The sequence below is a fragment of the Lissotriton helveticus genome, chromosome 2_1, assembly GCF_964261635.1.
Source record: "Lissotriton helveticus chromosome 2_1, aLisHel1.1, whole genome shotgun sequence".
Lineage (NCBI taxonomy): Eukaryota > Metazoa > Chordata > Amphibia > Caudata > Salamandridae > Lissotriton > Lissotriton helveticus.
The window spans coordinates 1049219126-1049363304 of record NC_136059.1 but is presented as its reverse complement, the minus strand read 5'-3'; positions in this window follow the sequence as shown (position 1 = coordinate 1049363304).

The window sequence follows — 144179 nt, the reverse complement described above, 5'->3', positions numbered from 1 at the left end:
AGGGAAAATAATAGTGAATGGAAGGATTTTGCAACATACTTGATGGTAGAAAATTGTTTTGATTTGGGATTGGATCAACGTGTGTGTACTTATTGTTGTAACAAATTAAAACAAAACCAGATGCCTGCTAGAGCAGTTCATAATAATCTGGAATTGGTTGAGATTCCTTCTGAATTGAAGGACTTAAATACTTATGAATCTATTTTGATTCAAAGTATCCATCCCTTTCAGGCTATTGTAAGAATGGAGCCAAAGACAGGGAAATTGCCTGCATCAGATTTACAGAGAGGATTAAAGGGAAGAGCTGTTTATTTGCCTCTAGATTTCAAGAAAAACATTAACACAATTGGAGTAGAAAAAGTGGAAGAGGAACCTCTGGTTATCTTAGTTAATGGGGTTCCGACAAAGAATAAGAAAATATGGCAAGATTTAGTAGATGTTAGGAAAGTTAAAAAGGCAACATTGTATTTGAAAAAAAATAATAAATACTATAAGAATGTATATGTTGCAGAAGAGGAAGTAAGTGAGGAAGAGGATAGCGATTTGTGTGCTGGTCAAATTGAGAAAGTAGAACCCTCTACTAGTGAGGAAATATATGAACATTATAGTGTTCATCCTTTGCATTCGAAGGAAGTCATGGGGAATGCTATTGAGTTGTTTCAAATGAAACAAGCCAAAGGGAGTCCCATTAGTGTTTGGGAGGAAAGTTTGGAAGCTCGGTGTTTCCCACAGCTTTTTCCAACAGGTCAGGGAGGAAGATATGATGAGCGACCTCATCAAATTCCTGCTTCTGAATACCGGACTTTGCGATTGTATGCAGGAGATGCTAGGTTTCGACAATGCATTCCTTATTTGTTTCATCTCCTGTTTGAAAGCGATCTGTCTGGACTGTCATATGCAGTGAACCACATCTTGAAAAGTGGTATACACATGCAAAACATCTCGGCAAGTGATTTTATGGATAAAGTGAATGTCCAAGATAGTATTTTGGATTCTCACCTGATTAATCTCATGGCGTGTCAGCGTGGTACTAATGAGTACTGGTACCGTCGTCATGGTGATTTAAAATGTATGCTGAGGAACTTAGGTACTCCCACATGGTTCCTCACTCTGAGTTGTGCCGAGTATGGCTGGGAAGACTTACTTCAATTTCTACGAGAGGCAAATGCTAACGTAGAAAACATCGAATTCAAGACACCCGGAGAACTGTGCTCTTTGGATCCAGTCAATGTATGTAGGTACTTCAATCATAGATTTGAAGCTATGATGTCTTTCATCATGAATAAGAAGAATCCACCTCTTGGAGAGGTGTTGGATTTCTTCTGGAGAAAGGAGTACCAAGCAAGAGGTGCTCCTCATATACATATGTTGCTGTGGATCAAGGATGCACCTAAATTTGGAACGGATCCAGAAGACTCAGTGATGAGTTTCATCCAACAGTATTCTACGTGTGCTGTTCCAAACGCAAAGGAGAAGAAAAGCCTAAGAGAAAAAGTTCTGCGTTTCCAAAGCCATCGATGTGGAAAGTACTGCCGTCGTAAATTCCGAAACAAAGACAAGTTCTACACCAAATGTCGTTTCGGCTTTCCACGACCGGTGATTTCTAAAGGAAGAGTAAACAGTTTGATGTCTTCGCTGCGACATAATGTGATGAAGAAATCACCTAAAAACACTTACAATTTGAAGAGGAACGAAGAGTCCAAGTACATCAACGACTACAACCCGGTGATTTTGTCCATGTGGAATGCTAACATGGATATACAGTTTGTGGCTGATAACTGTATGGCTGTGGCTCGGTATGTGACGTCTTACATCACCAAAAAAGAGAAGACAGAATTGAAGGATATGTGGGAGGACATTTCCCATGAAAAGAGCCTCAGCAAGAAGTTGTACAGTTTCAGTCTGAAGATGTTGTCGCATCGAGAAATCGGAGCGTACGAATGTTCTGATAGGTTGTCTTCAGCAAGTCTCTATGCCAAGTCCAGGAGTATCGTTTGGGCGAGTCTTGGTCTTGCTGCAACGCGTAATCGAGTTCTCAAACCTGTGCGGTAAATTGAGTATTTGGCGGAAAAGGAGCCAAACAGTACCGACATTTTGAAGACAAACATGTTGGATACATATTATCCAAATCGAAGCAGTCACCTAGAGAATGTTTGTCTGTATGAGGTTCTGCAAAATTACATGTTCAAGAGGAACATCAAAGAAGATACTGAGAAAGGAGTGTATGCTGTAATAGGAAGTGAGGGATGTCTGGTCAAGCAAAGAAAATGCCACTTGATAAACCATCGAAAATTGAGTGGCGAATCTCCTGAAAAAAAGGAGTTTTTCTATTTAGCACTTTTGCAACTTTTCAAGCCTTGGCGTGCAGAAGAGGAACTGCTTGGAGATTTTCTCTGTTACGAAGACTCTTTCAATGCCGCCAAGGAGACCATAGAATGTCCTGCTTTTCCCAAATATGTAGAAATGTTGAATGCGGAAATTGAGCAGGAAGCAACGATTGCAGCCGAGATTGCCAGAGACAGTTCTCAGGACAGTCAGAGTTCTGCTTCATTGAGTCAGGATCCACTAGGAGGACCTCTTATTGAAAATGAAGCTGCCACTGCTATGAATGAAGTGGAAAGAGCCATGGCACATGCTCAAGAGGATGCGGTTAACTTAGAAGAGTTGGAAAGGCAACTCAACGTTGAGCAGAGGAAAATATATGACGAAGTTACCATGCAAATTGATCATGGATTAAGTCATGATAAGAAAGAGTGCTCATGTACGTCGTTGAAGCCTGTCCGACTGTACGTGAGTGGAGAAGCGGGAACTGGAAAAAGTTTCCTCATTAAAGCAATTTCATGCTATTTGCAGGAAAGGACAGAGTCATCGCTGTCTTGTGTTGTCACTGCTCCAACTGGACTGGCAGCACATAATATTAAAGGGATTACTTTACATCGTTTACTGATGCTGCCAGTGGAGCATGACAACAAATTAGAATATCACAAGCTATCTGGAGATGCTTGTTTTGAAGTTTCAAGAATCTTGAGGAAAATGAAACTTCTTATCATTGACGAAGTAAGCATGGTTTCCAATGTCATGCTTGCCTTTGTGCATTTGAGGATGCAAGAAGTTCTCAAAACAGAGTATGATGTGTTATTTGGTGGCAAACACATCATTGTTTTCGGAGATCTTCTGCAGCTGACACCAGTGAAAGGGCAACCTGTGTTCAAAATGCTCACGCATGAAGATACCAGGAAGTGCCTAGGCAGCATTGGCAACGTCAATATATGGTTAAACTTCAATTATGCTGAACTGCATGAAAATATGCGTCAGGCGAAGGATGAAGTTTACAAGACTATTCTACAAGATGTTAGAATTGGAAAAGTGACCGAGCATGGGAAAGAAGCTTTACATGCACGATTACTGTCAAATTTGTATCCAGAACAAGATGTTGTGCCTGAGAATATTTTTCAGAAAATTACTGATAAGAAATCTGGAATATGTTTGATGCCAACTCTTGCAGAATGTGCCAAATTCAACAACAAAATGTTGAATTTAGAAAAGCAAGAGATTGTGAAACTGGAAGCTATTGACAGAGTAGAGCATATGGGATCAACAATTATTTTGTCTGAGAATCTGAAAACAAAATTGGATTCATTAGAGAAGACTATATCTAAAACTGCAGGTTTTGAAAAGACTCTGAATGTGTGCTTGAACTGTCGTATAATTTTAAGAAGGAATTTACATGTTGAAAGAGGTCTGGTAAATGGGTCAATGGGTAATGTTGTTGATTTTGTAAAATACAGAAATAGAGATGGAATTGACTTTTTAAAAATTAAATTTGATGGCATTGAGGAAGTACAGCTAATTGGTCGTTGCTCTGCTAGATTTTTGCTTGTGAAAGACTTATATGTTCGCCGTAAGCAGTTTCCTGTTTGCTTGGCATATGCGGTGACAATCCATAAATCGCAAGGTTTAAGTGTAGACTGTGCATTGGTGAATATTGGCAGTTCTGTGTTCAAGGAGGGTATGGCATACGTGGCATTGTCACGAGTTAGAACTTTATCGGGATTGTACTTGATTGAGTGTGATGTCACAAACATTTGTGCGGATCTAGATTGTGTTAAGGAATACAATAGGTTAAGAAGAGAGTATGCGCCACATTTGCCTCAGTATCCTTTGTTTGAGAAACGTGTGGTAGGCCGGAAAAGAAGAAATGTGACCAATACTGGGGAGGTTGTAGCAAAAAGACGAAAAGTCGATGAACCTAAAATTACAAGCAGAAACAAAGAGGATTCTGTTGAAGATGTTGTTGGTTTTCAGTTTGAAAACAGTTCTGGTGTCAACTGCTATGCTAATGTAGTAATTAATGTTTTGTTTTCTCTAAAAAATGTAAAAGAAGAGATTGTGGTCAATTCTGATCAAAGATTTTGCAGTTTGTTAAATTCTGTGTTAGAGAAATGTACCACTGATAGAAGAAACATAGAAAGTGTGTCTGAAATTAGAAATCTGTTAGATAGATGTTCAGGCCAAACACAATTCTCTCAAAATATTCAGCAAGATTGTCAGGAGTTTTTAATGTATATGCTTGATGTATTACATGCTGAAGGTGTAGATGTAGATCAGCTGTTTGGGCTTTCTTATCAATGGCAGCATGACTGCGAGAACTGTATGGTATCAAGTACTACTAGTGTAGACTCAGAAAGATTTATATATTTAACTTTGCCAGACAGTAAATCAGTCTCCTTTAATAAGCTAGTAAAAGCTGCTAATCACAACATGGAGTGTAGCCAATGTAAATCTGAAATGATGTCCACTTTATTTATACGAACATATGGCCAGTACGTCATTTTAATGTTCCAACGATGTAGGCCTGATGGAACAAAATTGACAACTTTAATAAAAAAATTTGTAGCTTCGCAGTTGTCAATATCAGGAAGGACTTTTGTAACTACAGCAATTATATATCATGACGGCCCTTCAATATCATCAGGACATTACACAGCTTATTTAAAGTCTAGAAATGGCTGGTCATTCTGCAATGATTCTGTTTTAATTTTCAAAAAAAAATTGCCGTATGACCTTAAAAACTCTTACCTGGTGTTTTTAAAACCAAAATTTTAGGGAAATAATCTCAGGATGTGCTCTGTGGAATTTCAAGAAGTTCTAATGGCTCCTACACAATTTGGCCTTGAGGATAAGTGTAGTTCAGAGACATAACTTCTAATCATAGGATTGGACATCATGGAGATATATGTGCACTTTGAATGAGTTCAGAAAAACTGTTTCTTTTCATAAGCTAATTGAAGCAGCCAATCAAAACATGGAGTAGAGGGAATGTAAGTCTGCAATGCTGTCTACTGTTTTACATTGCTTTGTGATTAAAAGTGATGTAGAGAATTAAATAATTGTACTACTCATAGAGGTAGTGTAAGTCTGCTTCATATTAAGCAGTATCAGTGTCATAGGAAATGTAGAACATGACTGAGCAAGAAGGGGAAGATATTACTATTCCAGGATTGTGAAAATGATCTTCAACATTTTAATTGTGAAAGTTGCGGAAATGCCAAATGATGGGATTGGCTTACAAGAAATCCAAGAGTTATAAATATCTCTGACTAGATATGGCCTTGTGGAAAATAGTGGTACAGAGCAAGAAGTCATTTATTGCATGTAACGTGTTTTTAAAAACGATGGAGGTTTTCTTTCAGAAAGTGGCGGGCTGAAAGTAATAACAGCACAAAAGAGTGTAAGCTGTTCATAGGACATCCTTGGACGTCATGGAAAGTAAGTTAACTTTAAGGAGTTCTGAATTTTAATTTCTGATGTTGTATGGGTTTTTTAAACACAATCATTTTGATTGTGTTTTTTTTTCCCCGCTGTTACATGATGAATACCTTCAAGTCACTGTTTTTAGTGAATTTTGATACATTCTGACAACAGCAAAAATAAACCATTTAACATGTATAATTAATTCTGTACTGTTTGCATTTATGATGTATATGTAGAACTGTGTAGGAGGCATGGAGAAGGTGAGTTTTCTGTAAGTGTTAAATTTATTGCATGCAGTGCTGCACTTCTACGTATTCTTTCATATGCTGGACTACATCTGCACAATGAGATACCTAAGCAAAGGAAACACAAGTGATGTGATTGTGAAATGAGCAAAATAAATTGCACATATTTCAATTACATCACCTGTGTTTCCTATCATTACGAATCACATTGTGCAGATCAAGTTTAGGTCTGTCCAGGGAAACATAGGAGGTTTCTACTTTGTTGAAGAGTGCAGTGGACATGACTCACTTCATTGGTAGACTTTCACAGATATTATCTCCTCTGTACACTTCAACAAGTGTAAATCTCATCTTGAACTCTGAGTAGGCCTCACCTCAAACAAATCTCTGGATAGGAGACATGTTATTGGCATCCTGAAGCGACACTTTTCTGAAACAAGAGCAATGCAAAAGATGCACCATGTTTTAAGATAGGCCTCACTTCATCTGCATCAAGATACTGTTAGTTTAAAATGTATATCTTTAGGATTGTGTAGAGGACCTGGAGAAGCAGAAGCTTCTGTCAGTGTCAAAGTTGTTGAAAAACTATTTGTCCTTCAATATTTTCCCTTGTCTTTTGTAATTTTTAAATACATGTTTTAATATTTTTCAAATGTTGGTTCTCTCTTTCACAGATTGAAAGTATAAAAATAAAATGTGATTAATTTAACGGCAATTACAAGGTAAATAGTTGTACTCTTTTCGTTACATTTCTATCACATTCACCTACTATTAGATCCACTGCTTCACTTCTTTAATCCTCAGTTTCCTGCCTTTGCTACTTTCCTCATTCCTTTCTCTATTACCTACTTACTCAACTCCTTCCACTCTTTTTCTCAGTCCCTCTGTTCTCATAGTTCCTCAGTCTTGTTCACTCACTCCATCTCTATTACTCTTAGTGTCTGTGAATTACTTTCCCAACTTTTTTTTTTGGACCGCTTCCCGGGAAGTTGCCCGGTTCGCAAACCAGCAGCGTTATGGGAGTCCACCATTTTGTGTTTCGGTCGAATCAAGATACAAGATGGAGGGCAAATAATGTTCAGAATGGGTAGAAGGGGGCACGGTAGATGTATCTTGACCCCCTTGGTTTTCTGAGGGTGGCTGAGGAGGACCATAGTTCTTCACTCTTGTTCACTCTCTCTGTTTCTATTAATGTCACTGTTTATGACTGATCAAAAAAAAATTTTTAAAAAAAGAACAGTAACTATAAGGGAAGGAAACAGACAGTTATGTCAAAAGAAAGACAGCTATAGGGAGTAAACTAAGGATACTGTTACCTACAATCCACTGCTGTTGATGTTACTGACCATGTCATGAATGATGTAATATGTGACATCATAAGCAGTGGATTGTAGGTAACAGTATCTCTTGTTTACTCCCTAACGCTGTCTTTCTTTTCACATAACTGTCTGTTTGCTTACCTTATACTTACTGTTCTTTTTTTTAAAAAATATTTTTTTTGGTTAGCTGCCGGTACGCGTACCGGGTAGCGCCCCGGGGAGCGAACTAAGAGAAATAGAGGTTGGCAGAGTGCCAAATATTCTACCAATTTTTTTATAATGGGGAGGTAGTTCTGAAAAGAACTTTTTTTTTATGTTTTTGTTGTTTTATAATTTTTTTTGTATTTTTTGAACATTTTTTTACTTTTTTTGTATTTTCTGAACGTTTTTAAAAAAATTTTGTTTTTTTTGGGGGGGGGGGGAAACAAAAACGATCCATTATAAAGGGCTCAACAGGAGCAAAAAAAAAAAAAGAATTTATTTTTTGGGACGTTTCGTACAAACATTAACATGATTTTGAATTGCTCGCAAAATCAAAGTGATGCTACTTTCTCTGTAGCAGATGAAATCGCCACATTCCACGCACACTTGCTTTACGTGCCCAAACAACATTTGGATGTTTGCAATCATCTCCCTCGCCTCTGGTCCCGACACCTCTGGAACCACCGATCTTCTTGCCATTGGGAGGGGATTTTGTTGTTCGTCACGTAGCTGGGCAGCACTATAATTATTTGGGTGCCACCTACTCATATGCCGATGCATAGTATGATTGCCATAACTGTATTTTTTATCAGTGCCCCTTGACAATCTATCACCGCATATACGGCAAAACACGTAGCGTGCATTCACTTTTTTTTGCCCCTCAGGAATTCTGTAGAATTGCCAGATGTAATTCTCCTTTCGATTGTACCTCCTGGGCTCCTCTGGCAAAAACCTTGGCTCTTCCTCCTCTTCCTCCTCTTCCTGTTCTTCCTCTTCTTGCAAAATTACTTCTGCAGGTGGTCCTCTCTTTCTTGGATTTGGTGGAGGTGGTGGGTTAGCACCAGCTGAAGCTACTAATGAAGCCATCTCAAAGTCTCAATAAAGGGTCTTTCTCTCACCAAGATGAAAGTCAGAGTGAGGAAAGAAGGAGGGTTTTTCATCATTTGGGAAAAACAAAAGTTCTAAACCAATGAAAAGTGTTCATTTTAGATCACATGACCTAGTATTACATCATTAGGAAACCAAAAGTGAAATGAACCAATGAAAAGTGTTATTACCGAGTCACATGACCTGCTGTGTTTACGTTACGCGGTCGGCGCCGCGCCGCGGATCGCTTCCGGTTCGCGTACCGCTGCGCTTCCGGGTACGCGAACGTAGCACGTCATATGACGTATTACGCGAGAACGCGAAACGTCATGCTGACGCGACGCGTCACGATGTTGTTTTGTAACGCGAGAGGTGCGCAAAAGGAACGTTTACCGGTTCGCGTACCGGGTCGCGCCTCCGGATTGAGCTAACGGGAAGCTAACCGGTACGCGTACTGGGAGCGAAACAAAAAAAAAAATTTAAAAAAAATTGTATTAAAAACATGTAAAAAATATTTTTCTTTTTAAAGAATAATACATTGTAAAGGTTTTGATATTAGCTATTAAAAAACCAATGAAATTCACTGAAAAAACCATAGGTTATAGACCATATATAGTTAGGAATTAGCATTTACAAAACCTTAAAAATTCACTGAAAAAACCATAGGTTATAGACCATATATAGTTAGGGAATAGCATTTAAAAAACCTTATTTTACTCACACAAAACCATTGAAATTCCATATATAGTTAGTTGTACTAACTATATATCACGCACCCGCAATCCACTGCTGATGATGTCACATATTACATCATTCATGACATGGTCAGTGACATCACTGATGACATCACTGATGACATCTCAAATGACATCACTGATGACATCACTGATGACATCTCAAATGACATCACTGATGACATCACTGATGACATCTCAAATGACATTACTGATGACATCACTGATAAAATCATTCATGTGATAATACGATGAACCTCTTCAGACTCTAATATAACCTTAGATACACTCAGTGTAAACACAGACTCACAGATTGTCACTCATCCATGAAGTTACACACACACCTAGACAGTCATGCAAACAATCAATCACACCTCCATTTCCTTAACTATACAGTTAAACACACCTTACTTATTCAAACATATACTAAAACATATTTACTCACTTATACAATCCTGGATACAAGTTCACAATGATCCATACAGCCACTCACACATTCACTGGCTCTTATGCACAGTTATTTATATATGTCAACTCTCACATGTACTATATTTTACATATGTACTTAATTTGACATGTAGCACTGAGATATCTATTCACTCACCAATACAGTCATGCACACAGTCAACCGCCCATACAGCTGTTTCCAACATGCACTTTTGAACCCATACATCTATGCACAGAGTCATACACTTCCCAGCCACCCATACACACACTCAGTCTCCCATACAAATGGATGCTTGGGCAACCAATCAATAACCCATATAGTTACTCATATAGCTACTGATCAACACATGCAGCAGTTTACAGAACAACAGACATAATGATGCACAAATTAAGACAGTTTAGTCACTAACCCATGCACTCAGTGAGACACATTTAATCACTCACTCATACATTCAGTCATGCACCTACTAAATCCATCGTCCAGACACTTATACATCGACTCATTCATAAATATGTAAGACATATTTTAACTTTACAGAAAAATACAGTCACTGGATGTTGTCATCAGTGATGTCATCAGTGATGTCATTTGAGATGTCATCAGTGATGTCATCAGTGATGTCACTGACCATGTCATGAATGATGTAATATGTGACATCATCAGCAGTGGATTGCGGGTGCGTGATATATAGTTAGTACAACTAACTATATATGGAATTTCAATGGTTTTGTGTGAGTAAAATAAGGTTTTTTAAATGCTATTCCCTAACTATATATGGTCTATAACCTATGGTTTTTTCAGTGAATATATATATATATATATATATTCACCTTAAAAACAATGGTTACAGAGATGTTATAGTTAGGAAGTAGAGTTTAAAAAACCTTACAAATTCACTGAAAAAATTTAAGATTACAGGGACACTATACTTAGGCTCAGTTTTCACTCGTACGAAGCCAGCAAAAATCAGCAGTTATAATTACCTGAGTTAACTTATGCCCCCTCAATGCACTGCTTTTGACCTCACTTATTACCTAACTTTTGACATGGTCAAATGGTCAGTGACATCACTGATGAGATCTCAAATGAGGCTTAGGGGGTCAGAGTATTCCTACCCTGTCCCCTTCTCTTTTTAAAAAAAAATGTTGGATTCTCCACTGAAGCTGATTTTAAAAATGGCTGCCAACATTTCCTGGCTGACGTGTTGGCAGCCAATCATATTTCAGCAAGGGGACTATTAGATCCTTGGAGTATTCATATCCCTAAATTTACAAATGTGGTTTTCAGTTAATATCTCTAAAACTACTGAATGAATTTACACCAAATTGGTACAAGACACTTCTCTAGACCGATAGTTATCTTTCTGACAAATTTGGTGTAAATCCATTCAGGGGTTCGGGCTGTAGCTGTGTCTAAAATCCCTAAGGGAAACTCCATGGGGGAAAAAGTGTTTTGGGACCTCCCCTTTTCCTCAACCCCGTTTGACGGATCACCCCAAAATTTCAAGACAGAAGCTGAATTTGAAAATTAGATCCTAACTATAACTACCTACTGGCAACCACCAGTAAGTTATGTAGATATATGTGTGTGTGTGTGTTTTTTTTACGAAAAAACAAAGGTTTCATGGATGTTACAGTTAGGCTCAGATTTCACAAGATATAAACAATATGGGGGGGGTGTGGAATGCACTACTGTTCACACTTTTTTGAAATAAGTTTATCTTGCGTACTCCTTTATGCGTGCTACTTAGTTGCAGTGTCATGCCCATCAGACACTGAAATCGTTAACCACATGAAAACTGGGCCGTTTCTCCGGCCCAAACCAAATGCACTGCGACATTTGCCATCTTCGGCGCTGCTTTCTCACTTTTGAAATTCATTTAATGCTTTTTTAATCCATGTTCTCTATGTTTATTGGTACTTTTCATTCTAGTTCCCTTCAGACTTGATGTGCTGTTTCCCAGGTTTCTGGTGTTCTGCCTGTGCCACTCGGGGCCTCTTGAAAGAACACGACTGATGCACAATTTCGTAAAACGCAGTGTTTAATTAGAAACCCAATGCATTTCGGGCTAACATTGCCCTTCTTCGGGGGTCACTGTGGATAAACAAGAAATATATAATATCATACCATCTCATCTGTATGCTTTGTTTTACATCTCTAAGTTTAAAAACTGCATTCATCTGTATGCTTTGTTTTACATCTCTAAGTTTAAAAACTGCATTCACGTTTGCATTTCTAAGTTCAGCATTTTTATCTATTGTTTAAACGGTTCCCTGCTCTCCCTTTCCCCGTTATCCAAAAATGCTTTTCCTTCAAGAGGTGCAACAGTCTACATGGTTTAAATTTAACAGTATAACTCCGTGTTTTCTCTCAAATCACTCGCTGTATTACTAACCCCTCCTAGTGCTTCACTGGTTGACAAAAGTGTCATATTTCATTACTTTCAAGCCTAATTATAACTTGATGCATATGCACGTACCTGCCGAGAAAGGTTTAAAAACGCCCGTTCTCCTCCTCATTCACAAACATCTCCTTTCCCACAATCCCTTGCGCTTTTTAAACTGCTAACAACCAACCAATTGATTTCCATTTTCCTCATTCAGGCAAACTACAACAACGATTGTTTGTTAAAATGTAAACTACCAATACCATGATGCAGTATCATCTTAATTATTATTATTATTATTATTATTATTATTATTATTATAATTTATAGAGCGCGTAGTCACCCAAGGGTATCCCAGCGCTAAGATCCATACAACTGAGGTTCAGCAAGGGGGGCCTGGGGCAGGGTTAGGGGAAAAGGTGTGTTTTCAATCGCTTCCTGAACCGGAGGTAGTTGGGTTCAGATCTTAAGTCAAGAGGAAGGGTGTTCCAGAGGCGTGCAGTGTGAACCGAGAAACGCCTTCCACCTGTTCGGGCCTTCTTGATTCTGGGGATGGTGAGGAGATGTTGCTGGTCGGATCGAAGGGATCTGGGGGCTTTATATGGTTTGATGAATTTTTGCAGGCTTGGGGGGCCTTTATTTTGAAGCAGTCTGTGCGCCAGGCAGAGGGCTTTAAATTTCACACGCTCTCTTACTGGGAGCCAGTGGAGGTGCTTTAGCGCTGGTTTGGCTGAAGCTCTGACAGAGGTGTTAGTAAGGATCCGGGCAGCTGCATTTTGGACCCTTTGTAATTTGTTCAGAGTAGCCTCCGGCGCTCCTAGGTAGATGGAGTTACTGAAGTCGAGCCTAGAGAGTATCAGGCCTTGGATCAGCAGTTTTTGAGAGTTGGGGGGGAGTAGGGGCAGAATCTTTCGCATCGACCTGAGGAGCCCAAAACAGGTCCCGGCTACCTTTTTTGCTTGTGTTGCAAAAGAAAGGTCTTTATCGAGCCAGACACCCAGGCTTTTTACCTCTGGTTTTGGGTCTGGGAGCGGGCCCAGAGAGGGTGGCCAGATGTTCTGTAGTAAGGAGGGCCCCTTCTGGCCAAGGAGGAGAATATCGGTCTTTGAACCGTTAAGTTTCAAAGATGATTTGTTCATCCATCCTTGTATCTGTGAGAGACAATTGTACAGGTCCGCAGGTTGTTTGCTGGGGTGGGAAAGGGACACCACTAGTTGTGTGTCGTCAGCATAGCTGACGATGCTCACTCCGAACGGAATAACAACCTCCTCCAATGGGGACATGTAGACATTAAATAAAGTGGGGCTCAGGGAGGAGCCCTGAGGCACGCCACATTGGAGGGGAGTGTCGGAGGAGCGGGTGTTATTCTCCTGAGATTTGAAAAGAGCGGTGACTCAAAAAGGACGATAGCCAGGAAAGCGCGGTCCCTTCCACACCTACACTCCTGAGTCGTTGGATTAGGAGTTGGTGGTTGACGGTGTCGAAGGCCGCGCTGAGGTCGAGGAGGATCACTGCCACTGATCCTCCTTCGTCCAGAAGTGCTCTTGCCTCCTCCACTGCCATCAGGAGGGCAATGTCGGTGCCCTGTCCAGGGCGGAATCCCGTCTGCGAGCTTTTAAGCCGGTGATTGCTCTCCAAAAATTGTGAAAGTTTCCTGTTCACAAGTTTTTCTGCGATCTTACTCGTTCCTGGGAGGAGGGAGATTGGTCTGTAATTTGCCAGGTCGGCAGGGTCAAGGGAAGGTTTTTTTAGTAATGCTTTGACCACTGCCGCCTTTCAACTGGGTGGGACAACTCCCTGTTGAAGAGAGGCGTTAATGAGGTGGGTAAGGGAGAGAGCGATCGAGGGTGCTACTTTTTTGAGGATCCGTAGGGGGGCAGGGTCCCTTGGTGATCCGCTTTTGATAATATTCAGCGTGTTTTCGACCTCTTCTGTTGTCACTTGTCCCCAAGAGGTGAGGTAAGGGGAGGTCGGGAGGTAATTGGATTCTTTTCCCTCGTTCAGATTTGCAGCCGGGATGGAGTCGAGGATTTTTTGGATTTTCTCCTTAAAGAAGTTGGCTAGTTAGGTTAATCAACTAGATATATCAAAAACAATGTAATCATATAACGCTGATGGTTTTCGATCTGTCCACAGTTCCATACTGCAAAGTTCTTTTCATCCGATATTACACTGTTTATAAACGTACTTGATGTTCCAAATGTCTTTTTTAGGGGAACCAGATTCAAATTATTCTTCACGTTGTTTTAGTTTGGCAGGTGCACTCCCACGGTTGGGCAATCACTTAATATAAACAATATGGGGGGTGTGTGGAATGCACTCCTGTTCACACTTTTTTGAAATAAGTTTATCTTGCGTACTCCTTTATGCGTGCTACTTAGTTGCAGTGTCATGCCCATCAGACACTGAAATCGTTAACCACATGAAAACTGGGCCGTTTCTCCGGCCCAAACCAAATGCACTGCGACATTTGCCATCTTCGGCGCTGCTTTCTCACTTTTGAAATTCATTTAATGCTTTTTTAATCCATGTTCTCTATGTTTATTGGTACTTTTCATTCTAGTTCCCTTCAGACTTGATGTGCTGTTTCCCAGGTTTCTAGTGTTCTGCCTGTGCCACTCGGGGCCTCTTGAAAGAACACGACTGATGCACAATTTCGTAAAAAGCAGTGTTTAATTAGAAACCCAATGCATTTCGGGCTAACATTGCCCTTCTTCGGGGGTCACTGTGGATAAACAAGAAATATATAATATCATACCATCTCATCTGTATGCTTTGTTTTACATCTCTAAGTTTAAAAACTGCATTCATCTGTATGCTTTGTTTTACATCTCTAAGTTTAAAAACTGCATTCACGTTTGCATTTCTAAGTTCAGCATTTTTATCTATTGTTTAAACGGTTCCCTGCTCTCCCTTTCCCCGTTATCCAAAAATGCTTTTCCTTCAAGAGGTGCAACAGTCTACATGGTTTAAATTTAACAGTATAACTCCGTGTTTTCTCTCAAATCACTCGCTGTATTACTAACCCCTCCTATTGCTTCACTGGTTGACAACAGTGTCATATTTCATTACTTTCAAGCCTAATTATAACTTGATGCATATGCACGTACCTGCCGAGAAAGGTTTAAAAACGCCCGTTCTCCTCCTCATTCACAAACATCTCCTTTCCCACAATCCCTTGCGCTTTTTAAACTTCTAACAACCAACCAATTGATTTCCATTTTCCTCATTCAGGCAAACTACAACAACGATTGTTTGTTAAAATGTAAACTACCAATACCATGATGCAGTATCATCTTAATCAACTAGATATATCAAAAACAATGTAATCATATAACGCTGATGGTTTTTGATCTGTCCACAGTTCCATACTGCAAAGTTCTTTTCATCCGATATTACACTGTTTATAAACGTACTTGATGTTCCAAATGTCTTTTTTAGGGGAACCAGATTCAAATTATTCTTCACGTTGTTTTAGTTTGGCGGGTGCACTCCCACGGTTGGGCAATCACTTAATATAAACAATATGGGGGGTGTGTGGAATGCACTCCTGTTCACACTTTTTTGAAATAAGTTTATCTTGCGTACTCCTTTATGCGTGCTACTTAGTTGCAGTGTCATGCCCACCAGATACTGAAATCGTTAACCACATGAAAACTGGGCCGTTTCTCCGGCCCAAACCAAATGCACTGCGACATTTGCCATCTTCGCCGCTGCTTTCTCACTTTTGAAATTCATTTAATGCTTTTTTAATCCATGTTCTCTATGTTTATTGGTACTTTTCATTCTAGTTCCCTTCAGACTTGATGTGCTGTTTCCCAGGTTTCTAGTGTTCTGCCTGTGCCACTCGGGGCCTCTTGAAAGAACACGACTGATGCACAATTTCGTAAAAAGCAGTGTTTAATTAGAAACCCAATGCATTTCGGGCTAACATTGCCCTTCTTCGGGGGTCACTGTGGATAAACAAGAAATATATCATATCATACCATCTCATCTGTATGCTTTGTTTTACATCTCTAAGTTTAAAAACTGCATTCATCTGTATGCTTTGTTTTACATCTCTAAGTTTAAAAACTGCATTCACGTTTGCATTTCTTAGTTCAGCATTTTATCTATTGTTTAAACGGTTCCCTGCTCTCCCTTTCCCCGTTATCCAAAAATGCTTTTCCTTCAAGAGGTGCAACAGTCTACATGGTTTAAATTTAACAGTATAACTCTGTGTTTTCTCTCAAATCACTCGCTGTATTACTAACCCTCCTAGTGCTTCACTGGTTGACAACAGTGTCATATTTCATTACTTTCAAGCCTAATTATAACTTGATGCATATGCACGTACCTGCCGAGAAAGGTTTAAAAACGCCCGTTCTCCTCCTCATTCACAAACATCTCCTTTCCCACAATCCCTTGCGCTTTTTAAACTGCTAACAACCAACCAATTGATTTCCATTTTCCTCATTCAGGCAAACTACAACAACGATTGTTTGTTAAAATGTAAACTACCAATACCATGATGCAGTATCATCTTAATCAACTAGATATATCAAAAACAATGTAATCATATAACGCTGATGGTTTTCGATCTGTCCACAGTTCCATACTGCAAAGTTCTTTTCATCCGATATTACACTGTTTATAAACGTACTTGATGTTCCAAATGTCTTTTTTAGGGGAACCAGATTCAAATTATTCTTCATGTTGTTTTAGTTTGGCGGGTGCACTCCCACGGTTGGGCAATCACTTAATATAAACAATATGGGGGGTGTGTGGAATGAACTCCTGTTCACACTTTTTTGAAATAAGTTTATCTTGCGTACTCCTTTATGCGTGCTACTTAGTTGCAGTGTCATGCCCACCAGACACTGAAATCGTTAACCACATGAAAACTGGGCCGTTTCTCCGGCCCAAACCAAATGCACTACGACATTTGCCATCTTCGGCGCTGCTTTCTCACTTTTGAAATTCATTTAATGCTTTTTTAATCCATGTTCTCTATGTTTATTGGTACTTTTCATTCTAGTTCCCTTCAGACTTGATGTGCTGTTTCCCAGGTTTCTAGTGTTCTGCCTGTGCCACTCGGGGCCTCTTGAAAGAACACGACTGATGCACAATTTCGTAAAAAGCAGTGTTTAATTAGAAACCCAATGCATTTCGGGCTAACATTGCCCTTCTTCGGGGGTCACTGTGGATAAACAAGAAATATATAATATCATACCATCTCATCTGTATGCTTTGTTTTACATCTCTAAGTTTAAAAACTGCATTCATCTGTATGCTTTGTTTTACATCTCTAAGTTTAAAAACTGCATTCTCGTTTGCATTTCTAAGTTCAGCATTTTATCTATTGTTTAAATGGTTCCCTGCTCTCCCTTTCCCCGTTATCCAAAAATGCTTTTCCTTCAAGAGGTGCAACAGTCTACATGGTTTAAATTTAACAGTATAACTCTGTGTTTTCTCTCAAATCACTCGCTGTATTACTAACCCCTCCTAGTGCTTCACTGGTTGACAACAGTGTCATATTTCATTACTTTCAAGCCTAATTATAACTTGATGCATATGCACGTACCTGCCGAGAAAGGTTTAAAAACGCCCGTTCTCCTCCTCATTCACAAACATCTCCTTTCCCACAATCCCTTGCGCTTTTTAAACTGCTAACAACCAACCAATTGATTTCCATTTTCCTCATTCAGGCAAACTACAACAACGATTGTTTGTTAAAATGTAAACTACCAATACCATGATGCAGTATCATCTTAATCAACTAGATATATCAAAAACAATGTATTCATATAACGCTGATGGTTTTCGATCTGTCCACAGTTCCATACTGCAAAGTTCTTTTCATCCGATATTACACTGTTTATAAACGTACTTGATGTTCCAAATGTCTTTTTTAGGGGAACCAGATTCAAATTATTCTTCACGTTGTTTTAGTTTGGCGGGTGCACTCCCACGCTTGGGCAATCACTTAATATAAACAATATGGGGGGTGTGTGGAATGCACTCCTGTTCACACTTTTTTGAAATAAGTTTATCTTTAGATTTCACAAGGACAAACTCATAGAAATTCAGCAGTTCTAATTACCTGAGCTAAGTATAACGCATGCCCTGCTATGCACTGTGTATGACCTCACATATCAAACACAAGGAGATGATGGACGGAGCGCTGAAATTTTCAGACACTCACATAATACATCACGCATGACATGCACAGATAACAACACTGATGGCATCTCAAATGACAAAAATCACAAATGTACTTAATGTAAAATATCTAATGTTTTTGTAAATAAATTGTATTTTTTTTAATTATTTTTGGGTGCTGCAGTTCCTCCGCGGGTCCCAAAACTAAGCCGGAACAACAAGCACTCTATGCCAACTATAAGTTTCACATTATTGAATGATGAACAGTCAACATTCAGAAATGATGAAAGGTGCTTGTACACACTTACTTGGACAGACATGCCAGTGAATGTAGTAGTATATTTCCTAACTTTCCATGGATCTAATCCTTGCAACATTGCAATTTTCCATTTCACACTTTTACCTGAAAATTCACGTAGGAAAGTTGTTAATATATCAATTAATTACTTGCCAATACTACAAATGCTGCTACAAATCCATTTATATACAAGGGCATTTCTACGCCTTTCTTGTACCTCTACAACTATCTCTTCCTCTACATTTCTAGGAACCATCTTCTCTTTTACAATGGGAATACCATCTCTTACCTGTTAGCATCAGTCTGTTGCTTCAACTGCATGCAATAATGTGTTCTCTTGTAAGTAGCTTTCTTCATTAAAAAAAGGCGCAGAACCAGACATATGCTTCCATCCTCCTCTGAAAAGTTTATGAAAATTATTTTTAATAATACGTTTTTTCAGTTTTTTTCATTTAATAGACAACAATGTTTTGTCCAGTGTTCTCATTCTCTTCAGCATCAAATTAAATACTTTCTTTATCAATTACACTCTACATCGTGTTTTTTTCTTCAGTGCTTTCCTTCTCTTCTTATACTCTTTCATGTTTTCTACCAAATTATTCTTTACCCTACTATGAAACATTTGTATTCGTATTGCTTTAAATTGCTTCTGTCTCTTGTTAAAGTAGTTGTTTTCTTATAAGATTTCTCACTTTGAATTTAATTTAATCCTTCTCCTTTCAGAGATGATTTTAATCATCGCTTTTTAGTTGCATGTTTTTGAACATTTTGCATTTTTTCATATACTCATTTAAGAAACATTTTAGTTCAGCAGAAGCTCTTTTCTCTTTAGTACTGTTTCTTCCATGTTTTTCTTGTTTCTGTCTTTTACTGCATTGTTAATCTTCCTTTAAAAATACAATTAGATGTCTGAAAAACAAATAAACAGTACATTCATTTTTACATTAGATATTATTAAATTACATACTGTAAGCAAATAAATAGCTACATAAGTAGCTATATCAGTGTGTAACAAGCAGTGTCAGTCAATCAGTTTGCATGTATAAATGTGTTTTATCAGTTAGTATATGGATGAGTGACTTGGTTGTTTCAGTACTTTGCTACATGTCTAAGTGAGTGTATGAGTCCTTCTCTGTGTGTATCACTAGATGTGTAAGCAACTATGTTGGTATATTACTGGCTCTTTTAATAACTGTATGGGTCTGTAAATGTGTATGTAAGCGGCTTCATATATTGCTTACTTTCTGTGTTAGGGAGTATGGAACTGTGTGTGCAACTGGTTCAGTTACTGCTGGATACATAGGTGCTGTGTGGGTGTGTGAGCATGAATGTGTAAGAGCTTCTGTTGCTGCCTCACTCGGTCTGTGAGCAGCTCTATGCTTTTGTATATAGGTATGTCAGTCGCAGTATGGGTCAGAGCATGTATATATACCTGGGCATATGGATCTGTGAGTCCACGTGTAACTCATTAAAACGTCGAAGTAGAGGTTTTACCTTTTCAGTACATAGCCACCTGCACTGTGGGCCACCTACAGTCTACCTCATGGATGACTTATATGTAGAGAAAGGGATGTTCTGTACCTTTATCTTGTCTTGGTGTGTGAGTGGATGTTTAAGTGCCTCTGTCACTGTCTGACTAAGTGTGTGAATGACTCTATGGTATTGTAAATAGGTTTATGAATGGCTGTGTGGGGGGCGACGGCATATATAACTGGGTGTACAGCTGTGTACATCTCTCTCTAGCTGAGTGAATACTGGGTACATAAAAAACAATACATGTGTCTGAGAAGTTATGACAGTGCCTGCATAACTGTGAGAATTAGCATGTAAGTGAATGTGTAGGTAAAGATATGTATTCCTACTTTGCAGCTCGCAATGGTTTTCTTTAATATCATCATCTACCCTCCCTTTTATTTTCCCTTTCACTGTTGTGTATTACCTACATATTTTACTGCACCTTATATACATATATATTTTATTTATATATACCTATAAAAAGTAAACACCACTTGACATACCTGTGAAATGTCTTTGCTGATTCCAGTCTTTCTCTCAGTATCACGTAGAATCTCTTGCCAGTGAAAAGCGGAAGTCAGAAGTTCAAGAATGGACTACCACTCTCAGTGCAAAGGAACTATTCATGGCTATGCTTCCCAGTCTGCTTTCAGTGCTACTGATGTTGTAAGCAAATCCGAACCTTCCTTTCATATTTTACTTTTTTATACCACTTCTGAATGGTCACTGTTCTTTAACTCTTTGCAAGACTTCTATTAAGACGCCCAATTTGATAGTGGTTTTGAGAGGATTTGCAAGTCCACTGCAGTGATCAATGCGACGCCCCGTGTAACATCACACTGGATTCATGAATCCACACATGAGCCCGTAAATCCCTTTAACAATTTTCTGTTAAAGCATGGCATTTATAGTTTACTTTGTAAAAAATACTGAATTTCAACCCAAACACAGTCTAATGAGCAATTTTTCCATACCGATCTCCTTTTCACATTGACACTCTGCTCTTTTTGTTCCCTTCCCACACACTTCTTTAGCTCCATTTCCATAGTAACCATGTTTGAAACACTCACTGCTAGCACTAGGTCAAAAGTCCACAACCCTTTCTGTGAGCACCATTCTACCTTCAAATAGAAATGAAGAAGGTCTGGTTGACTGTTTGGAAATATGTGTGTTCCAAACAGCATAACAATTATTTTCATTTTTGCAAAGCCAATCACAGATGTCCTTACTTTCTCAAAGTCACTACCTACTTTTAGCTACCTACAAAGTAACACCATTCAATCAAATATTATTTATTTATTTTATTTAGCGATTTGTATAGCGCCTGGTGACCCAAGGGCATCCCCGCGCTGTAAAAAGGCTGATATCCATTGAGGGAAGGGAAGGGAGGAGGGACATTTATTTCGGGAATAGGTGCGTTTTCAGTTTTTTGCGAAAAACCAGGTAACTGGATTCCAGTCTGAGGGTGCATGGGAGGGAGTTCCATCCCAAGGCCGCTTGAACCGAGAATCGTCGTCCTCCTGTGCGTGTCCTTTTGAATTTGGGGATGTTGGCTAAGTGCTCATTCTCCGAACGGAGGGATCTGGATGCTTTGTAGGGGGTGACCAAGCTGCTGAGGATCGCAGGGCCAGATCCGTTGATTAGTTTGTGTGTCGTGCACATGGCTTTGAATTCCACCCTTTGGCGCACAGGGAGCCAGTGCAGGGCCTTGAGGGCTGGTTTTGCTGACACTCTCGAGGGAAGGTTCATGAGCAGACGTGCCGCAGCGTTCTGTGTCCGCTGCAGTTTCGTCAATGTGGCCTCTGGGGCTCCGAGGTAGACCATATTGCTATAATCCAGACGGGACAATACTAGTCCCTGGATAAGGAGTTTCCTGGAAGCAGGTGGTAATAAGGGGAGAATCTTACGGGTAGTACGCATGAGCCCAAAACAGGTACCCGCAGTTTTGGCCGCTTGCGTCTTCATGGTGAGCTCAGGTTCTAGCCACACTCCAAGGGTTTTGATTTCACGCTTCGGAGAAGGGATTTCTCCGTACACGTCAGGCCAGACTGTTGGGGGGATGGTCGCCCATTGTTTTCCCAGGAGCATCACTTCCGTCTTAGACCCATTTAATTTTAATGATGAATCACTCATCCAGCTGTGGATTTGTGTGAGACAGTTGGCCAGGTTCTCTGGGTGGTCGACTAGTTGGGATAAGGAGACGACCAGTTGAGTGTCATCAGTGTCATCAAATATGTTCTTTTTAATTTAGGTGTTGTCCTCCATTTTAACTTTCTTTCAATTTGAAAGCTTTCTCATTCAGCTGCAGCCTTGTCCTGTGTGCTACTCCAATTTGCCTCCAAAATGGTTAGAGTGTGGATCTTGGGCGATAGTTTTGTGTTTGGGCCAGAGAGAGTGCTAGAAAGAGTGGCATTGACAGGGACTTAGGTTTATCTAACGTAGACATTACTTGGCTTGGCCCAAGAGGATTAAAGTTGTATCAACTGCTGCATGTGGTTAAAAGTACTGTAGATTGACAACATCCAGCGCTCGTGATTGTGCACGGTGGTTGCAATGACCTAGGCACAATTACTGGGGTACGATTGGAAATCCTAATGAAGGATACTTTTGGTAAATAAATGGCACTTTCCTACACACTGTTTTGGTGTTCTCATACACTTGCCAAAGGCAGAAGTGGCAGTGGTCAAACTTATTTCGTCCACAGGCATACAAATCAAGAAAACATGTAAAAAAACTGCATTCCTCAGAGACCACTACATTGTCTTCAGATGTCACAGCAATTTATGTTTTGATATGGACGGAATATATCAAAAAGATGGAGTCCATTTCTCAGACGAAAGAAACAGGATGTTCCCTAACTACATGAAAAGACTGCACCTGCGCTATGTATAGTTATCATCTACACACTAGGAACACGAGGCTCTTTTCAGAGCCGACCCGTTTCGCATACACTGGCTCATTTTATTTTAGAATTTGTTTTAATTCATTTTTATTCAAATTAGTGGCTCAGCACACAACAACAACCATACATAATTGTGTGAGTGGGTATGCGGGTACCTGGGTGGGTATGAGTGAGTCTCTGAGTACCTGTGTAGGTCTGAGAGTGGGCATGTCAGTACCTATGTAGATCTATGAATGGGCCTGTGAGAACCTGCATGAGTCTATGAGTGGCTGAACGAAAGCCTGCATAGGTCTGTGAGCAGATGTGTAAGTGCCTATGTGTTCCTGTGAAAGGGGCGTGAGTACCTGCTTAGGTCTGTGAGAGGGTGTGTGAGTGAAGGTGTGGGTCTGTGAGTGGGTATGAGAGTACCTGTGTGGGTCTGTGATTGGATGTGAAAGTCCCTGGGTGGGACTCTGAGTGGGTCTGTGAGTGCTTGCACAGGTCTGTGAGTGGGTATGTGAGAGCTAAGTGGGTCTGAGAGTGGGTGGGAAAGTGCCTGAGTGGGACTGTGATTGGGTCTGTGAGTGCCTGTGTGTGTCTGTGATTCAGAATGTGAGTGAATGTGTGGGTCTGTGAGTGCCTGTGTGGGTCTGTGAATGGGTGTGTAAGTGCATGGGCCTAAGAGTGGGTCTGGGAGTGCCTGTGTATCTCTGTTAGTGGATCTTTCACTGCCTGTGTGGTTCTTTGAGTGAGTGTGGAGCACCTGTGTGGGTCTCTGAGTGGGTGTGAGAGTACACGTGTGGATGTTAGAGTGGGTCTGTAAGTGGTTTTTTTTCAAAGTGCACCAGGACCCATTATTTCATTCTGGTTACGCACGGGGCCAACGCTGAGCACTGAAGCAGATCTGCAGATCCCCACACATGGGAAAAACAAGTTATGCCAATTTCATGCCCAACATTGGTCCCTCTGAGACCCATCTAAAACACCCATAGGATGAGGGTGCCTCTACCCTGACCCCTTTAATTACTTTGCAGATACATTTTAAGGCCCGGGACCCTTTGCCGATACTTAAAATGGCAGCCACACCATCCCGGTCAGATTGCGGCTAGCCAATCATTTCATTGCTGGTAGCGCATGAATTCACGGATCCACCACATCAGATTTGCGATAGGTCTGCGTCCCTAAATATACAATTTAGTTTTTTCTTCAATAACTTCGTAACTACTGAAACGATTTATACCAAATCACAAATATGGCTCTTTCTGGGCCAAGAGGTACCTCTCTGCCAAATCTCTCTCTCTCTCTCTCTCTCTCTCTCGCTCTCTCTTTCTCTCTTTCTCTCTCTCTCTCTCTATATATATATATATGTATATTACCTACTGGCGGTCGCCAGTAGGTAGTTATAGTTAGGACCCAGTTATCATTGGAAAATGGCAACATTCTATTCCCAATATCTTTGGCGTCGATTGACGAACCTTCGTGAAATTTTCAAAACTCGTGGGGCGCTCTTGTCCGCTCCTATCTTGAAAGTTTCAGGACGATTTGGCAAGTTGGGGCCGAGAAAAACGGGGGGTCCCAAAACCTGTTTTCCCCATGCGATTTTTCATAGGAAACTTTAGCCGCGGCTACAGCCCGAACTGCTGAACGGAATTACACCAAATTTGGCAAAAAGGTAGCCTGTGGGTCAGAAAGAACTCTTTTTGTTAAATGGTGTAAATCCGTTCAGTATTTGCTTAGAAAATCTAAATTAAAAAATATTGATATATAAGGGCGCGCAGGATCCGCGCACCCTCCCGATTACGCGCTTCATGCTAATTGGCTGTCAACACTCCAAACCAGGAAGTGTTGGCAGTCATCAGAAATCAGTAAAACAAACGCGAAAAGGGGGTAGGGTAGAAACACCCTGACCCCCTAGGCCTGCTTAGGGGGTCCCACAAGGATCTCCAGGTACAAAAAACCTATTGCGGGATGCGTGGAGGATCCGGAGATTCACCGTGAAAAAAACAAAGCGCGGGCTCATGCGCTTCGTTATTAATTAGCCCCCAGGTGCAATGTTTATATTATAATGGGGGCCCAAAGGGGCCCAGAGCCCCGGGCACCGCCACCCCCGGGCCTTGTATAATAAATTGGTGGAGGGGCTCAAAGGCCACCCAAGCCCGGGGACTGCCACCTTTTATAAAATATTGGCGGGGCACATGGCCTCCCCTCAGCCCCAAGGACTGCCACCCCTCGGGGCTTGTTTTATTAATAAATTACCTACCTGTGTGGGGGGGCTCGAACCTCCCCACACGCCACTGGGACCGCCACCTCCCGGGGCTCTAATTATTGAAATTGGGGGGTCTGTGATGGACCCCCAATCCCCGGGGACCACCACCCCCTGGGGCTTCGCAAATGTTGGGAGGGTGCTGCGTGGCCGGGCAGGGCTGCGTGGCCGTCAATGGCCCTGGGGACCGCCACAGGGCCGGCTCCTACAGTGTCCTGGGGTGCTGTTTGCTATGGCAGGGCGGGAGCCTCGCAGCACCCCCCTGCCATAGCAAACTCTGCTTTGGTTTTTGGAAGAGAGAGACGGAAACCTGTTCTCTCTTCCAAAAACCAAAACTGATTGCTTTTCCACACGGGGAGCTGCATCTTAGCAGCTCCCCATAATGGAAATGCAATGCCGGCTCCCGCAGGAGGCTGGGAGATGGCGGAACTGTGGGGGGATTGGGGACACTTCCACGGTACTCAACGGAGAGGGCAAGCCCCAGAGGATGGGGTCCCCGGGGCTAGAAGTGGCCCGGGAGGAGGCCCCCCTCCTCAAAAGTTAAAACTAAATCAATACATTTAAAAAAACATAGGCTGGCCCCGGGGGATGGGGTCCCCAGGGCCGATTATGGCCTCAGAAGGGGGGCCACGCAGCCCCCTTCCAATTTAAAAAAAATAAAATAAAATAAGGGTCAGGCCCTGGGGGATGGGGTCCCCAGGGCCAATAAAATAGGAAAAGAAGGGGGGCCACTCTGTCCCCCTTCTTAAAAAAATACATTTAAAAAAAGACCGGCATCGCGCCAGAGGCCCCGCCCTGCCCTGCAGCACTCTGCAAACGTGCCTCTGGCGCGTTTGCAGATGAGGAACTAATTCCCCTTGAATACTGGGTGTCTCTTGGGGCCAACTAGCCAACCACGAACCTCCAGTATGCGCCAGGGAGTTCAGTTGCAGAAAGGTGTTCAGAAGCCACGTCCCTTTTTACATCTCTCTGCAACGCAGCTCTGTGGTGCTTAATGGAGGTACCTGGTGGGCTAGTTGCACCCCAGGGACCCTCAGGATTCAAGGGGAGTTAATCCCCCAACTTAAAATATGCCATGGGGTGCATTTGCACAGCGGTGAAGGGAAGGGGCGGGGCGTGAGGTGACATGTGTGCAAACACGTTCTGTGGCACGTTTTAATTCCTCTTCAATCTTGAGGTCCCCTGGGGGCCAACTAGCACACCAGGTACCTCCAGTAAGCACCACAGAGCTGCATTGCATTGCAGAGAGATGGCCTCTAATCACCTCTCTGCAACGCAGATCCTAGCTACCTAGCTACCTCTCTGCCAAATCTCTCTCTCTCTCTTGCTCTCTCTTTCTCTCTTGCTCTCTCTCTCTCTGTATATATATAGATATATATATATATCTTACCTACTGGCGGTCACCAGTAGGTAGTTATAGTTAGGACCTAGTTACGATAGGATAAATGGCAACATTCTATTCCCAAAAACTCTGGCGCCGATTGACGAATCTTCGCGAAATATTCAAAACAAATTCTTTGTTGAGATCAGCTCCTATGTAGAAAGTTTGGGGGTGATTCGATAAGGGGGGGCCAAGAAAAAAGGGGGGTCCCAAAACGTGTTTTCTCCATGTTAATTTCCATAGGAAATTTTAGACAAGGCTACAGGTCAAACGGGTGAACTGAATTACCCCAAATTCGGCAGGGAGAAGGGTCTTGGTCTAGAAATCAGGTTTTTGTTTATTTGGTGTAAATCCGTTTGGTAGTTTTTGAGAAATATCAAAATTTACAGATATCGATATTTGGGAATTCTGCCATCTGATTGGCTGAGGCGTTACGAACACGAGCTTGCTGCTGATTGGCTGAGCGGTTGCAACTAGGAAGTGTTGGCCGCCATTTTGTGATTTCGTTGTGGCGAGTTAGGGGAAAAAAGTTGGAAAGAGGAGAGTAGGAGTACTGTAACCTTTGTGGGGTGTTTAAGGTGTGTTATAGAGGGGGTGCGAAGCGAAGTATTCACCCCTACCGGTGTGAAATTGCTGGGCTATGGAAATTAAATGAGGTATTGACTAGTGTGTGATGTTAAGGTGAGCTGGTGGGTGACTTGGGGATTAAAGCGTGAGCCCAAACTGTGTCTTATGCTGTGAAGTCATGTGCCCTGGCCGCTGCAGTACAGTTGTGGAAGTAGTGTTAGCATATGTTTATACCTACTAGGACGAACTACTGACCCGTACTGGTGCGAAAGTCCTGTGGTACGGAAAATATTTGAGGTATTGTCTAGAGTCTCATGAAACTAGGAAGTGTTGGCCACCATTTTGTTATTTCTTTATAGCGAGTAAGGGTAAAAAAGGGTGAAAAAAGTAGGAAAGAGGACGTTAGAAGCACTGTAACCTCTGTGGGGTGTTTAGGGTCTGGTATACAAGGGTTGTGAAGCGAACTACTCATATCTACTGGTCTGAAAGTGCTGGGCTACGGAAATTAAGTGAGGTATTGCGTAGAGTCTGATGCTGCTAAGGTGACATGATGCGGGACTCGGGGATTAAAGCTTGAGCCCAACGTGCGTGTCTTATGCTGTGAAGTCATGTGCCGTGGTGCTGCACTACAGTTGTGGAAGTAGTGTCAGCATGTGTTTATAACTACTAGGAAAAACGACTGACCCGTACTGGTCTGAAAGTCCTGTGGTAAGGAAAATATGTGAGGTATTGTCTATAGTCTCTTGGTGGTAATCGGGGATGGATGCGTGAGCCCAAACTGTGTTTCATATGCTGTGAAGTCATGTGCTCTGGCCGCTGTGCCACATCTGTCCAAGTAGTGTCAGCATGTAATTATAGCTACTCAGAGGAACTTTTGTTTCGAACATTGTAGTTTGTGTAAGGTGTTTAGAGGGTGTTATAGAGGGAGTGCAAAGGTAAATTTGCGCGTATCAAATCAATTCGGCTTTTTGTGAAGTGCTAAGTACTTACTCCTACGGGTCTGATGGCACTGGGGGAGCAAACTGAGTTGCTGACGGACTCAGGTTAAAGCTATTGAACTACTGACCCCTACCAGTCTGAAAGTGCGGGGTACGGAAATTAAGTGAGCTATTGCGTAGAGTGTAATGCAGTTAAATTGAGCTGAAGCTGGAGTCGGGGATAAAACCGTGAGCCTAAACTGTGCGTGCTATGCGGCGAAGTCATGTGCTCTGGGCGCTGATTGGGAGATGAAAAGGATTGTTTTTTTAAAGTAGGGTGCACATTCGTTTTGTGGAAAAGCTTCTTTTTGATTGGTTAAGAAAAAGCAGTTTAAACGTGGAGTATATATTATAGTATAAAATTTGCTCAATTCAACCACACCTGCTACTTCCATTTGGAATGCAGTGTTCGAACGGAAAACAATCGTGAACTTTTAACCTGCAGGCGCCGTTAAATGTTTGAGAATATGTTGCAAATAAATATTGTTAGGTTTAAAAAAATTGATGAACTTTTAACCTCCACGTGTTGTAGAATGTTCTAGAAAGTGTGTTGTTAGAATACTTTGCATTTTGACTTCTATGTGTACTTGAACATTAAAAAAACTGTTTATATGGAAAATTAGAAAAACAGTAATAGAGAGATGTTTTGCAACCTAAAAGAATCAAGGAACTATTCTAATTTGTTCTTTATATTTATTGATGTGTGGAGGAGCAAAATTATAGAAAGAAGAGCAGCAGGAAGAGAAAGAAGCAAGGAGTGGGGGGACGGGGGAGATGGGTACAATGACATACATGTACAGTGAAGTACAGCACAAGTATAGATAAACAATGGCCAAAATGAAACACACCAACAAGGAGCATAAGTTACACAACCTGGCAACATCACAGCGCTGAACAAGCATACAAGTGAAAACCACCCTGCATTCATATAGGATGTGTACAAAGGCCAGCCATGGGTATTGTTGGATGTGTGCGACTGTGGTCATCATGGATGAAATGTCCAGCATGTGGCACATGGGTGGGTTCATTGTGTGTTACGTTGCCAAACAGCTGCTCCTCCTTCCCTCAAGCCTCCATACTTTTGCATGGTGCGCTGTTGTATCCTGTGCACTCGTACGGCACAGCATTGTAATGCGTATTTTGGCATGTCGTGCGGCATTCAAACTACACCATCAGAGTGCCGTTTGGTGGTGGTGGATGTCACTTTACAACATTGTCTGCTGCGGCCCTTGTGGCAGGTTACATCAGAACAGAGAGTCACACTTAACACACTTCCTGCACACGGACATGTGGGAGACATCCCATTTCCCTTGCCGGATAGGCACACCCCTGCGCTGACTTGTTTAGGCCGGACCAGCACACGTGTGTTGTGCTTGCAGGAGGATACGTCCGTAGCTACATGTCCAGTGTCACTGCTAACGCTGAGGTGACATGGTAACGACAGCACATTGTGATGTTGCCGGGCATTTGCTAATCATGCTAACACAATGACCACACGGACACACTTGCTCAGATGTGGGTTTGGGGGGCGTTAGTGGTCCTGGGTTCGTTGCGGTGAGTCTTGTGGCCTCATGGGTATCCCTGTATTGTGTACATTGACTCTATGGCACCTGTGAGTGTTCTGGTATGTCTCTTCACTGTGTTTCCTTTCATGCTGCAGGTAGTCGTCCTGCTTAACACTGCTTTTTGTCCCTCCTACTTGATAAAATTTGAGGACTTAGAGTACAGTTCTCTGTGCAGTTAATAAATCAAGGCTGAATTCAAGTTGTGAACTGTGCAGTTCGCAGGGTAGATCGAAGGCAGTAGTTAGCATAGACATTGAGGAACGCTTTTTGTCACTTCTTCTTGATAAAATCCGAGGACATAGAGTACAGTTTTCTGTGCAATTATTAAGTCGAGGCTGAATTCAAGTTGTGAGCTCTGCTGTCCGCAGTGTAGATCAAAGGCAGTAGTTAGCATTGACATCGAGGAATGCTTTTTGTCACTTCTTGACAAAATTCGAGGACATAGAGTACAATTCTCTCTGCATTTAATAAAACAAGGCTGAATTCAATGCTGTCCGCAGTGTAGATCCAAAGCTGAATTCAAGTTGTGAACTCTGCTGTCTGCAGTGCAGATCGAAGGCAGTAGTTATCATAGACATCGAGGAATGCTTTTTGTCACTTCTTCTTCACCAAATCCGAGGACATGGAGTACAATTCTCTCTGTAATTAATAAATCAAGGCTAAATTCAATGCTAACCGCAGTGTAGATCGAAGGCAGTAGTTAGCATAGACATCTAGGAATGCTTTTTGTTACTTCTTCTTGACAAAATCCGAGGACATAGAGTACAGTTCTCTGTGCAATTAATAAATCAAGGCTGAATTCAAGTTGTGAACCCTGCTGTCCGCAGTGGAGATCGAAGGCAGTAGTTAGCACAGACATTGAGAAATACTTTTTGTGATTTCTTCTTGACAAAATCCAAGGACTTAGAGTACAGTTCTCTGTGTAATTAATAAATCAAGGCTGAATTCAAGTTGTGAACCCTGCTGTCCACAGCGTAGATCAAACACAGTAGTCGGTACAGACATAAATCTGCGGTGTTGTGGTGCTGGGTTCGCAGGAGGCTTGTGTGGAGGAGGCCCACGGTCATGGTGGCAGCCACGTGCCAGGGTGAGGGCCGCTGCTCTGGCAGACTCGTTTGTCTTTGCACAAATGAACCAAGCCCAGGGCGTGGCCTATTTATTTATACTCACTCTGAAGTTGCATAGGTTGGACCAGCCCACTCCGGTTCAGCTTCAAGGGGGGGACAACACAGCTACATGGCCGAGATCTTACCCACTGTCTGAGGTAATGTGGTTGCGTCCACTGTGCAATACACCACATGTATCAATACTATATCTCCACATGGAGAGGTTTGTGCTTTGCATAGTGAGGTCTGTGCAGCACATTACCGGTACACTTGGGATTGTGTGAATTAATGTTGATGGGCGACTTGCCTCCTTCACACGTAGTTGGTTGCCACATCTCCGAACATTCAGCTATTGTGCGTTTGAGGGGATATGGTATTTTGGGAAGGTTTGTTGTCCTGTTTTGTGCTGCCTCGGTGGCCTTGTTGGGTCTAGGAGCTGCATAATTAGTACCTCTATCATGTGTTGGTCTTTAGATGCAGGTGTGAGTTGGGTGTAATTCATGCAGTAGATAGTTGAAGTCCTTACATCACTTAAAGGTTGATGTTAATTTGTTACTGGAAAGTGTGGCTATCGTCTGTTTTTAGGTAGCATTGCAAATTTGGCTGGTTGTTGAAAGTATGGGGAAGTGGTGTTTTCGTGGTGTTGATGGAATAGTGGTGAGATTTGCAGTTTTTACCAGATTCAGAATGGGATGATAATTAAAAAAGACAGAAAAAATAAGCTTAATGAACATTATAATTAGAAATTAGCATTTAAAAAACCTTTGTCATGCACTCAAAAAACCATAGGTTTTACAGACGTTATAGTTAGGAATTAGCATTAAAAAAAACTTAGAAGTTCACTAAATAAAACATAGGTTTCAGGGGCATTATAGTTAGTTGAACATTAGACTCATATAAAACCAGAGAAATTTGCCTTTTATAGTTAGCTGAGCTAACTATAACTGGCGCGCTAGCAATGCACTGGTGATGATGTCACATATTACATCACTCATGACAATCCTCTTATATTAGCTCATTAAATTAAACATTAAAAACAAGCGGACCCAAATATAATCAAGAATGTTCTAAAATTAATAGTTCCACTAAACATTTGGCTGCAGTACAGACTACAATCAAAACATTTCAAATTGTAAAACTTTGAATAAGCGATCCTCTACCATGACCCCTTTTATATATATATATATATATATATATATATATATATATATATATATATATTCACAACAGGATTCCAAAGGTACAACCATCCACAGGAACGGCGCAACACCAGGAAACAGACTCCGTGGGCAAAGTTCAAAATAGGTGATGGTTTATTCAAACTTCAGATTTCCAAATGATGCGTTTCGGCCGCCAGACATGCGACCTTGATCATATAGCGCTGCAATGGTGAGTGAGTAGTTTATATACAGGTGCCAGTGGTAGTATTTTTACTATGTTCATCATAATGACTGGGATATTTGCAACATGTGGTTGACTGTGGGTAAGACGCTGATGTGCTGTAAAACACACTCATGACATCACGATTTACTGCAGACAGACAAAGCCGGAGATTGCCCTAGCAGTCCAGCGAGTACAGCAAGACAGCCAGTATGAGAATATACGGCGTTAACAATGCAGCATACATATCAAGTGCATCCACGCATTCCTGGAGATAATGCCCCCTTAAGTAAACATGTGTGTGTTACAAACTGCTTTAAGTCCCAGAACTGTGTCATAGCCCAAAAGCGTGTACGGCTGAAATGTCAAACCGCAACTCGATACTCCCATGGGTAGCGGCGCGTTGCATTTAGCAGGATGTATTAAAATAAGAATAACTTGTGATGAGCTTCGTGCGTCAAACCCGGGTAAAGCCTGATTGCAATAAACTATATTGATGATTAAATGCAAAAAGAACTACCACTAGATTAAGCTATATTCAGGGTGTGAGTGAGGGTAACCTTGGCACATTACTGTGTACATACAAATTGAGGTAGGCATGCTTGTACAATTGAATAAATATACAGTGCGTGTTCGTTTGGTGAGTATACCTCGTCAAGAGCATTAAAGTGACATAAAATGCTAAATGTAAATAAGCGGAAAATATCAGGTGCCTACCAAGGTTGTACATAGCATGCCTCACATTGAATCAATGGGTATATTGCTCGACGCATTGAGAAAAAGTACAATACTAATTCATAATCATGTTATGTTATATTTAATTTATAGAGCGCGCAGCTACTCGAAAGTGTCCCGGCGCTTACTTCAGAAAAGAAAGAACATACACACCCATCAGGTTAAAAAAGTAGCGTTTTTAATTTTAACAGTGGATCCTGGATGCCGCGCAGAGGCAGGGGCATCATAAGCCAGGCCAGGCCTGCTTTACGCACAAAAGAATTCCTGCTAAGTCGCTGGTGTTTAAACTTCAGCGTCTGCATCAGTAACTGAGCAGAAGAGCAAAGCTGTCTCCCTGGTATATAGAAAGTGAACCTCTTCTGCAAATAGATAGGGCCTAGACCATAAAGGGCCCGATGATCAATTGACAGCATTTTAAATTTAATGTGAGATTCAACCGGGAGCCAATGCAAAATACGCAAATGAGTGCGGACACTATGCCTAGATGACAAACCCCCAAGAAGTCTGGCCACCGAGTTTTGAACAACTTGCAGTTTCTTCACAAGACATCCCAGACTGCCAACCAAAAGGGCGTTCGCATAATCTAAACGGGACAACATCAATGCGCGGACTACAGTTTCTCTGGCCGTGCATGGCAAAAAGGGAAGAAACTTCCTCAAGATCTTCAACGTGCTACACAAGTGGCAGCCAGTTTCTTTATTTGTTTCACAAAGTTCAGATTCTCGTTGAACCAGACACTAAGGTTTTTGGCACCACCTTTCCTCTCAGTAGTGCGAGGAAAGCCAGAAGGCCAGAGCCTCTCTCTGAAGTCCGTTGAGAAGGAGCCATACAGCAACACTTTAGACCTTCCCTCATTGCATTTCAATTGCGCATTTGCCAACCACTGAAAGACCGAGGAAAGACAGTGTTGGACTGTCCCAACCGAGTCGTCCTCCTTGCTCCAAGTAAACAACAACTGGGTGTCGTCGGCATAGGCCATCACCTTAGCCCCCAATGACTCCACAAGATAAACCAGTGGTGTCACGTAGATGTTAAACAGAAGAGGGCTAAGTGATGACCCCTGCGGTACACCAGTAGTCACCCACATAGGCCCAGAGGCACACGGAGGGAGCCAGACCTGCTGCAGCCAACCTTCCAAAAAGGACCTAATCCATTTCAAGGCCATGCCCGAAATACCTATTTCAGATAGGCGGTCTAGGAGCAGGGAATGGGGCACAGTGTTGAACGCCGCCGAGAGATCTAGCATAACCAAAGCTGCTCTCCCGCCGGCATCCAGACACCCCAGAATCACCTCTGTGACCTCTAACAAAGCTGACTCCGTGCTATAAGAGGCATGGAAGCCAGATTGTGCCAGATGGAGCAGACCTGCCCCCTCAACAAAGTTGGTAAGTTGGAATGTAACCACCTTCTTGCATACTTTAGCTAAACTTGCAGAAGCGAGATAGGCCGATAGTTCTCAGGCATCAGAGGGTCAAGGGACGGCTTCTTAAGTATGGGGAGAATCAACAAATGTTTCCATCCCTTTGGAACACAAGCTTCACACAGTGATTTATTTACCATGAGATTCACTTCTAGATTAATAGTGTCTGCCAAATCGGACAGAAGTTTTGCTGCAGACGGGTCGTTAGGTGAGCCGGCATTTAGGACCTTAAGGATTCTGAGAGAGCTGGCAGAATCAAGCAGCCTAAATTCTGAAAAGGTAAAGTCAAGTTCAACCATAGGCTTAGGCAGCGCCAGCACAGCATCGGAATTCCTGGGCGAAATCGAAAACGTCTCTTGGATACTAATGATTTTATCCCTAAAAAATGTCACCAAGGTGTTACACCAGGTCTCTGAGACCGGTGCCACTGCCACCTGGGCGCTAGGGGCCAGAAAACTTTGCACAATTGCAAAGATTTCTTTAGGGTTGTTATTGGCCCGCTAGATGCGAGTAGAATAGTGCTGGCCTTTGGCCTCTCCTATCGCGGCATAATAGACTTTTTGTTCAGCTCTGAGAGTGTTTTTATCAATCGGGCGGTAGCCACTGGAGCACCAGGCTCTCTCTGCTATTTTGCTCTCTGCTATTTTGTACGCATGCGTATACATAGTATATATACATGTGTTCAACATCCTGCTGCAGCATAAATTGGATGCCACAAGCGCCAGTGCTCATAAACAAAATGTTAATAACTAACTAACAGTACAAATACTAAGTATTACATCAGTGGTAGAGCACTGCATCAGCTAATGTCAGAAAGCTGGTTCCATGTGGATACTAGAAGTGCAGAGGTAGTGCCATGTTGTGACAATAATATATGTACAGGTGATGACGGACAAGATGCAAACATACAGATATGTGGCATGATATCTGAGCGTATGAATACGATTACTTGTCATAGGAAATGGGGCAGATCCTCACTGGTATTGAGGCCAGCTGGCGCCTTTGTATTAAATTGCAGGATATATTTGCTCTCCAGTTGCCTCAAAAGCTTCTCCCTATTACCACCCCGTCTAAGCGGTGGAACGCAGTCAATGACTGAGTATTGGAGGTGCTCCAGATTGTTGTTGTGCACCTCCTTGAAATGTATATATGTATATACACATATACATACATATATATGTATAGATATATGCACCTATATATACAAATATATATACATAGCAAAGGTATTCATGGCAAAAGCAGCAAAAAATGCACATGTGGTAAATGCATGTGTGGTAAAGGCACTGCATGGTATTTGTTGTGTTGTAAAGGCTGGTTCCCTTCCGTAATTCATAATGTCCTCTTTCCCATGATGGCCTGACTGGTGTTTAATGCACTGAAAGAGAGCAAAAGAATATATCTCAGGGCAGCTAATCTGGTTGTTTCATTATTGCAAACAGCACCAGATCAGCAGAAGACTTGTTTTCCTGTATACATATGATCAACAGTATTCCAGCCATTGGTTTTGGAAATAAATAATAAATGTCCTACGTCAAGGTCACATTCATTTTGTTGTGTTATAATGTATAAAAACCTTAAAAAGTCTTCAACAGACATCAGATAATAAGCACATCAACCAGACATACTGGATTATAACGTAGCAAGTAAAAGAAAATAACACAGCGACTTTGGGAAAGTCATGCTCTTAACAACTGTGAATACTCCTGTTAGATACTGTCAGAGGTTCAGTAACCACACTTTCAGACAACTACAGACAGGTGTACACGAACCTCAGACTGACCTATCAGCTTGATGCTGGTTTTAACCAAGCACTAATAAAAAAGGTTCCACCTTTTAATGAGAAGTATTGGAGAAAAAGAGGTGTGACGAGTATAATTAGGAAGACGTACTTTATCTCAAGCAACTTTACTTGTTAGGCTATAGTACAGTGGAATTTTCTTGGACTAGTGTAGGATTCTTCTTCGCTTAAAAAGTAGCTGGTCTTTCTACATTTCTGTCTCACAAATTATGTTTTCCACCTCCACAAACTGTAATGTGTTGATTTTAAAGAATGAATGGCTTATAATGTGTCAGATGTGTTCTTTTAGAAAGCAAAATCTTTCCTGTAGGTAATCTCTCATTTCCGAATCTGTGCTCTTTGTCAGTTATTGTTTCTCTGGTAGGAAATGTGAATAGCGCTACGTTAGTTTGAATGTATTGCTTGGGTCGCAGTTGGCTTGTAGCTGTGTACCTTAGTCATTTCTCCAAATACTCAATCAGCATGTTGTCTTCGGATTCTGCAGTAATTATGCAATGATGCTGTGGGGTAGAAGCAGCTGACAGGGCTCCTTGTGTTTGCTGTAGCTTGAATCCCCAAACACGAGTCTCTTTGTTTTGCTTTACAAATAAGACACTTCTTAGCTCAAGCTCTTTTTTTGTTAACATAGCATTTACCTAACTATACTTGCTTATGGAACAATTTCTTGTACATACCTGATGCTTATTTTAGCACCTGTTGTGAGTCATAAAAGTATACAAAAAAACTCTATTTATACACTGCCACTGTGAGATCTGCAGAGTGGTTAAAGTATGAAACAGCACAAGCAGAGATAACCATTTCAAATTAAAATCTCTTTGTGCTTTTAGATGTTATTATGTTATGTTGTCCTTTAAGAAACTTTTAAGTTTGGTGGGCTGGAGAGATGCCAGTGTAGCTTCCTGTAGATTGAATTGGTTTCGTGCATGGGCAAAATCCCTAAAACATGTCTATTTTCCTAATTCTGAGCCAAAACTTCCAGTGTGTAGAAAGCCCCTCAGAGTCCTCTTTACTTTCTTTAAGCTGACAGTACCACTGAATCACACTAGCCAGCCCTTGCACATAGCAATTTGCTAATCTAAATTCCAACCTTAAGGCAGGCATCAGAACTGATGAGTTAAAGTTACAAAGTTTCAATCAAATTTGTCCTTCCATTTTCTCTAAGAAAGCCATTTCAACATATTAATCGATTCAATGGCATATAATAATGTTTAAGGAAATGTCAACTTAAAAACTGATAACAAATGAAGAAAATGTATCCGACCCATTGCATTATAAAAAGCAAGCAACACATTGGCATGTGAGGAAACCTTGGCGGAACAGTGATCAAAATGTACTTTTTCCAACATGCTACCTTTTATAATGTTCCCCAAATAGGGATATGATTATACTACCTACAGCTTCTCTGGTCCTAAAACCCTAACATAATTACTGATCTTCCAGGCTTTCCTATTTTTAAAGATCAATACCTTACTTTTGGAGAACTTAATCTTCAAAACGTGTAGGGTGGCATACTGCATTATAGAAGCCAACCTATTGTTCAGGCCCATGGGGGTTAGTTCTAGGATCGCAATATCATACACGCAGACCAAACAGGAAAAGGAGCAACCACCTATCCTAGGGGTATCCCCTTGCTAGTTGCTAGTCTGTCAGGGAGGTCTGAAACAAACAACGAAAAAAGTAGTGGAGTCAATAGGAAACCCTGGGGCATATTACCAACAAGTAGCGATAATTATCGCTAAATAGGCTTAGTGACAATTTTTTTATCGCTGCCTATCGCTGGATATGTTAGCGGAGAAAACATGCTATTAGCAACGTTTTTCTCCATTGTGCTAAAATATCCAGCGATAGCGGCGAAATGTGTGAATATCGCTGAGAATACAGCGACATTCACGCATTAGCGACGAAATGCTCTTATCCATGTTATCCACCTCCCATTGGATAACATGGCTAAGAACTGGTCTGAGCAGGCGTTGGTTTTTGGCGATAGCGGGAATATTTCCATCGCTACCCCTGCCTTGCTAATAGGCGATAGCGACGTTAGCGACTGCTTTCAGTCGCTAACAGGTTGGGTACGCCCACTTTGCATGTCATTATTGATAAATATCGCTGACATGCAAAGCGGGCCCCAAACCGCTCACTATCGCCTAAAAGCTGTCGCTAACATCAGTTAGTGACAGCTTGCTAATAGAGCGATAGAATTATCGTCGCTTAGCGGCCGAAACAGCCGCTAAACCGGCGATAATTGCCTATCGCCACCCTTGGTAATTTGCCCCTATGTTTCAATCAATTTTTTTGTTGAAATTATGGAAGACAATCCCCGCCCAGCAACACCTGACACCAAGTGGAAAAATGGAGAGCAATTTCTATGAAAGGAGTGTCTCAGGCATGCCTAGCTACATTAATTGTTTCCACAATGTTGGATGGTCCACCCAATCAAAGACTGTGGAAAAGTCTATGAATGCCACAATTACATTAAGCACTCAAGTGGAAACTTACTTTTCTGCTATAAGTTTCAACATGAAAATATTATCGAGTATCAAATGTTTTTCCTAAAACCTGTTTGTTTTATATCGAGGATACTAGGATACTCCTAGCAAATAATTTCCCTACCACGTCTAACAAAGCTATTTGACAGTAAATACATGGTACAATTGTGGGTCCCTTTTTTTGTAATGGTATTAAGATGCTTCCAGACCAAGAGGGGGTTGTAATAACTATAGGCAAAAAAGGGAGTCAGATTTGCGGCTCACGGAGAAGGTTCCCATTTAATAACAATGATGGGGATCTCATCAGGCCCCATTGCCCCAGAAAATCTCATTCCCATATTATTACCCTCAATTTCTCTTTTAGTTGGGGTGCAGTATGTTGGGAGGGGGGGTTGTGATCAGTTGAGGGAATATAAGACCGCCATTACTTGAATATAGCTCCCTAGATAAGCTCTCCATTCTGCTTCCCTTATTCAAATTTGGAGGGATTCTACACTCGTGCCACAGCAATTGGAGATAATTTCCCAGTATCTCTTAACATCTTTTGATGAGGCTGCTTCTTTTAGCAGATAGCGATTATAGTCATACTTCTCCTTTTTAGTTTTTTTTTCAGATAATGACTTTTCAGAAGAATAGTTAACTTATCTATTTCTTTGGAGAATGTGACATATTGGACTATCACTAGTATATTTAACTTCCTATTTATATGAGACAGAGAGTTAGGATGTGGTCACCTAGAGGAGACTAAGTTGTATATTTTATAGGCAGCGCCCACAATTTTCATATATTTTCTGTCCTTTTATAAGAGGTCAGGGCCCATAAAGTGGGACCCTCTATTGATTTGGTCAGCAATCTTTTTAGCTTACCAAATGACTTGGAATACCAATGGATTCTACCATTTGATCTCTCAAACCTCACTGTTATGTCTTTGATATACCAGGGTTCTGCTTCCTTTGGAGTAACCTAAATTATGCAGGAAACAAACTTGTGGTCGCTCAAGGGATTATCAGAAATGTGCAGGAGTCTTGCTGAATGTTGATAATGGAACAATCACATAATCGATAATAGAGCAGCTACAATAGGCTTTTGAGAGTACAATTGGCAGGCGTATTGTTCTCTATTCTTCCAATTACTATTAAGAATTCATTGTTCCATAAAACTTCCAGCAGTATTAATTCTGTTTTATCTATTCTTCTGTTAGGAAGATGGCGTCCGACTGACACTGCCGATGAGATGCTCCGCTGAGCATCTCCCTGTGGGCTGAACTCGTTGATACAGAACCGAAAGATTCATACATGGAAAAGAGAAAGGAGTAAGACAGCAACTATTATACAAAGTCTTCCGAAAGAAAGGGCCATGAGGAATGGTCCCGAAACACCCCCTAGAGCCTTGTATGCTGTCCTCACCTGCATCGTTAGGCTCGAGCTGCCGCATCTCTCCCGTCGTGAGGACGTGACTCTGGCATCCTGGATCTGCGCTGGGCTACGTGCGGCTCCATCTGTTTCTCCGCCTCACCAAGCTCACAGAGTCGGAGCAGGAAGCTCACGCTCTCGTCCCCGTAGAAACCAACGGATCCCGCCGGGCATCAGTGACTGGAGAAACCCTTCGGTGCTCAGCTTTTCCTTGGGTAATCTCAGCACCAGCGGCCATGAATCATAAGTAAGAATGACAGGGAAGGGGGCACGTGGAGGCAAACCAAAGAGTATATCCGTGCCCGTGCAAGGGAGCACTGCGCTATCTAGTACCCAGCAGAAAAAAGTTGAACTGCTGGGATGTAAGGCCAAAGGCGGGGGAGAGAAAGGGGAAAAGCCGGAGTGCCCAGAGAAAAAAACAAGTGAAAATGATGCATTAAAATCTGCAACAATGAAAAAAAGGGCTCCTCGCGGCTAACAAAGGAATCTGGAAATCTGCAACCTTTAATTACAACAAGTTTTGGGGCCATCTCAAAGGGCAAAAATGGCTCTACAACTACTGCCGCTGCTGCTGCTACAGGAGAGATTCCTGGAGTAAGTGAGGTCAGCACGGGGCAGCATGGAAAAAGTGTGACCAGCCCACCTATTTTGGCAGTGACATTGAACGACTCGCAGACCTCAGATAGTGCAACACCAACAGCGGCTGCAGCACTTTCTACACTCCCCGAGGGTAGTTTGACACAGCACTATGGCAGCCCCAGCACCGACTCTTGTAAAGCAATTCACAGGGAGACCGCTTTGGCAGAGCACGTGAGAGCATGCCCCAAGGCACGTGCTAGTAACTTTTGCCAGCAGGACTATACTCTCAAAACGCCATATTGTCAGGACAAATTCTACTCCCTCACTGAGGAATCTGAATTTTCTGACATAAGCTTCTCTGTTTCTAGTGGGGAGGAAGGCGCTAAGTGGTACAGCACCGGCCCGCTGAAGCATAAGCGTTTCTCTAAAAAACTGCAAAAAACAAAAGGAAATAAGGGACAACATGGAAAGGACTGCGACATGTCTGATTAAGAAGATAATACAGACCTAAAATGGGATTATGAAGATACCTCACTCTCAGCATTTTCTAACCCTGTTGCAACCTCTGGGGGTATCCAAGCAGCCACAGACAGCCCTAAAGTGAACATTGAGTGTGGTCAGAACAACGAGCCTGCTCTAACAGACATCCTACAATCTATTAGGAGATTTCAAGCAGAGGCCTGGCCGCAAATAAATTACAAAGAGCAGTTTGGAAGGTGGGAAAGATGTGTGCTGAAATTGTTGACTGTATGGCCTCAGTGGAATTGAGAACTGAACAACTTGAAAAAGATGTTACCATGCTTAAAACTCAGAACGACGAACATGAGGGCATTGTTAAAGACTTGATGTGGAAGGCTGAGGAGCAATAGAATTGGCAGAGGCGTAACAACCTTTTATTTCTGGGGATTCCAGAAGGGATTGAAAAGGATGATTGAAGGACATTTATGGTTACTTTTCTCAAGGGGGGATTTCCAGAACTTCAGGATTGGGACCGGCACAAAGAAGTCCAGAGAGGTTTCCTTTATTTCCTAGCAAACGGGCCCCGGCTTCACAGCAGCACCCACGGCTGTTATTCTTTGGCAATTTTCTGCTTCGGTAGGCCCTTTATGATCTTGCCTGACCCACGAACAAACGCTCTTTTGAAGGAGTAACCTTTTTTTCCTGACCGGACTTTGCGCACGCCACGGTAGAGCGCAGATGGAGACTCCGGCAGCTTATTAACCCTTTTCAAAAATTGGGGGCCACAGTTAACCTACAAAATCCAGCCAGGCTTAAAATCAACTTCCAAGGGTCAACTCGAAGTTTTATCTCAGAAATTCAGGCCAAAAACTACTTAGAGGAAATCGCTGGTCATAAACAATGAATGTACTTTATCATGTTGAAGAAACAAGAGAAAATGTTTGCAACAGTCCTGTTTTGCCTGTTCTTAAACGTACTGATCCTTCTAAGCATCCTGTATATCGGTTTGTGATTGATCTTCAAGAGGTCAACAAAATTATTGTCCCTCAGTTTCCTGTTGTCCCGGATATCAATCAATCAATCAATCAAGTCATTTATAGAGCGCACTACTCACCCGTAGGGTCTCAAGGCGCTTTGCTCACAATGATACCTGCTTCGGCTGTTTGGTTCTCAGTTATTGATCTCAAGAATGCTTTCTTTAGCATTCCTATTGCTGAGGAAAGTAGAGATCTCTTTGGTTTCTCTCTCGGAGGCCGAAGTTTTAGATTTCAACGCGCACCTCAAGGCTATTGTGAGAGTCCCTCCATTTATATCTAAGCTTTGAAGTCCCAGCTGGATGCTTTCTCTTTGCCTCCAGGTGCTACTCTTATTCAGTATGTGGATGACTTGTTAGTGGCTGCCGATTCAGAGGATGTTTGTAAAAATGCAACTGTTTTGCTTTTGTGTCATTTGTCTGATTTACATCATAAGGTGTCACCTTCTAAGATACAATATTGCCGCCAAGAGGTTACCTATTTAGGTCATCTCTTGTCGAAGGAGGGAAGACGATTGACCCCAGAACGTATTCATGCAATTTCACGAATGTCTGTACCATCCACACAAAAGGAAGTGCGTGCCTTCTTGGGCATTACCTTTTATTGCAGACAGTGGATTCTGAATTTTTCTTTGTTGGCTAAACCTCTGTTGGCACTTACTCTGAAAGATACGCCCCAACCTCTTCCTTGGACTGACGAATGTCAGAAGAATTTTTCTGATTTACGTACTGCTTTGTGTTCTGCTCCTGTGTTGGGTACTCCAGATTATAGTAAGCCTTTTACACTCTACGTGCAAGAACGAGAAGGTTGTGCATTGTCAGTTTTAACACAACAATTTGGAGACAAGCAAAGACCATGTGCCTATTTTTTGGCTACATTGGATCCAGTAGCCAAGGCATTGCCTAGTTGTCTCAGAGCAACAGCAGCAGCGGCGATATCCATTCGTCAATCTGCTGGATTGGTATTGGATCACACTCTTGTTGTTATGGTACCACATGCAGTGGATACTCTCTTGAACAGAACAAAAACGCAACATCTTACGAGTGCTTGCTTGTCTGGGTATGAGTTAACGCTTTTAGCTAGCCACATACATATCAAGTGATGTAATGTTTTAAATCCAGCAACATTGTTACCTAATCCCGAAGAGGAAGATATACAAGATCAGCATGATGGTTTTCTTCATACAGAGGAGGAAACTAAAGGCAGAATAGATTTAAAAGATACACCACTCGTGGATCCGGATGGGATCCTATGGGTAGATGGGTCGTGTTTTAAGCTTCCTAATGGTGATACGACTGCAGCCTACGCTGTTACCACTCTGCATACAGTAATAAAAACTGCACGTATTACACACAATTCAGCACAAGCAGCTGAGTTGATTGCACTGACGAGAGCGTGTGTATTGGCAAAAGGAAAGAAAGTGACTGTTTACACCAATAGCCATTACACCTTTGGCGTGGCTCATAGTTTCAGTCGCTTGTGGAAGGAAAGAGGATTCTTTACTTCCCATGGGACTAAAATACAGCATGGTCAGTTGGTTACTGACCTTCTCGAATCACTTGCCTTGCCTATCCAAATAGCGATTGTAAAGTGCAGTGCACATAAAAGGATTACTGATGATGTGGGTCGTGGGAATGTTTTTGCAGATGAGGTAGCAAAAGAAACAGCGAAAGATGTTAAGAGTCGTATGTATGTTGCAGGTCCTGCAAGATGGGTTAGAGAAGTAGGTATGTGTGAGGACACAGTGGAAAGTGTGAAAATGATTCAAGAGGAAGCAACTGAGAAGGAATTGAGTAAGTGGAGAGAGAGAGAGAGTACGGGAATGTTGGACACGACAGGGTGTTGGACGGAATTGTCGGAACACCAACGTTGGTTGTTACCAGATGCCTATGTACTGCCTGTAGTTACTATGGCGCATGCTCCCACTCATATCAGTGCGAAAGGAATATGTAAGCTTCTGGCTCCAGTATGGCAGAATGAAGGTATTCCTAAATGTGCGGAGAATGTGGTAAAGCATTGCATTGTTTGTTTGATGCATAATCCAGGAAAGGGAACACCAACATCCGGCAGGTCATTTTGCTCCTCCTACGTATCCTTTTGAGGTTTTACAAATAGATTACATCCACATGGAACGTTCCAATAACCTCAAGTATGTTCTGGTGGTGGTCTGTGCCTTTTCCAGATGGATAGAGGCCTACCCCCTAAAGGATAATACTGCCTTGTCCACTGCTAAAGTCCTCTTGAAGGAATTCTTCCCGAGGTTTGGTTAGCCGCGCATTGTCTGGAGTGACAATGGAAGTGAATTTGTGGGTCAAATTATGTAGAAGGTGTGTGCGGGTCTTGGGATTAGGCAGAAATTTCATGCGGCAAACCATCCTCAGTCAGCGGGTTTGGTAGAGTGCTATAATGGCACTCTCAAGCTCAAATTAGCAAAGATTCAGGCCGGTACGGGCCTCGCTTGGCCTGACGCCTTACCTTTGGCACTTTTCTCTACGAGAACAACTGTACATTCTCGTTTAGGACTTAGTCCTTATGAGGTCATTTTTGGACGCCCAGCCAATGTTTGGGGAGTCCCTCGACCTAAACAGTACTCTGATATTCCATACCCATTGTTGGTTGATTACTTGCATGACCTCACCACTAAATTATGTGTTATTCATCAACAGGTCCAAAACGCTTTGCCGGAGGCTTCCTCAGATCCAGGTCATTCCATTCAACCTGGTGACTTCGTGTGCGTTAAAAACTTCCAGAGGAAGAAGAATCTGGAACCTCGTTGGGGGCCGCCGCGACAAGTGCTTTTGACGACACGTACAGCTGTAAAAGTTGTTGGGAAGAAAAACTGTGTCCACGGCGTGCACTGTAAGAGGGTACCCTTGCCTTTATCTTATGATCAGTGGGTCCAAGAAGGCGTTGGTGATAGTGAATGTGAGAAAGTACCCCGATTGTACCTTTCAGTAGTGCACGCCTGGACTGGACAAGTTCTGAGAAAGAAGACGACGACGTGCTGCAAGAAGCTGTACCACCACATTTGAGATTAGACACGACTAACCCAGAGACTTTGTTTCGAGACCAAACGATACCTGGCAAGACACGGTACAACCTAAGACCTAGGTTGCCGAAAAACAATTGAACTTTGTTCTCTTTTTCTTTGATTATTCCTTTTTTGAAAGACGTTTCCTTTCACTATCCATCAAGTTGCAGGGTCACGGTATAAGTCTTAGGCTGTGACCTGAATAGTGACTAGGTCAACAGGACTTGCAGTGTCATAGGATGGCTAATAATCACAGCTAAGTGATCCAGGAAGATTACCGTGAGCAACGCATTTAGAGAAATGGATACTAAAGCGGAAGGGAATGATGTTAACATTGTAAAAAGAAATAAGTATAAGAAACTATTGTTTAGTCGATGTGGCATAGCATTATGTATTCTAGCGTGTTTATGTAGTTTATTAGCTTGTGTGGGATGGGTTATCCACACTATGCAGCAAGCACCTGCTCCAACTTCTGTTTCTTTGCCCTCTTCTACTACTAACTCTCCGCATAAGTTCTATACACTCCCAGACCATGAACAAGTTAGGAGAACAGAATATTTCAACAATTCATTCATCCAGTTGTTACATCATCATCAACTGGTAGTTAACACTACTGATTGTTGGGTTTTTGGGCTTATGCCCCATAACGCTGAGAAAGGGATGCCATATTTAGTTCTCCCATTTTCATATGAAGGTTCCGCTTGGGCTTATTTGGCTATGTTTTCTAATGCATATCAGAATCAACTTCGATATCCTCCTGGTGATATATATACTGGTGGATCAGATTATAGTAATAGTCTTTTGATAAAGGGAATAGTGACTATGGCTAAAATTGCCGATATTAGTAAGATTCCCGTTGACGAGAAACGAGCATATGAGGGTTGGAATGTGACTCGTTACATTACTACCCTCACTGACAAGGCTAGACAAAGAAGATCTTTACCAATTTGGACTGTACCTCATAAAGGTAACTTATGTTTGCAGATAAATGGTAAGAATAATAAGAATAAACAGGAAAAGAGTGTTTGTTCTCATACCTATGTCTATTCCCCCTTGATTTCTTCTCCGTTAGTACCATCTCAAGGTACATATTTTGTTTGTCACAATAGGGCCTATACATGGCTTCCCGCCTATTTCTCAGGAACATGTTATATAGCTTTTCTTCTTCCCCCTACATACACTGCTCCTTCAGGTCATCACAGAAAAAGGTATGGTAGAGGGGTTATTGATTCCGGAGACACAGCTGGACAAGAGGGAGGAGACTTTATTAAAGGGTTTCTTCCCTTCTGGGGCCCAATGGCCAATAGCAGAAACATCAGACAGCTAGTTTGTGTTGTCGAGGCTACGATAAATGTGACTTCCGGAGCCTTGAGTAACTTGACGGCTGAACTTCAGGCGGATCGTCTTATGACTTTACAAAACCGAATGGTTTTAGACATTGTCCTTGCAGATAGAGGAGGAGTCTGTAAATTGATTGGGTCTAGTTGCTGCATTTACGTTCCTGATAATGCTCCTACAGTATACCAAGCCATTTCTAAGTTACACGTGATTTCCGAGTCTATTCATCAGGACACAGGAGATTGGTCCATGATGGGGTGGTTTTGGGGACTACTGTCCACATGGGGATGGAAAGTGTTAACTTTCCTAGGAATGATTTTAGCCATCATTTTCTCTTGCTGTCTTTGTTTACAGTGTGGCCCCGCCATCTGTGGTCTTTGTGCCACCTTGTGTGTCCCAAAGCCTGCGTCACAGAAAACAGAGAACATTGAAATGATGTTGCAGCAACAGCTCAATGACTTCATGACCATTGACATTGACCCAGATTAACTTGAGTCCTTTGTGTTTTGCCTGAGTAATGGCAAAAGGAGGGTCTGAGGTTCTGTGATTTTCGACTTTGCTTCGTAGTCAGCCGCCATTTTGTGACAGCGCCATTTTGTGTTGCCCTCACTCAGACAGCACGGCGAACATAGTGTTTTTGCCTTTCCAGCTGCTCGTCTCTCCTGTTAAAAAGTAACCCTTTGTCCTTGTTTATGAAACCGATGTCAGGGTCTGGCCGAGTTAGTTAATCCATGTCTAGACTGATTGATCCTTGTCTTAGTTGATTGTTTTGGTCCCACCATTCTTCCTTTACTTTATCTTATTTAACTGACCTCCACTATTCTCTCTGTGTATTCTCCTATTACACAACTATCCTTTGAGGCTTGCAAATACGTCCTGCCACCTGCAAATTGAATTACATGCACTAGCATTGATTAACATGAGGGGAGGGGAGAACACGGGGTCTGAAAGAAGGGCGTATACAAAATACTTGATAGCTTGTTTTCAAACTTTTCTCATTTGTCAGTTTTGTATGTTTTGGGAGTAGGCATTGTAAATATGTATGATATAAAAGATTGTGCGCCACGGAATGAAGTGGCAGTTTTCTAAGAATCTACATCTGTACTTCTTGGATAACTGTTCTTAGCTGCAGCTAATAAACCTGATTTTCTTCGCCTAACAGAGTGTCTCGTGTCTCTGTCCGACAAGGCAGGTGAACCCGGAGATTTCAGGCGTGCCCTGCGCCGCTCGGCCCATAAGGCCAAGTTCTCCAGAGTGAACGCAGTTAAAATGGTTGATTTTCCCAAAATCCTGTACCCTATTTAGATCAATCTGTCTGGAATTCACAAATCATTGGTTTAAGGCAATAGAACGCACATTTGCCAGCTTTATTTGGGCCTATGCGCAACCCCGGAGTGCCTATACATTTCTTACTCTCCCTAAGGATAGAGGGGGTCTGGCTCTCCCTAACCTAAAAATCTATTATTGGGCGTCGGTATTACTATATAGCAGCTCATGCAAAACCTGGGGGAGGAGGATTCGCAGGGGGCGATTCACCGACAATTTTTCAACTACTGCTTGGCAACAAAAGCAGAGGCTATCTATGGAGACACATGTATGATAGCTCCCATAAAAAGGTTAAATGTAAAACTCTACAGTGGGTTTAAAGTGTGGAAGGTGGTGAGGAAAATGCTGGGTCTAGGACAAATTTCATTCTACACGCACCTAGTAGATAACCTAATACTTACTGGAGCCATCTTTAGAGATAATTGCTTGATCCGATAGAACAGGGCAGGATTAGTACAGTTAGGATGTTTCTTCACCCCATCCGGGATCAAATCCTTTGAAATGTTGAAAACTGAGTATCATTTAGACTGGCGAGATTTCTTTAAATACTTACAAATAAGGGATTTTCTTATATGGTAATTAGGGGGAGAGTATTGTGTGAAGGTACAGTTTTTAGCGAGTGAATCTTTCAATCCAGGGTTCATACTATTGGAGGAGCCTACTCCTTCCTTATAGCTATGTTTCCTGATGATTTAGCGAAAACGTCCCAGAAGTGGCAGGACAAGGTAGCTATATCCGCTGAGGGATTTAAACATGTCTATTTCCTTTCCCAAACCATTCTCAGTTCTACCAAACTCCAGACACAGTTATATAAAACCTGCTTCTTTCCTAATTACACGGCAGATAAAATCACCAAATGCGGAAGCTGCAAGGGAACGTGTTGTCATAGATGCAGTGTTTCCAAAGCCGACTCGGGCGGTCCTACGATTATGTATAGCCTCTGCATGGTTGGACTCGATGGCACCGTCCTTTCAACAATGGCTAGCTAGACTTTTAGCTATTTCTAATCTGGAGGTTGCAATTTATAAACGGAAGAGCAAGCAACAGCGTATAAGGGGATTGAAGATTTGGTCTCCTCCGATGCAATGGAGCTTGGCTCAGAGCACAGCTTAAATTTAAAGCTATCTGCTTAAAAAACAATGGGGGGGAAATTTTGTGTTTGCTCTGTTTTTTTTATTTTATTTTTATTTAGATTTTTTTGCTCTAGGAAATTTGCTGCCTTCTTCTAATAGGTTATTCTCAAATGTATGATGCCTCAAAATACCTATGCCATCTATATTGCTATATGTATAAGGATTTTTCTATTTGTGTACCTGTCTGACCTAGGAGGCTGGGGGGATGGGTGTTAACCGCTGTTGTAAAAATCTCATGAAGATATATATTTTTTTTAAAAAGAGGAAAAATTGCTGTGGGAATTTTAAAAGCTTCTTCTTTGGGTACATTTGCAAACTACCTTAAAACATGGTTGGAACTTTTTGCATTTTTGTCCCCTACTAATACTATACATGTACAGGCCTCTCTCTTCATAATACTAGAGATAAAAGAGAACATGTCCATTACCAGATGACAATAAGTAGGATCGGGGGATGTAGCCGTTAACCACAGAGAATGAATCATTACGTTCTTGTTCCCCCTTTAGAAATATTTTTACCGCTTGGATTAATTTTGAGTTGACTGTGGATTATTTAAATGTCCAAATATAGCTGATACTCACCAGTGTTGCACTACCTCCTTTTGCATGGCACCTACTAGGAGCGGTTGGGGGGCAGCTTAAAACAAAATGTGTGTCTAAGGTCTAATAATTTGTAAGCCAGGTTTCTTGGATGCACATTACGCCAGCTTCCAAGCTGTTCAGAAATAAAGTGATATGACTATCTGTCAGTAACCCAGCCCCATTCCAAGAAACCAGTTTAGGAGTATTACTAGGTACTTTTTTTTTATTTAGGTCCATGGAACCCTTAGAATTAATGACTCTGCATCCCAACTCCAGCTCTCCACTCTGCCGTCTGGGATCAGGGCATTTCTCTCATGTTTCTCACCAAATATGGAAACACTCCGACCCCTTTTTCTGAAAGAGACCCGCAAGTTATTTTGTTTATCAATAGGCAAGGGGTCAAAGGTGAGGGGGTCTAGGGGATGGATTTCCTCATCCAAAGCTCTTTGCAGAGAGATTCTAATATCCTTCTCCTCCTGTATGGGCATAACATCAATACCATGTCAGCGCAGCTTGTCACTATTTAGTAATACAAAGTTATATGCCACTTTAGAATTAAAGGTTACTCTAGCCCTGCTGTTTGCCCCTTGTTTTGCAATTTGGACTAGAGAAAGATCCTGCTTTGAACTATATGAAGCTTGGGTATATTAGCAAAACTGCATAGAACAGTACTCGAAATTTAACTTGCTACATTGGGATTCCTTTCCTGTCAAGGGTGCTTAGAGCCAACTAGGGACTGACCACAACCTGCTGTGATCACTGGTTACTCTCCTCTCCACCTAGAATATGTGTGAGCAATGTATCAGTTGTTTACCAAGGGGAGGTGGGAATGGATAAAACAAAGACACAAGAAACACTGTTTCTTCAGGATCTACTACAAGTAGATCTGCCAAAAACACTATCTTGCACAAGCATACAGTGCATGAAAACCGATCTAAGTTGTGAGGACCTCTGTTCCCTAGAACTCCAGACATTTCACAAATTCACTTGCTGTTTAATTCAAATGTAAAGTTTTTGGTCACAACCTGTTTGGAAATCTAACAAGATTACAGAACTATTGACATTCTGCAAGATCACTCAAATAGGACCCAGAGGAGATAACTACTATATAGCATACCAGCAACATGCACATCCAAGCCCCCCAAAACAAACTAATATGCACCCTCAACGACAGACATTGGAGGTGATAGCAATGCAAAAGGGCACTACAAATGGACACCAGGCCTTTATGTAGGTTGAGGACAAAGGAAATGAGGGATTTCTAACACATTAGGCCTGATTCACATACTGCACTTTTGAAAAAGTTTACACTTTTAAGTAAGTTTATTACTTCTAAGCGGCTGATTCCGATCCCGACCGGACGGCCTCCTAACGGCATCGGAATCCTCCGAATCGGAGTCGGAAGCCATGCTTCTGATCGATTCAGACTCATCTCTGAACGTGCAAGTACGATACTCCAAATGCTCTCGGGCTGTCCGACTCGCTTCCAGATGTTGTTCGGAAAAACAACGTCGTCCGGATCCAACTCGCACAGCCCAATTGCATTGCTATCCTGACAAGCAATTCCGATGCACGACTCTGACAGCTGTCCGGAGTCATCAACTCCGACATGAAGGGGCTGTTGGAGACATACATTTGGGGGCTGTAGCGGGCCCCCCTTCAACCGGGGCCTTCAGAATTGGTCACAGCGGGGTACCCATGGTTCCCTCCATCTGGGCATGTACAGAGTGGCGGGCACCAGGGTGTGCTCATTTGTCCACACCCTCCCCTTTTTGCAATGTGGGCCTGTGTTCACTTTCTGAACACAGGCTCCGATTGACTGAAATGGGACTCCGAGTGAGGCATCTCCTGAGTCGTACGGAGATATCATACTTGCTCGCTTGGAGTCGACAGAGCCAAGTTGGTCAGAAAGCCCTCGGAGCATAGTCGTCTGGAATGGCTTCCAGCTGAGATCGGAATCGTCTGCTAAATATTCACAAACTGTACTTTTGTACCACCGTACACATTTGTAGTACGCCCAGTGCGACACATGGCCTACCACTGGCACTGTAACACCCTCTCACAGAAAATAATGGAGGTAGAAACATTAGGAAATAATGTTAAATTTAACTATTTCAAATAGTTAAATATATAAATTAATGTTAAACAATATAGAAACAGTACATGTTCATTATTGAATTCATTTCCACACCATGCATGGCTTATGACTTCCTGTATATTACATCACTCATAACATATTAAATGACATCATTGATAACATTAATGTTGACGCCTCAAATTACATCATTAATGAGAATACTAACTATATCATACACTCATTATGACAGTGTTGTATAGGGCTTGAAAACTTGAAGTAATTCAACATACTAAATTTGTAGACACTTTTTAATTGGATTACTCTCTCAATGATTTCACAAGGTTCAGAATTTTAGGTCAAGAGGTTGACACATATACAATTGGCACTAAAAAGACACTTTCTCCCAGGCCCTAAGGACAACACTCTGTGGCCTGGCAAAGCACAATACGCACATTCCTGAGATGAACCCAATTCCATGCAAACTTTTAGCCACACTTACAAAGCCAGTAGGAGATAAACCACCTCTAATTGGAATATCTACATTATTAAAAAATCTGCAATACCTCACAATCTTTAGCAAAGATGAGTTAATTATGAGGAGAAGGCACTACTCCCAATCCTAAAAACAGCCCCCACCCCCGCTGCATTGTGTAGTGGGGCCTGTGCACAAACGCTCCACGGAGACTCAACATCATGCTGCCAAGAAAAGAAAATGTTGGTTGGGTGCCTATGTAGCGGGGTTTTGGCCTATGGCCTTCGGCCATGTGCTGCTGGGTTTGGACGTAGGGCCTGGCCGAAAATCCTTAACTCTCACAACAGATTTATATAAACTGAGGAAGGCGTACACACACACACATATATTATATATATATATATATATATATATATATATATATATATATATATTACCTACTGGCGGTCGCCAGTAGGTATATATAGTTAGGATTTTTTCTCTATGGGATTTTTGAAAATTCTATGTCGAATAACTTTGGCGTTTGAGGACGGAATTGGCTGAAATTTTCAGGAAAATTGAACATTTTGTTACTGAGCAGCCACTGAAAATTTGGGGGGGTTCCATCTAGGGGGGGGGGGCCGAGAATAACGGGGGGTCCCAAAACGCGTTTTTCACATGCAATTTTCCATAGGGCGGTTGGACTCACTTTTAGTTCGAACGGCTGAATGGATTTCCACGAAACTTGGCAAAATTGTAGATATTGTTTGCCCGATGTGCCTTTGCTAGGTCTCAGTATATGTGCTCCAGTGGATTTTGATAAATTAACGTTCAAAAAAATATATATATCTGTAAGCGCGCCCCGGTTAGCGCCCCGGTTCGTGTAACGGAACTTCGCGAAGCGAAGCTGATTGGCTCTCCGGTGTCTGTCAACATTCTAAACAGTCCGGAGCGGCTGCCATCTTGTCTCTCGGTAGGATCGAGAGACAAGAGATGAAGAAAAACGAAGGGGGAAATTAATGAAAGGGGGCAAGGTAGACCCCTCCTGACCCCCTAGGATTGATGAGGGGGTTATTAAAGGGTCCCATGGGCCAAAAAATAAAAATAAAAAAATCGTTTTTTCGCGGTAGAGGCGCTACCCGGTACGCAAACTGGGTAGCTAACCGGTAGCGTAACGGGAGTCCGCCATCTTGTGTTTCGGTGAAATTTAATCACAAGATGGAGGAAAAACAATGTGGGAAATGGGTATAAGGGGGCACAGGAGACGTATCCTGACCCCCTAGGTTTTCTGAGGGTGGCTGAGGAGGCCCATATGTGCGAACAAAAACCCACATTTTTTTAAAACTTTTCGCGCGGTTAGCGTCCGGTGCGCGAACCGGGTAGTGTTCCGGAAAGCGTAAATCGTGAAAATTAGTAAAAATAAATTTGTTTAGAGTGATCATAGTTAGGGTAGCTCTGAGAAGAGCTTTTGGGTATGTGGTAGATTTAGGTACTTATAAGTAGGTACCAATACATAGTCTTAAATTCAGGATGAAAACTCTGTTCCCCTCATCTGAGAAGTGAACTCCATCTCCTCTGTAGATATCTTGCATGTAGTAACGCAAGTTATTGTTGTAGATGGAGCCCATTCCATGGTTTCTCATGTAAGCTGAAACAGACTTATTTACATGCTTCCTCGATTTCTCAATTTGTGGACAAAATTGGTTGGACCACCTCCATTTCTGTCTTTGGCATATATTTGAATATACTAAGGCAGTTTGAGGAAAAAGTGCCATCAATTGCTCAAAGGTGTCCTTTAAAAGAATTTCCAGACCTACCCCAGTCAAAGTGCCCAAGTCATTTCCTCCACAGTGCACAATTAACAGGTCAGGTTTTGGCAAATGCAAAAAGGTTTTCACCAATGGTATCAATTGGTGACATCTTAATCCTCTGTGGCCAATCCAGTTGATTTCCACATTTTGTAAATTTAGGTTGTGTAAATTTCTGTTATCAGCATACATTTGAGCCCAGTGGATGTAACTATGTCCAACAATCCAGACAGAAAACATGGTGAGAGGAGGTTATGCTGCAGTCAGATGAAGTGTGGGTATGAAATGGCAGTTGAAACAGTAGGAGTTTATAATGAAAAAAACTGTGGAGTTTCTGTGCTAATGATTCAGTAGCAGTGATTGGTGGATTTTGATTGCTGAAAACAGAAAGTTAGGGTGCATGGATGAGTTCTTTGAAAGATGTAATTTGAATGGTCAAGAAAAAATCATTTTATGAAAGATTGCACTGGATATGCAGGTGTACTGAGAGTTCAGAGTTCAATTGAAACATTGTTGTGTGAACTTGTAAACATGAGAGGTCTTTCGGGAGGTGGTTGCTATGGAAAAAAGGCAGAAAGGGCAGAGGGGGGAAGGGTGTTGATTTGAAAAAAGTGAGGGAAGAGTTTTGATTGGGTGACATGAGAGATATGTGTGATGAATTACAGCATTTCTGTGCCATTGTTGGTTGCAGCCTCTGGAGTGCATACCCTTTGCTCTGCTAAAGAAAAATTGGTGTGTGTCTGAGACTGTTTTGAAACTCAAAAAGTATTTGCTAAGGTGAGAAAAGATTCATTTAATTTAGATAGAGAATAGTATGCTTTAGGGAGAAAATTATGAAGAAAGTTGTGTATTTAAAATGTTGCTTTGTGTCAAGTGTTTTACAAATAGATTTTGTTTCTTTGAGTTACATAGCCATGTTAAAAGTGACGCAAAAATGGTGCAAGGGCCTTAAAAATACGCTTTCATGTGTGTTAGGGCATTTTAAGTCACTTCCCCATGAATGTGGGTGAATAATTGGTTTACTTGATGTGTTTAAAAACGTTTCTTGAAGTCAATTAGGTTTCTTGATATGTACTGCTAGAGTTTCATAGGCTGCTTGGGGCATATTTACAAGGCCTTTGAGTCACTTTGATGTTATTTTCCCCATTTTAATTTAAGTCATTTCCCCGTGGTGCAAGGTCCTTGTAAATACGCCCCCATGTGTGCTTGGCAAATTTAGATTTTGTTTCTTTGAGTTACATGGCCATGTTAAAAGTGACGCAAAAATGGTGCAAGGCCCTTAAAAATACGCTTTCATGTGTGTTAGGGCATTTTAAGTCACTTCCCCATGAATGTGGGTGAATAATTGGTTTACTTGATGTGTTAAAAAACGTTTCTTGAAGTAAATTAGGTTTCTTGATATGTACTGCTAGAGTTTCATAGGCTGCTTGGGGCATATTTACAAGGCCTTTGAGTCACTTTGACGTTATTTTCCCCCATTTTAATTTAAGTCATTTCCCCGTGGTGCAAGGTCCTTGTAAATACGCCCCCATGTGTGCTTGGCAAATTTAGATTTTGTTTCTTTGAGTTACATAGCCATGTTAAAAGTGACGCAAAAATGGTGCAAGGGCCTTAAAAATACGCTTTCATGTGTGTTAGGGCATTTTAAGTCACTTCCCCATGAATGTGGGTGAATAATTGGTTTACTTGATGTGTTTAAAAACGTTTCTTGAAGTCAATTAGATTTCTTGATATGTACTGCTAGAGTTTCATAGGCTGCTTGGGGCATATTTACAAGGCCTTTGAGTCACTTTGATGTTATTTTCCCCATTTTAATTTAAGTCATTTCCCCGTGGTGCAAGGTCCTTGTAAATACGCCCCCATGTGTGCTTGGCAAATTTAAGTACTGACAGGGTGTGCTTCTACATAGGAGCTGTGTTGTGTTTTCAAATTATGACCAGAAAATCGTTTTTTTTTAAAAAGAAATGCTTTTCACATTTATGAGAAGGTCATAATGGTGTCTGCTTCTTTAAATAAATATTTTACTTTCCACCATGAATATGTGAGAATAATTTTCCTTGTTTGCCGGTTTAAAAACACGTTTCTTGTAGTCATTAAGGTTTCACAATATGTTCTGCAAGAGTTTCATAGTCACTATGATGATAATGATATACATTTAGAACTGTGTAGGGGGCATGGAGAAGCTGAGGTTTCTGTAAGTGTCAAAGTTGTTGCATACAGTGCTCACCTTCTACGTACTCTTTCATATGCTAGACTACATCTGCACAATGAGATACCTAAGCAAAGAAAACACAGGTGATGTGATTGTGAAATGAGCAAAAAAAATTGCAAGTTTTTCAATTACATCACCTGTGTTTCCTAACATTATGAATCACATTGTGCAGATCAGGTTTAGGCCTGTCCAGGGAGACAGAGGAGGTCTGGCCTTTGTTCAAGAGTGCAGTGGACATGACTCACTTCATTGGTAGGCCTGCACATGTATTATCTCCTCTGTACTCTTCAACAAGCCTAAATTTCATCTGTAACCCTGAGTAGGCCTCACCTCAAACAAACCCCTGGATAGGCCACACCTCATCGGCATCCTGAACCAATCATTTAAAATGTTAGGGGCAGATTTATGATGGCCGTGTGCCTCTTTTGCGCCGCTGTGCGTCACTTTTGTGACGCAGCGGCGGCGCAAAAGATGCGCTATGTTGCGACATATTTACAACTTGATGCATCTAGGCAGATGTGTCACGGTGTAAAGTCCTGTGCCACATGAAACCTGCGTCAGGTTTCATGTGGGCGTTTTGTTGCAGGGTGGGCATTCATTTGCATGAAAGCCCTGTAAAACTAACACAGTGAAATTTAGAAGATTTCACTGAGTCAGCTTTATGGCATTGCTGAATCAAATCCTTATGCCTGTTTGAAACAGGCATAAGGAGTGATGCACCATGCAATGTGTGGCTTGCCCCTGTGCATTGCAGTAGACATGTCGCGCTTACGATGTGATTCCTGCAATGCGCCGCTTTTGCGGCACAGATGCGTGACGCATCTGTGCTGTTTTTGCTCAATGGTGCTCCACATTGTAAATGCGGCACATCATGGGTGGCAGAGCAGCGGCGCACGTTAATTGGTGCATCCCTGGGGATGCGCCAGTTAACATAAATCTGCCCCTTTACATTTAAGTATGAGCAGGGGACACAGAGTTGGTGAGGCTTATCCAAGGTTAAGAAGAGATGAGTCCTGTTCACTGAAAACTTGGACATAGGCCTCACCTCCTCAGCATCGCTGGACATGGTTAAATAATATCTGCAAAATGTTACTCTTGTTAAACAATTTTAGTATTATAGTCTCTGAGATTTGTCTCTTACTCTGCAACATCTCATTGTTGTTCTCTTTCTTTAAAGATAACGACAACATCAAGCATGAGTGATAATTAGCAATCTGTTGATCTCGATCTTATCATTGAACTTGTCATTGAAACATCAGTGAAAGTAGATCCCTTGGATGATTTAAATCCTGTGGATGATGAAGAATATGATGAGGATGCCGATTTGTCAGAATTGTATGACATAGGGTGGGAAGCTGACCTGCTCGAGCCTATGGAACTATAAAGACTTATTTTTAAAAGTTACTGGAAATGAAAAGTAACCATGTTAACCGTTTCATTTAAAATTAAATACAACTTCAAAAACAGCTTGTGTGAAGTGTCTTTAATAAAATAGTGAAATATGCTAATAAAATTAGTTCAGATTCACATATAAAAGAGCACAGGTCAAATGTAGAAGCATTCCATTTCTTTGCTACTATTTGTGAGTTTTAAATTTGCCAATGCACTAAAAATTATTGTATGTAGAATTGACAAGTAGTGTGTTAATTTTTTGACGACTGTTATTGATTTACTGTTTGGTAATAGTGGTTAATAACATTTTTTATTATATTTACCACAGATTCAACTGCAGATCATTTCAAAATTACACAATGCCTTCGAAGCAAAGAAGGAGAAAGGCTACAAAACGTCAAACACAGCAGCTTACTACATGCTTGCAGCAGTCCTCTACAAAAAAAACTTGTCAAGTCACCAAAAAAGCTCCGGGTAAGAGAACGAAATCTTTCCTAAGAAACATTTCCAGAAAAAAAAGTATCACTACAGAACATGTTTTAGTCCAGAAAAAGAGAGCCAATTTAAACGGAAAAGAAAGGCCACTCAAAAATGTTACTGCTAAAGCAGGAGATAACTCTGTGCATGGTAGTAGAAGGAAAAATCAGTTTAGGGACATTCGTAGACGAATGTTCCGCAACAGGATAATTGACAATTTGTTAAAAAATATTAAGAAACGTCAACAGAAAGTGGCTTTTTATAAGAGAAAGATAAACATTGAGAAAATTATTGATCAGGCATTCAAAATTAAGCGAAAGTTATTTATTTTGATAATCAATGGAATTAGGAAACTAAACAAGGTAATTTATGATTTCAAAACAAATAGTAGATGGTAGAGAACAGTTAATCGTAGTAATTTTTGTGAAGTTTTTTCAGGAGAATGGATGCATAGTTCAAGTTGTGAGGCATTTTTTAATGAGGAGAGTTATTTCCAGGATAATGATTTGGTGCATGCAGTTGACACCAGTGGTCGAGCATATGAGGTGAAAGATGGTTGTCCGGTTGAAAAAGAAAAACTTGTGTCAACAGAGGCAGAAGAGGTGTTAGGTAATGAGGTTTTAGGAAGACGTCCTAAGGGACCAGTGTACACCTGGAAGTGTAGTAGTATTTGCAGTGTGCAACAGGATTCCATCAATTTGCTTTGTGATTTTGTACGGACATTTAATAAGAAAACTTTAAAACAGAAAATGAAGTTGTTGCAAGAATTAGATCCTTGCAGAGTGAGAGAAGTGACAGGTTTGCATGGTCATTCACTGGCTTGTCTTTCCAGGAGAGTGTGCCAGAGTGTTTTTCATCATTTCAGGATGCTAGCAGTGCATCATAATAAAGTGAGGAAATTAGTTAGAATGTTGTATTATGCTAAGAGTCCAGCAATTATGCTTAAACAATTATGCACTGCTCTTTTGCATGGTTCTGAAGTAGATGTGAAGAATATTTGTAAAGAAATTGAGTTTTGTTACTTTGCAAGTAAAGAGAAGAATGTTGAAATTGACCCAGAAGAAGAAGCTAATGTGGAAGAGAGTGTACAGGTTTCCAGTACAGATAATTTTCAGAAGGAAATTGCCACGTTTCAGGTGAAATCAAGTGAGAGGCCTAATTTCACTTGTGTGTGTTGTCGACGCACTTACTATAAGAATCAGACTAAGTTAGTGGATTTATATGCAAAAAGTGAAAGGGAAAATAATAGTGAATGGAAGGATTTTGCAACATACTTGATGGTAGAAAATTGTTTTGATTTGGGATCGGATCAACGTATGTGTACTTATTGTTGTAACAAATTAAATAAAAATCGGATGCCTGCTAGAGCGGTTCATAATAATCTGGAATTGGTTGACATTCCTTCTGAATTGAAGGATTTAAATACTTATGAATCTATTTTGATTCAAAGTGTCCATCCCTTTCAGGCTATTGTACGAATGGAGCCAAAGACAGGGAAATTGCCTCCATCAGATTTACAGAGAGGATTAAAGGGAAGAGTTGTTTATTTGCCTCTAGATTTGAAGAAAAACATTAATTCAATTGGAGTAGAGAAAGTGGAAGAGGAACCTCTGGTTATCTTAGTTAATGGGGTTCCGACAAAGAGTAAGAAAATCTGGCAAGATTTAGTGGATGTTAGGAAAGTCAAAAAGGCAACATTGTATTTGATGAAAAACAATGAGTATTACAAGAATGTATGTGTTGCAGAAGAGGAAGTAAGTGAAGAAGAGGACAGCGATGTGTGTGCTGGACAAATTGAGAAAGTAGAAGCCTCTAAAAATGAAGAAATATGAACACTATAATGTTCATCCTTTGCATTCCAAGGAAGTCATGGGGAATGCTATTGAGTTGTTTCAAATGAAACAAGCCAAAGGGAGTCCCATTAGCTCGGTGTTTCCCACAGCTATTTCCAACAGGTCAAGGAGGAAGATATGATGAGCGACCTGATCAAATTCCTGCTTCTGAATACCGGACTTTACGATTGTATGCAGAAGATCCTAGGTTTTGTCAATGCATTCCCTATTTGTTCCATCTACTGTTTGAAAGTGATCTGTCTGGAGTGTCATATGCAGTGAACCACATCTTGAAAAGTGGTGTACAGATGCAAAATATCTCGGCAAGGGACTTTATGGATAAAGTCAATGTGCAAGACAGTATTTTGGATTCTCACCTGATTAATCTCATGGCATGTCAGCGTGGTACTAATGAGTACTGGTACCGTCATCATGGTGATTTAAAATGTATGCTGAGGAACTTAGGAACTCCCACATGGTTCCTCACTCTCAGCTGTGCCGAGTATGGCTGGGAAGACTTACTTGAATTTCTACGAGAGGCAAATGGAAACATTGAAAATATCGAATTCAAGACACCCGGAGAACTGTGCTCTTTGGATCCAGTGAATGTATGCAGGTACTTCAATCATAGATTTGAAGCTATGATGTCTTATATCATGAACAAGAAAAATCCACCTCTTGGAGAGGTGTTGGATTTCTTCTGGAGAAAGGAGTATCAAGCAAGAGGTGCTCCTCATATACATATGCTGCTATGGATCAAAGATGGACCCAAATTTGGAACAGATCCGGATGACTTAGTGATGAGTTTCATAGAACAGTATTCTACATGTGCTGTTCCAAAGACAAAGGAAGACAAAAGCCTAAGAGAACAAGTTTTACGCTTTCAAAGCCATCGTTGTGGAAAGTACTGTCGTCGTAATTTCAGAAACAAGGACAAGTTCCACACAAAATGTCGTTTCAGCTTTCCACGACCGGTGATTTCTAAAGGAAGAGTGAACAGTTTGATGTCTTCGCTGCGACATAATGTGACGAGGAAATCACCCAAAAAAACATACAATTTGAAAAGAAACGAAGAGTCCAAGTACATCAACGACTACAACCCAGTGATTTTGTCCATGTGGAATGCTAACATGGATATACAGTTTGTGGCTGATAACTGTATGGCTGTGGCTCGGTATGTGACATCTTACATCACAAACAAAGAAAAGACAGAATTGAAGGATATGTGGGAGGACAGTTCACATGAAAAGAGCCTCAGTAAGAAGTTGTACAGTTTCAGTCTGAAGATGTTGTCGCATCGAGAAATCGGAGCTTACGAATGTTCTGACCGGTTATCTTCAGCAAGTCTCTATGCCAAATCTAGGAGTATCATTTGGGCGAGTCTTGGTCTTGCTGCAACGCGTAATCGAGTTCTGAAACCTGTACGGGAAATTGAGTATTTGGCGGAAAAGGAGCCAAACAGTACAGATATTTTGAAGACCAACATGTTGGATACATATTATCCAAATAGAAGCAGTCATCTCGAGAATGTTTGTCTGTATGAGGTTCTACAAAATTACATATTCAAGAGGAACATCAAAGAAGATATTGATAAAGGAGTGTATGCTGTAATTGGAAGTGAAGGATGTCTGGTCAAGCAAAGAAAATGGCAATTGGTAAATCATCGAAAATTGAGTGGCGAATCTCCTGAAAGAAAAGAGTTTTTCTATTTAGCTCTTTTGCAACTTTTCAAGCCTGGGCGTGCAGAAGAGGAACTGCTTGGAGATTTCCTCTGTTACGAAGACTCTTTCAATGCAGCCAAGGAGACCATAGAATGTCCTGTTTTTCCAAAATATCTAGAAATGTTGAATGCGGAAATCGAGCAGGAAGCAACAATTGCAGCCGAGATTGCTAGAGACAGTTCTCAGGACAGTCAGAGTTCTGTTTCATTGAGTCAGGATCCACTAGGAGGACCAGTTATCGAAAATGAAGCTGCCACTGCCATGATTGAAGTGGAAAGAGCCATGGCACATGCTCAGGAGGATGCGGTTAACTTAGAAGATTTGGAAAGACAACTCAACGTTGAGCAGAGGAAAATATATGACGAAGTTACCAACCAAATTGATCATGGATTAAGTCATGAGAAGAAACAGTGCTCATGTACGTCGTTGAAGCCTGTCCGACTGTACGTGAGTGGAGAAGCAGGAAATGGAAAAACTTTCCTCATTAAAGCAATTTCATGTTATTTGCAGAAAAGGACTGAGTCATCGCTGTCTTGTGTTGTCACCGCTCCAACTGGACTGGCAGCACATAACATTAAAGGTATTACTTTGCATCGTCTACTGATGCTGCCAGTGGAGCATGGTAACAAATTACAATACCACAAGTTATCTGGAGATGCTTGTTGTGAAGTTTCAAGAGTCTTGAGGAAAATGAAACTTCTTATCATTGACGAAGTAAGCATGGTTTCCAATGTCATGCTTGCCTTTGTGCATTTGAGAATGCAAGAAGTTCTTAAAAGAGAGTATGATGTGTTATTTGGTGGCAAACACATCATTGTTTTTGGTGATCTTCTGCAGCTGACAAAAGTGAAAGGACAACCAGTGTTTAAACTACTTACACATGAAGACACCAGGAAGTGCCTAGGGAGCATTGGCAACGTTAATATATGGTTAAACTTCAATTATGCTGAACTGCGTGAAAATATGCGTCAAGCGAAGGATGAAGATTACAAGAATATTCTACAAGAAGTTAGAATCGGAAAAGTGACCGAGCATGGGAAAGAAGCTTTACATGCACGATTACTGTCAAATTTGTATCCAGAAGAAGACGTTCTGCCAGAGAATATTTATCGGAAAATTACTGAGAAGAAATCTGGAATATGTTTGATGCCAACTCTTGCAGAATGTGCCATCTTCAACAACAAAATGTTGAATTTAGAAAAGCAAGAGATTGTGAAACTGGAAGCTATTGACAGAATAGAGCATATGGGAGCAACAATTATTTTGTCTGAGAATTTGAAATCTAAATTGGATTCATTAGAGAAGACTATATCTAAAACTGCTGGTTTTGAAAAGACTCTGAATGTGTGCTTAAATTGTCGTATCATTTTGAGAAGGAATTCAGATGTTGAAAGAGGTCTGGTAAATGGATCAATGGGTAATGTTGTTGATTTTGAGAAATACAGAAATAGAGATGGAATTGAATTTTTAAAAATTAAATTTGATGGTATTGAGGAAGTACAGCTAATTGGTCGATGCTCTGCTAGGTTTTTGCTTGTAAAAGACTTATATGTTCACCGTAAGCAGTTTCCTGTTTGCTTGGCATATGCGGTGACAATCCATAAATCGCAAGGTTTAAGTGTAGACAGTGCATTGGTGAACATTGGCAGTTCTGTGTTCAAGGAGGGTATGGCATATGTGGCATTGTCACGAGTCAGAACTTTATCGGGATTGTACTTGATTGAGTGTGATGTCACAAACATTTGTGCGGATCTAGATTGTGTTAAGGAATACAATAGGTTAAGAAGAGAGTATGCGCCACATTTGCCTCAATATCCTTTGTTTGAGAAACGTGTGGTAGGCCGGAAACGAAGAAATGTGACCAGTAGTAGGGAGGTTGTAGCAAAAAGACGAAAAGTCGATGAAGCCGAAATTATAAGCAGAAAGAAAATGGATTCTGTTGAAGATGTTGTTGGTTTTCAATTTGAAAATAGTTCTGGTGTCAACTGCTATGCTAATGTAGTGGTTAATGTTGTCTTTTCTCTAGAAACTTTAAAAGAAGAGATTGTGATCAATTCAGATCAAAGTTTTTGCTGTTTATTGAATTCTGTGTTATAGAAATGTAGCACTGATAGAACAAAAATAGAAAGTGTGTCTCCAATTCGAAATCTGTTAGACAAATGTTCAATTCTCTCAAAATATTCAGCAAGATTGTCAGGAGTTGTTAATGTATATGCTTGATGTATTGCAAGATGAAGGTGTAGATGTAGATCATCTGTTTGGCCTTTCTTATCAATGGCAGCATGACTGCGAGAACTGTAGGGTATCAAGTACTACTAGTGTAGACTCAGAAAGATTTATATATTTAACTTTGCCAGACAGTAAATCAGTGTCCTTTAATAAGCTAGTAAAAGCAGCCGATCACAACATGGAGTGTAGCAAATGTAAGTCTACAATGCTGTCCACATTATTTATACGAACATATGGCCAGTATGTCATTTTAATGTTCCAACGATGTAGGCCTGATGGAACAAAATTGACAACTTTAATTAAAAATGTTGTGGCTTCGCAGTTGTCAATATCAGGAAGGACTTTTGTAACTGCAGCAATTATATATCATGACGGTCCTTCAACAACATCAGGACATTACACAGCTTATTTGAAGTCTAGAAACGGCTGGTCATTCTGCAATGATTCTGTTTTAACTTTAAAAAAAAATTGCCTTTTGACCTTAAAAATTCTTACCTGGTGTTTTTACAACCAAAATTTTAGGGAAAGAATCTCGGGATTTGTTCTGAGGAATTTCAAGAGGTTCTAATGGCTCCTATACTATTTGGCCTTGAGGATAAGTGTAGTACAGAGTGAAAAGTTATTTTTGAGTTTTAAGTAGTTCCTGAAAAAAAAGAAGGTTTTCTTACAGAAAGTGGTGGGCACGGATTAGTTAAAGGACAACAGAGTACTTCCCAAAGCAAACGGTGTTCTTACCATAACACTTGACGTCATGGAAAAATAACTGCACTTTGAATGAGTTCAGAAAAACTGTTTCTTTTAATAAGCTAATTCAAGCAGCCAATGAAGACATGGAGTAGAGGTAATGTAAGTCTGCAATGTTGTCCACATTATTTGTACAAACATTTGGTTATAATGTCATTTTAAAATTCCAACTATATAAACCTGAGGAAAGTAAGTTTCCAACTTTAATTACAAATGTTGTGGCTACACAGTCATTGATTTTAGGAAGAACATTTGTAACTGCAGCTATTATATGACATGATGGTCCTTTGACAACATCCGCTTATTACACAGCTATTTAAAATGTAAAAAAAGCTGGTGTTTCGGAAATGATTCCCATTTGACTATGAAACAATGTTGCCTTTTGACTTAAAATATTCTTACTTTGTGTTTTCAGAAGAGAGAATTTAGGGTAGGTAACTGGCCTATAATGATTCTAGGAATTGATATAATTGTATGTACTGTTTTAAATTGCTTTGTGATTGACAGTGATCAAGAGAATTAAATAATTGTAGTAGTCATAGAGGTAGTGTAATGTGCCTCATAGTAAGCAGTATCAGTGTCATAGGAAATGTGGAACATGAGTGAGCAAGAAGGGTGAGGTATTACTAGTACAGGATTGTGAAAGTGATCTTGAACGTTTTCTTTCTGAAAGTTGTGGAAAAAGAAAATGACGGGATTTGCTTAGAAGAATTCCAAGAGTTATAATGGCTCTTACACTATTTGGCCTTGAGGAGAAGTACGGTAGAGAGCGAGAAGTCATTTATTGTATGTAACATATTTGTCAAAACGATGGAGCTTTTCTTTCAGAAAGTTGCGGGCAGAAAATAATAACAGCACAACAGAGTATAAGCTGTTCATAGGACATCCTTCGACGTCATGGAAAGTAAGTTACTTTTGAGGAGTTCTGATTTCTGATTGGTTATGTTTTATGGGTTTTTTAAACACAATCATTTTGATTGTGTTTTTTTCCCCCCGCTGTTATATGATGAATACCTTCAACTCACTGTTTATAGTGAAATTTGATATATTCTGAGAACAGCAAAAATAAACCATTTAACATGTATAATTAATTCTGTACTTTGTATAGTGAATTTTAATTTGTACTCGTCTTATCTCATGCTCACTCATCTTTTACTACCTTCTATCAATCCTCCTTAAATACTCACATTGCCTTTTGTTTTATTCTCTTTCACCCTTGCTGTCTAACTCCACGTATCTTTCAACCTTTGTTTCCCTAATCCAACTGTGCTTTTTTCTTTTCTCCCTTGCACCATTTTTCAGCTTTTAGACCTTCTGCTTCGCTTGTCTTTTCCATCTTTCCTCCCTTTGTTTTCTAAATTAAATATTTTTGGGTTCTCCTTTTTTGGTGCAATCAGTTAGTATAACTCACCCTCACTCATTTATCTTTCTTTGTTGCCTCACTCAGTCTGTATCTGACACTCTTTCCTTCACTTCCTCTGTCTCCTCTCTCCCTCACTCTCTTTTCCTTATTCACCCTTTCCTTATATAGTTTACCTTACTCACTTTCTTTTAGTAGCTTACACAACTTCAATTTAGTTTTCTCTTTTATCCTTCTTTTCTGTCACTGAAAGTATCTTCCTTTTTTTCTCTTAGTAATTTACTCTATTACAATTTCTTTTTGTCTCTGACTGTCTATCACCGTTTCTTTCTCTTTTTTTCTGCATGTTTATCTCTAACTTTATTTCTTTGTAAAATTGGATGATTTTCAATCTTTTCCCTTGTCTTTTCTAATTTTTAAATACATGTTTTAATATTTTTCAAATTTTTGTTCTTTCTTTCACAGATTGAAAGTATAAAAATACCAAGTGACTAAGTTAACGACAATTATAAGGTAAGTGTTTTGTACTCTTTTCGTTACATTTCTATCACATTTAACTTCTATTAGTTCCACTGCTTCATTTCTTTAACCCTCAGTTTCCTGCCTTTGCTACTTCCCTCACTCCTTTCTCTATTACTTACTTACTCTACTCCTTCCACTCCTTTTCTCAGTCCCTCTGTTCTCATAGTTCCTCACTCCTGTTCACTCACTCCGTCTCTATTACTCTTACTGTCTCTGACTGATCACTCTTTCACTACTTGTTCATTATGCTTTCTCCCTGTAGTTCAAGCACACTATGTTATTTACATTTCTTTGCTGTTTCAATTATTCCTTTTCTCTCACTTCTTCTTTTCTGCTTTCTGTTTTTTCTCTCTGTTATTCCACATGTTTTAACCTTAGTCACTGTCATACATCTTGTTTTATTCCTATTTACTTTTACTCACTCTTTTCTTAACACTTTCCCTCAGGGTTGTTCTTTTAGTCCGGTTCTATCCCTACCTCTCATTCCACATCCTTTAATGTTTTTCTTCTTAATTTGAACATTCACTCATATTCTCCAAGAAACTCTTGTTTATTATTCTTCTACTCTACTTTTTTTCTTTCACTTCCTTATCTATTTTGTGTATTTATCAATTATACCCTCTTACATCTTTTCTTTGGTAAATAGATGTATTAAACAGTATATCTGTGTTACTCCCTCTAGTTGTCTTTCTTTTAACATTACTCTCTGTTTCCTTTCCTTATACTCACTCTTCCTTTTTTTAAAAAAATAATTTTTGTTTCGCTTCCGGTTCGCGTACCGGCGCGCGAACCGGGAAGCGAATCAAAAGAAATAGAGGTTGCCAGAGTGCTAAACATTCTAGCAATTTTATATAAAGGGGAGGTAGTTCTGAAAAGAACTTTTTTTTAATTGTTTTTGTTGTTTTATATTTTTTTTATTATTTTTCTGAACATTTATTTACTTTTTTTGTATTTTTTTAACGGTTTTATATTTTTTTTGTTTTTTTTTGGGGGGGGAACGAAAATCATTGATTATAACGGGCTCAACAGGAGCAACAAAAAAAAAGATAATTTACTTTCTGGGGCGTTTTGGACATTTATGATTTTCAATTGATACGTTGATCAAATTTATGCTACTCTCCCTGTAGCAAATTAATTTGCCGCAATGAATGCACACTTGCTTCACTTCTCCGAACTTCAACTGGATGTTGGGGACCGTCTCCCTCACCTCTGGTCCCGTCACTGCCTCTCCAGATGATGTACTGGCCACAGGAGGGGGGTTTTCCTGCAGGTGACGTACCTGCGCAGAACTATAATTTATAGGGTGCCACCTCTCCATATGCCGATGCATGGTGTAATTGCCATAGCTATACTTCTTATCAGTCCCTCTGGACAGATTTTTTTTACAGATGAGACAGGTAACGTAGCGGGCATTAACTTTTTGTTGGCCCCGGGGAAATGAGTAAAATTGCCAGATGTAATCTTCTTTTACATGGGACCTCCTTGGTTCTTCAGGCAAAAACTGCCTCCCCCCTTGCTCCTCTTCCTCTTCTTCCTCTTCTTCCTCTTCTTCCTCCTCTTGATTGAGGATTACCTGAGGAGGTGGTCCTCTCTTCCTAGGAGGTGGTGGTGGTGGTGGGGGTGCACCAGCTGCAGCTACTAATGAAGCCATTGCTTATTAGTCAAAATAGGTCTTCCTCTCACAAAGTTGAAAGTCAGAGTGAGAAAAAAGGTGGGGGCTTTCATCATTTGGGAAAAAAAAATGTTCTAAACCAATGAAAAGTGTTATTTTTAGGTCACATGACCTAGCCTTACATCATTAGGAAACCAAAAGTGAAATGAACCAATGAAAAGTTTTATTAACAAGTCACATGACCTGTTACGCTTACATTACGCGCTGCGCGCCGCGCCCCGGATCGCTTCCGGGGAGCTGTGCTTCGCGCCTCGGTTCGCGCTCCGGAGCACTTCCGGGTGCGCTAACGCGGCGCGTCATAAGACGCATTACGCGAGAACGCCACACGCCGCGCTTACGCGACGCGTCACGATGTTGTTTTCTAACGCGGCAGTTGCGCAAACAGAACGTTTACCGGTTTGCGGACCGGGTCGCGGCACCAAATCGAGCTAATGGGAAGCTACCCGGTTCGCGGACCGGGAGCGAAACAAAAAAAAATAATAAAAAAAAAATACATAAAAAATTGTATTCAAAACATATAAAATATATTTTTCGATTTAAAGAAGAATACATTTTAAAGCTTTTGATATTTGCTATTAAAAAACCATTGAAATTCACTGAAAAACCATAGGTTATAGACCATATATAGTTAGGAATTAGCATTTACAAAACCTTGAAAATTCACTGAAAAAACCATAGGTTATAGACCATATATAGTTAGGAATTAGCATTTACAAAACCTTATTTTACTCACACAAAACTATTGAAATTCGCATATATAGTTAGTTGAACTAACTATATATCACGCACCCGCAATCCACTGCTGATCATGTCACATATTACATCATTCATGACATGGTCAGTGACATCACTGATGACATCACTGATGACATCTCAAATGACATCACTGATGACATCACTGATGACATCTCAAGGATCGGAGGGTGAGCCGGATTTGTTATGTTATGTTATGTTATGTTATTTTTACTTATATCGCGTACAGCTGCCTCAGCGAAGGGGCGTCCTGGCGCTTTGACAAGGCAAACACAACACAACACCGAAGAGAATCAAAAAGGCCATAGGACCCAGCATGAAAGCTAAACAAATAAAATGGTCTTGATGGCCCGTCTAAACTGAAGAAGGTCATCAATAGCCCGGATATGCGGGGGAAGGGAATTCCACCAAATTGCCGAAATGAGCGGCCACCAGCTCTGCTTAGTCTGAAACGCGGAACCACTGCCAGATTCCGACCCAAGGATCTGAGGGTTCGCGGAGGAACATACGATATCAGCAGATTCTCCAAAATTTGGGGAGACGTGCCTTTGAGGATTTTAAACGCAAGGCAGAGAACCTTGAATTTGATCCTCTGGTGTACGGGAAGCCAATGGAGAGAGTGCAAAGATTTGGAAACCGAGCATCGCCTTGGCAGACCTATCACCACTCTGGCTGCAGCGTTTTGAACTCGCTGCAGCCGGGTGAGTTCTGACTGATTAATCCCAGCCAGCAGCGAGCTGGCATAATCCAGCCGAGACAGCACTGATGCTTGAACCACCAGTTGCCTGGTGGATGCATCAAAAAATTTAAGGATAGGCCTAAGTCCTCTAATAATGCCATAGCAAGAAGCCGCCCCCTTCTTGGTATGACAGATGAAGCCGAGGGTCGGGTCGAGCCAAACCCCTAGATTATTTATCTCCGATGCTGGAGAGGGGGTCACACCTAGTTCAGAAGGCCACCACTTGTCACCCCACAGTGCCGCCTGCTTGCCGACTACCATAATCTCAGTCTTCTTGGTGTTTAACTGGAGACAGTTGGAATTCATCCAGTTAGCCACTCCCCGTAAACCGTCACAAAATCTGGGAGCCTCCATGTCTGAGTCCCCACTCAACGTGACCGCCAGCTGCGTGTCATCTGCATATGAAACCATCGTCAGGCCCCATTGCTTGACGACCGCAGCCAGCGGCCTCACGTAAATATTAAATAGAGTGGGACTCAACGATGAGCCCTGTGGGACCCCCAGATCTAACGGATAAGATTTAGACTTACCGGGCGGAATCGCAACCTGGAATGATCTATCAGCAAGAAAAGTTTGAAACCAGCATAGGGAGGAGCCCGTGACACCCACTTCCTCAAGTCGCTGAAGCAGGATCCCGTGCGAGACCGCGTCGAACGCGGCACTAAGATCTAATAACAGTAGTGCCGCCGTCCGACCCGCATCAAGCACAGAACGCAGATGTTCGACCATGGAAAGTTGTGCCGTCTCCGTACTATGGCCCGCACGGAACCCATTCTGAGTAGGGTCAAGAATGTTAGCCCTAGTTAGATGGTCTGCAAGAATGGCGTTCACATGGGCCTCAGCGACTTTCGTAGCCCAAGGAAGTAAGGAGATAGGGCGTTAGTTCTCAGGTTTAAGGGGGTCGAGGGTAGCCTTCTTCAAAATAGGTGTGACTACAGCCTGCTTCCATCTGATGGGAACTACCCCAGAAGAAAGTGACATATTGATCAAAGAAAGCACCGGAGTGCGACATAGCGGCAACATATTCTTAAGCTGGGCCGGTTTCAACGGATCTGCCGGAGATCCTGACTTGATTTTGAGGCTAAGAGAGTCAAAGGCCTCCATAGATAAAGGGGGCAGGATAGTAACACACTCACTGCCTCCCAAAATGCAGCTGACCCGCTCTGGAATTAAAGAGCCCATCGAGAAAGTACGATAGATGGCTTGTACTTTCTCACAGAAAAAGGAGGCCAGACCCTCGCAATGGGAGTCAGAACATATTTCCGCCGCCGCTGTCCTCTTAGCCATCAGATCCTTTAGCACCTTAAAAATGAGTTTCGAAGGGTTCGAACTGTTCTGAAACTCATGGGCATAAAAGGCTGCTCGTGTTCTACACACCACCCTATGGTAGATTTTAGTTTTAGCAAGGTAGCAAGCCTTCAATTCAGGATCGAACGATTTCCTCCATAATCTCTCAGCCTGTCTACAGGCCTTTCATGACTTCTAGAGTTTCTCCAATTGAGACCAGTGGGAACTGTTCAAATGAAGGACCCCTAACTTGTGTTTGAGGGGGATTTGGCGCACCCTTGTCACTCTGCACCAGGGGAGTGGTCAGGAAGGATTCCTGGATGCTTACAATCTTGTCATGGAAATAGGATGCCATGCGTCTTGTACATGCCTCAGTAGGAGTAAATGACTTAGCTACCACTGCCGGGGAGGAGAAATTGCTGACCGTTTTAAAAATTTCCTTATTTTCATTTGACGCACATTCGATTTTGGCAGATAGGAAGGTTATTTTTGCCTCAAGAACTTGTTTAAAATAAGCCTTTAGTGCCTGTTTGTACATAGTTTTAACATTGAGGTTGAAGTTTTTCCGCCAGACCCTTTCGAGGTGTTTGCATGACCTCTTACTTTCTTTGAGAGCAGTGGTGAACCAAGGGGCGGACGGCCTGGCCGTCTTTCCCGAGTATGAGACAGGGGGAGCAAGTTCCCCGGCCCGGCTCAAAAGCCAGTTATCGAGATCCTCGACATCTGTCTCAAGGTCCCCGCTAAGTCAGATCCGATGGTTATTAACCCCTTCAATGCTCATGACAGAACGGTTCCGTCATGAGCGTCGGTTGAGCTGTGCTCATGACGGAACCGTTCCGTCATGGTTCCATAAGCCCAATGGAACGTTCAGCACAGCGCAGGATTCTGCGCCGCGCTGAAGCGGTTAAGGGCCTTAAGTAATGCCTCCGCCGTGATGAAGTGGAAGGGTCTGTAATTAATGCTTTTGCAATTCCCGGAGGCCTTGGTAGGATTAGAAACCTTCTCAATTGAGAACTCCAGGAGGAAATGGTGGGACCAAACAAGAGGAAGTGGTTTCTGGGTATCTGTCGCGCTCTATAAGCCAAATAAATAAATAAAATAAATAAAATACCTAGTGTGGCAGTAGAAAAGATCTGATTTAAGGTATGGCCTTTTTCATGAGTGGGGTAAAGACATAGGGAGCCAAATCTAGCATCTCCAGTGATTCTAGTAATCTGGCTGAGTCTGCATCTTCCGGTACATCCATGTGTAGATTAAAGTCACCCAGCACCAGGCAACGTTTGTATTTTAAGATAAATGGTGAGACTGCATCACCGATTGCCACTAGAAACCTACCAGCATGCCCCGGGGGTCTATAGACTAGAATGCCCGCTATAGATTGATGGGGAGATACCACCAGGTGAAAGCAAAGGCAACAAGTTCCCTCCACTTCGACCTCAGGTATTGTAGAGCAGGAGTAGTGGTTTTTAAAAATTATGGCAATGCCACCCCCTGTACCTGCCGGGCGGTCTTTCCTAATAATCTGGTAATCCGTTGGAATAGCTGAGGCTAAGGTGGGGTTGGACACCTCGCTCAGCCATGTCTCGGTTAGGAATAGAAAATCAGGAGATCTATCGACCTGTAGGTCGTGGATATTACGTGGATGTTAAGAGCGTGTTTTTTCAGGGACCGGGTGTTGGGAAGCAGGGCGCAAAGTTGCTTTTTGCCCTGGCCATGGGGAGTGTCACCAGAGCCTAAGTTACACCCGGACCCTTTTTTTGGAAGGCTGCTCGGTGTCAGTAGTAAAGCCCTCTCATCTGCAGAGGGAGCATACCTTTCTATGTTGCTGCCAGAGAACAGATATAGGCAGAGGGGGGCATATTCACGGTTCCCTTCTAATTTCTAAAAGCGCATCTTTCGTGTAGCTTATACACCGTAACTAGTGTGTATACACCAAAGTGGTTTAAGTATCACATGAACTGCAAATAACTCAACAGGTAATCTTGAGCTAAAGTTATATCATGAAATTAGATGTTCCTTTGGGCATTAATGAAGGGGATGAAAGAGGAACATCTAATATAAATGGAGCTAGGGTCAATATGTCAGAATCATTAATGCAGGGGACAGATATAGGCAGAGGGGGGCATATTCACAGTTCCCTTCTAATTGCTAAAAGCACAACTTCCGTGTAGCTTATACACCGTAACTAGTGTGTATACACCAAAGTGGTTTAAGTATCACATGAACTGCAAATAACTCAACAGGTAATCTTGAGCTAAAGTTATATCATGAAATTAGATGTTCCTTTGGGCATTAATGAAGGGGATGAAAGAGGAACATCTAATATAAATGGAGCCAGGGTCAATATGTCAGAATCATTAATGCAGGGGACAACCCTTGACCACTGTGAACTGCCCTTGGAGGAAGCGTTAGTTGGGGTGGGCTTGGGGGTCTCTTCTGGTTCACCGCTGGATCCAATCCCGCCATAATTTTGGAAAGAGCTGGGCCCAGAGGTTTTTCCATGCTATACCAGTTGTGCAATCAGTCTATTAATAGTGGGGTGCTTCCACCCTGTTGGAAGCAGGCAGTAATAACACCTCTCCTCAAGAAATCCTCACTAGACCCCAATTGCCCCAAGAACTATAGACCAATCTCCCCCTACTGTATCCAGTAAAGATCGTGGAGCGCCTGGTGAGCCAGGCACTTTCCCTCTTCCTGGAGGGTAATAATAAGCAGGAGGAAGAGCAATTTGGTCTCCGCCCAGGTCATGGGACAGAGACAGCATTGGTCAATGTGTTGGATAACCTTCGAACCTTATTTAATGTTGATATGCGGCCGCACATGGAAGTCATCAAAGCCCACAATATTAGTGTGGTAAATTATGCAGATGATACTCAATAGATAGTGTTCTTGGAAAGTGATCATACCGATTCTCAAGAAACATTTCATAGATGTATGTGTGTAATGGTGAATTGGTTAAGAAACAATTCATTGCAATTTAACAATGCAAAAACAGAGATTCCGCACTGTGTGGTGGGCAGAGTGCCGGCAGCTCTACCATTTGACTTCTGGGCTATCCCTACAGATGGCCGCTTGGTACCTGTGAATATGGTAAGCAACCTGGGTATCAGCTTCAATGATAAGCTTAACCTGGAATCGCATGTCAATAAGCTGGTTGGGAACTGCTACACTCTCATTAGGGGACTCCGGAAGGTGCTACCATTAGTACCTCCCCAGGCTGGAGGTGCAGTGGTTAGGAGTGTTATCCTTAGCCGCCTAGATTATCGTAACGCCTTGCTACTGGAGTCCCCGAGATACTTAATCAGGAGGCTCCAGGGAATCCAGGAGGCACGCAGCAAAGCTTGCACTATTAAAAACACGCCAGTCATCAGCAACTCTGGCGTTAGCTGAGCTGCATTGGCTCCCGGTGAGCCAAAGGATACTGTTCAAGTCCTTGTGTATCGCATTTACAGCGCTCCATGAACTTGGGCCCAAACCGCTTCAGGGTAGGTTTGGCTGGTATGCGCTTGGACGCAGCCTACGATCTTCATCAGCCAATTTGGCAATTATCCCAAGGACTAAGAGATCTACAATGGGGGGAAGAGCGTTCAGCGTAGCAGTTGCCCGCCTATGGAATTGTCTCCCTCTAGAACTGAGGCAAATACAGGAATTATTGTTGTTTCGGAAGAAAGTTAAGACCTGGCATAATTGGCTGATCAGTTCTGCAGTTCACTCCTTTGCATTTCACCAAATCTTAGCACCAGGATACCCGTAGGGTTACAGTGCGCTTTATAAATGCTGATACAATACAATATAATGTCTTCATGCTAACTGCTACCCATAGAGGTTCATACTGCGGACAGTCTGACAATAATTCTATTGCATCATGCTAAGTTAATCCTCCTCCATAGAGAGTCATAAGTGAAACAATCAGTGAAAAAATAAAAAAGGGAAAATAAGTCAGTGGACCTACAGAACGGGGAAGAAAAGGGTCGGGTGGCCAGATCAGATGAGACAGTCTACAGGCGGAACAACCCTTCCTTTCCTCCTGTGTAAAAAGAAAATAGAAAGTGATGTTAAAATTAGGTTGAGATATACCATTCATAGCATAATACATCTGAGAGGTTAACATTTAAACAAACAGCATGGTACACAGATTACTGTAATGAGTTTACACAATTTAAGGCATATATCATTCGCTACGTAAGTGTGTGCTCAATTCTTCATCATGATTATGGCCTTTGGGGTACGTGTTTCAAGTTCAATTATCCACTTTGATTCGAGTTTTCGAAGTTGTAATACTCTGTTGCCTCCTCTGGGGCCTGTATGGACTTGCTCAATCACAAAATAGCTTAGAAGAGAGCTATTTGAAAGATGGAATAATTCAAAATGTCTAGCAATAGGATAATGAGAATCCTTTTTGATTATGGCTCGCAGGTGCTCGAGCACCCTCTTCTTGGCCATAAATGTGGTACTCCCCACATACCATAGTTTACATGGACATGCCAATACATATACACAATAAGTTGTACTACTGATCAAGAATTGGTTGATGTTTTTAGGTAGTCTTTGGCCTGGGATATTAAAGGACTTGCAGCCACATGCATCATTGTAGGAATTTGCGATTCCTAAATTGCGAAAATTAAGGAATCGCAATTTCGGAATCGCAAATTCCTATGCATTAAGAATTCGCAAACGTTTTTGCGATTTCTTAATTTTCCTTATTCGTGGTTCCTTAATTGCGAATCGCAAATAAGGAATCGCTTTACATTGATTCCTATGGGCATAGAGGCCCATAGGAATCAATGGGAAGGCATTCTCATTTTGCCAATTCGCAATTAAGGAATCGCAAAATGAGAATGAATTTCAAGGTTGCAGAGGGGGGTCCAAAGGACCCCCCCTGCACACCTGAAATGTCACGTAAGTACATTTTACTCACACACATGTCCCAAGGGCATGTGTGTGTGTAAAATATAAGTTTCAAAAATGAATTTTTTTGCATTTTTTAAACTTTTCGCAAATTACCATGAAGGTTTACTTCATGGTAATTTTCCCCTTCCTAATTGCGAATTCGCAAATTAAAAAAAATCATGCATAGCATTTAAGAAATCGCAAAATTTGCGATTTCTTAAATGCTATCGCAATTTGAAAAATCGCAAAAAATAGGGATTTCTTAAATTGCGAAAAATGAAAAAAAAATGATGCATCCCAAAAAAGGTTTTTGCATTCGCAAACGGCCGAATTTTGCGATTCGCACCATTTGCGAATGCAAAAACACATGATGCATGTGGGCATTGGTCATGTAACCAGGCTTTACAATGTCCGCAAGGATAAATGCCTTTCAAGCCATGCTCACTAGTAGGAGATTTGGGAGTTATGCCATTGTGGATGAGAATGTCCCTAAGACTCTGGCCTTTTCTATATTTAATTCTGGCTCTGATGTGGAAAATGTGACCGATGATGGGGTCACTAGTGTGTATATCCCATTTGTCAACAAGTATTTTTTGTATCTGTCTGGAATTTCCATTAAAGGTCAGAATTACTCTATTCTCTTCCTGTTTATCAGTGGTGCTGTCGTTGCTGTCTTTTGTTCCAATACTGAGGGTTTGAGCACGGTCAATTTGATTCACCCTGTTGATTACCTTTTGGAGGACCCACCGGGGATAGCCTCTATCTAGAAACCTCTTAACCATGATCTCTTGTTCTAGCACAAAGGCAGAAGTGGTACTGCAGTTTCTCCTCGCTCTCAGCAGTTCACCATAGGGCATACTCCACTTGAGAGTATCCGGGTGGCTGCTGGGAGCGTGGAGAAGAGTGTTTCCCTCTGTAGCTTTTTTCTAAACAGACTGGTCTGTAGAGAATTCCCTTGTGGTGTTATTAATAGGTCCAGAAATTCAATGGTGTGTCTATTCATGTTGCTGCTGAGGTTAATGCTGCAACTATTGATGTTAAGTTTCTCTATAAATGCTGTGGCTTCTTCCCCTGTGTCAGTCCAGATTAAAAAAGGTCATCAATATAGCGAAGCCAAAGTTTAGCTTTGCTAAAAAAGTGTGGTATGGGTAACGTCAGTTCTTAAGTCCCCCTCCCATTTGCCTAGGAATAGGTTGGCAAAACTAGGGGTAAAACAAGTACCCATTGCAGTACCAAGGGTTTGTTTAAAGATGGTTCCATTAAACATAAAGATGTTGCTGGTAAGGCATAGGTGCATCATCTCTAGGATCATGTTTGTGTGTTCAAGATACTCAATGGGTCTCTTTATCAAATAGTGATGACATGCTGCAATACCCTGTGCATGGTCCATGATCGTGTGAAGAGAATTGACATCTAAGGTTATCATGAGGTCTGTGGTCTCCTATGCTATGCCTTCAAGCTAGAATAGGAAGTCTTTTGTGTCTTTAACATGAGACGGGAGTGAGGTAACATACTCCCGGAGAAAATGATCAATGTATTTTGAGACATTTTCCAAAGCACCACCAATGGATGATACTATCGGTCTACCTGGAGGTACATTGGGATTCTTATGGATCTTTGGAAGAAGGTATAGAATGGACAATTTGGGATAATCTCGTTTAAGAAAGCAATATTCTTCCCATGTAATGTACCATTTCTGTTCCCACTCTTTGAGTTTGTTCCATGTTTCAAAAATGCTAGCATTGTAGATGTCCATATTGACTTTCATGTAAAATCTCCGATCATCAAGTTGTCTAGATGCCTCGGTAATGTACATATTTTTGTCCCAAATTACTGTTTCCCCCCTTATCTTCAGGACGGATAATGATGTTAGTGTCACCAGCTAGTGTTTTGAGTAGTTATTTTTGTTTAGCAGATAGGTTGAACTCAACATTCTTACATGTTTGGTGTTTCAATTTAGGAAGTGACTGTGTAACGACTTCATGGAAGGTGTCAATATTGTCATGGGGTCAATTCGGATAAAAAATAGATCGAGTTTTAAATGTTGTTGTCATCATTGAGTCAGTTTGGATATCTGGCTCCCATGTGTCTCGTTGGATGTAATCGTTAGGGGTTCATGTCCCATGGCTAAGTCATGCATGTCATGTAGAGTTTCAGCGTCTTCAATGGTCAAGTTGGAAAAAGAGCAGTTAGTGGTATCAGTTCTGGGGGTTGGATTGGAATCATCACGTTTGTACAAGAGGTGCCAATTTTTAAGCTTGGCTTCCCTGACAAATGTATGTAAGTCAATATGTGTGTCGGTGTAATTAAAGATCTCTGTGGGACAGAAAGTGAGGCCCAGGCACAATGTTCTTTTTTCCAAGTATGTTAAATGTCGGTTACTGAGATTTACAATGGTTTCGTTTATCGTGTCTGGATCCTTATTTCCTGCCTCTTGAGCCTCTTGACTTGTTTCCAATGGACTCCTTTAAGTTGCTGTCTCGATGCTTTATGTTTTCTTCGTTTGCGTTCTCTGTTTGCTCCTCCCCTCTCTCTTCCTCTTCCGCGTCCTCTGCCACGTTGTGCTCTCCCTCTCCCTTGGGGTGGTGGTAGTGCTGCTCTTGGTATTTGGCGGCCTTTCCTTAAGACCCGGAAGTCTTCTAAAAAAGTCACCATTCTTATGGGAATTTCTCTTTCTGAGATTGAGCTGGCAGTTGATATTGAGATATCTGTGTCAGATCCACTTGCTTCTGCTGCAGAGTTTTCGATTTCCACTGGTGTAGAATTGGTTTCATCTCTGGTCTGAGGTAGATCGTCATATAGATAGTCATATTTATGGCTAAATGTTAGTATGCGACCCGTTTCGTAACCTACTCAGTCCCTGTGGAGCTTTCTTTTTTTCCGGTTCTTTATATCTTCCTCATGTTGTTGGAGTTTGTATTTAGTTCCGACTTAGCCGTGGGACATGAACCCCTAACGATTACATCCAACAAGACATGGGAGTCAGATATCCAAACTGATTCAACTATGGCAACAAAATTTAAACCTCGATCTATTTTTTATCCAAATTTACACCATGACAATATTGACAATGTTGGACTTGGCCCTTTTTGCAGGGTCATCCCTGAACTTTTTGCCTTCTTCCTGTATTTTGTCTTACCTGTTTATGTTAGTTTTATGACTTTGAGCACTTTACCACTGCTGATTAGTGCTAAAGTGCATATGCTGTCCCCATTGTAAATTGTTTTACGGATTAGTGATTCCAAGACTGGCTTGTATGGTTTACTTGTCAGACCCTAGTACAGTGAACTGAGTGTGCCCAGGGCTTGTAAACCAAATGCTGCTAGTGGGCTTGCAGCACTGGTTGTGCCACCCACAGAAGCAGCCTGTAAAAGTGTGTCTCAGGTCTGCCATTGCAGAGCCTGTATGTAGTCTGGTACTGCCATGCTGACTGGGTAAGTGCCCCCACGTCAGTCCCTAAACCTTCCCTTTTCTTCATATCAGACACCCCTATGGTAGGCCCAAGGGCAGGGTGTATTGTAAGTATAAGGTAGGACATGCCCTGGTGTGTGTGGCATGTCCTAATAGTGAATTACAGCCAATTTAATTTTTCACTATAGCAAGGCTACCTGTTCTCCATAGGCCAGAATGGGCAGTTAGATTATTACATCTTATAATCATAACTGGCTCAGAGAACATGGTAGAAATTTGAGTTTAGTATGCCTGGACTCAGAATGATAAATACATTTTTTAGTGAAGTTGGTTTCAACATTCTGTGTTTGAAAATACCACTTTTAGAAAGTAGGTATTTTCTTGTCTAACTATTCAAAGCCTGCCTCTGCTAGGTTGTGTATTCCTTGTCTGGAGTTTGAGTGGCAGGCACTGCACCGCATCGAGAGCAACGTCTCGCAACAAAGAGGAAGCGTGTCACCGTCGTACTTCTGAACAAGGGTGTCGCCACAGGAGTTGTCGCACTGCACCGCATCATGATAAGAGTCTCACAACAAGGAAGACGTGTGTTGCAGTTGCTGCCGTCGCACTTCTGAACCAGGGTATCGCCGCTGGAACTGTCGCATTGCACAGCATCGAAGAAAGCGCCTTGCATCCCTCGAGAAGCGTGCCACCGACGGAGCTGCTGCCATCGCAGTTCTGAGCAAGGATGTCACCGCTGTAGTTGTTGCATCATGCGGAAGCTTCATGCAAAGCTGTTGTCGTCGCATCGCTGAACAAGGGTGCTGCCGCTGCAGTCCACGTATCGAACCTTGAACTTCTAGCATCCCCGGAGAAGAGTGCCGCATCTGGATGAGCTTCACGTCCTTATTTCTTTGCACCTGAACTTTGCCGCATTTCCCTCGCTGCAACCTTGCTTGTCGTGGAAGCGCAATGCATCGTAAGGTACATTGACGCAAAGTGTTGCATCTTAAGAATTGAACTGAACTAAGCTAAAACTACCATCTTAAAGTAACAGTATTGTGTATTTTTGTCGTTTATGGTCTTGTCATAAATCTATATAAAGTATACTTATTTTTTATATAAAACCTTGTGTGGTGTCCATCTGTAGTGTTGTCACTGGTTTACTGTATGTGGTCACAAATGCTTTACGCACTGCCTCTGAGATAAGCCTGCCTGCTCGTGCCAAGATACCAAGAGGGTGAGCAGGGGTTATTTTAGGAGTGTACCCCCTTACCCTGAGTAGAGGCAAAGGTCCCTATTTGTCACAAGTACCTACCTGTGCCAACTAGAGACCCCCAAATCTAACATTGGTGGTCTGCGGTGAGGGTTCTGGACTTGCATTTGTGACTCATGTACAGTGATCGGTGAACACTACTTAGTGAGTGCAAACCATAACACAACCACATACTTTTTGGTAGATTCCTTTTTGGATTTTCTATTTTTTGAAAGATGCCTGAATCAGTGTAGAGAGCAGAATCCATAGCCTCTATTGATTGTGAAGGGGAAGAAGATAGGCTAGAAAGCTACAAAGTAAGACAACTGAAGTACTTTTACAAGAAATTCAATGTTTCCACTTCTGGATTCAAAGTGAAAGATGAGTTCTACAAGGCTCTATGTGCCTGGGTAGAAGCAAGGAAAACTCCTGAGATTGAGTAAGAGGAAGACAATGAGTCCAGCTCAGATGATGGCAACAAATTGGAATTTTCTAGTGCTGAGGGAGTAGTACACACACCCAGAGAAGTGGCACCTGACTTGAAGGAGGGGGTTAACATACACCAGGAGGTTCAAGGACATGAGGTAGCTCCAGTGGTGCACAGCGTCCCTGAGGGGAATAGGGTAACTGGTGCAGGGGTTCATGGTCCTAGTGGTGGGAGGGACACTCTACTGACTCTAGATGAGAGGTGCAGGTAGAGAGGTTCCCCTAAAGTTGAAGTCCTGGTATGTGAGTGCGAAGACCGCCCAGAAGAGTGTGCGTTGAGTGAAGGAGACAGTCAGAAACTGTCTTGCCAATCCCAGGAGAGTGGTATGGAGTACGTGTGCGAGGCACTGGATGGTAAGGTGAAGGATAGTTTGGTTAAACCCTGTGGGGGGGCTGTGTGATCCAGTTGTGGGAGAGCATATTGTAAGGCTCTGTTTTCTAGAGCTTTGCTAACACCTGTTGGAGAGTGAGTTCTATGACCCCAGGAAGCTCACATTGGAGGCAGACCTTTTGGTGGATTTCAGGGGGTCTGAAGAGGCATTGGGGAGTGACCCTGTGGGGAGTGGCTCAGGTACCTTCCAACCTAGAGTGGTGGAAGTGGTGCAGAGTAACCCAGCTAGGTCCGATTGTAGTGGGAGGGGTGTAGGGGCTCACGTCCTGTCTCAGTGTAGAAGGAGTGAGTGTGGGGCTGCGTGTCCCCAGGTGCCTGAAAACCAGTCTCAGAGCCTGGATAGTTCTTTAAGGGAACACCAGGTGGGGAGCCTAGGCTGTCCTGATGGGCCGCCCGTTGAGGGGGATACCCTAGTGTCTGGTGAGCTAGGAGTATCAGTAATCAGACCTCCATCAGTTCTGGTGTCTGGCAGTGCCGCTCCAGTTGGGAGAGTTCAGAGGTCCAGACTGAGGGGTGAGAGGGGGAAAGAGTCCCCATTGGAGGACCCAGTGGGTCAGGGGCCAGCCGGAAGGGGTGTGTCACCCTTCAGAATGACCATGGTGACACCACTTCTGTCCTGGGATATCTTTGCGCACTGTCAGATAGACAGGGGTCGGGAGATCTCTCGCCAGGCAGACTGTCACACGACACATGAGTTGTGTGTCACCCTTGGGAGGAGCATGCGTGCTCCCAAGGAAGTCCTGGTTTGCCAGGCAAGTGTTCAACCGCAGGGTTTGGTCCCTGGGTTGGGAAACCAGGTTCAGGTGTTGTCGGACCTGGAGGGAGGTGCAACTCTAATCAGTGTCCTGACCGAGGTAGCTTCTAGGGGTACCACTCCAGTTGGGAGGGTGCAGTGCTCTGGAAGGGGGTACAGAGAGAGGGAGTCCTCGCCTCTGACCCGCGTGCAGCCTGAGGGTTTAGAATCTAGGTTGGAGGTCCAGGTTCAGGGTGCCCCCCCTGACCTGGAAGCCCAGTTGCAGGGTCGAACCCCTGAACTGCTGGGTGAATTGTGCACCTGCAACAGGCACCCTGACAATTCTGGAAGGGGGTACCGCTCCAGGTGGGAGGGTACAGAGCCCCAAGGAGGAGGACCGGGTATGGGAGAGGCCACCCCAGTCTCTGGTCCAGCTGCCGGGGACAGGCCTAGGGCTGGTGGTTCAGTGCCAGGATGTCACACCTGACCTGACAGGAGGGAGAGTGGACAAAGAGTACCAAGCACCTGGGGCTACTGCCCCCGCTCTCTGATGCCACAGAGGTTTGAGAGCCCTGAGAGGCATAAGGCCTGGGTCTCATCACTGACTACTGTCCGTGGCCACTGTGGCTTGCTGTCTGTCTGTTGGGACACACCTGTGAGCAAGTTAAAGTTAGATGCTGCACAGGTGGTGTCCAGAGGTGAGGAGAAGTGTTCCACATGGATTAGCTTGGTGGGCCCAGAGTGTATGTTCAGAGGAATTGAAATGGGTTCAGATTGGCGTAGAACTGGAATATTCCCCTGCTGTTGCGGTCCAGGTCCAAAGCAGGGAAGCCTATCAAGGTGGTGATTGGTCTACCCTGTGTTTTGGCTGGAAGGGGGTTGTGTTGGACTTGGCCCTTTTTGCAGGGTCATCCCAGAACTTTTTGCCTTCTTCCTGTATTTTGTCTGACCTGTTTTTGTTAGTTTTATGACTCTGGGTGTCAGAAACTAAAAAGGATACTCTTGTTGTAACTGCACAGGAACAGAGATGCTGGCTCCAGAATCCGCCCGGGGCAATAACCTAGAGCTCGGAAAACGAGGCTCCAGCCTATTACATCTGGGGGAAGGGGGACATTGGATAAAATAATAAACAACAAGAAAAGACACTCTTGGTTGGCTTTCTGGCCAATTAGTTTCTACCACAAGCTTGTTGAATTGCGCTAAATAAGAGACCAGATCTCGATTCCCTTGCTTTAAGTCCAGCAGCTCGGTGTCGACTACCTGAGATATTCTCCTCTTGTCGAATATTCGTAGAAACTCATTCTTAAACTCCTCATAATTTCTCAAAATCGGGTCTTTTCTTGTTATGAGTGGCATGGACCAAGCGGCTGCTTCTCCACTTAAATAAGACAATGCGAAAGAGACCTTAGATTGTGCGTCAGGGAAAATTGAAGGGCGGCGCATGTAATGTAAGGAACATTGGGTCATGAATACTTGCGCCTTTTGTGGGTCCCCACCAAATCGCTCGGGAGCCGCTAAGGGAATCACTGGGAATAAGGAGTGGATCACTTGGGTGGTCATCCTATTTGTGCTCTCTAAAAGAGGATTCTGTGTGTCCTGCCCTTCACTAAAAGGTTGTCTAAATCTCTGTGCTAAATCTTCCATTTCCTTCCTAGAATTTACAATCTCCAACTTAAGATTTTGATTTTCCTCTCTAACTACGCTTAACTCTTTCTGTATGGTGTCTAAGATCACTCCTAATCCTTGCAGATCTATTCCTTCCGCCATCTCTGTTCGGGTGCAAGGTGCAACTTGGGCACTTCACTCTGTCAGAAACTAAAAAGGATACTCTTGTCGTAACTGCATAGGAACAGAGATGCTGGCTCCCGAATCCGCCCGGGGCAATAACCTAGAGCTCGGAAAACGAGGCTCCAGCCTATTACCTCTGGGGGGAAGGGGGAAATTGGATAAAATAATAAACAACAAGAAGAGACACTCTTGGTTGGCTCCACTCGTCAGTCCGACCTGCAGACCGCCTTCTTTCTGGATTCTGTAGGAAAATAAATTTGGGTTAGCCTAGACTCAAGACCTCTCTCCCTAGCTCACCATTATCCACTGACCTCTCTACCTACCCTTATTTCCAAGAGTCTTGCCTTCTCTTCTGTTTCTTTTCTTGGCACGAAATATTGCTGTAGTCTTCTTAACGTCTTTCCTGTAATTCACAATAGTTTTATTTGTTATACCTTCTATTACTCTACGCTAAATCTGTATCTCTGCACTATTTACTCTCACTCACTTTTTGTTTGTCATTGTGCTCTGTTATCCTACGTGCCTTATTCTATTCTTGACTGCAATCTCCCTGTTAAGTAATGACACATGGTATTATAAGATTTTATCCTCTGGTACTCGTTTCTACCTTTGCCTATATTTTTAATTACTAACTCAGACTTACTGATTGCTATTGTATTTCTCCTATCTTGTGTTAGTCCTTTTTTTTAGTATCTTCTAATTTCTGTCTTCTGTTTCCTCTCTGAACTTAACTAAACCATCAAACTCTTGAGTCTCATCAAAAATCGTAACTTTCAGCTCACAATATTTGTAAGTACATTATGCGATATTGTTTTAGTCAGAATTTGCTATTCGGAACCACTCTCATTTTGAACTATTTCTTCCCGATTACAGATTCTCTACTTGCGGTTCTGTTGACGAGGTTCACTGGGTGCCGGTTCCTGCTGACGTCTTTTACCGTTGTTCTTTGACGGAGACTCGACTGTGATATCAGGTCACTAATTCTAGAAATTTAACTTCGTGACAGAGTCACGATACTCGGACACACTGGGAAGGGGAACTAGGAAACTCTAACTACGCTCTCTCTTCGCTGGGCCAAACTATAATTTTCCTCAAACTCTGAAACGCTTCCTCTCAGGGCAATGTCCTCGGTGAAGTGAGCTGTTTTCTCTCATCACGCGCCTCACCTGGATTCCGCTGACACCCAGTTAAACACTAGACTGCTGACCGCGGTTCGAACCGGCGGCCATCTTGAAGTTCCGTTTTCTAATGTTCTCGGTCCAGGAACCCGCAGTTTGTTGGGGTTTAGCATAGCAACCCTTTGAGTGTGTTACTGCTGCTACTTGCGCCTTGAGGGACCTGACAGTACCCCCAACAAGGTAGGTTCCTTCCCTCTCGGTTTCGTAGGGAAACGTTGATGGAAGGAGTTAACTAATCTTGGAGCATGAACGTCCTCCTCTTGCTCCCAAGATCGCTCATCTGGTCCATACCCTTTCCAGTCTACTAGATAAAACATTTTTCCTCTTAAACATTTTTAATCCAGTATTTCCTTTACCTCGTACTCTGTTCCAGTTTCCAGATAGAGGGGTTTTGGTGGTAATGTCTTCCGCAAATTGCTGGGGGCCTTTTTTAGCAATGAGACATGGAAAACTGGATGAATCTTAAGCTTGGATGATAAGGTTAATCGGTAAGACACCTGATTTATCTTTTCCTCTACTGGGTAAGGACCAATAAACAGAGGCTGGGAATTCCTGTTTCCTTTCAATCCTAGATTTTTTGTGCTCAACCAGACTCTGTCTCCTTTTTCTAATGGAGGACCTTCTCGCCTTTTCTTGTCTGCATAACTCTTATATTTTTCTTTGGCCATCTTTAGATTTTCAAATGCCTCTTGGTGGACCTGTTCTAGGTGAGATACTATATCCCTAACCGCTGGAACTGAAACATCAATTTGTCTGAGAGTTGAATTTGGGTGTCTTCCATAATTCATATGGAAGGGGGAGAAACCTGTGGACACGTTCTTGGCATTGTTGTGGGCAAACTCTGCGGCCCACAAATAGTCTACCCAGTCCTCATTTTGTTTCAAAAGGAACAATCTTAAATATTGTTCCAATTCTTGGTTCACTCGTTCAGTTTGACCATCGGTCTCGGGGTGGTAACTGGTGGAAAATCTAGTTTCTGTCCCTAAGCTCTCCATAAAGGATTTCCAAAAATGGGAAATGAACTGTGGTCCCCTGTCAGAGATTATGATCTTGGGAATGCCATGTATTTTTACTATTTCTGTACTAAAATGCGTGGCTAGCTGCCTTGCCGACGGACCCCTCGTAAAGCTGTGAAATGTGCCATCTTTGAAAAAGAATCCACAACCACTAATATGGTGTCATAGCCCTTACTAAGTGGTAAATCTGTAATGAGGTCTAGTGTGATGGTGTGTCAAGGATAGGGTGGTGTGGGTAAAGGTTGGAGCAACCCTTTTGGAGCTTGCAGTTCAGATTTTCCCTGAGCACAGATCTCGCAAGTCTTGACATAGTCCTCGATATCCTTATTCATTTCTGGCCACCAGTAATGTCGCTTGATCAGCTCCTTGGTCTTTGCTTCCCCTTTATGTCCTGCTAATTTTGCATCGTGACATTCTTGCATGACTTGTTGTTGTAATTCCTTAGTGGGGATAAACAGATTTTCTTGAAAGTAAGGGAGTTGACAAACTATTTTTCTCCCTTCTTGCTCTTTAACCCAGTTCTGCATAGATTCTGGACTCATCGCTTCCGAGATACTAGTCTCCAGACTGATTGAACTCGTGACTCCAATTATTCTTTCTGCTGGTATGATGGATTGGTTTTCCTGTTTTTTGGGGGGGTTTTCAGTATCAATTCTGGACAAGGCATCCGCCTTTCCGTTTTGTGTTCCTGGTCGAAAGGTAATTACAAAATCATAATCGGCGAAATATAGCGACCATCGCAACTGTCGTGGAGTCAGGGTTCTAGCAGTCTTTAAAAACTTCAGATTACGGTGATCAGTAAATACCGTCACTTGATGCTGGGCTCCCATAAGATGATGCCTCGATTCCTTAAAAGTACTAACAAAAAAGGGCTAGCTCTAATCAGTAAGGCTGAGCCTATCAAACAACCTAACAAAGAAATATGCCAATAGTGATAGAATCATTTGGCACACCTAATGGCATCCACAAAAAAGAAAAGAAATTCGAGAATGGGAATTGCTATTTAATAGCTGTTTGTTTTAATTAATTTTCAAAATTCAAAACAGGATACTTAGTACATTATAGATGCGAAAATTGCAAGCGCAAAGATGAGAGAAAGGACACAATAAGGTAAAATCACAATCACCAATTCAATAGTCACACATATCACAGTCATCCCACTCACATTCACATTCAAACATTCAAACAGAAAATGCAAAAATAATTCCCACAATCTTGGTAGGACAATATACTAGTAGGGGAAGTATAAACAGTCTGCTCTAATTTCAACAGAAGTTACACAAGTGATTACAGTCGGTAACCAACTAAAATTGGTTTTGTCACAGTCAGTTCAATTCAAAACACAATTTTTGTGAAGATAATATACAAAAAAATGTAAGTGCGAAGCAGGTTGCACAAGAACAACAAGAGCAGACTGAAGAAGAAAGGCCTTAAATTTTACATCGACCACGCATGCGCGAGGAAGTAGTGCTCGTAGAACGCCGCCTGTATCCATCAGAAGATTTGATCAGCCCCGAGTGGGCATAGGATAACGTTTTAGCTGTGTGCGCAGGAATTGGATACAGCGTACCTCCAGCCTTCGTCTGCGGCCAATTCCCATTAAAGGAATACCTGATTTCGCATTCACGGCCGGATTTCAACCCTTCCAGCAGCTGTTGACACTGCATTAGTTTCTAGGAGTCTTCAGCCTTGCACCTACTAATGAGGAACGCTTTCTGGCCCTGAGGAGAATCCCCCTTTGACTTATAGGGATTCGAAACGCGTTGGCCTTTCTTCTTCAGTCTGCTCTTGTTGTTCTTGTGCCAACCTGCTTCGCACTTAAATTTTTTTGTATATTATCTTCACAAAAATTGTGTTTTGAATTGAACTGACTGTGACAAAACCAATTTTAGTTGGTTACCGACTGTAATCACTTGTGTAACTTCTGTTGAAATTAGAGCAGACTGTTTATACTTCCCCTACTGGTATCTTGTCCTACCAAGATTGTGGGAATTATTTTTGCATTTTCTGTTTGAATGTTTGAATGTGAATGTGAGTGGGATGACTGTGATATGTGTGACTATTGAAGTGGTGATTGTGATTTTACCTTATTGTGTCCTTTCTCTCATCTTTGCGCTTGCAATTTTCTTATCTATAATGTACTAAGTATCATGTTTTGAATTTTGAAAATTAATTAAAAAAAACAGCTATCAAATAGCAATTCCCATTCTCGAATTTCTTTTCTTTTTTGGATGCCATTAGGTGTGCCAAATGATTCTATCAGTATTGGCATATTTCTTTGTTAGGTTGTTCCATTCCTTAAAGGCATCTTTTATCGCCAACAGTTCTTTTTCGGTGATAGTGTAGTTACACTCGGCTGGAGATAGTTTCCTCAATCTGTAAGCAACCGGGTGCAGTTGTCCTGTAACCTTGTTTCGTTGAGATAGAACTCCTCCTACAGCTTGGTCAGAGGCGTCGGTTTCTACATAAAAGGGTTCATTCGGATCTGCATGTTGGAGGATTGGGGCTGAGGTGAAATCTTGTTTCAAGGAATTGAAAGCCTCTTCAGCTGCCTTGGTCCATTCGAATTTAATACCTTTCTTAAGTAATTTGGTGAGTGGCAAGATTTTGTGAGAGAATTTGCTGATGAACCTTCGGTAAAAGTTTGCAAAACCTATAAAACTTTGGACTTCCTTAACACTCGCTGGGGATTTCCAATTTGTTACTGCTTCAATCTTCCGCTGGTCCATGAGTATTCCCGTCGGGGAAATGACGAAACCCAAGAATTCAACTTGAGTAACGTTGAAAGCGCATTTCTCTAGTTTTACAAACAATCTGTTGTCTCTTAATTTTTGTAAGACGCCCCGAACTTGATCTTGGTGTTTTTTCTGGTTTTCGGAATAAATCAGTATGTCATCTATGTACACGATGGCACACTGATCTATATATTCCTTCAGCACGCCGTTGATGAAGTATTGAAAGGCCGCTGGGGCGTTACAGAGTCCATATGGCATAACCTGATATTCAAACAATCCAAAGCGGGTCCTGAAGGCCGTCTTCCACTCGTCACCTTCTCTCATCCTGACCAGGTGATAGGCTCCCCTCAGATGCAGCTTGGTGTATATTTGGGCTTCTTTCACCTGGTCCAGTAACTCCGATATAAGGGGCAGAGGATACCTGTTCTTTTTGGTGATTCTGTTGATCGCCCTATAATCGATACAGATCCGCAGATCTCCTTCCTTCTTCGGCACAAAAAATAAAGGCGACCAAACTGGGGATTGAGACGGTCGAATGAAACCATTAGCAAGATATTTATCCAGGTATTCTTTCAAGTGGCGATTCTCTTTCTCAGTTAATGCATACACTCGACTGCAGGGTAGATTCGAGCCTGGTTCTATTTCTATCTTGCAGTCATAGGCCCGATGCGGGGGTAGCTGTTCGGCATCCACCTCATTAAATACATCCTGGAAATCCGCATACTCTTCTGGAATCTTTTGCGCATTAATCACACATATTGATCCTCCCAGCTGGCACAACGAGAGAGCTTGCCTGGTTTCTTCTTCTTGTCTTCCTTCTATGGTTTCAAAACAATTTTCCATGCAATACTTGGAATCCATTCTGATAGTTCTGTTGCTCCAATGTATGGTAGGATTGTGTTCAGTGAGCCAGGGTAGACCAAGAATTAATTCGGACTGAGGAGCGTCGATGAGATTAAACTGGATTCTTTCTTCATGACCCTCATCCGAAATGAGTTGGATTACCTCAGTATGGCTGACTATGGGACCAGATGACAAATTGGTTCCATCCACCGCTCTCACTGGTTCACTTTTACTTTTCATTATTGCCTGTAACCTCACTTTATGAGCAAACTTTTGGTCACAACAATTTCCAGTGGTACCGGAATCTATCATTACTGACACTCCCGTTAAGGTTATGTCTCGGAACCTTACTTCCATCGATAGATTCAAGTGAGGAGCTGCTGACTGAAGGGTGTTGGCTACTTGATGTTCTTCAGGAGTCTTTTCTAAAATCGCACCCACCTGTTCAACTCCTCCAACAGGTGGTGCTGCTAGTTTTCCTTCGGCTTGTAGCTCGTCTTGGGCTTCTTAGGACAATTCCTGACAAAATGCCCTCCAGCTCCACAATACATGCATAAATTACTATTACGCCTCTTCTCTTTTTCTTCTTTTGACAGAGGCCCACGAATCGTTCCAATCTGCATGGGTTCCACCCCCAATGATCCTTCGTTACTTCGACTACTCTCTAACCGGCCACAGTCATACCTCGGAACCGTCGACCTGAATTCCCTTCTTCTTTCGCCTTTCCTTTCCCCTTGATGGAAGTCTATCTCTAGTACCAGGTCTACCAATTCAGATATTTCGGTTGGTCTGTTCGGGATTCCAGCCAAGGCATCTTTCAGTTCGTCTCTCAAACCGCGATAGAACACTGCTGCTCGTTTGCTTTCTGGCCAATTAGTTTCTACCACAAGCTTGTTGAATTGCGCTAAGTAAGAGACCAGATCTCGATTCCCTTGCTTTAAGTCCAGCAGCTCGTTGTCGACTACCTGAGATATTCTCCTCTTGTCGAATATTCGTAGAAACTCATTCTTAAACTCCTCATAATTTCTCAAAATCGGGTCTTTTCTTGTTATGAGTGGCATGGACCAAGCGGCTGCTTCTCCACTTAAATAAGACAATGCGAAAGCGACCTTAGATTGTGCGTCAGGGAAAATTGAAGGGGGCACATGTAATGTAAGGAACATTGGGTCATGAATACTTGCGCCTTTTGTGGGTCCCCACCAAATCGCTCAGGAGCCGCTAAGGGAATCACTGGGGATAAGGAATGGATCACTTTGGTGGTCATCCTATTTGTGCTCTCTAAAAGAGGATTCTGTGTACCCTGCCCTGCACTAAAAGGTTTACTAAATCTCTGTGCTAAATCTGAAGTTTCCTTCCTAGAATTTACAATCTCCAACTTAAGGTTTTGATTTTCCTCTCTAACTACGCTTAACTCTTTCTGTATGGTGTCTAAGATCACACCTAATCCTTGCAGATCTATTCCTTCTGCCATCTCTGTTCAGGGGCAAGGTGCAACTTGGGCACTTCACTCTGTCAGAAACTAAAAAGGATACTCTTGTCGTAACTGCACAGGAACAGAGATGCTGGCTCCCGAATCCGCCCGGGGCAATAACCTAGATCTCGGAAAACGAGGCTCCAGCCTATTACCTCTGGGGGGAAGGGGGAAATTGGATAAAATAATAAACAACAAGAAGAGACACTCTTGGTTGGCTCCACTCGTCAGTCCGACCTGCAGACCGCCTTCTTTCTGGATTCTGTATGAAAATAAATTTGGGTTAGCCTAGACTCAAGACCTCTCTCCCTAGCTCACCATTACCCACTGAACTCTCTACCTACCCTTATTTCCAAGAGTCTTGCCTTCTCTTCTGTTTCTTTTCCTGGCACAAAATATTGCTGTACTCTTCTTAACGTCTTTCCTGTAATTCACAATAGTTTTATTTGTTATACCTTCTATTACTCTACGCTAAATCTGTATCTCTGCACTATTTACTCTCACTCACTTTTTGTTTGTCGTTGTGCTCTGTTATCCTACGTGCCTTATTCTATTCTTGACTGCAATCTCCCTGTGAAGTAATGACACATGGTATTATAAGATTTTATCCTCTGGTACTCGTTTCTACCTTTTGCCTATATTTTTAATTACTAACTCAGACTTACTGATTGCTATTGTATTTCTCCTATCTTGTGTTAGTCCTTTTTTTTAGTATCTTCTAATTTCTGTCTTCCGTTTCCTCTCTGAACTTAACTAAACCATCGAACTCTTGAGTCTCATCGAAAATCGTATGCGATATTGTTTTAGTCAGAATTTGCCATTCGGAACCACTCTCATTTTTAACTATTTCTTCCCGATTACAGAATCTCTACTTGCGGTTCTGTTGACGAGGTTCACTGGGTGCCGGTTCCTGCTGACGTCTTTTACCGTTGTTCTTTGACGGAGACTCGACTGTGATATCAGGTCACTAATTCTAGAAATTTAACTTCGTGACAGAGTCACGATACTCGGACACACTGGGAAGGGGAACTAGGAAACTCTAACTGCGCTCTCTCTTCTCTGGGTCAAACTATAATTTTCCTCAAACTCTGAAACGCTTCCTCTCCGGGCAATGTCCTCGGTGAAGCGCGCAGTTTTCTCTCATCACGCGCCTCACCTGGATTCCGCTGACAGCCAGTTAAACACTAGACTGCTGACCGCGGTTCGAACCGGCGGCCATCTTGAAGTTCAGTTTTCTAATGTTCTCGGTCCAGGAACCCGCAGTTTGTTGGGGTTTAGCATAGCAACCCTTTGAGTGTGTTACTGCTGCTACTTGCGCCTTGAGGGACCTGACACTGGGCACTTTACCACTAATGATTAGTGCTAAAGTGCATATGCTCTCCCCATTGTAAATTGATGTACAGATTAGTGATTCCATGACTGGCTTGTTTTGTTTACTTGTCAGGCCCTAGTACAGTACACTGAGGGTGCCCAGGGCTTGTAAACCAAATGCGGCTACTGGGCTTGCAGAACTGGTTGTGCCACCCACAGAAGCAGCCTGTAAAAGTGTGTCTCAGGTCTGCCATTGCAGAGCCTGTGTGCAGTCTGGTACTGCCATGCTGACTGGGCAAGTGCACCCACTTGCCAGCCCCTAAACCTTCCCTTTTCTTCATATCAGACACCCCTATGGTAGGCCCAAGGGCAGGGTGCATTGTAAGTATAAGGTAGGACATGCCCTGGTGTGTGTGGCATGTCCTAATAGTGAATTACAGCTATTTTCATTTTTCACTATTGCAAGGCTACCTGTTCTCCATAGGCCAGACTGGGCATTTAGATGATTACATCTTATAATCCTAACTGACTCAGAGAACATGGTAGAAATTCGAGTTTAGTATGCCTGGACTCAGAATGATAAAATACATCATTTAGTGAAGTTGGTTTTAACATTCTGTGTTTTGAAAATACCACTTTTCGAAAGTAGGTATTTTCTTGTCTAACTATTCAAAGCCTGCCTCTTCTAGGTTGTGTATTCCTTGTCTGGAGTTTGAGTGACAGGGCTGGGGGATTCCAAGAGACAGGGTGAGTCTGCCCAGTGGTGAATAGAGAGATCTGCATCTAGATGGGAGGGAGGAGTTGCACCTGGGACCTGAATAGGACTGTGCCTGTCCCCCGCAGTGCTGTCTACACCTCCTGTGGTGTACCTGATGTCTCTGCCCTATACTGTGAAAGAAGAGAAGGAATCATTTCAACAAAGTCCTCCAGGGCTGTGCTTTCCCTCCACAATGCTGGCTCTACCTCCTGTGGGGCGCCTGATGTTTCTGCCCTGCACTGTGAAAGGAAAGAAGGAGTCTTGTAAACAGGGTGCTCCAGAACTGGTTTGGACTCGGCAAAGGCCCCTCTCCCCTAAGAGAAGAAAGGATTTTGGGGTATAAATATAGGGACCCTGATCCCAAGAAATTAGATCACTTTTGGACTACAAGAACAAACCTCTGCTGAGGAGAGGAACCTGAAGAAACTGAGGAGAGACTATTCCTAAGCTGAAGTGATGCTTAGGGGATTGGCCTGCAGTGGTTGCCTTACTGCCAAAGAGAGGAGAAAGGAACTTTGTGTACTTTGCTTTCAACTTGTGAAGGATCTCCAAGGGCTTGGAAAAGAGCTTGCCTCCTGCTGAAGTCTCAGGGATAACAGACTTCAAACCCCAGCTCCCCAGAGTTCTTTGGAAGTGCCTGCTGCTGTTCTGGGCCTTATGAGGGACTGCGTGTCGCAAGGAGCTGGAAGTGCGAATCAATGAGGAAGAAGCATGTCGCCGTCACTGCTGCTGCCATCGCACTTCTGAACAAGGGTGTCGCCACTGGAGTTGTCGCACTGCACTGCCTCGAGAGAAGCGTCTCACAACAAAGGGGAAGCGTGTCGCCATCGCTGCTGCTGCCGTCGCACTTCTGAAAAAGGGTGTCGCCGCTGGAACTGTCGCATTGCACCTCATCAAGGAAAGTGCCTTGAATCCCCCGAGAAGCGCGCCACCATCAGAGCTGCTGCCGTCGCATTCCTGAACAAGGATGTCGTCGCTGTAGTTGTCGCATCGAGCGGAAGCTTCACGCAAACGTGGGAGAAGAGTGTCGCAGCTGAAGCTGTTGTCATTGCATCACTGAACAAGGGTGCCGCCGTTGCAGTCCACGCAAAGTGTTGCATCTTAAGAATTGAACTGAACTAAGCTAAAACTACCATCTTAAAGTAACAGTATTGTGTATTTTTGTCGTTTATGTTCTTGTCGTAAATCTATATAAAATATACTTATTTTTTATATAAAACCTTGTGTGGTGTCCACCTGTAGTGTTGTCACTGGGTTACTGTATGTGGTCACAAATGCTTTACACACTGCCTCTGAGATAAGCCTGCCTGCTTGTGCCAAGCTACCGAGGGGGTGAGCAGGGGTTATTTTAGGAGTGTACCCCCTTACCCTGACTAGAGGCAAGGGTCCCTATTTGTCACAAGTACCTACCTGTGCCAACTAGAGACCCCCAAATCTAACAGACACCTTCCACGAACTCGTTACACAATCACTTCTTAAATTGAAACACCGAACATGTAAGAATGTTGATTTCAACCTATCTGCTAAACAAAAAGAACTACTTAAAACACTACCTGGTGACACTAACATCATTATCCGTCCTGCAGATAAGGGGGAAACATAGTAATTTGGGACAAAAATATGTACATTATCGAGGCATCTAGACAACTTGATGATCGGAAATTTTACATGAAAGCCAATATGGACATCTACAATGCTAGCATTTTTGAAACATGGAACAAACTCAAAGAGTGGGAACAGAAATGTTACATTACATGGGAAAAATATTGCTTTCTTAAACGAGATTATCCCAAATTGTCCATTCTATACCTTCTTCCAAAGATCCATAAGAATCCCAATGTACCTCCAGGTAGACCGATAGTATCCATTGGTGGTGCTTTGGAAAATGTCTCAAAATACATTGATCATTTTCTCCGGGAGTATGTTACCTCACTCCCGTCTCATGTTAAAGACATGAAAGACTTCCTATTCAAGGTTAAAGGCATAGCATAGGACAGAGACCTAATGATCGATCACATTCAATGTCAAATCTCTTTACACGATCATAGACCATGCACAGGGCATTGCAGCATGTCATCACTATTTGAAAATGAGACCCATAGAGTATCTTGAACACACAAACATGATCCTAGAGATGATGCACCTATGCCTTACCAACATCTTCATGTTTAATGGAACCACCTTTAAACAAACCCTTGGTACTGCAACGGGTACTTGTTTTGTCCCTAGTTTTGCCAACCTATTCCTAGGCAAATAGGAGGAGGACATAAGAACTGACGTTACCCGTAACACATTTTTTAGCAAAGTCAAAGTTTGGCTTCACTATATTGATGACCTTTTTTTAATCTGGACTGACACAGAGGAATGTTTCAGCTTTTTTTGATGCAGGAACATTTTCATCTGATATTAATTCCGTATTTCGAAGTAATGCCTAAAATGTGCCCCTCTCAAATAACAAATTAGTATCCAATCGCAATCCTATTGGAGTAGGTGGAAATATATATACAGTCTCCTAAATGGATTTTGTGCATGGACAAAAACGTTTTTCCCATGCACACTTTGAATCGGAGTGTTTGTGACTGCAACACAGTATTGTATATCTCGGTCCCTGTTCCTTCCAGTGAGGCACAGCATATCAGATAGGAAATGCTTCTACCATATAACAAATATATTAAGCTGCTGAGTACCCATTGATTTTTACATTTAGAGAGCACATGTTCCCATAGGCACATGTATGATTCAATGTTATTTAATGAATGGAAGCCTTTAAATTACAGGAATTGCCTTATAGTTTACATTCGGAACTGAATGTAGTGCCTATACATTTGAACAACTGTTCTGTAAAGTGCGCTGTTTTACCTCAGTTTTTCTTTTGACTTTATTTGACATTTTCTTAGAAAAAGCAGAGCAAACGACAATCGGCACACAATACTGCAGCCCAAATTTAAGGGGTCCTTTTTCATTCAACAGAGATCAAATTGCAGGCATTAAATAGTTGAAATGGTACTTCGGTATTCAGAATCAAACAGTCTTCATCTGGATCCATGGGCGCCACAGGTTGTCAGCCCCTGCACCACACATTCTTTGGTTTCTGAGCAGGGTGCAACAAGCTAAGAAAACATTAACTAGCAACACATCATCATTTCAACCGTATCTGAAAGGAAGATAATCCGAAACTCAATGGTGTAGCTAGGGGATCATGAGCCCTAGTGCATGCAATTAAACTAGGACCTCCAGTATTAAAATACTGCTAAAAATGATGTGTAGCGCGCCCATCACATTCCCATCTCTAGACTTTGATTTTTGCTTGTATTTGTGTTTGTTTTTCCCTCGTGAGATTGTTGGACAATTTGACACTCTGATCTTGTTGTTTTGTTTATTCTGCTTTCTTTGCTTATACCCCTGTGATGCATAATCTGTATTATTCCCTTGCGATGCACAATCTGTAAAGCGCTCTGATACCCTCGGTGGCCATGTTCGCGCTATTAAAACTTTCAAAATAAATGAATAAATTCCCAGACCCCAGTAGTTTACAGGTCTCCAAGTTCCTCATTTTACTTGTCTTTCCTTCTCACCGTCCTATATTATTCCCGCGCTCCTTTCATCTCCTTCCTCCATTTATTGCTCTTCTCTCTATCCCCTTCCTCCGCCTCTCTCTTCCCCCTCTTCTCTCTCACTCATCACCATCTTCTTCCTCGTCCCTCTCTTTATTTAAGGTTCCTTTCTCTTCCTTTTTCCTTGCTTTGATCATTCTTACCAATTTTTTCTTTCTCACTCAAACGTATTCCTTCCCTAATTCTGTTATCTTGTCCTGCACTTCTTCTGTTCTTTCACTCTCTCCGTTTCTTTCATACCTTTCCTTTGTCTTCTTTTATGTTCCCTTATCACTATTCCTTCTGTTCCAATCCCCCTGTAAAGTCAACGCAGCCAAACCCCTGGCATGCACTGTGTTAAAAAAAACATAAAGAAAAATCAGAACAGACAGCATCTGAAGTAGCATCAGCTGGTACACGGCCGACCTCAGGACCCCTGTGCATCGGATCAACTGGACCAATATTAGCTACGCCGCTGTCAAAACTCAATCAAAGCAGTAATATATCCAGACAATGTGATAACTATCTGCAGCAGCGACATGTTGTGCATAGCTGGAACCTTGTCAGCGGGGAACATCCATTACAACGCGTGTTTTACACCGCAGTGCCATTACAACAAGGGTTTTACAACGCAAGTCGTTACCACGACTTGCGCTGGAGGGCGCTCTAGACTAGGGAATAGTAGATTTACTATTCCAACACCTTCCCTACTGTACGTAGGCTGGTGTTGGAATAGTAAATCTTACTATTCCTAAGTCCAGCACCCTACAGCGCAAGTCGTGGTAACGACTTGCGTTGTAAAACCCTTGTTGTAATGGTACTGCGGTGTAAAACCCGCGTTGTACCGTCATACATCCTTGTCAGCTTGACCAGAAAAGATTACTCTGGATAATATCCCTATACTGTATGATATTAAAATCTTACATTCATTTACATCCGTTTATTGTGTTCAAATCTATCAAAAAAAATTATAATTTCTTAACACATTGCCCATGGGCCCAAGTTGGCTGCCAGACACCATAATTCTAAAGTAAGGTGTAAGTGTTAGCCAACCTGCAGCTCAAGCCACAATTCTAAGCAAGAAATGTTACTGTGGACCTATGGGCAGCTTCTTCCTGCTCCTTGGTGATGAACATATTATCTTTGAACATGTTATCTAGTGATTACATAGCCCTGCATGCCAAGACTGGGCGCAGGCGAAATTTTCATTAGGCTGGCATAATCTCCCATACTTTCTGACATTTTGCGTCATGATTATGACACAAAATGATACAAATTACGCCAATAGGTTACATTGCGCATTTTTAAGGAGAAAAATCCAACCAAGGAAGAACAACTCAAGTAAAACGAACACTAACTAGCATCTGCTGTTCCTGTCATTTGCAATTCCTCTGTATTTTTTTTGTAGCAAAATGCATCCTCACATCCAAAATAATTAAATAGAATTAAATGTGTTTGTAGTTCACATAATTTTGGGAAATTTCAGGCAATTTCCCCAAAATTTTACAGAAAAACCCCAAGAGGAATTACGTCAATTATGCGCACCCCTAAAAGCGGCAAAGGTGAGGATGGTGTTTGCACCGCACAAACCTGGTGCAAAGTCGAAGTTCCGCAATGTCTATGGGGATGAATTTAATCTCGAACTGAGGCTCAATTTATCAATTCAGCAACAATTCAATGACAGAGACGCCTATGTTTACCCACAGTAATGACACAGAGGAGAGAATTTATGATGGTTTATCAACAAATCAGTAAAGTTACAAATTTATATCAAATCAGTTCAATCATAAATCGATAATCATCTCATTACAGCATTTGTAAATATAATCCAGGCAAGTCAAATAGCAAATGTGAGAATAAGGTATTTAAAGACAAGGGATGCAAAGTTAGATACATTTAGTTGCCTTGAGAGGAAACTCTCTAATTCTAAGTTAAATTGGGGTTGAATTGGAAAATTTTGTAGCGGCAGGAGTTAGCAAATATAGTATCCCAAGTAGAACCAAATAAAGGTTCTGATCCAGACAATGAGAAAAGTGGTTGATCTGGAAAGTAACTCAATGAGCAAAATATAATAAATGGGGGTCTCATGACAGGGAAACAACAACAACAACAACAACAGCATCTCTAACTAATTATAGTCTGAGCCCTGTAATGTAAACATGAAATCACCTCTGAACGATACATTGCAGGAGTTCTCCCAGAGAAAGAACTAATGAAATGTACACATTCATGGTGAGTTCCATGTCGGCCTCTTTCACAAGATTAAGGTAAGAAACCGCTCCAGTCCCATGCCTTCGGAGATATCAGACTTCCTCTGTCTCCTCTGACTTCTTTCCTTCTCAGATAAAGAAAGCTAACATTCAACTAATTAAGTAGCAAAAATTGCCGCCACATAAAGTTTTAATAAGACCATTTCAAACTAACAAGATCACTGCACCTTTTTGGGCCTGAAACGAGAGAAATGTGCACAGAAAATGAGAACACAATTTTTCATCAAAATGTAGCGGTTCATTCTGAGGCCTACCACTACTCACGCTAACTTAATGTGAATATACTCCAGCTACAGCTAATTGTTTTATGTGAAACGTACACATTAATGTCAATTTAAGTGCTAAATTCCTTGTACATATAATGAAAGTATTGATTATACGTCTTGTATAGTAGTGTGTTATCAAAAGCAAATGGAAAATAGCGACATTGCATCATCACCCTTAGACAAAAAACACTACAGCTCCTCCCATCAGAAGAAATCTCAATACACCGAAGAGAGGCAATGCTGGACAGGCAGGTGAGGATGAACACAAAAGATATACAAAAGTTAGACATAACAAAGAGTTTGGTTGCTCTCAATATGAGGACTCGAATCCAAGGATTAATTTTTGTCTGGAGAATGGATAGCATAGAAAATAGTTATGGTGTCAGCCCTAAAACTATAGGTAAGAATAATTATCCCCAGACACCTAAAGTCATTGGTGTTCTAACAAATATCCACCTCTCCCCCAGAGCATGCTTGGGGGTAGTTAACTGGTATACCTCCAACTTTTACATTTTAACTCATTAACCCAGCGATTGCTGCAAACTAGTGAAAGAGCTCAGGAGCCATACGCAGTAACACTTGTGGGTTAACTAAGTAAATTAAATCACTGTGTGCACTATGAGATAATCCACTCAACCCCTGTCCTTACGTTCGCCTCAATGGCTCGGTTGCCAAAGAGACAACTAGTGGAGGCAGGCATTAACACTACCTCATTTCACATTACAGTTTGAAGATCATTTCACATTACAGTTTGAAGAAGGGAGAATGTTGTCTGTGGATTTGCACGTTAGCCCCTAAGCCAGCATGGTGAAATTTAATCCAGTGAATCCAATTAGGACCAAAACCTAAATATGTCAATACCCATCAAATACATACCCATATGATAAAGTCAAAAGCTTTCAATGAATCAATCACAGCCACAGCAGGATTCCTATCCAGCTTATACCACCTCACCACTGCAAACAATCATGGAATATTGCAAATAGCAGCTCGGCCTACTAAAAAACCTGATCAAGCTGTATTAGCACAGGGGTATTCGAAGTAAGGCAGTTTTCAAAAGCCTCGCCCAAAACCCATAATGCCCACGTTTAAAAGAAACAAAGGATGGAAGAAGCCACTCATTTCTGGGTCCTTGTCTGGCTTGTGAAGAATAATAGCTTGAACCTCACTCACCATAGGAGACAAATATGCCAAATTGAGAGAATCTTCAAACACTGCCAATAACTGCATACAATCTATAAAACTATGTAGCAGAGCCTCCAGCGCCCTGCATCATTTTAGCCATCAAAGTCCTATGACTTGAAGATCCGCAGAAGTAACCAACGGGACTTCCAGGGCCTCCCTATCATCCTAAGACAACATTAGGATAGTGAGCTGATCTAGGCACACTCACGAACCCACATGCCAAATGTATTAGGCTCTTATGCAAAAATGACATGTTAATTTCTCATCCCTAGGGTGTGATTGCACAAGAGACTAGTGGGTGGTATGAAACAGGACAGTCACGCAGTGAAAATGTATGCACCGGCGTAAAGTTATATATAAACTGCTGTATCAGCTGTAACATCAAAACACCCATTCTTCTCATGGATAACTTTCTGCGGGTCTAAATCGTAAGTCTCACTATATTCCTTTTTTGATCCCAAAAGGATGCACTTTGATATACCAGGGTGAGTGTTGAGTCTTTAGAATGGAAGATATGCCTTAGTAGCCTGAGAAATAGTAGAATCCAGAAAGTCAGGGATGTCATTAGTCTTAAAATGTAAACAAAGATGATTTGGGAGGCAACAAAAATAAGTAATGGCGTTTCCAGCATTATAAGCTCACCAGATGTTAGGCAGCTTATAAAACAGGACAAGTCACTTAATCAGTACTGCAGACTTAGACTGTAGACGCCCCTCTGCTGAAGATCAGCTAAGAGTACTGTTGTGAGTCACAATAAGGTTACCAACAATCATAAAACCCTGCAAGATAGCAGAACAGCTTAAGTGTAGAAGTGTGTCAGAAATGTAAGTGAGTTGAAGTTTGAGCCTTGAAGGCAACACAAGGCCACAGGTTACCTCAGCTTCACAGGATCGGCACATTTCACCTTTAGTTTTCATGATACATTCAATTGAGGGAAAAGCATGTCTTCTGGGAAACACTAAGGGCACTATGTGACGTCCCAGTCTGGTAAGAAAAGTACTCAAACATGCCCCACGAGGTGCAAAACACTGATGTCCAAAATCCAGATGAGTCCCCTGTAGCATTAGGATATCCACAGTCTATTAACATAAGTAGGTTTCATCTTTAATCATGGACCTTTGGCATCTACCCACCAATCTGCGAGAAAAGCAAGTGGAGTGAAATGAAGCCCGGAGCCATTTCACACCCTCTTGTGGGCTTTCAAGAACGAATGAAGCACACTATGATGCCCTGTAAAAAGTCAAACACTGAGGGCCTTAATTATGAGGCCCTTACGCCAGCGACGCGTCACTTTATTTTTGCGGTGTAAAAAATATGCCACACTGCACCATATTTACAAGGTGCCGCATCAAGGCAGATGCGTCATTTAGTAAACCCCTGCTCTACATTAAACCTGCAAAAAGTATAATGTATGCAGGGTGGGCTTTCTGACAAAGAAAAGGTTCATAGAAGTGTCGCAGTGAAATCACTGAGATTTCACTGCCCCACTTCTACGGCCTCACTGCGTAAAATCCTTCTGCCTACTCGAAGCAGACATTAGGAGTGATGCAGGCCTTTTCACATGGGGATTGCCCCATTGCAAATGACACTTTGCCGGAGTTGCATCTGTTTCCAGACACACTCCAGCAATGCTCCATTTTTGCACCGAAAGGTACATCAGGATACCCGACGTATCTCTCAATCCTTGCGATATGAAGCGCCGTAGAGTAAATCGGGGGCATCCATGGTGTCGCAAGAAGGACGCACTGAAAAGTATAACATCGCTGTTTTACAGCAGCAATGCAACTCTTTTAATAAATAAGGCCCAGAGTTTAGGCAGGAGTGAGAGACAGACCCAGCATCGCTGCTATTCTACTAAATTCCTTTAATAGATACTGACAACATGTACCCCACTCTCCGAAATGTGAAAAGCCTTGGTTTCAGCTAGATCAGGGCCTCCGCTTAAACAGGTACATGTCAGAGTTTGCCAAGTCTTCCATCTTTAATCTGCAACTGTCAAGGAATCTTCTGAGTTTCCTAAATCTTAGGGTATAATACGTTCTAGGCTCAACTATAGCAATTCGCTAGACATTGGGGATCATATTGTACTGAAGGTGCACTGTCCCTGTGTGTATCGCATTGCACCTTAAGCAAGGTGTGCCTTGCAGAAACCTAGACAATTTGCCCTATTACATATAATTTGCTTCTCTGAGGACAGTGCATTAGTGAAACACAAAGCTACTGTTCGGCCCTGCCAAGTACCACTCATCAGGCATTAGACTATCGCATTTTAGTGTTGTGGTACGCATCACCACACTGAAATACGAAGTCACGCATTATAAGCACCTGTGCCTGCTGGCTGTTATTATAATAACACTAGTGGCAGAGGCAGGCAGCGCGTGTTCCCGCTGCTCGGCAGACTTCTTGGGGGCCTGGCTCTCTGAATTGCCCACTCCAGTCAGCTATAAATTATGAACTTCTGAAAAGGCTGCACAGCAGTGCAAGTTTATTTATGTTGTGGATTTTTTCATTGTGTGGCATAACGTTTATCTGCTAGAAATATCAGTCTGATGATTCAGGCGTACTGACTGCTGGGCTCTGTACTGCAGGGATCATGCAGTTGGTCGTGGACATAGTGCTGGAGAGGGTGGGCGCTTTCATCGCTGACCTGATTGAGGACCCCCTTGCTCTCTTTGCCATAGTCTGCTATTCCGCTCTGTCCCTGGCTCTCCTGAAATGGATGGGGAAACAGAAAATCCTGAAGTAAATGGAAGGGGCCTGGGGTGTGGAGGCCGGGACAAGGTGTTGCGTAAGGTGCAGAATGCGGTGCACGTTTCAAACAGCAGGTACTACTGACATCTGTATCTTCTTGCACTTGGTGGCCGAACGGAGAAATTAATTTATGCTGAGAAATGTGCTTTCCTTTGTGATACACTTTGGTACAGATCTAAGATGTGTTCGCTTTATGAGAAAAACCTGTAAGAAAGGATTGCTTATGTGATGAACTTTCAACTATTAAAGTTACCTCAGTGGGTTGAGCATCCCGTCTCTGAAGATTTCTGATAATTATTCCCAATGTCAGACCCCGGCAGGGCCAACACATTTCTTCATCCGTCCAAGGTCCATATAAATAAGCATCAATTTCTATTTGGTAGTCATAATTTTTTATTGAACACAATTTCTTTTAGGTTTTACACGTGACACTGAGAATTTGCCATATTGAAACATAGGTATTGAAGATTGCAGGAATCTGTTAGAATGAGCTGAAAGCCATTTTGTACTTGGCAGCCATTTTAGTTAGCCATGTGCTTGCCTTGTGCTTTCTCCCTCTTCCAGAGCCTTGCACATGCTGAGAGGCGCCTAGATAGTAGAATGCTGCTGCTCCTAGTATACAACTGTCCGGCTATTCTTGCTGATGTAAGGAGAAATATCTCTCCTCCCACTTTCTTGTATACCCATATTAGTCATGTTGCATGCTGGTACATGCCAGGACCTCCCCTTGGTTTTATGCTGACTTATGTAACCTATGCATATATAAGGCCCCTGTTTTCTGTACTCCTTAGAATGCCTACTACTGTTGCCTGAGGGTACTGTGTGACATAGTCTCCCTCATGTGAGGTTAATAAATATGTATTTTGATATTACAGCTTCTGTGCCAATCTCTTCTTTGTTGGTTTAAAAGGACCAGGTGTATCTGTGAACCCCTTAGGAGGTTTATATTTCTTCATAGGGAGGCCAAGGATTTACAGATTAATCAGCCGTGCCCCGCCGGCCTGCCTCCAAGTCTACTCTGGGCGTGGGTGATCCATGGGGTGAGGCCTGGCCTGCAATTGTCCTGCAAAGTCACCACCCCTTTGGGGGCCAGCAGCGTCAGGCACATCGCAGATTAGCCCCAGAAAGACAGTACGGCAGGCGGCAGCTTTGTTTCTCTTTGCAGCACCTGCCATCAGCAGACAAGTAAGTGGTGCTTTCTGTGCCATGTGACCCCTTACAGTGTTGCGGGGAGGGTCATGGTGCAGGGTGTTAGTTTGGAACCTGCTAGACCCATGCCCTCCTAAGCCCCCAACCAACCTGGCCATATATTGCTACAGGTTCTTGTAAAAACATCAGCTTTGCAGCTCTTGCCCTCCAACCCGTGGTTTCAGGAACGGGGGCACAGTGTTTGTCCATTCTCCTTATCCCGGGCCTCTTTATGTCAGCACACCACACAAGTTTTTAAGCGTGTCCTTGACCAGCCCAGGCTGTCAACACCTCCAGCTGAAGCTTGTGCCTTCCCCATCCCAGAAAGAAGGCGTCTGGCTGCACTGTAGAACCTGGAAGATAACTCAGCCCAGAATGAGCATGCGGCCAGCCAGAGGCAACAATTTTGTTAACGTCTATTAATTGCAACACTTTGAAATACCAAACTAGTGTAACATTTATTTTACTACACAATGTATTTCTGACTTACTGATCAAAGGGTATATGCAGCAGGCCCAGCTCCAGGAAGTTTTATTTTCGTGGGCCATGGGTGCATTTGGGCGGGCCACTGCAGGCCCAATTTGTCGCTTATATGTCTAGCCAGGCCTGCTTCACGGCCCTCCTTTATCTCTCCTTAGTCTTACAAGGCCCAGTAAAATGCACACTTTTTCAAATCTCTTTCTATATGTTATCACTTTCAAAAAGTATTTTTTTCCATGTAATATCCCTTTGATTCGAAGAGGAGGTATTTGAGGTGGGAGTATCAGCCAAGTGACACTTCTCGGGCTCTTCCTCATGACCTCCTCTGAAGAACCGGGTTTTAGAACCCAGCGGCGCCAGGGGCACGCCCAAAGTCTTCGGGTTCACCTGTCTTAGAATACAGAGACACGGGACTCTTTGTGGTGGCGTCAAAGATCAAATTTATTGGCTGCAGCCAGTAACAGAAGTCCTAGAAATCATCACGGTATGAGTTCTCAGGAGACTGCTCAATTTTACACAGCAAGTCATCCCTTTTTATGCCAAACATTATGCTTCAGGCAAACATTCCTTGTTTATAGTTTAACCAATCACATGTTTCCACAACTAAAGTATCGCATGACGACAAACCCACTTTTCAGTGGCCCAGCCCATGATCAATCATCGGTCAAACCCAACATTCTTCTTTAGACAGGTCAAACGAACCCATAATAAAAAAGGCCACAACCCAATCATAAATAGACCATAAAGAAAGGAGCAGAAACAGGTGAGAGTAGGATAAGGCATATTTGTGTGCAATAAAACATTTACGATGTCCTGTGCTCCGATCCTTAATCTTGATCAGCTAAAGGGCAGGAACTGGTTCAACAAGGTCAGCTTCAGGCAACAGGGTCAGTTCACTCAGGTCAAACAGGAGTCAGCACGAACTGGAGCTAAGGTGTACATGTACTTAAAAGACTTGTTCAGCCACAGTCATCGGCCTATGTGAGGGCAACCACAAAATGGCTGCCATACACAAAATGGAACCCAAGGGTTCAGAACAAAATCCCTAAATACTTAGTGAATCCATCAGTCTAACATGACTAAAACACTCATACTTGCCGCACTAACTAGTTACGGTTCGCTAATATCAAATTCCTAACGAAACCATGACCTTTATGGAACGGGTTCAGAATTCACGGAACCTCAGCCCCTCCTTTTGCCCTTACATAGGCAATAACCTAAACTCACGTCAATCTGAATCCAGGTCTATATTCATCAGATCATCAAGATGTTGCTGGAGCATAATCCTATTACTTAGTACCTCTCTTGGGGCAGGTCTCCTTGCACACGTAGTAGCACAGAGGCCACATATAGCAGGAGCGCACTGCACACAAAGACAGAACAGGAATAGAATGGCTAAAGCCATCCCAATGATCATCAAAATCTTCCATCCCCAGGTCGATAACAGTTCCCAAAACCATCCAATCAACGACCAATCTCCTTTATCCACATTTATAGACTCAGAGATCTTATGTAACTTAGAAATGGCCTGGTATACTGTAGGAGCATTGTCTGGTATGAAAACGCAGCAACTCGATTGGATCACTTTACACCTCGATCTGCAAGTATAACGTCTAAAACCATTCGATTCTGTAACGTCATAAGGCGATCCGCTTGAAGCTCAGCGGTCAGATTACTAAGGGCACCGGCAGTTTCATTGATGGTGGATTCAACCACTCTCGTTAATTGCCGTAAGTTTCTACTGTTTGCCATAGGTCCCCAAAACGGTAGGAAACCCTTGAAACAGTCTCCCACTTCTTGTCCAGTGGTATCTTCCTTACTGAAGACACCCCTAACGACTCTCGTTCTGTGGTAATCTACGGTGTATGTAGGAGGCAACAAATATGCAACATAACATGTTCCCGAAAAATCAGGGGGCAACCATGTATATGCTCTATCATAACAGACAAAATACGTGCCCTTAGCTGCTAAAAACGGTGGGGAAGTTTGGGACGCAAAGACATACGTCTGAGTACAAACACTCTTCCCTAACTGAGCTCTCGGATTCTTGCCTTTCCCTTGCAGACAAAAATGACCACGATGGGGTACAATCCAAATCGGAGGTGACCTTTTACGTCTCTGCTTCTCACCCAGACTAATACTATATCCGGTTGCATTCCAACCAACATATGCTAGTAACTAATCCTTGGGAATAGTCTCATACGTTTTGATATCTCTACTCATATCTGTAATTACCTTCACCAAGGCTTTATTACTTGAGTTATCTCTCATGGAACGCAGGGGATAGATTTCGATGGCATAAATAAACATCGTCTGATATGCCCATACGGACCCATTGTAACTGAATGGCAGAACCAGATAAGGAATACCTCTATCCATAGTATGTGGCATAAGACCACACACCCAACAATTAGTGGTGTTTACTACTAACTGGTGTTGATGGAGAAGTTGCACAAAGGAATTATTCACAAATTCCGACCTTCTAATCTGTTCGTGTTCAGGTAAAGTATGAAAAGAATGCAAAGAAGTAGTAGCAGATAAAGTCGTAGGTTGGAAAATGGATGCAGAAATCAGTTGAAGAGAAAATACAAACCAACCCACCAAAGCTAACGTCATGCTAAAAAACATCAAAAGACATGTAATCAGAAAACATTTGCTATGCATAATTTTACACAGTTTCTTCTTAAAGTTAATTTTCTCAACAGCTCTCTCAATCTCAAAAAACTTCATCCTCTTACCGATGATGTTTACGGCGGTTGGTTTTCTTCTGCTAATGAATGCTTCTGTCAGCCCAGGGAACTCCCTTAGACCAACCAGAACCGTTGACCTTGCGTCTTCGGCTTGCACTCTCTAGTCTTTACACCGTGACCCTACAGCTGAACCCGGATGGTGGTTCACAAAAATATACCAAAAAAGTTTCTTGGCTGAGAGAGTTCAATTCCTGAGAGAGTTCAGTTCCAAAAATCAAAAAAAGGAATTCATTTATTTTATTAGTCCATTGTTTCTAGGACATAGATCATAACGCTCTTTTCCAGGCCTCGTTTGAGGCTGAAACAACAGTTCAGGTTCAGTAGTGTCTAATCTTTGAGACACAGGCACAGCTTCTTGAAGGACATCGTCATCTTCTTTCTCGGAGCCTCTCCACACCAACTCAGCGTCGCTAAACGGTGCAAACTTCGGCACCCTTTCAGTCTCTGAATCTGCAATACCTTCACGGACCCACTGGTCGTACGGCAGAGGCAACGGCGCTCTCTTACAATGTACGCCGTGGATCCAGTTTTTCTTCCCGAAAACCTTTACTGAAGTCCTCGTAGATAGCTGGCTTGGTACGGTCCATTCCAGCGGGGCTGATCATTCTTAGTCCGCTGAAAAATTTTCACCAGGACCCAGTCACCGGGATTGAGGATGTGACCTGGGTCCGCAGAAGCTGGCGGCAATTTATCATGAACCTGTTGATGTAAGACACGCAATTTAGTCGTCAAGTCATACAAGTAGTCCACTAGCATAGGGTATTCGATGTCACTAAACTTCGTTGGCCTCGGCACTCCCCAAACGTTTGCCGGACGGCCAAAGATAATCTCATACGGACTAAGGCCTATCCGGGAATGTACTGTAGTTCTAGTCGACCAAAGTGCCATCGGTAAAGCATCAGGCCATTGAAGACCAGTGCTCGCTTGAATCTTAGCCAGCTTTAACTTTAACGTGCCATTATAGCACTCAACTAAACCAGCTGATTGGGGATGATTCGCAGCGTGGAATTTCTGGTGAATTCCCAACCCTTCACACACTCTCTTCATCACCTTCCCCACGAATTCACTTCCGTTATCACTCCATACCATCCTTGGCAACCCAAACCTAGGGAAATATTCTTTGACCAGGACTTTAGCAGTGGACGAGGCAGTATTATCTTTTAGGGGGTATGCTTCTACCCATCTAGAAAAGGCGCAAACAACTACAAGGACACACTTTAAATTATTGCACCTTTCCATGTGGATGAAATCCAATTGCAAAACCTCAAACGGATACGTCGGAGGAGCAAAGTGACCAGCTGGAGTTGGGGTTCCCTTGCCAGGATTATACATTAAACACACCATGCAATTCTTGACCACATTCTCCTCACACTTGGCAATTCCAGTATTCTGCAATACTGGAGCCAACAAATTACAAATCCCTTTCACACTAATGTGAGACAAACCATGTGCCATCGTAACCACCGCAAGCACATACGCATCTGGCAACATCCATCTTTGGTGTTCTGACAATTCAACCCAACAGCCAGTCGAATCCAATCTACCCGTAGTTTCTCTCCAAACATTCTTCTCACTTTCAGTAGCTTCAGCCTGTATTGATTTCACACTCTCAATCGTATCTTCGCACATTCCAACATCACCAATCCATCTCGCAGGGCCTGCAACATACATTCGGCTCATCAGATTTCTTGCTGTGTCTTTCGCAACTTCATCCGCAAACGCATTACCATGGCCAACATCATCCGTAACCTTCCGATGAGCACTACACTTCACAATCGCAACTTGCTTCGGCAAAGTAAGTGATTCGAGAAGCTCATTCACCAACTGTCCATGCTGAATCTTAGTCCCATGGGATGTCAAGAATCCCCTTTCTTTCCACAAGCATCCAAAACTATGAGCAACACCAAAAGCGTACTGGCTATCGGTATACACATTCACTCTCTTTCCTTCAGACAAAACACACGCTCTCGTTAATGCAATCAATTCCGCTGCTTGTGCTGAATTATAGCTCACTCGTGCAGTCTCAACAACTGTGCTTAATGTCGTCATGGCATATCCTGCAGTCGTGTCACCATTCGGAAGCTTGTAGCATGAACCATCAACCCATAACGTACCATCAGGATCCGGAAGAGGAGAATCTTTTAAATCGATCCTACCCTTTGTCTCCTCTTCCGTCCTCAGAAAACAATCGTGCTGTTCCTGACCATCTGTATCCACAGACGTCGGCAACAATGTTGCTGGTTTTAATACATTGTATCGCTTAATATGCACATGACTAGCCAAACGTGTCAACTCATAACCCGACAACCTTGCACTAGTAAGGTGTTGAGTGTTTGTCTGATTTAATAAAGTATCCACTGCATGTGGAACCATCACAATTAACATATTATCCATCACCAGTCCAGCAGACTGTCGGATAGAAACAGCCGCTGCCGGTGTAGCTCTCAAGCAACTCGGCAACGCTCTAGCTACCGGATCTAAAGTTGATGAGAAATACGCACATGGACGCTGCTTATCACCGAATTGTTGAGTCAAAACTGACAATGCCCAACCCTCTCTCTCGTGGATATAGAGTGTAAAAGGCTTACTGTAGTCGGGAGTACCCAACACAGGAGCAGAACACAACGCATCACGCAACTCAGAAAAACTTTTCTGACAATCGTCAGACCAAGGAATAGGATCCGGTACATCCTTACAAGTCAATGCCAACAAAGGTTTCGCCAGTAATGAAGAGTTCGGAATCCACTGTCTACAATATGACGTGATACCCAAGAAAGCACGTACTTCTCTCTGCGTACTAGGCACAGTCATTCGAGCAATCGCTTGAATTTGTTCTGGGGTCAACCTTCTTCCCTCCTTTGACAAGAGATGACCTAAGTAGGTCACTTCTTGGCAACAATACTGCAACTTAGAAGGTGACACTTTATGATGCAAGTCCGACAGATGTCGCAACAAAGAAAGAGTAGCTTCTTTATAAGTTTTCTCATCTTCAGCGGCCACTAACAGATCATCCACATACTGAATAAGAGCAGCACCAGCAGGCAACACAAGAGTATCAAGTTGAGTTTTCGAAGCCTGACTATAGATAGAAGGACTTTCACAATAGCCTTGGGAAGCTCTCTTAAACCGGAAGCTTCGGCCTCCTAAAGAGAAGCCAAAATATCTCTACTCTCCTCAGCAATTGGAATGCCGAAGAAAGCATTTTTCAAGTCTATGACTGAAAACCAGGCAGCTGAAGCAGGAATCAAAGTCAGCAAAGCAGTAATATCCTGAACAACTGGAAACTGTGGCACGACAATCTTGTTAACCTCTCTAAGATCGATCACAAACCTATAAACAGGTGGCTGAGTAGAGTCAGTGCACTTCAGGACAGGCAAAACAGGACTGTTACACACATTACATCTCATTTCTTCAATCACACCTTTCTCAATCAAATCATAGATGATCGCTAAAAGCGCTCTTTCACCATCGCTAGAAATCCTATATTGGGGAATGCGCGGCAATTTAACATTCGCTTTAAGCGTTACAACGTAAGGTGGAATCTCCAAAAGACCCACATCATTAGGACCAGTGCCCAAAGAGTATCAGGGAGAGAACGCAATTCCGGTGGAAGCCGATCTTTAGACAAATACATCGGAGAGATCACTTTCTTACCCAATGTAAGCTGTACTCCCGAAGGAGAACAACGTAATGTTGCATGCAACCTTTTCAACAAATCCAAACCCAACAAATTCTCACCACAAGCTGTCGTTAAAATGAGAGGTGCTTCCAATTCACAAGGCCCTATAGAAAGAGACAAGGGACTAGAAACTGGGTTACGAACTGGGGCGCCAGAGAATCCTACTGAAACATTAGTTAAGCCAGACAAAGGTGCGCCAGGGAGTTTAGAGTGCATGATAGAACTCTTCGCTGCACCAGTATCCAAAAGAAAATGCTCTCCCACACCCGATGTGGCTACTGCAACATAAGGCCCACTCTGATCTACTGGAACCAACACTACTCCCTCTCTTTGTCCATGGCTGTCCTAGCAATCATTATAGTCAGCATTCTCACTCTCAACATAATAGTCATCAGCATAGGACTGATTCGACTGACCAGATGCAATTTTCTGTTGATCAAAGCAATTCAAAGAATTTTGTGGGGGTAAGGAACATTCGTTCTGAGGAAACGCACCACGTCCTCTACCTCTTGACACTTGCTGAAAACCACCACGGCCTCTTGGGGCCGGCATACCACTCGCGCGTTGTCGTAAAACAGGGCACTCATTTTTATAATGACCTTCCTCCCTACAGTACGCACACTGATTCAAGCCCAAGGGGGGTCTTGGAGGAAAATACCCAGCGTTCTGTTGCGGTCTCTGAAACTGTGGAGGTTGCTGAGTCTGTGGGCGTTGCTGTGACTCTTGCTGATTCGAGCGAGGCGGATACGCCTGCTGTAAAAGAACCTTTGTCTTGAAGTCTTTTGTCTTTTTCTCTGCTTTTTCTTTCTCGTCCTTATCCCTATTCTCATAGTACTGTGCAGTCGCCAATATCTGGGCCGACGATGAAACAGCCCAAGAACTTTCAGAATCTTTCAACTTATTAGAAAGTTCAGGGAGCAAATTAAAGACAAATTTGTCCACAAATAATCTTTGCCCACCTTCCGTACTCATGTCCTGACCACTATGAGCTATAAATGTTTCTTCAAACCTAGTGAAGAAATCAGATACACTTTCATCTTTCTTCTGCTTACATGCTGTTAACTTATCCCAATTCACTCATAAAGCAGGCATCATCGTCTTCATTAAATTAATAATTCTACCTGGCAATTCCGTAACCAAAGGTTCAGGTTTAGCACCTCCCTGTTGTCTAGCATCTGCAACAATAATATTCGCCCAAGTATCTCCTAATTCTGCCGCATGCTTCTCATGACGAATCTTCGCCCACAAAGGTTGCGGAACTACATTACCCATCCACATGTCGATGTCGGCTAAATTCATAATACACGCATCTACTGTCTGAGACAATTCTTTGTAATAACCAGCAGGATTCTTACGAGGATCCGGTAAGGTCTGCTTAAGAGCCAAGACCTCTGCTCTCTTCCAAGGGACATGTACCCTTACTCGCTGAAAATGAGCAGGTGCGGCAACAATACCCTGATTTACATTAGCCTGAACTGCTTCCTTCCATACAGGAGGAACTTCTCTCATGGGATGGTGTCTCGCTTTTCTTCTAACAGAGGAATCAGGTTCATACAATGTCTGAGGCGGAAGGCTAGCTCTAAAAGCCAGTATCGTCTCTACGGCATCTGTAATATCAGATTCCACTATCATCCCTTTAGCAAAATCCGACTGAACATCAAGTAGTTCCTGCGGGATCAAACCCAAATCATTATCTTCCCATTCCTGACACAGAAACATACACATTACATTAAAAACATACCTTTGCTTGGGCGGTTCCCACTGAAAGAAAACATCCATAACCGCTGGCAAAATATACCTTGAGGCATTCATAATTCATTTACGAGCTAACAAATGCAACACAGCCCGTTCCTCGGAACCAGGAAGCTGACTACGACTCTGCCTATGTTCCGAAACAGGGGTCATATTCAATGACCCAAACAATGGAGACAATAAACTAGTAACAGTCTCTGTCATTTGTTTTCGAACAGAAGGAGAAGAAGCAGACATAAGAACAGGAGAATAAGTATTTTGAGGCAAAGAAGGTGTAGGAATAAGAACAGTAGGAGTCTCAGATGCAGAAGCGGAAGGCAAAGAAGTTTGAGGCAAAGCTGGTAGCGAAGCTTGCGACCCTAGAGCGGGTTGCGCAGGAGGAGGTAAAGCCATCTGTGGAGTACCAGGTGGCTGAACAACAGCAGGAGGTTGAACCACAAAGGGTGGAACAACCGGAGGTAATAGAGGTGCAGTAGCACCCTGCATATAAGGAGGTGGTAATCTCAGTAAATGAGACATCAAGGGATCTTTTTCAAGATCTTCAGTTGCTTTTGGAGGAGGAGACGGCAAGGCCGGATAACATTTCTCTATGGCCATACAACACTGCCTATCTGACACCTCAATTGCTTTATCTTCTTCGTTTTCTTTAAACTGCCTAGCAGCTTGCATTATTAATACATCCTTTTCTCTTTTATCTCTTTTAGCTTGTTTAATTTCTCATTGTCTGGCTTCTTTACGCCAAAGGCGAAAGGAGTCAAACATTGCCGGCCGGGCTTTCTTCTTAAATAGTTTAACTTCCAAATTATCTAGAATCTCTGTGTCATAGCTACCATGATGTGGCCATTTTAAAACACCGTCTTTCCTAGTGTATCGGACCCATACTTCATTGAACGTAATGGGACCCATGCCGTGTTTAGAATAAAGTTCATAAGTCGGAGTTCCAACTGGAGGTATCGGACATGAATCCTCCAATCGGGAATACCTGTTACAACCACAACAAAATATCCTCCTAATTTTGCTAAGACTAGGCATCTTTGCTCGCTAATCTAGCTTCAAACTTCAAGGGATTATCTACAACGATAGTCTCGCAAATATACGAGTCCCTCAGCTTTGGAAATTGCAATTTTCAAATCAAAACTAAGGACCAAACAAACTAAGAACCAAAGAACCAAAAACTAAGGACTGGGAGCGACCCACTTATACTTAACTGAGGTATCAGTCACGCCACCAGAAGACCCGTCTATCGTCTCGCCGTACAAAGCATCACAAATGGGTTCAAGACAGGGCGACAGTCAGGGCAGCAGTCCTTCGTAGCCGTCAGGAAAGCGGGAAGCCTCGCAGAAAAGACCTTCAGTCCACATTCGACATGCCGGGGTCGATGAAGTGGTGGCCGTCCTCCAGAATTTCCTCACGAAGCTCCTCACGATCTTCAGGCTTGGACCGGTACCGCTGAAGTCGCCCCACGTTGGGCGCCAACTGAAGAACCCAGCGGCACCAGGGGCACGCCCAAAGTCTTCGGGTTCACCTGTCTTAGAATACAGAGACACGGGACTCTTCGTGGTGGCGTCAAAGATCAAATTTATTGGCTGCAGCCAGTAACAGAAGTCCTAGAAATCATCACGGTATGAGTTCTCAGGAGACTGCTCAATTTTACACAGCAAGTCATCCCTTTTTATGCCAAACATTATGCTTCAGGCAAACATTCCTTGTTTACAGTTTAACCAATCACATGTTTCCACAACTAAAGTATCGCATGTCGACAAACCCACTTTTCAGTTGCCCAGCCCATGATCAGTCATCGGTCAAACCCAACATTCTTCTTTAGACAGGTCAAACGAACCCATAATAAAAAAGGCCACAACCCAATCATAAATAGACCATAAAGAAAGGAGCAGAAACAGGTGAGAGTAGGATAAGGCATATTTGTGTGCAATAAAACTTTTACAATGTCCTGTGCTCTGATCCTTAATCTTGATCAGCTAAAGGGCAGGAACTGGTTCAACAAGGTCAGCTATAGGCAACAGGGTCAGTTCACTCAGGTCAAACAGGAGTCAGCACGAACTGGAGCTAAGGTGTACATGTACTTAAAAGACTTGTTCAGCCACAGTCATCGGCCTATGTGAGGGCAACCACAAAATGGCTGCCATACACAAAATGGAACCCAAGGGTTCAGAACGAAATCCCTAAATACTTAGTGAATCCATCAGTCTAACATGACGAAAACACTCTTACTTGCCGCACTAACTAGTTACGGTTCGCTAATATCAAATTCATAACGAAACCATGACCTTTATGGAACGGGTTCAGAATTCACGGAACCTCACCTCCTCGGATTTCCTCACTGCCACGCTCCACCAGCGCCCCTTATCTCTTCATAGCCACTCTCTCATATGCATTTCATTTGTTGCATAGCGCTACTCATATCAGTGTAGGTGTCACAGTACTTTACATTACGCAAACATCATACAGAGACAATAAATCATTCAAGTATGTAAATCAGTCTACACAAAATGTCACATAAGCCACTGAGGATTACAAGGTGTAGGAATCAAAAGTCATCCATACTGGTGGGCAGTATATTTTAAGAGGATTTGGTCTGGAAAAGCACAAACTCAGGATTTACACAGTTCTTCAGTGTTTGGGGGTTGGCTTTACTGATAAAAATGTATAAGAATAATGAAAGACTGGGGAAGTACTAACTATATCACAACACAAAAAAAGTGAATTTCTTACTATACCATACAGGTTTGTATGCAGCTCTTTGATGACAGTTCATAGGTCACTGCCTATGTTAGGATTGTAACTTCTGAACTGCACATAAAACAAGGATCTCTGTGACAAAGGCAGTAATCACGAGCTATCCACATAAAATACAGTTTATCTGCATTTCAAAACTACCAACAGACAAATGTTTGTTCTCCAGAAGGTTCATAAATCACCAGGATTATCGGGATTTTTTTTTTATTATAAATGAAGCATACATGAAGAAGTATGTGTCTTACGGGCCTTCCCTGATTTTAAAGAGATCAAATAGCCACACATTCTCTTACCTGCTCGGTTAAGCAGCTGCAGGGGACAGGAAAGGTGAAACAGGATAAAAAACTTTTTTCTCCATGGTGGAATAGAAAAGGAAATAACCACACATCAGGATGGTATGCAAAGGTTACCCAGTGCCAAAGAAAGGATTTGGCTCCTTCACCATGCCCCTATTTTAGCTGCACGAGTGGGCGGGGACACAGTCCACCTTTAATAAAAGGAGATGCATGATTGGTGGTGCCTGTGAGTAACAGCCCAGCCCCAATCACGCAACTCCTAGAACAGGAAGGAAAAACAACGTTCTGAGGACCGTTTTAGATTAAAGTGGCCATTTTCTATTGGCCTTTGTTCAGTCACTGCGAGGTCCAATGCTCAGAACCGGGCCTGATATACAGGCCGACAGTTGTTATTTGGTATGGATTGCCAGCCGAATTTTATTTAATGCTACTAAAGAATATTAGAGCCATGAAACTCAAAGTACGTCATGGGGGCAGCATGCCATTTACATGCGGCACCCCTGAGCTGCAGCAGCACTGGGCTGCTGTTTACTCAGCTCAGCAAGAACATTAAAAACATATTAAATATATAGCAAGCACTTAGTTCAGGGTTAATTAAAGTTAAACAAAAGGAAGTAAAAGGTCCTTAGCTTTAGAAACACCTTCATTTTTAAAAGCAGCAAACATGTAAAAATACCATAGTCTTTTCAAAATTCAAAAAGTGTATTTTATTGACAGTAGAACAATTTCACCTCAGTAACTGAAATGATAGCAGTGCATGTATTTATTTATTTATTTTTTCATTTGTAAAGCGCTCTGCAACCCTACGGGCATCCTGGCGCTGGGTACATAGGCTGAAAGGTACTGTGCAACAGAGGGGGGGCAAGGACTCAGGATCTAAGGTTTTAAGTTTTTCGGGAAGAGCCATGTTTTTCGCTTTTTTCGAAAGGGCATTAGTTCACTTGTTTTTCTAATGTCAATGGGTAGGCTGTTCCATAATTGAGCTGCCGCTTTACTAAAAGCTCTACCACCGAGGGTGGATTTCTTGATCCTGGGTACATTAACGAAATTTAAGGAAGAGGAACGAAGAGACCGGGTAGGTTCACACCAGTTAAGTTTGTTTTGAAGTGGTCGGGGACCTAGCCCATGCACTGCTCTGAAGACAATGCACAGGGCTTTGAAACAGATCCTCTGGTGTATGGGTAGCCAATGTAGGTCAGCCAGGGCAAGGGTGGTGGAGGATCTTCGCTCTCGAGATAGTGCCAGCTTTGCTGCAGCCGCCTAGATACTTTGAAGCCTGGAGATGAGATAGATAGGGGATTCCAGTAAGAGGGCATTACAGTAATCCAGGCGGCTGAGGATGGTACTCCTAACTATAGTGGCTCTAACCTGTAGGGGTAAGAGGGGCAGCAGCTTGCGGAGTCCTCGCATAAGAGCAAGGCAGCTACTGACCTGCTTGTTGACATTGGTCTCAAGGCTCAGCCTGTTATTAAAGGTGACTCCAAGATTCCTTACTGAGTTCACTGGGGCAGGGGAGTTCCCCAGCTCAGGAGGCCAGAAATCTGTGGGTAGACCCTTAGGTATTCCTCCTATCATGCAGTGTAGTATTTCCATTTTAGCACTATTGAACTGCAGTGAGTTCTGATTGAGCCAAAGTGTCATTTCCAACATGCAGGCATGAAAGGTCTCAAGGGAGTCAGCCTGAGCACCATCAAGAGAGATCATTAACTGCGTGTCGTCTGCGTAATTGATCACGCTGACGCCATGATTCTTGATGATGCTTATCAGGGGTTGCATATAAATGTTGAAAAGTATAGGGCTGACAGCAGACCCCTGTGGGACCCCATGTGTGACTTTGACAAACTCTGACTGAAATGGAGGGATGGCTACCGCTTGCCACCTGTCTATCAGGTAGGAGCGGAACCAATTCAGAGCAGTTCCCCCAACTCCGATGTTCCTCAGTCTTGTCAGCAGGATGTCATGACTCACCGTATCGAATGCGGCGGACAGGTCCAGCAAAATTAGGGTTGCTGAATTTTCCCTGTCCGTCCGCATTCGTAGGTCGTCCAGAACTGTCACCAGAGCTGTCTCTGTTCCGTGAGCAGGTCTGAATCCAAACTGCTCCTCTTCCAGGATGTTGTTGGCTTCCAGGAAGAGGGCTAGTGATCTGCTGACCCATCGCTCTAAGATCTTTCTGGGGTAAGGCAAGAGCGATATAGGTCGGTAGTTTTTATAGCAATTTGGATCTAGGTTTGATTTTTTTAATAGTGGGGTGACAATCGCCAGTTTCCAGTCTTTTGGTACGGTGCCCGTATCAAGAGATTGGTTGCACAGCTGATACAATACTGGAAAGATGTCTTCCCTGAACTCCTTTGCTATTTTGTGGGGTAGAGGGTCCAGGGGGGATCCCGATGTCGTGTTAAGAGCTTGTTTTATGAATTCTTCCTCTGTAGGGGTCTCAAAGGTTTTTAAGAAGGCCTTTGGTTGTAGGCATCTTGTATTTTCCTCATTTGTCTCCCTATTCTCCAAAATGCTGTTGTTATTATCTAGCAATGGCGGAGTTGGCGCATCTTTCAATCCCTCAATGATTTTTTAAATTTTCTCCTGGAAAAATTGAGCTATACCGTCGCATAGTTCTTGCGAGGGCTTGATTTGGCTGTTCGCACAGACAGGAAGGGATAGCTCTCTAATAATCCTGAAGGTGTCACGGGATTGATTGGGAATATTTAAAATCAAATCTGCAAAGTGATTTGCTTTGGCTAAGGAGATTTCTTTCTTATAATGTACTATTGTAAGTCTCCATGGTATTTTCTCCTGTTCCGAATAGTTTTTTCTCGAGAGCTTCTCCGCCTTTTTGCAGGCGGATTTCAATTCTCTCAGCTTATCCGTGTACCAGGGCGCGGTGGGTTTTCCTCTTTTCCTGAGAGTTTTCAGGGGTATAACATCATCTAGTTCCTTAGTTAGTTCTTTGCACAGTGAGAGATAATTGGTATTGACATCGCTCTCTGGGTTGAACGAAGTTCCTATTCGGCTGAGGTCAGATTTTCCTTCCTTTTTTCTTTTCTGCAAGCTTTTCCAATTACGACCGATAAAAGACCTGGTCTGCATTTTAGTAGTTCCTGTATTGATCGGGGTGTGAATATATAATAGTAGAAGATGGTGGTCTGACCATCCTACTGGAAGAGCTATGCCCATGGTAATTGTATCCTCTGCAGCGAATATCAGATCCAGTATATTTCCCTGCTTATGTGTGGGGGTAGTTATCCATTGTTTCAGCCCCAAGTTGTTGCAGGATTGAGTAATATTTAGAGAGGCCGTGTGAAGTTGATCATTGTCCCAAAGGTTAAAATCTCCCAAAACCAGCAGCCTGCTGTGAGAGATAGATATATTATTAATGACCGTAATCAATTCCTGCTGTTGCGTGATGTTAATATGCCCCGGAGTCCTGTAGCAGATTAGGCTCGTGAGGCAGTGGCCGGAGTCATGTTTGAATGAGACTCCAAGAATTTCAGCACATGAGATTGTATCGACATCCAGGGTTGCAATGTTTAACTCTTCTTTGAAGATGATTCCCACTCCTCTTCCCCGTCCTATATTCCTGGGTTTATGTATAATCTTCTATCCAGTGGGGCAAGCTAGCCCTAGTTCTAATTCTATTCCCGCAGCCATCCAGGTTTCGGTTAGGAATAAAATGTCTAGGTGATTGGTCTCAATCAGAAGCTGTATTTCAGTGGCATGTTTCGGGAGGGATCTGACGTTTAGTAATCCACTACTTAATTTTCCCTTGTTTATTTGCTTGTATCCAGCGTGCGTTGGCGGAATAGGTCTATCGTCAGGGAGCAATTTGGTTTTCAAGAGAGATCTAGGCGGGAGGGGATTAATGTTTGGCAAACGCCTTTGGCAGTTGGGACAGGAGTTCAGATCCTTATGTACTGTATTTGGGGCAAGGCGTGGGCAGTCGGCAACATCTGCCAGCAAATTTAGCTGCATAAGCATATCCCTGCTGTATTTGAGAGTCTCATTTTCCGGGGCTGATCGGTCAAGGGGGGGGTGCCCCTGGCCCGGTCTCGGCGCGGACGAGCGCAGACGAGCTTGCCTTAAGCGCGCCTTCGGCGCGCAATCGTCGCGCCCGCTGCGCTTCCGGTAAGGACACATGTTTTATAGGAATAAGAAGTTAAGAGCAGAAGGGGCGTGGCTAAGGTTGTAGGGTGTGCCTCTGGAGACCAGCCAATAGCGTGGGCACACAGAGAGGACCCCGCCCGCGTCAGCGTTCTGTCTGCTGGACGAAGGAAATAGTGCAAAATACGCTGTTTAAAATCACAGTATCACACAGGTAAAGTTTTAAAAAACAACAGTCTAATCCCTGCTCCCGGCTGTGCCTCAGGAGATTTTCAGCTATTAAACGCAGCGCTAGCAGTCAGCGCGCGTTATATCACAATTGTTATTGTTATTGTTATTTTGGATTTGTATCGCGCCCAATCACCTACAGGTCTCTAGGCGCACGCGCAAAATACGCTGTTTAAAATCACAGTATCACTGGTAAAGTTTTAAAAAACAACAATCTAATCCCTGCTCCCGGCTGTGCCTCAGGAGATTTTCAGCTATTAAATAAAGTGAAGTAATATTTTAAAGTGATGGTTTTCAAACATTAAATTCAAAACATTCATGCTCTCCCCCCCATCCTGAAAACAATGCCATTAGTGATTACATCTAAGCACAGAAGATGGTTTTGTACAACATGTAACCTGAAGTCATGTATTTCAAGGTCCTCATATATGTTATAATAAAGAAAAAGGAGGGAAATTGAAATTAAACAATTCCCCAAGGTCACAAATTTGGTCGAGTGTAGAAGCTGGGATTCATCCCATGTTTTCTGATTTCACATTGCCAGTTGAGTTTAGCCACGAGATGTACATGCTTCGCTTCCCCTACACCCACGTTACACCCCACCTCCCCTACTGGCATTCATGCGGCCCTCGGTCACACCAAAGACCAAACTCTGTGGCCACCAGGAAAATTATTGTGAGTACCCATGTATTAGAGGAAGGAATTATATGATAGGAAAGGGCGCAGGGTAACTTCACAAATCATAAAATATCCAATGTCAGTTGTGAGTGGTTTATTTATTCCAGCTACTACACTGTATTTACCAAAACAATATTTTCGTTTTGTACCATACATTTTCTTAATCCACTGCTCGTTATTAAGTGTCATTGAAGGTGTCGCACAGGAGATGTGAATATGTCACTCATAGGTGTCTTGAAAACATAGAAATGTCACTCATGTGCGTAATGAAAAGTTGGCAGCTATGTATGGGCCGCGCTGGTGAGGGTCGGGTGACTCTGGTCAGAGGTGTTGGAGATAGTGTCACTCATAGTCATTGAAATGTCACTCATAATTACACTCAAATTATGAAAATGTCACACATAGCTGAAACCTTGGCATGCCCGCTGCCTTTCATAGTACAGGGGGCACTGACCCTGTACTTCAAGAGGAAAGATAGAGATTCCCTTGCAGGTGGGTGCAGTGAGTGACATGGAACTTCCTTTTCACTCTTTCGGAGAGCTCCCTCTGGGTGGGTGGAACACTGACTGTGTGCCACCTCTTTTTGATGGTCTCTTAGCCCCTTTGCCTGCATCAATTATATGGTGCAGGCAGAGAGACAAAATGCTTCCCACATTAGCATTAGGCACAACCTGTGCTTAAGAGAAGATACAGCTTTAAAGTATTACCACCACTATCCATATTACAGAAGGGGCCGTAGAAGTTACACTACAGTGCATGGCGCCCCTGGTGCACTGTATGTCAAATGGCCCCAGATGTCGCAGATGTGTCATTGGCCTCTAGCAAAGTGTGAAATATTGAGCAATTTCAATTATCTGTATTCGCAGCCCAGGAAACCATGTGGAACCAAGAGTGAAACTTCCGGTTTTCACAGTGGCCTAAAGTGCTATGACAGATATAGGGCTGAGTTATCTCATGGAGATGGAGATGCTTCCCAAACATAGATCATTACCTAGCATTTAGCCTGACCTTGAGGGGTACTACCTACATGACCAGTTATATAAAATGTTGGTGGGGGTCATTCCCTTAAAGTTTGTGGGGCTAGGTTTTGCAATACCTTAGTGCAGGGTTCTCCAAAGTTGGTCCTGGAGGGCCGGATCCATGCCAGATTTTAAGATAACTACATTTATCTAAATGAGGATATGCTAAAAATATGGCATGGATTCGGCCCTCCAGGACCGTCTTTGGAGAACCCTGCCTTAATTGGTGACCTGTGGAGCTGCAGCCACTTGGAAAACCTCAAGTAGTGTTAAAAACTCAGTTTTTTTGGTAGGCTTGGATCTGGTCACTGTTGTTCGACATTATCCAGTTTGGTGGCTTCTCACCAGATTTATGATTCATGCACATTGACGCAGCCCATGTAGGTTGCATGAACCGCGGAGTCTGTAAACATTTTATAAGGTAAGCTACCATCAAACATCATGTTGTAGGAGAGCACAATTATATCTCCTCTATGAGAAGCTTTCATTACTTTGATGGAACAGGGCAGTTGTCATAAAGCCTAGCAATGGATTATGTATGGTTAGCTATTTATCATTATTATCATAATGAATAACCTCACTGTTTGCATACAGTTTAAAAATAATGGTCATGAAGTTTAGATCACTATCAACATGCACCCAAGTTAGGGACAGCCAGCATTAGTAGAATGGAGCTGATTCTCCATTCATACCCACTGAATTGCCCTTGCGACCTCTTATATCAGGGTCATGAAGCAACCACAGAAGCACAAAGTAAACATGGCTCTAAAATACATGTTAACTTACTGTTGTATCCACAGGTTGCTCTTTCCCTGGGCTCTCAGCATCGAATAGAGGGGCTAAGGGTGGGAAAAGTGTATAATATATGATGTCACTAGTATTTAAAGAATGTTTCTCGCCAATTCCATTACCCCTGACGTCCGTTCCAAGGTACTGACCAACAAATGAGCACTTCATGAGTGATGCCTTCTGCAGTATGCCACCATTGCCAGCAAAATACCTCACTTTTTCATCTTGATCAGGGTATCTCTGAATTGATGCAATCAAAGGCCTGGGAGTACTTGAACAAGAAGACATACAATGACCCTCTTTTGAGATCTGGGCAATACTGGGCAGATGGTGTTTTTTGCCAATGGTTCATCCCACTAGATGAGTTAAGGGACACAAAGGAACTCCAATTCCTCTTTTGTAATACATAGCACACTCAAACTAGCACTAAGAAACGCAGTTGAAACTTTAAAATGTTCATTTTTAAAACCCAAGCCTAGTGCTTAAAATATGAAGGATAAGCATACAGAATTAGAAAATAAAAGTAGTGATGCATTACATGGCCAGCAAAAACAAGATAAACATTCCTAACACGGTTAGCAAGTTCCTGGTATCCCAACACCCTATCACTACTTCTAGGGTATCTGTTAAAATGTATCCAGAGCAAATTATATCAAACCTCTAATTAGAGGTTCTTAAGATGCATAGCACATAATTTCTTGTCTCAGTAAAAAATAGCTGTTTAGACATTCTGTGTCACAGCCCTTGAGTGGTATGATAAGCAGTACCAGCTGAAGGCCATTTCTGTCTACTGCTCCTGAAGCAGCTCCTGACTGGGGCTAATTTTTTACAGCAAATTGGTGTGACCTCTATCTTGATAGTTCTGTCGTGAATCCTCTCCAATCAATGGTCAGCTATCTGAGATTTTATAGTATCTGATTGTGAGAAATGTGGTTATTGGTTGGCTGGGGTGTGAGACCTATCCTTGTCAGGGTGAGGGACACGCTAACCCTAAATTATTTTATTTTAAAGTTTTAGATACCCCCAGCTAGACTGAAGATATGTTGCTTGTAGTTGCTGTTTTGGAGTTTTATATAGCGCAAACTAGACTGGAAGATAACAGAATGCTTTACATGAGAACCAGTTACGTTACAGATGGACACATTAATTTTTGTTAGGCACGGGGAGATTAAGTGATTTGCCCAGAATCACAGGATGTTGAGCGTCCCTGGAGACTCGAAACAGGTTCCCCAACACTGAGGTTGACTGCTCTAGCCGTTAGGCCACATCCTGTCCCCTATTAGAGCACTTTACATGTTATGCAAAGAAGTTTACTCGAGATACATGTGAGTATTCGTGTGGGTCGTAAGAGTTGACCAAAGAAACATAAATAACAATGCAGCATTAAAGTAGTTAACAGTCAAGAAACATAAATAACAATGCAGGATTAAGGTAGTGGCATTAATGGAAGATTATGAGCAGTTACCTTTATGTCCACTTTGTGCTGAATAACGGCTTAAACTTGAAAATGCTTGGCAGGTGTTATCAGAGGGCTGATTAGTCATTGGAGCAGACTACAGGCGGCTGTACCGCTCTCCTGATTACAACATGGAATCTGGAACATCAAATTTGGGTTCTTTGATTCAAAGATATCAAGAGTTACCGCTTGAAGAAGATGCTTGAACATATAGGGGACCCAAACTAAGACAACCCTCTAGTAGCTTGGCACAGAGCAACCAGAATTAATTTAGAGGCAATGTGTAAAGAATTTGTGCAACACTTCAAACATTAATAAAGTGAAACACCACACAAAAATAATCCAAATCCAGATTAGAAAATTGAGTTATTTTTAATGATTAAAACACTGAAGTTATGCAATTTTAAATATTTAACTAAATATAGTGCCAAAAAGCACAAAGTGCCACCTATGAATATAAAGTCACGCCGGACCGGGACAAAGTCACAAGTTCAGGCTGACCACAATGGAGCGCGAGCCAGCTACAGGGGCCCAGTTAGGCCAGCTGATAAAAAAAGTACCCTAAATTCATGTTTGAAGAGCTGTGTGAGGGTTTGTGTCAAAGATTCGTCCCACAGCCGAGGGAATTCATTGGTTTCTGAGATGCCGCAAGGCTGTGCTGCAAGGGTGCTTGTGGTGCGAAGTCCAGCATTGGGGATGTGCTGTGCAGTCAGATCGATGGGTCAGTTCATGGAGCTGCAAGACTGCGATGCAAAGCCTGGCATTGTCGATGAGGCTGAGACATGTTAAAGGGCTACTTAAGTGGGTGGCACAATCAGTGGCACAGGCCTACTGGTAGCAGTTAATTTGCAGGCCCCATGGCACAGGTAGTGCCAATTTACTAAGGACTTATGTGTTCATTATATATGCCAATTGGATATTAGCCAATTCTACCCTGTTTTAAGGCGAGAGCACTTTAGCACTGCTTAGCTATCAAAGTCAGCAAAAAAGCAAAACGTTAGGGGATAAACCACACCAAGGATGCCAGATCTAACACTGATCAAGAATTATAACTCACGTTTATCAGCCTTAAGACCCTAACATCCCAACAAGAAAAAATAAGTATGGCGATAATTGCACATATACAGTTGCAACATGTCACCTTTCATTCTAAGCGTCCAAAATGTTATGGCAGCTACCATACTTTAGCAATGGAAATATGTCAACCTTGTTAGGGGGCTGATTTGATGCTAACACTTCTGTGCATATCTAGACTTCACACCTTCTAATTGAAAAAAAGAGTCTGCAGGGAAGCGCATGATAGAAATAGAAGGGATTTAAACAGGTCCTGTCACAATGTTCATGACACCACCTTGATATTGAGTCACAACCATATCTAAAATCAGACTGCTCTTTTGGCAATATATAATTTTCGGTATCCCACTTAGCACATATGAAAGACTGTGTTGTAGGGCGTGGCTAAGCCACTGAAGATGGTGGTTGAAGGTTGGGTCAGCTCCGACTGGCAGAGAGAAGCATGCTGTCATTAATCCTTCAGTGACAGGACCGTGAATGCAGCGAAAGTCTGTCTGGGAAAATAGCGACAACCCTGTGGGAAAAACCAATGTTAAACTAGCCCTGTGAGGTAAATCACTAAAGAGATGAACTGCTCTGTAGCAAAGCTGGGGGGGGGGGCGACTTTATATCTCATGGATTGGTCTATGCTCCGCCATACCTGACTGGAAGTGGGTTGTGGTTTGGAGTGGCCCCTTCTATGTGTAAAGCTTGTGGCAATGCCATTGATGCTGGAGAAGCTGGACGTCATTCTGCAGTCAAAAGAAGCCCTGCATATGAACGCTGTGACTCCGAAGCGACTGCGACCATTTCGCGGGAGTAGCGGTGGTTGGACCCAATGGTTGCTCCACCCACCTGCCAGTTGTTGCCTAGAGACTACTCCTCCATCTTTAAGTGGTGGACTCACTGAGAATAAAAGAATGGTTTAAAGCAGATAAGAAGCTGTGATCGCTTCTCAGAGCCCCGTAATGTTTGCCTAATGGCCTAGGCGAGGCCTCTTCTTTGGCCCCATACTGTGAGCTTAATGGCCCTGGAGGGCCCTTTGTGAATCCAACCTAAGACTGACACACCCTGGTGAGTTGATGGGTAAAGTTATCATGTTGTTAGCCATAATGCAGTGAGTCTGGGGCTGGAGGGCAGGCAGAGAATTTATGCATCTTAAAGCCTTGTCAGGAAGAATATTGTGTCAAATGCATGAGTTGATCAACAGTTAATAAAGCAAGCGTAATATAAGGAGGAGGGTGCCATAGTGCTGAATCTGCGCACCTACATCATCACCTAAGCTGCCGCTTTTAAAACTTAGGGGCCGATTAGGATGGCGGACGGATTGCCCCCGCCGGGCTGGCGATAGCCACCGCCGGCCCGGCGGGGGCAATCCGTCTGCCATCCTGACATAAATGACCCCCCGCCACATTAAGATGGCGGGGGAGTCCGCGGCAGACGGCAAGACCGCCTGCCGCGTGGAAAAAAGTGGCTACATATGGTGGCGGTGTCTGCGAGACACCGCCAACCATATTATGATGTCGGTGGTCTTATGCCTTTCCACGGCGGACGGTCTTTGCTTTGGGGGCCCGTTGTGGGCCCCCAGGATGAAAGGGGGTGGGAGGTGCACATGGGGGGTACCTATGGTACCCCCCTGCATTTCAAAGCACAACATGGCAGGCGCCGCGCAGTGCCTGTCATGTTGTGCTTTGAAACCCACAACACGCATTTTTAGCATTGCGGCGGACGGTGCTTCCAGCACCGCCCGCCGCAATGTTAAAAATGCGGGATGCACCCGCCACTGTGGTAGGTGCATCCTAATTCGCCGCACGGGACCTCCGCCCCTGTGGTGGACGGTCCCTTCTTACGACGGGATGTCCGTCCACCATCCTAATCGGTACCTTAGTGCTGAATCTGTGCAGCCACAATGTCATCTAAACAAAGTTCTGCATTAAACGTATCTTTAGCAACACGCATGACAAGGATTTCAGGAGCAGCGGGTCTGATAAACAGGCAGCGACTATCAGTAGAGAAACCAGAGCAGCGTTTGCACAGGGAGGCTGGGTAAAAGCACATCATATTATAGTGGTGCATGTAGTGCTAGACATTGAGGCATAAGAAATAAAATTCAATCAATCAACCATTTGTATAGCGCACTACTCACCCATGAGGGTCTCAAGGCTTTGAGGAGGCGGGGTAACAGCTACTGCTCGAACAGCCAGGTCTGGAGATGTCTCCTGAAGGTCAGCAGGTCCTGGGTCTGAAACAGATGGGTGGGGAGGGTGTTCCACGTCTTGGCAGTGAGGTAGGAGAAGGATAGGCAGCCGGTGGTGGTTCTGTGTATGTGTGGGACAGTGGCAAGGGCGAGGTCGGGGGAGCGAAGCTGGCGATTTGGGGTGTAGAAGGTGAGACGCTTGTTGATGTATGCTGGTTTGGTGTTGTGGAGTGCTTTGTGAGCATAGGTCAGGAGCTTGAAGATGATCCTCTTGTTGACGGGGAGTCAGTGCAGGTCCTTTAGGTGGGCAGTGATGTGGGAGTGGCGGGCGATGCCGAGGGCGAGGCTTGCGGAGGAGTTCTGTATACGGTGAAGTCTTTTCTGGAGTTTGGCTGTGGTTCCAGCGAAGAGGGCATTGCCGTAGTCCAGTCTGCTGCTGACGAGGGCGTGGGTGATTGTCTTTCTGGTTCCGGTGGGATCCATCTGTAGATCTTGAGAAGCATGCGGAGGGTGTTGAAGCAGGAGGAGGAGACGGTGTTGACTTGTTTAAGTCATCAGGCATGGACGAGTATACAGTGCTTAGTACACACGGTTCAAGAATTTAAGACAGCGCACATGTTAGAAAGGTGTGCAGAGCTCCCTTTTGTTTATCTGGTAATAATAAGGTGCGCATTACTCATTGTTGAGTAATTGGTAATAATATCAACAGCCGCAGCTTTTCTGTGCAGGGTGAAACCAACAAAGTAAAATAGGACTGGTTTAGAAGCAGACAGAAGGTGAAGCAGAAGTTTGCGTGAAGAAAAATGCTATAGTTGAACAGGAGGGATGGCTACTGCGATGCTAACGCAAGCCTGCTGTTTGAAGAGCCAAATACCTATAGTTGTTTGCAGAACTAAGGAGTGTGTGCAGTAAAATACACAAGATCTTGCACAAAGTCCTGTAGCACATAAATCCATAAGAGTGGACCAGCTGTTTGAAGCACAAGTCTCCCTCTGCTATCAAAAGTTGATAACGCTGACATAATTGCGACGAGCAGTTTACGAAAGACACAGCATCTAAAAAGCAAAAATCATGAGTCCCCACCGCTACGTTCACCAGACCGTTTTAACCAGGGATCTGTGCAAGGCCAGAATATGCAAGATTCTACTGATAAGTTGGATGTCATATTACAAGCCCTGGAGCCCTCACAAATGTCAGTACAGTCGCACATCGAAGATATTTGAGTGGACTTTGGCCTCCTTTGAGAAGATCAATGAAAATTAGCCTACAGGGTTACAAAAAATGAACGCAATATATCAGACATAGTGCCACATATAGCAGACCAATTAAGATCACTCTGCAGAATAGAATGCAACTACTGGAGTACCAGGTGGAGGCTGCCAAAGGAAGAGCCCGCAGAAACAACATCTGAGTAGTGGGCATGTTGGAGGGATCTTATAACATAATTGATTTTCTGGAAGAATGGGAGAAGACTTTTACACCAGCACTGACCCTTTCACATCACTTTTCTATGGAAATGGCACACAGAGTACCTGAGTGTAGGTCACGACCGGGGGCACCTCCATGTACAACTGTTGTGAAACTGCTTCACTATAAAGACAAGGACGCAATATTAGAAGCGGCCAGAGATGCTGCTCCCCTCAAGTATGAGAACAGCCATTTCTCTATTTTTCCTGATCATAGAGTGTTGACCTAACTGCAGAGCTCCTTGTTTCTCCCAGTGAAACAACGTCTTCAAGACCTAAACGTTCAGTATTGTTTAATGTTCCTGGTGAAGTTGCGAATATATATGAACAACTTCTTTTTGAAACTAGAGTCAGCCTGGGATTGGGTGGAGCTCACTTCGAGGGGAGCTGCAGTCTGCCAGGGATTAGCAATCAAGTACCACAGCATTGTCGGTGAGGGGGCTGAGGAAATGGAACTCGCAATAAGTCCAGAGATACTACACCATTGCCCTCCCCAAATGAGCTGTGACAGAGCCAGACTCAAGTTCAGCTACAAGTGATGATGACTTAACTTCTGTGTGATCGGAAATGGGGTGCTCCTGATTGACCTGATTTTTACACCGCAAACGACAGAGAATTTTCTATTATACTCCATTTCCTAAGTTTCACAGGCCTACAAAATATATCCTGTTGGGAATACTGTATTAATCCATACACATGCGCATGCAATGTGATTTAGTTTGCAGATCTGCAGGTTGCTATCCTCCCCCTCTGAGATTCATCACGAAACGGTGAATTGTCACTGCCCCAATTTTATGAATAGGCTTTAGTACACATGTTTGGGCATGCAACTATTATCTGCAGGCTCTGGTTCATGTTAGATTGTCATTGGTTAAACCCCACTGTAAATCCCTACAAGGCATAAGCATAACAATTTCACACTCATGAACAAATACAAGGGGGCGAATGGGACAGAGGGTGGGGAAGCTCTCACCACAGACTCTCTTTCAACTTCTCTTCAAGAACCCCTTCTAGTTCCCCTGCTTAAACCAGATAAAGATCCCACTAAACTTACTTCATAGAGGACAGTAGCTATAGTAGGAGCAGACTATAAAATCCTTTGCTAGGTACTAGCAGAGCGTTATGTGTAGTTGCAGCCTACTCTGATCGTTCCAGATCAGAATGGATTTGTTCCAGAGCGTAGCACCTCAAACAACATCAGACAATTTGTTCTATGTAATGGATTAGAACTCTCTCTGCTACCCTACGGCAGCATCCCTCATATTACACCTACAAATGGGCTGTGATTCCCTTTCACGGGAATACCTGTTTGGTGTTCTGAGTCCATGTGATTGGGATGTCGTATCTTAGCCTACACAAAGCTATTGTATACAAATCCTGCTTCACAAGTGTGTAGGAACGTTCTTCTCAAACCTATTTTCCATAGGTTATGAGATGCATCTGGGGTTCTTTCACCTATCCTGTTTATCCTTGCGAAGGAGCCTTTAGCGTAAAGAATAGGATTAGGGGGATGATGTTGCAGCATCCCACAAGATGATGAGGTGAATGTAGTGTCCCTATATGCGGACGATGTATTGCTATATCTTCGTGTAGCAATGAGTGATGGGCCCACATTTCTGTGGCATTCGGAGAGTTTGAGCAGATAGCGGGGTTACAGGTAACCTCGGGAAAATCGTGTGTTTTCCCGCTGAGTCGCAATACCTCAACGTCGGTAATCTGCTTAGGTGGGGAAGCATGAAATTGGCGACAGCAGCAGTTAGATATCTTGGGATCCAGCTTTATTATACTCAGCAAGACCTATCTAAGGGCAACCTGCCGCGGTTACCACTAGCTCTGGCGGACAGAGTTGCTCTTTCAAAAATGATTATTCTCGTCTGTCTACTAGACTATTTTATCATTGTTCCAGTATTTCCCAGACATCATTTTTCCATTGACCTGGATTGGGCACCAGAGGATGTGCTCTGGGATAACGGGAGATGTAGGGTGGCCTTAAACAAGCTTCAATTGCCTGTGATGGGTGGAGGATTAGGGGTGCTGCCCTTTGAGTCTTAATATCTTGCTATACAGCTTTAATGGGTGGCAAGATGGTTATCTGAAAATAATCTTTATTAAACTAGTACAGGGGATGGTCCCCTCCCTTTGCATGTATTACAGCAATTTCTACATCCCACAGTGAAGGTGTACCATCCATGTAAGATCCATGTGTGGTTGGCTCGGAGATGCATCACAAGAGTGTTGCAACTCAAAAAACACATTCATCTCTATTCACTGGCAACACCACTTCAGAGTTTGCCTGGCTCTCTGGGGCACTTTACGCCTGACCAGTTGACATGCTGGCATGAACACTCCATTGACATGGTTGGGAATTTGTTCCAGGACACAAATTTTCTGCAGTTTGACCAAATTTGTCAGGATTTTAGCATTCTGCCAAATCAATTTCTTATATATGCACAGTTGCTATGAGCCCTTAGAATACTGTGAGGTGTAATTGATGAAGAGCCACTCACCCATGCAGTAGTGCATGCACTACACACCATGGGAGAAGGACGACATCATATTACTTGGTTTTATAGAACAATTAGGGAGCATACTGGGGTCTCACTAACTCATCTCCGGCATGAATGGGAGGAAGATCTAGGGTGGCCCTACATTATACGGAATGGTTACAGGAACTTGAATCTCCACATTTATTTCTAGAAATGCAAGATTTAAAAATGTACAATATATGATACTCCATAAGGCATACCTTACACCATTATGGTTAAACCGCATGTATATATCGGCCAACCTTACTTGCCCCAGGTGCCAAATGCATTATGCAGATTTTCAACATATTATTTGGTCTTGCCCTAGAGTAACAGGATGTTAGCATTCTATACACACTCTAGTGACTGCTAATATAATTGATACTTGCCTTTAGTGAGACATAGTACAAGTGATAACATGAGAATGCAACTTTATATTTATTAACATGTTTGCTTATTGCAGAATGTTCACTGTGGAGTGATCCTTTTTTGAATAGGCGTACTGGGTATAACAGCATTAATTAATGGTAAATCAAAACAAAAAATATTTGAAACATGAAAGACTGTGTTGGCCTTCCTGGAACTCCAATGTGTGTCCTGCATTCCCCACCGATTGTTAGCAATGAGCACTAAACTCTCTGAATTATCTTGCACCATAAAAACCAAAGGCTTGTATCACTAAAAGGAGCAGTTGGCGGTGAAACCGTTTATATGTGGACAAGGAGACCCCTTTTACCCGATTTTAGATGAAGAACAATTAGATAGTGAGCCCTATAAAGTGGTCCAAAGCATAAAATAAACACGGTAGCCTACTTACATAAACAAAAATGCAGAATTCACTGATAATATTGTGTAAAGGTGTTTTGTGGCATGAGTCTATCATTTCACGATGACCTGCAGCAGAATTACCACCAATGTGGCGACCCCCGCATTCTAGCATCAACGATGCACAAGAAGCACCATACTGATCTTCTCTCAGCTGGTTCCTCTAGCTTTATTTGTCTTGAGCTTGGAGAAGACGACGATAGTTGGGTGGCCAAGATTCATCGCTCCTCAACATGTAGACAGTTACTTTGCTGCTGGCTTACGAGATAACAGTCTGAAACATTTCCCTTGCACTGGCGCTTGAAATAGCTGCATAGCACCAAACACAGGCACCCTTGCGGCATACTGCAAGGATGTCTGTGTTGCAGGCAATGATTGCTTATGCACAGGAAGGGACACTTTCCTGCACATAAACATTCTTTAAAGGCAATTTGCTCTTTCTCTGTATGCTGCAGAATACAGCACCGATAGAAATAGTAAAGGAGGAGAAATTAAAGTATTTCTCCTTGTTGCGTAAATCTAACCCTTGCTTTTGCACAGCATTAGTTTTTGGCACCGGAGCAGCATCAAAAAGCAATGGGGGTTGCCGTGGAATGCCCACAACAACACCCATTGCACACCTCTTTCACGCAGATACCTGCACGAAAGGGTATATTTACAAAGCGGCCTTTAGCCACAAAAAGTGGCTTAACGCCACTTTGTAAATATGGTGCAGGTAATTGTGCCACTGGAATGCCCAAAAAGTGACGTTGCGGTGGCACAATCCCCTTGTAAATATGCCTCATGATCTTTAGAACGATGGATTATAGGAAAGGAATTCACAATCACACAAGTATGTTAGTGCAGTTGTTTTACGCTTTAGACCACTAGGTAGGACTCAATATTTTACTGCTATTGATCTAAAATGCCCGTTAATTCACATGATGCAACATTGTACATGCTGCTGTTCTATGGACTGGTCACAATTTTATAACCTATGGGATTAGAATTCGGCATGAGTGAAACTATTCAAGGGTCATTCAATTTGTTGAGGTCTGATGTCCCTGTTTAGGCTGTGAGATTAATATTTAAAAATCGATTTTGTTGAACCTTATAAGTAGGGCAGACTGACACTATGGTTTTGTGATAATGTATTGCAGCTGTGAGAAGCAAGAATGCAGCTTCACTATGCACATGCATGCGAACACATGCAGTTGAAATTTATATTAATGTATGATTTAGGATTGGACTCTTGCTGAGCTGACTACCGAGTTAATAGTCTCTCACACTAAGGGTGTTCCTTTCTTTTCTTAGGTGCATAGAAAATGTTTAGTGTCCTGAGAAGACCTGTCAACTTATATCTGGTCGAAACATTGACACGATACCCTTGGGTGGATTACAATTTGTTCATGGGAAAAATCCATGTAGATGGTCTGTCAGGATTCTTTTTGTCTAGTATATAAACCTCAACATTGGTTACTGAAAGTTCTTTTATATAAATCTGTACGTGGTATCACACATTCCTAAGCACTGAGCCATCTGCATTATGGGCCATAAGCATGAAAATGGAGTTTGCGATTCTCAAATTGCGATTTTCAGCGCATCGCAATTTGAGAATCGCAAAATGCAATGTATGTGGGATTTGCTAATAATTTTGCGAATCCCACATATTCCTTATTTGCAACTCGCAAATGGAGATTCGCAAATAAGGAATACCTTCCAATTCATCCTATGGGCTAAGAGGCCCATAGGAATGAATGGGAAGGCATTCTCAATTTGCGATTAGCAAATAGAGAATCGCAAATTGAGAATGGAATTTCAAGGGTGCCATGGTATCAGAAGGACACCCTGTTGCGCCCCTGAAATGTGCATGTGTGCACCGCATGGCACTTTAAAAAATGCTAAATAGTGCATTTTTAAGTGAAATCGCAAATTACCACCAACTTGAAGTTGGTGGTAATTTGCGATTCCTTAAGGCCAAATCGCACTTTCTTATGGGCTTCTTACATTGCATTTAAGGAATCGCAATTTGCGATTCCTTCAATGCAATTGCAAAATAGGGAATCACAAAATGTGCGATTCCTTATTTTGCAAGGGTTTTTTTGTGTGCTACCTACATTGCACACTGCTAATTTGCAGTCTTAAACACTGAAATTCTGCGAATTTCAAGCGTTTTCGATCGCAAATTGGCTTCATACATATGGCCCCATGTCACTTATTGCATCGCACCACCTGTTTTGTTTTGATGGAACAAATACACTCCTACCAGAAAGAGAAGGGGAGGCTGGTGTACCTTTTGTGCATTTAATAATGAGTGATTCGTTTAAGATGGAATTTTAAAAGAGTACACAAGAGTGCCATGGAGCATTCTGAATGGCACAACTGAATGAGTCCCAAAGAATGAGAAATCCTGACACCAACGGATAACCACCTTGAGATCATTCCCTCACATTTCCTGTAAATACAATTACAAATCTTTACATATCATTCACCAGTCGTTATAGATAGATATCCGTGTGCATAAGGACTGCATGCGAATAATGCTTGTGATGTTGTAAACATCTTGCTCTTTCGTTTCTTTCTCAGCAGTAGGAGTAAGTTACAAATGGTGCAACCTTTCCTGTCTAAGGAAAACATGTTTAATACCATTATTTGCATGTTGTGCTTGAGACACGTGCGCAGCCTGTTGTAGTGCACTACACATAAAGCATCCCCAGATGCATTCTCCACTGCTCCTTCACTAACCACTCTCCCTGCCTCTTCTCAAAGCCATTCTTTGGCAGAAATTACCTCTCGACGAAAGCACATTAGAAGTACTTAAGAAAATGTTTGCAACATTCAAGCCTCCGCTCAAACAGCATTCAACGACACAAATAAACTACTCAAACGACTCAACCTTCAATGTCAGTGTGTGGAATGGGAGGAGGGCAGAATAATTTCATTTAGCACTTGTGTAAGATCTGACGGAAAGGGGAGGGGAATTACAGAAGACAGGAATTTAAAAAAAACACTGACTTTTTATTGAAAATGAATAAACAGGATATGCTCTGCACATGGACGTAATTAGGTGGAACAAAGATGCTGTCTGATTGTCTGTGCTCTCTCCTTTGAACATGCATTAAATGAGCCTGTCCTAATGGCAGATTGATGTGTCTGCAGCTAGCACAAAACCAGTTATGGTGTTTGCATATTCAGCGAACAGGTGCTTAAGAGTATACAGCATTTCTCACATTTTCTGTTTGCTGCATTTGGCAGTCATCTCTCATATGTACACCTCGAAATGTCCTTCAGCTGTTTTAGTCTGTTAGATGTTTGAAAGTCACCATGCTTTTTATTTTCACTGTTTACAATGTATAATAAGCTCACATGGTTGAAAAAAATAGGCAGATGGAGGGAAGCAAACAGATAAACACACAGTCCTACATATCCTACTTTTCATAACCAAACAACATACTCAGATGTGAAAGCAAGCATTTAAGAGGATGTCACCAGGAGGGGGGTATATTGATCTTAAAATTACATTTGTTACTTCAAAATGACTACTTTTTATGTTTTGAATTTAGGCAAAGTGCACTGCAGCAGTACAGAATAAGGGTCTAGAGGATCCTTCCACCCACCACCAGAACTAGCTCACATGTGAATAAGCACTGCAGTCGGCTTTACTGCCGACGCTACTGGGTTCTCACTCATCCTGATCCCCCTTCCCAACTCACTGTGTCTCCAGAGCCAGTCCAGGAGCTGTTGAGGTACCCGGTGACTGGGCAGATGCTATCCTGCAGGCCACAGGCAACTTATTTGCCACAATCGAGAAGAGAGTAGGGGACCGGCAGGATGCGCGGGATGCTCCCACTGGGAGATGACTTGCCTCCTCTTCTCCAGGACTGCCTCCATGCCCTCTTAAAGACAAGTTCATAACGGATTTTGTGTTGTCTTCGTGAGACCCTGCCATCTCACCACTCTTGACCCTGTCCCTTTGTGTATTCCCCCTCAGGAGATGCCTGGTCCTGACTGCACGATGGCAGGTGGTATCATTTATTATCCAGTCTGACAGTGAATAGGATGGTCTGCAGCTTATTGCTTCAAACCAAGACAGTAAGGGCAGCGCAATTTCTGAGTTGGGGGACTGACTTTGTGTTTCAGGTTGACTTTATGCTGTGTTTCTTTATTTAAAGTCAGTTGCCTATTTGGACATTGATTTTTCACATTTCATGTCGAACATTTATTTGTGGACATTTGTTATGTTTGGTTACGTTTTTTTTAAATTTCAACTCACCTTTCGGATAGTAGTTTCTTCCATTTTTAAAGACATATATTTTTGTTTCTACTTATCATGGACTACTATTAGTCCACATCACAAATCTATGCTCCGTCCACCCACATCTAATATACATTTTATTGATGTTTGATCTCTGTACTTATTTGTACATTGCATTTTATTTGTGTGCATCCTGCATGAGAATGCCTATTGATGCTTGTCAGCATTTTTATAATTGTTGCTCACATATGCACACATTTCCCACACATCTGAACTCATACTTATATCCATGTAGCGACATAAGTGCACAGCAGTTGACCGACAGCATATAGGTTTGTGCAAAAATATTTATTGGGCTATGGGTGTAGGTAGTATAGCTCCGTGTTTACATGTTGAATAAAGGTGCACATACATGAAGGAATGTGATGTGTGAGAGAAGATAATGAGTGTAGGTGGTGAGGAATATGTTTACGAAGGTGGGGCCTGTTGTTCATGTTCAAGGGTTGGGTGATCCAGATTCCTAATTACACAATATTGGGTCTAAGTTAGGATCTGGATCCAGTTCTGCACTGGAAGCAGATGGGTGGAGGTGTTGAGTGCCCCTGTATATAGATGTTGTCAACCAGGTGGAACAGTAGCATGACTGATCCTCTAGCTGTGATAGGTGACTTATTGATAAGGGAGGTAACAAACTTTAGGACCTCATTGTGCCACTTGTGTCCTCCCATGCCATTCAGAGATGCTCCTTGTGCTCTTCCAATGTCTCCTGCAGGATACATTGTATTTTTTCAGGAGCTTGTTGCGTCTCTCCATATTTTTGGTGGGGTTGTACCAACTGTCTTTCAAGGTTCCTTTATAGCTGTTCATGGAGTGCATGGACTGCTTCATGTTGTAAATGCTACACTGTACGAAGTCCTGCTGGTCAAATACCTCCTTGTCCAAGACGGCTGTCCTTCCCAATGTTGACTCACAAGGAATGGCTGCAATTCTCACTTATCCACTTGGTTGGTTAAGGTCTAGAGGGCTGCATTTAGGAGGTTACTAAGGAGTGTGTGATAATACTAAGTGGCATGTGTTGGATGAAGAGGCCTAATGCTGATCTGTGGAACCTGGTCTCGATGATTGATAGAACACTGGAGTTGCATCTCAGTTTGAAGGTATGATTGGAGACTTATTTTGTGGTTTGGCTAGATGAGTCTTGTGTAGTTGGTCCCTGTGCTTGAGGACTTGCAGTCTGGATGATCCCTGAAAATAACAGGAATATAGGTGAGTCATTTAGTGTAGGACCAACAATTCCATCTTCCTCTGTGATGTTGTATACTGCCATGATGGTGGCCATTTGCTTCCAGGACTGCATATCGGTCTCTTCCAATGTCATTGAGAGAGAGACGTATTTGTTCATAGACTTATAGTAGGCTTGTGATCGGGTGGGATGTGAAAAAAGTTATTCTGAGAATACATACATGAGATGGTGTCATGTGGCTGGTGCATAAGACAGCAGCAGGGAATTTTCAGACAAATAACAGTTGTTAACTTCATGGTGCTTGCAGTGAACTCCAAGTCTTTAGACAGAGATTTATCTTACTTGCAAGTACAACAGGTTCTGCGATTGTGGACAGACCACGTGATATCACCTGCTCTCTGGTGCTGGGGGCAAAGAGATGATGACACTTGGACTTGGAAAGAGAAGCTGCCATATAATCACATTTATATATTGCCTTGTAAATAACACTGGTGCACTATATGCTCACTTTATTCACTTGTACTGCGCCGTCACTGTATAGGAGCAACACATTTATTAATTTAAGTTGAAAGGTTCTTTATATCTTAATTGCTCTTGAATAGTATTTTCTGTCTGAATGTAAATAAAATGCACAAATCGCATTGCAAAACTTACCTATGAGGAGGATTATTTGTAACTATTGCCGTGGAAGTCAAGGGCTACACTTCCCCTGTAGGAACTCTTTGCAATGACAGCTGGTTCTGACCCAGCATTATGTGTCATTAAAGCTTGCGCACTTCTCCCAAAATGACATATTGTTGATTCTGAGTTAGATATGTCAGAATGGAGAAGGAAGTGCCCTTCATTCATGACCTTACTGTTCAGTGTTTGACATTGACTGTATCTCTGTGGAGGTGTAGTCCCACCATCTTGAACTTCTGGTATGCAAGGCAGCTGTCTGATGTACAAATATTTCTAGCAGGGTATAACCCATTTGTTTCCCATATGGGAAAGGGATAGTTTAAAATGGCCCCTTTTAAAGACGAACCTACAGGCATGCATTCACAAAGACAACAATACCAACAGGCCAGGATTGGACCATGCAAAGGGACCATACATATGCGATCACTTATACAAACAGAATAATAGGCATGCAGATATCTAAACACGGTACCAAAAGACACAAAGACTCACACAATAGCAGAGAACACACAGAAATGCAGACAGCCCCAAGACACAACCAACTTACAGTCAGACTACGCACTGGCAAAGACACGCATAGAGAGTAAAAGGAATGGACATACAGAAGGATGAAATGTCAGGTAGAAGGATGTAGAGTTCATAGCCAGGTAATCTTTGTTAAATGTGAGCAGCAAATTAGTTTTTATTTAGATTCTAATGTTTTTTGAGTCCTTGCATGCACCTAGAAGAAATTTCTCCTATGTAGTGATAGAACAGTTTAGTCTCCGGGCCTCTCCAATGGTTAGACTGTAAGGAAAGTATGCAACTCATAGCAAAATAGAATCATTGCCCGATGCAGGGGTGTGGAAGCATGTAATATTTTAATTAGCATAAGTTACAGCCATTTTTGACTGTGGTGTCCATTTTGTTTCCTTCATAAGTCTTTCATCCTCTGCTGCTCACCTTTTCACTCTGCTTGTACCATCTATTTTAGTTGACCTCGTGACATGGCTAAGCAATGTATGTGCTGGGGGTTTGTGGCTGCCAGTGCACCTGGTCTTAGATGTTATCTGTTGACTGTTTACTGCTACCATAAGCATTCCTGCTACCCCTCCCTATTTGCTAACCAAGTGGTTATCTATCTGCCTTTCCATTTCTGTCCACATGCTTACATTGCAGAAAAAGAGTATATAAAGATGATGGTTAGTGAGTTCAGGGTACATCTTCCTGCAACACTTGAGACTGTTGTGTGGACGTGGTCCCACTCATGAGTGATTAATAAACTTGTTATTTTATTTTAGCTCCAGTGCCGATTTCTTTTTAGTTAGTCTTTGGAACCCGTGGACGAGAGGGTGACCCTGCACTAGTGTACCCCTAAAAAGATACATTTCCACAGTTTGCGCCCAATACAAGGGGGCCCCATCGGAGACGCGGCCGTCCGAAGGAGTGGTCTGGACGGAGGATCGAAATATTACTGAGGGCGCACACTGCATGAGGAGACCCTTGTTTTTGCAGGCCGACGTGACTTTTCCATATTTCCCGATCTGACCCTCCAGGTGGCGGCTGGTCTTGACTGGGGCTTTCTTTGGTGTATTTTGCAGTGACCAATAGGTCGACCAGAGATCGGCAGGTGGGAGTTGGAGACTTTTGGTAAGGTCGCTGAAGCGGCACTCTTGATTTGCTTGGTTTGGTTTTTTGGTTTGGAATGTATTCTTTGCAAAGACAGAAGGCAGGTAATGTGGACATTTTTCTCCTTTTGGAATATTTGTTTGGAGTAGTAATATTCTACTTATACTTGTAAAAACATGCCCTTTTCTCAGCACACTCCATAAGTGGTGTTGCTGCTCTTGTGGTACCAAGAAAGTTTTAGAGCAAAGTCAGCCGGCTCCACCGGAAGGGACCCCAAATAGAGAGATGTATATCAAATACGGTATTTTTCCCATAATGTATGGTTCATTGTGGAACAAATACACAAAAAAAGAGTACAATTTATAAAAGCCAGTGAATGGGTCATTCGATTCTAAAAAGGTTCAATATGTAGAGCAGTGTTTATTTTAAAGAAAAAGTAGACAAGATACGTTTGATTGTGTACGTATGTGGGCTAAAGAAGTGCGAGAGAGCAGAAGCTATAGCAGAAAAAGAGCAGCGGAAAATGATATATCAAAAAAGCGTTGGAATTAAAAGACAAAGAAATGAAGGACAAAATATAAAAGGAAGATAGAGAACGTCGGTTAGAGGTAAATGGCCAGTATCCTATTAGGCACCCTATCTATCCACTACTTAATACGCCTCAGGATGATTGCATCCTATTAGAAAGACCCCCACATAAATTTCCCACTCCAAGTGCCCCTGAGGATGAGGCTTCTGACGAGGAGCATTCTTCTTCAGAGGATAAAGATAAAGACAGGCAATCTGGGTGACAAACTCGCTCTACTTTGACTAAAGCAGATAAAGATACATTAAAAACTGCTGCTAAAGAGGAAGCTCGTCGGACTACTACAGCGATAGCCTCATAAATATGGTCCAACTTTGGAAAGATATAGACCAGTTATATTTCGTAGAAAAATATTGTTGGGAGGTAATATATTGGTTGGCGGCATAGTTCCGACAAAACAGAACTAGCTGATCTGAACGTTGATTATAAGCGGTTAGTAGATGGGACTTACCTTTTTTCAGATATACCTGATACGATTAGACAAATAATTAAATTACGAGATGAAACATTGCATTTACGAAAGGAGCAAGAATTCGCTAGAAAGGGTAAAGTTGTAGAAACCAAAAAGTCTCAGACAGAGAAAGCAGATGTTTTGGTGGATGCGAACAAACCCAGTAGTAGTGAAATTACTATGGAACCAATGTGTGAAGCTGCACACCTGTATGTTCCTCCCGAAAGGTGCGGGAACAAGTGATGATAAAACTTCGGATGATGCAAAGGAATATTTTATATATAATTGGGTTTACACTCCTTAGTGTGGAACAGATGTCATGGCTCATAAAGCTGGTTTGCCCGATCTCCGGAAAAATCCCGCTACCTTCTATGAGGAGATTGAAGGAGCCATCAGCTCCTGCACTATGACCTTGCCAGATATTGATATGTTCTTTGGGCATATTCTGCCCCCTGATATGTGGAGAACAATACATAAAATAGATGATAATGTGGCATATGGTGATACCTGGGAACATTTAAAAGAAATAGATGCGTAAAGGGAGCCTGCACAGAAACCTCAGAAGGAGAAATTAGATTTTCCTAAAGCTATTGTGACAAAGTTGAACACTTTCATACCCCCTAAGAAAATAAACTGGACTACGTTAGTGTCCTGAAAACAGAAAAGGGATGAGTTAGTTTCTGATTTCTTTTCTAGATTTGAGGAGACATTCCATGATTTTAGAGGCCAGTCATTGGCCGATGATACAGGTAAGCATTTGTTTGTCGACAAATTTGTCGGTAATATGTTACCGGAAATAGCTAGTCGCTTAAAGGCTAGTGAGAGTTCCTGGACTACGTCTTCCCCAGTTTCCCTTTTGACCGTGGCCCAATATTACGAGCGACAGAAACAGGAAGCAAAAGGCAGGGAGGATAAGAAGGTTAAAGAATTAAAGACAAAAGTTATGTTGGCCCAAGTATATGGTCCACCATTTAGGGGAGGTGGAAGAGGTGGACGTGTACTGTATACATCTGGAGTGCCCCCTCTTGCTCGAGTAAATTTGACCCCTGATCAGTGTGCTTATTGTAAAGAGACTGGGCATTGGCGTTCTGAGTACGCCCTTTTGCGAGGTCAGCAGTACCAGCCGGGAAGGGGTATTATTCGAGGACGCCCAGGGAATTCAGGAAACAGGGGAGGTACAGGAGCTCGTCCCAGGTTTGAGGCAGTTGAACAAGGACCAAATTACTCTAATACTTTTGATAGACGAAATCAATATCAAATGTCTGATTATTCTGCTAATGCACTTGCAGATTCTGATTATGCATAGGGATGCCTAGGATGGGGTAAGGGACCGGTTGAGGTGCAAGTAGATCAAATGGGTCCTTATGTTGACGCAAATGTCTTGGGATCTACTGATCGGTTTCTGGTTGACTACCTGTTGTGCTCTGTCTAAAAGATTGGTTCCTAGGGCTCCCCTGTTTGGCACAATGATAACATCGATAGGATTTGATGGAACACCTGCACCTAGCCCGCTATCACAGCCACTTGAATTCAGACTTGACAAATTCACTGCAGCATGTCCATTTTTGCTTTCCCATACCACTCCGGACAACATTGTGGGTATTGATATGCTTAAATAGTTTCGTGCTACAATACGTTATGCTCCAGAAGGTGTGCCTGGTATTTTAAATGACAATTATCCAATGGTTGAGAGATCCTGTCTTATCAATTAGGTTGCCCCTCTGGCATCCCTACCTTTTTCTTTGTGGGCTAGATCAGATACTGATGTGGGTCACATGGTTATTCCACCTGTGCATATCCAAGTAAAAGAAGGTGTTTCATTGCTCATCTGCCCCAATACAAAATATCTCGAGAGAGTGAAGAAGCACTAGCTAGTATTGCTCAGAATTTGATTAAAGTGGGAGTAGTGGAAGAAGTCCCCTTCAATTCTTGCAATAGCCCTATCCTTCCTATTTTGAAAAAAAGGCACTGATACTAAAATTTACAGATTCATTATTGATTTGCGAGAGGTTAATAAAATTGTAGTGCCCCAATATCCGGTGGTTTCTGATATCACGTCCCTTCTCACTATGGTTCCTTCCACTGCCACGACATTTTCGGTGATCGACTTAAAGAACACATTTTTCTCAATACCCATTCACCCAGACAGCTGTTATCTTTTTGGATTCACGTTGAAAAATAGATCATACCGGTTCTGTAGAGCTCCACAGGGCTATACAGAGAGTCCTAGCATTTACAGTCAAGCATTAAAAAGACAACTTGATACCTTTCCTGTAGCAAAAGAGGTGGTCCTTATCCAATATGTCGATGGCATCTTGTTAGCTGTAGATTCACCTGAGCAGTGTGAAAAAGGAACACTCTTATTGTTATCATTTCGTGCATCACATAATCTCAAAGTTTCTAGAAAGAAATTGCAATTTTGTAGACAGTAGGTTACCTATTTAGGTCACCTCCTGTCTAAGGAGGGACGTGCACTCACACTAGATCGCATTCAGACCATTTTAGATACTCCTGTGCCCCATACTCAGAAGGATGTCCGTGCACTGATTGGCCTTACTTCTTTTTGTAGGCAGTGGATCACCAGTTTTTCGCACCTTTCTTGTCCCTTTTGACTTAAGACACTCCCTTGCCCCTCCCATGGACTATTGAATGTCAGAAGGCCTTCCAACAGTTACGCCAAGCTCTTTGTTCTGTAATAGTATTAAGTACTCCAGACTACACTAAGACTTTCACACTCTATGTACACGAGAGGGACGGTTCTGCTTTCTCGGTGTTAACACAGATGTACGGTGATAAACAACGTCCTTTTGCATATTTCTCAGCTGTCCTTGACCCAGTCGCTCGTGCGCTGCCTGGATATTTTCAAGCGTTCGCAGCAAGGGCTGTATCTATACGTCAGAGTGAAGGAATAGTTTTGTCACACAAACTGCTTGTGTTAGTACCCCATTCAGTTGATGCTTTGCTAAATCAAATGAAAACACAGCATTTGACCAGTGCTCGCTTGACAGGATATGAATTGACACTTTTGGCCCCTCATATCACATTGAAAAGATGTTTAACATTAAACCCTGCTACACTACTACCATTTCCAGCTACTCAGCCTCAGTCACAAGAGTTACATGATTGTATATTCCTCACTGAATAGCAAACAAAGGGTTGTGTTGACCTACAAGATACACCTTTCTCTAGTGC